General features: G+C 38.3%; 2 protein-coding genes and 2 pseudogenes across 9 annotated transcripts; 3 read left to right on the forward strand and 1 right to left on the reverse strand.

Annotated features, from left to right (window-relative positions):
• The first annotated feature begins 5,484 nt into the window (after positions 1-5,484).
• Positions 5,485-11,591, forward strand: LOC127638627 (probable D-lactate dehydrogenase, mitochondrial; annotated as a pseudogene).
• A 903-nt stretch (positions 11,592-12,494) lies between these two features.
• LOC127638634 (E3 ubiquitin-protein ligase znrf1-like) lies at positions 12,495-57,659 on the reverse strand. 2 transcript variants are annotated; one of them, XM_052120243.1, is made up of 6 exons: positions 56,547-57,659; positions 28,435-28,545; positions 27,900-27,995; positions 18,070-18,175; positions 16,216-16,303; positions 12,495-14,863 (listed from the first exon to the last, which is right to left on the reverse strand). In XM_052120243.1, exons 1-5 carry the CDS (start codon positions 56,932-56,934, stop codon positions 16,246-16,248), a joined length of 759 nt encoding a protein of 252 aa, XP_051976203.1. In that variant the 5' UTR covers positions 56,935-57,659; the 3' UTR covers positions 12,495-14,863; positions 16,216-16,245. The 2 variants fall into 2 exon arrangements, with proteins under 2 accessions (XP_051976203.1, XP_051976204.1); XM_052120244.1 differs by lacking the exon at positions 28,435-28,545.
• Positions 57,660-61,075: 3,416 nt separating this feature from the next.
• Positions 61,076-69,706, forward strand: LOC127638645 (DNA replication complex GINS protein PSF3-like; annotated as a pseudogene).
• A 13,907-nt stretch (positions 69,707-83,613) lies between these two features.
• Positions 83,614-131,865, forward strand: LOC127637979 (protein NDRG4-like). Of its 7 annotated transcripts, XM_052119294.1 has the most exons (18): positions 83,641-83,751; positions 85,240-85,313; positions 103,335-103,425; positions 105,447-105,581; positions 107,192-107,230; positions 118,837-118,942; positions 122,113-122,233; positions 122,354-122,416; positions 122,562-122,622; positions 122,725-122,868; positions 123,864-123,967; positions 124,089-124,145; positions 124,233-124,284; positions 127,295-127,342; positions 127,436-127,471; positions 127,579-127,630; positions 129,540-129,578; positions 130,900-131,865. In XM_052119294.1, exons 2-18 carry the CDS (start codon positions 85,240-85,242, stop codon positions 131,052-131,054), a joined length of 1,377 nt encoding a protein of 458 aa, XP_051975254.1. In that variant the 5' UTR covers positions 83,641-83,751; the 3' UTR covers positions 131,055-131,865. The 7 variants fall into 7 exon arrangements, with proteins under 7 accessions (XP_051975256.1, XP_051975258.1, XP_051975254.1 ...); XM_052119296.1 differs by lacking the exon at positions 85,240-85,313 and having other exon boundaries at positions 83,614-83,751; XM_052119295.1 differs by lacking the exon at positions 129,540-129,578.
• The last annotated feature ends 6,351 nt before the right edge of the window (positions 131,866-138,216 follow it).

The raw sequence follows: 138,216 nt of genomic DNA on the forward strand, positions 1-138,216 counted from the left end.
AATCATAACAGTGGGCGTTAACACTGAAGTCTTAAATGGAAAACGCCCCCAAAACAGACTGTTTGAATCAGAGGATGAGAAACAGGGTGGGAAAAGGTCATAAATCACTAGATTTTAAAAGTTTTTCTTAAAAAAAAAATATATTAATACTATAATTGCACCTAAGGGAACATAATAATACAATAAAAAAACCCATGTCATGACCCCTTTAAGAACATTTCATATTTGCTGTGATGTCATTATATCAAATGGTTAAATGGTTTAATTGATTTATATGGCTAATAAAATGTATATGAAAAAAATCTCAGCTTTGTGCTAGGCAAAGAAAACCTATTCATTCATTTCCAAGTTGGTTTGGCTTGAAATGTGATTTTTTGAGTTTTGTCGCGAATGTCAAATATAAAACTGACTTTACCGCACTTGTTGAGGAGAGAGAGGGAGAGGACTGCGCTTGCAGTCATGAGAGTGAAAAAGGCGCGATATCAGAAATATCTGACGTCAGTGACGTGCCTCTTTTAAAAGTATTTGGTATATGAGGGAAGATACATTAGGGAGTTTTAATTCTAATGGTAAACTGCAATAATAAGTTCATAACTTCGGGGGTTAGATTAGCTGTTAATTGCACCGTGCGCCCAAATAGTGTTCTGCATTCGCGGGCAGTAAGTTTCACTCGCAAATGCGAGTTAAACGCTCACACTGTAGAGGCCTGATTATTGTAAATAATTCACGAAATGTACCAATTCGAGCACTGCCTGGGGGTCATTTCGAGATGTAGCCTATACTGCTAAAATCACACAATTGCAAAATGCAGGTATGGTCACGGAGTTTCAACTTAATCTGCCTATATGCAGGTTCAAACAATCACAATATCTTGTGTTTTGCCTATTTCTGTCCATTACATTGTACAAACAAGTGTAGCTGTTCAACACTGAGTCAACAGCTATTTTCTCCTGAAGTCTTAGGACAAGTTTTTTAACTTCGAAAGTTTTTAAAATGATACATTTACCACCTGGAATCAAAACCATGCACAGAAAACTGGAAAGTCACCCAATAGTAGGATAAAAATGGTAGTGTATTATTTATTAGTGTAATATTATAACCCACAAGGGGGGAAATAATCAGGCGCAAGGCGGTAGTGCAGCTTCAATCAATAGGCACATTTTTTATTCCAATAATTCAACATAGTTAAAAATATAACAGACCTTAAATGCAAATACCCACAAAAAATAATAAATGAAAAGGAAAAAAAACTAATTATATAAGAAACAAAAACAACCCACAGATAGCCACGGGTTACCTATTTTGTGAACACAGTGGCATTCAAAGTGCTCTCACCACAGCAAAGCGTAATTTACACACTGACCAATCTTATTTTAAAAAAACTATTCTAATATCTCTGTGATGTAGTGTCGCCATCATGTGGTTTGTTCCATAGTCACCAAATACTACTGGTTGTTTGTTGTAGTAATGTCAACTTGTCATGTTATGGAATGACAATTTAACATACTGTAAACATATACAACATCTATGAGACCAGAAAATAAACGTATTCAATAATACATTCCAATAAACAAAATGTAAATGTAAAGCTTGAGAGAATGGTAATGTGGTTATTGTAGTTAATACACTAACGGGAAACATATCCAGGGTCTCATTAAAGGAAAATGGGGTTTCACATTTACCCCTGTAATATCAGTGTAAAGTCCGACATATCTGGTATGTAAAAGTACAGTTATTTTCTATTCCATTGCGAATCCTAGTGGTTCCGCTCATTTATATGAATTTAGTAGTGCTGAAGTTGCTTTGTAACCTTTTTGGAACATCCAGTCATGAAAATGTATTAATATATATATATATCTATATATATATCAGCACTGGGATGCTTCACTGTGTGTGTATCACTCTGCGTTCATGCTGTTCTAAACTAAAGTGTATCTATTAGGAGTTACTGGCTTTATTTTTGAAATTACATATGTTAGCCAGCAGGTGGCAAAAAATATTTTTTTTGTGTGTAATATGAGCCAGTTGGTGACATAAAGTGAATCCATTAGTCATTGTTTACATAGAACTGCCCTCAGTCCTTTGTATTGCTAATACATTACCAAAGCTAGAAAATAGCTTTAAACGGACAACTTCGGGATTAAGGCTCATGCTGAGAGACACAACAGACTGATTTATTACAGAACTCAAGTGCTTACCTTTTATCAGAGTTTCCACATTGGATACATACCGTTTAAAATGGTGGAGGACATCGCTGCTTCTACAGTGAATGACTCTTGCGCACTGGCTACCGCGAAATAGAGAGGAATATCCCTGCTTGGACGTCTATTTTCCACTAAGACAGCTGACAGCATCTCTGATTGGGTGTGACAACAGGTGATTGTACATGCTACATCTCTCTCTCTCTCTCTCTCTCTCTCTCTCAACACACACACACATCCAGCCGTCTATCCTTGTTTATCCAATAACTTGTTAGAAACAGCACAAGCCATGATACTATTTCTGAAGTGAACTTTTTGAATTACTAACGAAGGCTTGGACGCATCATTTGTTTTAACCAGCAATGGCAGATTCTGATCCGTAGCGTAATAAAGTAGTTCCATGCACAAATGCGTTTTTATGACCGTACTCGGATTTTCCTAATATTTTTTAAAATGTACTTGTTCATTGAACTGTTGTATATAAGCAATATCACACTCGCAATCATGTTATATGGCCCTACATCAGCACTGCTGTAATTACCTACGGCACTACGGCAATCACAGCAGTGCTGATGTAGGGCCATATATCGCTATCATACATAATAGAATAGAATATATATATGCATATATATATATATATATATATATATATATATATATAAATAATTGTTGCAATGTTAATTTTTGTTAATACTATTCTGATGCTAGTTAAACTTTGTAGTATGGCACTTTTCGTTCCACTGTCTCCTTAAGATGATTCGCTTATGTTTTCCTCTTTTGTAAGTTGCTTTGGATAGAAGCGTCTGCCAAACGAATAAATGTTAATATTCATAAGGCATGCATTATAACCTACGTCTATTGGCCAAACGATAAGTCCCTAATTAATATTCATAAGCCAAGCCTACACCATAGTAGAATTTGTACATGAACGGGCGGGACTCAAAGTTCAGAGTAGGCGTGATACCATTACGTTGATCTGGAAGAATATTGAAATAACTTTAACAGCAGTGTTGCCAACTAGACCCCTTTAGCGACTTTTTTTTTTACTTCCTAAAAAGCACCCAGCGACAAATCTAGCGTCTTTTTGGACAAATCTTAGCTGGCAGACAGAGGAGTAGCACATTCAGTTCACCGCACGGCAACTGACACAGACGTGAATGAGCTGCAGCCACATAGCCAATCTTTTCTTACATACCAATCAGTTTGAAATTATCGGATAATTTTTGGGCCCTTTTGCTGTGCTAGTCCATCTAAGGCTGGCGTAGACCTCCCTCTTGCAATTAACTCATAGTTGGTATACAATTTCTTAATTCCATGATTACGGCCGGTGCTGTCATTTTGATTTTGAATTTGGCGGGGATTAGGCATGTACGCTAGCTGTGGTGTAATGACAAAAGGCACAGCAGATTTGTGCTTTTTGCCGTACATGTTAAAGAATACAGGATCGAAGTGCGCATGCGCAACATGGGTTTTCCGCTTGTCGTCTGCAATGAATGGACCGTAAAAGCACTGCTTATTCTACCATATGTTTTTAGTTGATTATGCGTAACTGCTACATTTGTCATCATAACGTCTAAACAATTGGAATAACACACATATTGCATATATAAATCACAAGAATAAAAAGTAAAAATACAAATACAAGTTTATTATTTAATAAACATTTTATTTTTGAATTTTGGCAGGGTAGGCAGTGCCTAGTTTGCCTACCCAGACCGCACGTCAGTGCCCAGCATCAGAGCCACCGAAGACGTAGTGGACAAGTTTAGTTTTTGAAGGAAATGTGCCCCTAAACATACACAAATTTGTGTATGTTTGTGTAAATCATTTTGCACCGGACTGCTTTATGAATGAGTGTCAATATAAAGCAGGATTACAAAAAAAAAAAAAGATTCTCAAGCATGGATCAGTACCAACTGTTCGTTTTCCAGCTTTATATCCTGAAGATTGTAAGTATCACACTTTATATTTTGTGAATGTTTGCAAATCACCTTTCCGAATGTGCTTGTTAGCTGATTCAATTTCCACGGCTAATGCAGCTAAAGTTACAATTGTCTCTGACTGTAGAGACCAGATCTATGTCTGGGGCGGGGAGCAGCAGCTCATTTGCATTTAAATAGACACAACATTTTTGGCGAAATTATGCGAGCAAAGTGCTAATCGGGTCAATGGAGGTTCTTCTCAAGCACGCTTTCTGTCATTTATACAGTCTATCCCCTGTCAAGGACCAGCGATATAAACAACGACCGCACATTCATAAGAAGTTGGGCGTGAATGCACTGTATGCAATTAATTAGAAGAATAGAAATATGGACTTACATTATTTTGTGCATTAACAGTGTCCTTGTTAAATGGGACACGCTCCTTTTATACGCATGAAAAATGTGGTTCACGATATGGATGTAGGCTCCGTTAAATTACAGAGAATGTAAGTATTATTAATTATTTGTATCTACTGACACACAAATCACACTCACGAAAATGGAATAAGACGCATGGCACACATGAAAATTGAGCCCTAAATCTCTCTTTACTGCATAAAAGCACACACTGTGTCGGCATGTTTGGACTAAACATTGTTTTATGCAAATAATTTTATTTAAATTATTTAATACTTGTTTAAATATTTTAATTATTTGTTTAATTATTTGTCAAAACTCTGCAATTTCATATCTGTATTTAATGCAGCATAACAATAATTTTGTGAAGACTTTTAAACAATTGAGAAATGTAATTTTACCACGCATGCATATGTAGTAATTATCTATAGTTTGGGAAGGGCTATCCTTCGTTCAGCCAATGGCGTGAGTTTGGTAAGGGGCTATTTCTTTCGGACAGCCAATGGCATGAGTTTGGGAAGGGCTATCTGTTTGTACAACAAATGGTGTGAGTTTGGGAGGGGCTGTCTGTTTCTACAACCAATGGCGTGAGTTTGGGAGGAGCTATCTGTTCGTACAACCAATGGCATGAGTTTGGTGGTGCTTGTGGCCCACAAATATACACTTCAGCTTCAAAAGTCATTGCATTTGTATGCAGATGACATTTAGATATCCAATGCAATGTTCATTGTATTGAAAATTAATTCATCTGTGGCTTAGTGGTCTAAATACGTTTTAATAATGTATAATAATTAAAGGTTTTACTGGTTTATTTTAGTGTAGTGACACTTTTTTTTTATTAATCAATTTATATATGCAAAGTTATCAATTAACAAACCATATTTAAGCTCTTAACTGTTTGGTTTTCTTTTTCCTTGTGTTTTTCTTGCCATGTCAGATGCTGACCACCAGATGTGGTGGTATTTCCACAGTCCGTGGAGGACGTCAGTGCTCTTGCCATAATTGGTCACCACCATTGACTACCTATCATCCCCTTTGGCACTGGGATGGGCCTGGAGGGAGGTGTTGGTGCTTTGAAAGTAAATGCAACCAAGGAAAATAAATGAGCTTTACTGTGTCAGGGTTAGGGCCTAAAAAGTATTTCATAAAAATACAAAGAAAAAAGAAATGTGGAATTCCCTATCCTTTGCATACAAATACAATATGGAGCAAATTTCCATGTGACAAAACTGTGTGTTTGTTAGTTTGGAGTGTGTTTCAGTCTGAGGAAGTTGGACCAGGTCCTGGATCTGCACCAGAAGGATTGTAATGTGACTGTGGAGCCAGGCATGATGCATAAATCCCTGAATGGATACCTGCATGGTACTGGCCTCTGGTTTCCTGTCGGTCAGTCCAATCCTTGTGTATTAGGGGCATAGATATCGTAGTTGATCATATAAATCTGATACATGCTTTGGTACCTGAATGCACTTAACTTGGAAGCTGTGGGTTGCACTTGGCAGTGTATTATATGATTAGAAATTATTAAGATTAAAAGGAATATTTTGAGATATATGACATGATATATGATACATATAAAAGCAATTTGTGGTATCCACAGATCCAGGCGCCGATGCGTCTCTCTGCGGCATGGCTGCAACTAGTGCATCAGGCACCAATGCAGTTAGCTATGGCACAATGCATGAAAACATCTTAAAACTAGAGGTGGTGCTGGTAGATGGGACAGTCCTCCACACTGCTGGGAAGGGGCGTCACCCGAGGAATCACAGCACAACTACAGTAAAAGAGGCTTAGTAAATATAAGTTAACCTTCTATAGATTAATACTAGTAACGTTTAGAAAAGAACATGCTTATATTTTACAATGCAATGCGCTTTCAGAAAGATATCATCGGGTTACAACCTGACAAACCTGTTTGTGGAACTTTGGGTATTATAAGCCACACTTTGTTTATATGGTATTCTTGAGAGCATGCTGTCTGTTCGTTTCTATGCATCCAATTAGCGGTGGACTGCACCGTTCAGATCCTTCAGGCAGTAGTGTCCATGCATGAAAAGGTGAGTGAGAGCTTAGAGAAGGAAAGTGAAAGTTGAAGCACATGGTCACATTAACTTTTAACAAAAGTACTCTTAAAGGCATAGTTCACCCCAATAAATTTTAATTCTATCGGGGTGCACTTTTTCTACAATCATGGGTCTCTTGTGTTAAGAACTGAAATATCAAGGACTGTGGCACTAATCTTGAAACTGCGTGCATGGTCTGGCTTGGCTTTCTGATTTAGTCCAGAATTGTATTCATTTTATTGTAATCTATTCATTGAAGCTTCTTGCAATATCATAAACATTAATTCCGAAGGCATCCCTGTCCTTATGCATAGTCAACACGGAGCGCAGTCAAGGGTTTAATGAATTGCTTAGTTCTCAGAACCACAGCATGTGTATTCTTTTGCAGTCCACTCATGGAAAGTATTCCACCAGTTGCTCCATCCAATTTATGAGTAATCAGGCATGATGGGCTTCTTAGATTTTTAAATCGGGACTCCACTGAGCCATTGATTTTTAAGTCAGAGCTCTCTACACAAAGGCCTCATACATCTTCATTGTTGCTGATATGTTACGTTCCAGAGTTTGTGGACGATGTGATGATAAAGCCTGCAATCGTTTCAACAAATTGTCTTATGCAGTAGTGGCCACTCTCTTTCTTGAGTTCCAGTTCCAAGAGTATGGAGGAGCAACTGTCCACCACAGGTATATGTGGATATACAAATAGCAAATTAGGGTGTGATTTATCTGTATTCTCCTAAAGCAAAACAATTACTTTATATTAAGATGCATAATGGGGAACACCGTAACCATAGGGTGGGTAAGTCAAAACATTTGTTTGTGGTGATCAGCATTATGATTAACTTGTATTAAACTGGAATATTCCTTTAAATATAATTAGAATGCTACACATGATCTCATACTGTATATTTGTATTTCATCAAGTGTCATTCAATTATCTTTTTGGAAATACCACAATTTTGTGGAAAATGTCTTGGCAGTCAGATCAGTATTACAAAATCATGGCTGATTCTAGTTAATTTGTTATGCTGGAAATGGAAGGTCAAGTTAAGTATTTTGTGTTGTATGCACTTGTATACATGGTTTACTGCAGATTTTGGATTCAGAAAACAATGGATGCATACAGAAATATTCGCACATTTTGCACATTGTACATGCTGTCTATTGTAGAAATAGTAAGAGTAGTATGCAAGTAGGTTATTCTGAATAAAGCCCTAGTATTTAAAGAAATAGTTCACCCAAAATTAAAAACATTCTCTCATCATTTACTCAACTTCATGCTATCCCAGATGTGTATGACTTTCTTTCATTTGAAAAACACAAATTAATGTTTTTAGAAGAATTTCTCAGCTCTATAAGTCCATACAATGCAAGTGAATGTTGACCAAAATGTTGAAGTTCCAAAAAACTAATTATGGCAGCATAAAAGTAATCCATAATTCTCTAGTTGTTTAATAAATGTCTTCTGAAGTGATCTAATCGGTTTTGGGTGAGAATAGACACAAATTTAACTCCTTTTTCACTGTACATTTTGCTATTGCATGTGCAGAGTGCTAGATGGCGCTAGGAAGTGTCGATCGATGTAGGATCGATATTGAAATCATGATTGCCAAGGAGACTGCTGAGTCAAGATTTATAGTGAAAAAGGAGTTATATTTTGGTCTGATCTTACCCAAAATCGATTTGATCGCTTTGAATTCATTCTTTAAACCACTGGAGTCTTATGGATTACTATTATGTTGCCTTTATGTGCTTTTTGAAGCTTTGAAGTTTGGGGCACTATTAACTTTGCATTGTTTAGACCTACAGAGCTTAGAAAAGAAGATTCTTCTTAAAATCTTTGTGTTAGTCAGAAGAAAGAAAGTCATACACATCTACGATGGCATGAGGGTGAGGAAATGATGAGTGAATTTACAATTTTTGGGCGAAATATTCCTTTAAAACCCATTGCAAATCTAGTATGCACTAGTCAAGTCATTTTTATTTGTATAGTGCCTTTCACAACACACATCGGTTCAAAGCAGCTTTACAGAAAATCATGCAAAACAGAAAATTAAACCATAATATCTATAACGTCTTAGAGTCATCATTGTGTAGTTTGATTAAATATGATTATGAAGTGTGTATACAAATAAGTAATTAATAATTGTATTTATAACCCCAGTGAGCAAGCTGAAGGCGATTGTGGCAAGGAACACAAAACTACACAATTTGTTGGTTAATGAAGAAAAATAATCTTGGGTGAACCAGACTCACTGTGGGGGCCAGTTCCTCTCTGGCTAACAGCATAAATATAATGCCAATATTAGTTATTTATGTGCAGTGCAAGTCATGGTTTAAAATTATTTAAGTAAGTGTTAATGGTCAATGTTTAAACAAAGATTTTCCTTTGCAGTTCAACCTGACGGTAATTTCGGTGAGGTCAAACCTAAATCCAAGGTTCAGGCAATGGCATATGAAGTATCCTATGTCTTCTGGTTGGAGTTGGCATCAGTTCAACCTCTGAGGTCCATCGTAATAGACTGAAGTGATGTCTGGCTGGAACAGGCCATGATGATGAGTCATCATCACTCAGAGACCCGTAGCAGTGTAGTCCAGTACCAAGCAGGAATGGAGCTGTATCCGGCCGTTCTGGTGACATCGGTATAGGAGTCCCAAGGTTGAGACATGGAAACAATAGAATAATATTAACGTAGATGCCATTAAATGTAGTATGCACTGGAGTAGGGGTTTGCAATCTTTTTAATGCCAAAGACCCCACATACCCTTTGCTTCACTTGTGCTTGGGGTTGGGTCATAGGGATAATTTGGACATAGGGACAAAGCCCACCCCAGCACCCCCTAGATCCAGCCTTGCCTGAACTACAGAATTATATTACAGTACTATGTATTATTCCTCAAATTTGGGGTGAATACCTTGATAGCTCAAGCACATCACAGAGCCATCTGTGTTAAGAGTGCATCATCTAGAAATCACAGTCTATATGTGTGTGTGTGTGTGCCACATTCTGGAGATAATTAAGCATGAAGGGGATTTCTAATTCAGGTGTGCTCTGTTTACAGAGGAGATCACATGGGAAAACAGAGGCTCAGACTTTGCTTGGGCAGAGGATGAGGAGACCCGTGCCAGACTGTGGAAAGCCTGTCATAATGCCTGGTATGTTGCCCTGGCCCTAGGACCTAGATGTAAGGTGAGAATGTTTACTGCCGATATGATTTTGACTTTGACAAATGCTGTTTATCTGCTCATAACTCAAAGAACACACTGTATTCTTGAGAGCCAGTTAATATAATAAGCCTTTTTGTTTACTGATGTACTGATATCATTTTTGAAAATGGGCTACTTTGTGAATGGAAAGGTGATCACATGCACTTATTCTCCCAATAATGTATTTAGAATTGATTTTTGCTACAATATTGCCTTGCTTAGCACATTTCTAACATCTAATTTCCTGTTTAATTTGTGCAATTTTTACATACAGTATGTGGATGATTTTGAGAATACTCGTTAAGTGTGTTCATTATCTTACAAGCATATTCTATAGATGTCTGTGTACCTATTTCACGACTACATCAGATAGTAGTGGAAACAAAGGAAGATCTGATCAGCAACACACTACTACTTTGTTTTTCTGATTTTGAGTTCTGAAATGTTTTTAACTGCTGAGATGATATGGTTGTATTTTTTCTATAAGGTCCGATTGCTGGTGATGTGGATGATGGGAACTTCCATTGTACAATTGTGCTGGATCCCAATGACCCAGATGAGGTGCAAAGGGTTCATGCCTTCACAAAGAGACTGGCCAGGTACTTTACATTTCACTGCCTTAATCGGTTTCGATTCATCTGAGCTCTAGTGTATATAACTTGTTTGTATTTTTGCAGGTTGGGTTTAACGTTTAACATTATGCACTGTAGCAATCAATATGTTGTATACTGGGATTATTTTTCTGTTTTATAAGGCATTCTAAATACTTTTCTTATGACAATGGAATGTATAACCAGCTTGGTCTGGTGTCTGACTTTGAAATGGGAAAAGTCATGGTCTCACCACAATCGTCACCATGCCAACACAAATGACATTCAATTAATTGACTGTCTTGCTTTTCTGATTTCTCTCTTCAGGTGCTTATTCTTGGTTATTAAAATTAATGAGAGTAATGTTTTACCTCTATAAGCCAGAGCCAGCAATGCAATATTTGCAGAGGATTTTGACAGTTGCATTTTATGTGATCTATGTATGATCAAAGCCCCATGAAGATGTGTATTAATCAGTTCTGTAATGCTCTTTAAACCCTCTTTTCCTCTCTTTCTTATTAATTTCCTTGTACAGGAGGGCGATAGAGATGGATGGAACTTGTACCCGTGAACACTCTGCCCTGGCCATAGAGGTCATGCAGGATCTCAAAGCCACTCTGGACACCAAAAACCTCATGAATCCTGGAAAAGTGTTATAATTGAAACACACAGCCAGCACAGTACACTAAAACAGAATGTATAAACACATTTAAGTCATCACATCCTGAGACTCGAGCGTGACTATAAATAATAAACAGTTCTAGAGCAAATAGTTTTCCTAAAAATGTATGCCAACATATGTGGAAAGTGGGACTAAGTTGTGAAATATAATAATACCAAGATTTTTTTTTTTTTTGTCTAATTGTATATTATGTTTCCAGGAGTATTGGTTAGTCATGTTTTTGAGACAATACAGACATTACATCAAAAATCTGCATAATTAATTCTGATTCAAAATAATGTCCAGCATCATCCAATCACTGCCAACTATGTTAAAATAAAATTATATGTTGTGAATTCAGAATCTATGAACTGATTAACATTATCCCATGCCTGCCAAACATCATCTGCAGCCTGAAACTGAACTTTTGATAGGAAGTTTGGATTAAATGCACTTAGCTGCATAGAGAGTTATAGGATGCTCCTTTGCTCCCTATTTAGTGAATGACTCCAGTGTGCTGTCTGTCTGGACTGGTCTCAGAACAGTTCGAAATGCACCTTATTTTCATTCTTTCTCCATATAAAGCCTCTGAAAGCTAAATCTTTCAGCTTTTGTATGAACCCATTGATTACATTGTTGTAATAATGGACATTAATAAATATACTGTAGGATTTCTAAGGAAAAACAATTCTAAAGTACATATTAGTGTACATTGTGTTTAGCAGCATGGCATTTCATGATAAACTGCTCCAATTTAAAAAACAGCATATCGGATGTAACTAGAAACTATTCTTTTGACTCAAACAGGTTTCAGGCAAAAAAATTAATTATTTTTTTTCCAGTAAAATTTTAATGAATGAGAAATTGTACTTTGACAAGTATGTGTTAATGTGGTCTATTCACTTTCCCTCTGAATGTTAATTAATTTATATTAATATATTTGATGCTGAAGAGCATAATCTATGAAGCAGTATTCATTAAATTCATCTTTGATTTATCTTTGAGTGTAATTGAAATTTTTTGGGTCCTACAGTGTGAAATCTAATACTCCATCTAAAACTTACATTCTTTTATAATTATTATGCATTCAGCTTTTTTGACTTCATATTCAAAGAGACTACATGGAATATTTGTCATTTAAAACAAAAAAAATTTTCACCCTGTAGGACCATTTAAAATGAACCCTTGAAAGCAAAAAGGTGATTTAAAATGATGAAAAACATGGCAGGATCTATATAGATTTACACTTTCCCTTTCAAATTTATAATCCATTTTAATTTAAACTCTTGATGTTAATAAAAGTCAGTGCGTACATGCATTTACTATTCATATGTAAAGTCATCATGAAATATTAGCTCATTTGTTTGTCCTGAAATCTAAAACCATTAGACTCGTCAAATAAAGGCCAGAAACAGCTTGTTTTATATCATCTTTTTTAATTATATGTATGATCATCATCATCATCATTATTACTCGTCCCACAGATTGCACATCAAAATCATCAGACAATTAGTTTGTACCTCCTATAACAGGCATCCATTCACTTCTTTGGGGGAAAAAAAAACACAGAAAAGAACAGACAAAAACAAAAAAAAAAAATTAACAAAAGAAAAATAACAAAAAGGATGGGTTTTGAGAGTGCCGAGACACTTTCCACAGACGAAGCTGCGCCGTGTAGTACTACACTATCCAACTTCATTTGTTTTACATTGTAATCCATTGTTTTGATGGATGGTGTTTGTTTGCCGGCACAAAGCAAAAAAAGACCATCAAAAATGCTCTATTTCTAGCCGACACAAAATTAATAGGTTGTCAATTTTTTTCCTTGCGGTTATTTTTTTTTTTACTCCTTACATTTTCATTTGTTCTGATTTATTTTTTCTTCTTTTTTCTGCAACATTATTTTCTAACAGTGCTTGCTGTTTATACAGTAGACAGAGGCATCCTGAAGGTTAAATAGTTGTTTTGTTTTTTGTGTGTGTGGTTTCTCACAGATTTTCAAAAATAAAAAGTAAATGTAGATCATAGAAATGATCTTGTAATAGATTCACACCAGTATATCTGGGCTTTACATACAGTAGTGAAGCAACATTAGCTTTACCAGACATAAGCTGGTCGGTCACATAGAGAAAACATGGGAAGATGGACAGAAGCTTTTGAAATCACACACACACACACACACACACACACACACGCACACATCAAACAGATACTCAAGGCTTTTACAGGGAAATTGTCTGAATATTATGGTCAGCGTTTCATAATGACTTCCCAAAATGTGCAGATGAAAAATAAGAAAAACTGCTTTTAGCTTGTTTTCGTTTGAATCCGTGGAGGGAAAGACATCTACTGTGAATTGTAAACATTTGAAAGACAGAATGAGAGTATATTTCTCTCCTTTTCTCACCTTAAAGTACAAGTTTACCCAAAAATGAAAATTCTGTCATTATTTCCAAACTCATTTGACTTTTTTTCTTCAGACTGACAGTGTCAAGTTCCAAAATGACATAAAAGAACCATAAAGTATCATAGAAATGTCAGACGACTCATGCGCTATATTCAAAGTCTTCTGATACCATAGCTTTATTAAAAAACTAGACCAAAATTTAAGTCGTTATTCACTGAAAATCTTGGCATTCGCCCTAGCTCTCCTTGGCATGTTCATGAGAGAATTACTGATATCAGACTCATGAATGAATCATTCTTTTGAGTCCGATCTTTTAAATGAATCAGTTGATCTAGTTCACAAAAACAGCCTAAATGATTAGACTGGACTCAATGATTTAGTTATCGTTGAACAACGACTTAAAGAACGACTTCATAAGACTTCAGAAAATTATGATTAAGTCATTTAAACAACTTTTATTAAACTTTTATGGTGCTTTTTTGCCATTTTGAAGCTTATAAGGTCCAGTCCTCATTCACTATCAGTGTATAGTAAAGATCAGCCAGGATTTTCTTCAAAAATGCACTTTTTGTGTTCCATGGAAGAAAGAAAGTCATACAGGTTCGAAATGACATGAGGGTGAATAAATAATGACCACATTTTAATCTTTGAATGAACTATCCCTTTAAACTCCTATCCAACACACACATGCTGATGTCTTCATCTGCCTACGGCGCTAACAGGAAACACAATTTACACATTTCCCCCCGTCCGTGGACAAATGTTCACACGCACATGCACACACAGAATAAGTACATCTACATCCACCGGTTGCCCAACACATCACCAAAGAGTGAAACGACACTCAAACACGCATCAAAGTCCTTCCACGTACTAGCCGTGTGCCTGCATCCAAACCCCGCCCCCTGTCACAGTCCTCTATAGGACGATTTTAAGCCAATGGCCCTCTAAACAGCACAGGTATGGCCTCTGGATTGGTCGCAAAGCATGACCTACTTCCTACTTGTTTGCTGTCTCTGCCCCGCCCTTTTAAGCCCTGCCCCATCTTTCCCCTCTCCTTCCATTTGAAAACATAAACTAGTAGGAGAGAGGTGTAGGCCAGAATGCAGATTTGAACACGCATGTCTATAAGAACATAGAGTATGTAGAAGGGGGCAAGAAGCTAGATGTTTTCCAAAGCCAGAGAGATCCAGTGTTCATGGTCTGCATGGGGGCCAGTAAGCGGTTTAGCAGTCTCTAGCAAGATGCAAGTGGTAATGACAGTGTTGGCTGGATGGACTCTTTTTATTTGGTTCAGTTTTGCGATGACACATTTCCAAGGTTTGATCAAATTGGTTTGTAGATATTTGGTTATTTTTGTGTCAGGATATTCCGGTTTAGGTCCATAAAGTGCCCTAAAGTGAGAGGGAAAAGAGAGAAACAGAGATAAAGAAAGAAAATGTAGTGTTTTTGTGACAGAGTCTGACTTGAACTTGCATCGAGTAGCTATTTCGATGTCCTCTATAATATCACAAGGTCATGTATCCTTAGTTAGGCGGTTTTGTCTAATTCTAAAAACACTCTGGACATGTAAAAGGAGGTGTGGGTAAAAATATATATTTTCTGATGCATCGTAAGCTTCATTTGAACTATTTTGATATCAGTTCTTAAATCCCAAGATCAATCTTTTACAATGTGTGCAACCCTCTACAATGAGAGGAAATCAATCGCATTAGCAACCAAATTTCATGCTATGCGACTAAAATGTATACATTTGGCAACCGGCTGGTAAATGTTAAGATTTCACTCACCAGTGAATTAATTGTATATAGTGGTGGAGTATTCAGCAGCGAGATCCTGCGTGTTGAGAGTAAAAGTTGTTCCATGTAATGTGTGTCCAAAGACAAGATCCACATGACCATTTATCATTAGTAACATCTCTCTTAATACCCATTCTGTTCTCTACAGTCAGTTGTTGATAAAAATGTGTTTTACGTTTAATTCTAATCACGCATATCACAGATGAGTTAAAGCCATTCAAATCTCTTTCATTAACATGCGCTTATTTACAGATGCCGCTTTTCTTAACGCGATAGTTCCAATTTAACACTTGTTCAACAAATCAATGTAACTACCTGTAAATGGTACAAATTATGCAATTAAACAAAAAACATATAACAAAATATAATATATGCAATATAATGTCATATTTGTAGATTGAAATGGATTTGTTAAAATTTTAAAAGCTAATATGTGACCAAAATGATGAAAAACTAAAAGAATATAATTAGTAAATTAACATTTTCATAATGTAACTAATTAGAAGGTCCGGTGCATAATTAACCACATTAGCTGGGAGAGAATTTCTTTCATATGTAATCAAAAGGGTCTTTATAACTGAAATATACCCCTATGAATCAATATCAAATTGAGAGCTTGTGATTCGAAAACAAATCAGAAAATCTGTCAATAGACATTTCTATTCATTTCTGCAGGAAACTGCTACAATACGTACAATGAGCCACATAAAAATAATTTGGCAACAGTCTAGATATAGTTACATTAATCAATGAGACAGGTTGAATCTTTTGAATAAATTGATGTAAATGATTGTACTTATTAATGTTCAGATGTCTTTTAAAAGATGTGTAATGTTTAACGCTGGTTTGCGGACAAGTTTTACTCTACACAAGCACTTACAAAGAGCAGTATAAATAGAAATATCTATGATTTATAAATAAGTGAATGTTTGTGTGATTGTGTTCACCTTACTAAGTGGTAGCAGAAGTAGATGAGGTCAGTCTGAAGGATGTTCAGGGCAGGAGCGGTTTATCTCAAACCAGGAGTCTATACAGCTAATGAAAAAAAATGCTAACAATATCAGTTAAAGATTCACTTTTTTTTCTCCCCTTTTCTCCCCAATTTGGAATGCCCAATTCCAAATGCACTATAAGTCCTTGTAGTGGCATAGTGACTCTATCTGGGTGGCGGAGGACGAATCTCAGCTGCCTTAGCGTCTATCTGCGCATTTTATCACGTGGCTTGTTGAGCGCATTACTGCGGAAACACAGTGCGTGTGGAGGCTTCACGCTATTCTCTGCGGCATCCATGCACAACTCACCACTTGCCCAACTGAGAGCCACATTATAGCGACAATGTGACCCATGTGACTCTACCATCCCTATCAACCGCACCAATTTGTTTGCTTAGGAGACCTGGCTGGAGTTACTCAGCATGCCCTGGATTCAAACTCACGACTCCAGGGGTGGTAGTCAGCGTCTTTACTAGCTGAGCTACACAGGCCCCCAGTTAAAGATTCACTTAAAATGTAAGTCAAAATATCAGGCCACATTCACACTAATGTATTAGCGTATTAATTTCGGTACGTTACACCTTTCATTCACAATAAAATGGCATTTTCCTCTATCGATAATGGAGCGTTTAGAAAACGCTCTAGTACCGAATACTTTGGCAAACTATGACGCTAGGAAAAAAACTGAGGATTCAGACTTAAACTAATTGGTGCTAACATGGCCTTAAACGGTTCTACTTATGCTACGTCCATATTAATCCGGATACATCTGAAAATGGCATTTTTGTTTTCGAATTGCTCTGTCCACACTGCCGTTTTCAAACGTTTTCTAAAAGTTTCACGCCCACACTGAGACGTATGAAAACTCTTATATATCCCCTTACAGCGCATATGAAAAATCGCCATTCCATGTATGGTCTGAAACGCAATTGTCCACGTGTTCCGTTGCCAGACAACAATTCTGAGTAAACTTTCATTCGCCTTTGAAGGAATGCAATGTGAAGGTTGCCCAAAGCAACATTTATCTTCAACAACGCTATCAAAGTGAATAGTAGGCACAACAACGCTGCTACAACATGGGCCGCCATCTTGATTGTTTTGGGTTGAATGGATCACATGACTGCATCACATGGCAACAAATATGTCATGCTTTTCAGATAGCTCCATTTCCACTGTCCACACTACAATGCGAAGATGCCGTTTTCAAATGTATCCACATGGTAGAGGGTTTCAAAAACGCAGTCTCATTGTGGACATAAAGCCAAAACGTTTTGAAAAAGATGCATTTTTGAATGAAAACTTATTAGTGTGGACGTGGCCTTAAAATGTTTTTAAGGTCAGGTCCACACTAATAAATTATTTGTCTGAAAACCCATTGATTTCACTACATTTATGCCTCTCATCCACACTAGAATGTTTCCTCCACGGAGCATTTAAAAAACACTTTGAAAAGCGATGATATTAGGAAACTGAAAACTGAATTTTCAAACTACAAAACCGGATAATTAGTGTGGATGTGATCTAAATAATTTTTTATTCAGTGTCATGTTTTTGGTCCTCGCCCAAAAGCAAAATACAGCTCGAAATTACAAAATTGCAGCCAATCAGAACAATTTTAGGTTTAATATACAACTTTGTGCAGAATTCTGGACCAATGAGATTTTACTATAAATGCAGTACTATCTGTCATGTTTAAGATAGACCAGGGTTGGACATAAGGAAGTCTGTATTTATCACAGTCATATTATAATTATGGCAATTAAGATTTGATAGGATGGCACAGAAGAGCGTTGTGGTTGTCCATCTCACCTTTTATGATAGATACACAGGCACGGCAGTCTAGCGATTGTGTCTCCCTGCTGTAGCTCCTCGAGACATATTACACACTCTCCAGCATCTCTTGACAACACGTCATCTATAACACACACACACACACACACACACACACACACACACACACACACACACACACACACACACACACACACCACACACACACACACACAGAATAACATAAGCCTTAGATGCCTTGGATGACAGTTTTGTTCTTAATGAGCCAAGTTCACTGTAAAAAATTAATAAAGCACACCTATGACAACACATCAGTTGATTAGCCAAATAGCATAGCAAAACAGTCTATGGGTATAGACTGTACAGCATTTACTAGTTGGCCTAATAGATATACAAATCATACAACAAGGGAATTAAGACAGTGTTTGAAGAGGCATTTGTCTGTAATGGTCATATGTACATTTGTGCTACCAACATCTTATGACTGTTTTTTTTGGATGAGATCAATGGCATTGCAGATTCATTTTAGCACATAATACATTAGTCAGAGGACTGGACCTTGTCTGACAGCAGGGGGCAGTGGTGAGAGGTAAATTCATTTGAATTGCAGTTTCTAGTTTGTTTCCACTATTTCTCTCTCTCACAATAGCACATACTGCATTTGGTTAAGGAAGACAGGTTGGCAGTCAGGGTAACTATAAGCTGCACTGCTGTGTGTGTGTGATGGTGGAGAAACAATGAGCTGTGAACTCCTCTTCTGCTGATAGCTTAAGGGCAACAACAGCACAATCTGGCTTGCATGCCCAAACCAGCTTAATGACTCACATAAATACACTCAAAACACACACAATAATATGTACTAAACCTTAACTCTAAACTTAAAGGGATAAAAAATTATTATTTACCACTATGCCACTATGATTTATCTTCTTCAGGGAACACAAAAGGAGAAATTTTGAAAATTGTTGACAGTGCTCTTGAATGGTGACTGAGGCTAAAATTCTGCCTAGCATCCTCTTTTATGTTTCATGGACAACAGTGGTGGTTCTGGCTTACTTGGTGCCTAGGCGAGATCCGATGTGGCGTCCCCCTTATATATATGTACATTATATATACAGAACTTAAATTACACAATTAACAGAGTCAGTAAATAAAGAAAATGTCAGAATACTTACAGATTGCTGCTTGTGCTATTACACATAATTCCTAATTTCAAATTGAACCCTTCCCTCCAAATTTTCATTGATGCAAAATCATCAATGACTTTGTCAAATCTGCCCAGCAATCACATGGTTGATACTAATTTTCTCAAGTCCACTGAGTTGATCCTGTATCACGGTGTATACTGTTGATTATGGTTATCTTATGTTTGTTCAGAATGTAAGAATGCATTATGAACATCTATAATCCTAACCATTTAGAGACTTTTAGGCTGAGTAGCCTGTCAGGAACAACTCGGGGCACCTTCCCCCTTCACGATCTTGCGAGCTCTGTTCGGGGTGGCATGATTTGGGGCACCTTTCACCCATCGCGAGCCAGGGGCAGGATGACACATTTCGGGGCACCTTTCTCCCATCGCGATCTTGCGAGCTCTATGCAGGGGCAATTGATCAGGTAACCTGTCGTTCCGCCCCAGAGAGCGTTGCAGCCCTAGGCTCCTAGGCGCCTGCCTATATCGCCTATGCCAGGATACGCTACTGATAGACAATAGAAAGTCAAATGGGTGTGTAGAAACATGAGAGCGAGTAAATGAAGACAACATTTTAATTTTTGGATTCACTATCCCTTTAACCGTCCCTCCAAGAGATCTGTTGATGCCAGTAGATTTGACCGAGTTATTAGTCTTTCATATGTTGAAGGCCACTTCAAATGTCCTAACAAGATGGTTTTCGACATGTTTCACTATGCAAGCAAAGGGATTTTTTCCACAAATTTGGCCCTCAGAAGTATAGCCAAACCTGTACATTAATTCTGGGGTTTCCGCCAATGTTTTAGTTTCCAGTGACAGTTTTCTTTGCAAAGAATTCATAGGAAATGCACCAGAAAGCAAAACGGGCCACTTCCTCTTCTATAACGTGCGCCGCGTCCCCTGGAAACACCTGTGCATTAATGTGTGTTTACAGATGTGTTTATGTGTATACATGTATGGTAAAATTTCTACAGACTGGCGTCAGAAGCATTGTAAAGAGAGTTTTTTTGTTGTTGTAAATGATGTAATAAATCAACAGGAATGCATATTTTAATAAGCATACACTCTAACCCAAACCTCAACCTTAAACCTAACAGTCAGTGGAATATAAATGCATTTTAAAGGGAAAATGCAATCTCAGAATCATGCTAAAGGAAAAGTATCACAGTATCTCAGCTGAATGAATTTGATTTCAGGGTACCAGAACATTCGGTAACAACAAATCAAGTTCCCGTGATCATGCTGGAGTGTGCATGATTGAAAACTAATTTTTCATTAATTAATTAATACTGAGTGAATCTTTAATTACTAAATCAGACCATCCAGAATTAATTAAATATATGAAAAGTAATTAATTTTTTAAGTAAATAATAAAATCCACCAAAAAAACAAAACAAATCCATCTTTGGTGAGGAGGGAATAGGTAGAGGTGAAGAGATAGATTGCTTTTTAAAGAGGATGTGATGGAGGGAGAGACAGTGACACAGGGAAAGAGAGATGAGGTGAGCTGGAAAAAACAAGAGATGAACGGAGGAAAGAATAGAAAACAGACGGCAGGCATATGCTCAAAATACAAATCAGCTTAGCAGAGCTGATAGAATGCAGGTCCCGTTTTCTGCCCCCTCTAAAAACCCTCACGCACCAGCCTGACTTCCCAGACGCCAGTCCCACTAACACAAACACACCTACCCTTTCTGCCCCACACATCTCTGGAGGACAGCAGGGCCCACACCATCCTGCGCTTGAGCTTGTTATCCTCTTAGTGTCTATGACTTCAGCAGCTCAGAACAGTTTACAGAAATGGACAGGTGTGTTCATGTTTGTGAGTTTAGTTTTTAGGTTATTAATTTTAAAATAATAATAATAATAATATAATAATTATAAGTAACATTTCTTACGGAACTATCTAAACATCCTTGAAACAAAATACATTTACTTGTTTAGATATGTTTAATGGAAAACAAGAAAAAAAAGAGTAAGATAAATATTTTTACAGTGTTAAGAATTAAGACATTGTTTTAATAGTCTCTTATACTTCAGAAGCAAAATTGGTGTAAGAGTTGGTAGGTTCGATTCATTACCACAAATCAAAACCGTCCATTTAAATAATTAAATTTAAAACTCTGGTTCAACAAATGTTATCAGAAGTTTCCATTTGGGATTTTTCATGTATGTAAATATTGCCATTTCACTAATATTTAAAGGAATCATTCACCCAAAAATAAAAATTCTCTCATGATTTACTCTCTTTAAGCCATCCCAGATGTGTATGTCTTTCCTTTTTCAGCAGAACCGAAATGAAGATTTTTATAAGCACATTCCAGCTCTGTATGTCCATACAATGAAAATGAATGGGTGCCATGAGGCTGCTGACTGTTTGATGGTCCAAAAGGCATATTTAGGCAGCATAAAAGTAATCCACATGACTCAAGTCGATACTTTAATGTATTTTGAAGCAAATGAATAGGTTTTTGTAAAAGGAAATCTATAATTAAAACTTAATTAACTTTTAAATAACGCTTCCTGCTACCAGTCGACCCATTATGGAGCATGATGTAAGCATGGTGGCGCGTTCACGTGAGAAGACGGAAGCACGCACTTTGTTTACAACAGAAGGACAATTGTCACATGAGAGTAAGGTAATTTCAAAGAGCAATAAAGCACTGGCAGGAAGTAACAATTTATAGTTAAAAACTTTTAATTATTGATAGTTTCTTACACAAACCTATCGATTTGCTTCAGAAGACATTCATTAATAAACTGAAGTCATGTGGATTACTTTTATGCTGCCTAAATATGCCTTTTGGACCGTCAAATAGCCAGCAGCCTCACAGCACACATTTACTTTCATTGTATGGACATACAGAGCTGAAATATGCTTATAAAAATCTTCATTTCGGTTTTGCTGAAGAATGAAAGACATACACATCTGGGATGGCTTAAAGGTGAGTCAATCATGAGAGAATTATACTTTTTGGGTGAACTAATCCTTTAAGGTTTGTTAAAGTTTCATTTCAATCGAACAGCCATTGTAACCAAATAGATTCACAATGTTCATTATAAGAATTACAGCACAGTAAAAAATGGCCTGCTCTATCCCAGAGCAGAAATCGAAAGTAACAGGCGGTGGATTACGTGAAATAATTCCGTAACGAATTCTGCACGAGTGCATGTCTTAACCACTCAAATGCTCATGTGTGCATTGGAGGCATAAAAGCAGAATGCTCCACCTGCTAATTAGGACACACTGATTTGCAAGATCATACACGTTTATTTGTTTTGATGCAGGGAATTTGTGTGTGTGTGTGTGTTCGTCAATACAATATTATATTATAATATTATATATATATTCAATCCAGGGTGCTCTAGCGCTTGTTAGATGGTGCTTAGCACCCCTGTGGAACCGCGCCTGTTGTGTAATCATGTTTCAGGTTCCTTCCGCTGAATAGCTGTCTATTTGTGCCTGTGCTTTTTAGTGTGACCCAAGCATGGTAACCCTTCTGCTTTGATAGCAGTTTTGTGTGTCTATGTTTGTGTGCAAGGCAATGTGTGTATCTATCACACTCTGAAAGGGCCCATATGAGCTGACCAATGTATCTTTTCCAAGCCAGGGCATGATGATATTTTAATACCTGCTGTTAAATTTAGCTCTCAGATGGGGAGGGGGAAATGAGAGAGAGAAAGAAAGAGGAGTGAGAAAAAGCATTTGAAAGGGCAGAATAACACTTGAGCTACACTGAGGTTTTCTTCATGGCCTTACGGCCTAAAGGGAAGCATATTGATTAAGTTTGGACTAAAATGCGTGCTGTCAGTCGATTAGACTTATAGTTTATTTGATCACTGATTTAGAAAGTGCAGAAGTTTGACTATATATATATATATATATATATATATATATATATATATATATATATATATAATATTCACACAAAGTATTCCACAGTGTAAATCCCAAGTGGGAGGTTAACTAATTATAAACATATAGTCCTTGTAGTTTGCGTTTTCATTGCAGTGTGTATTAAATCTTTTAAACCTTTATCCCCCACAATATTAATAGTGGCAATCCACTTTGCTACAGCAATCATGAAGCTGCATTTACATGATTTGCCGCTTTGAACTCCACATGAAAAGCACTTGCAGAGAATGTCTTGTTTTATTTTTAGTGCTGGAACTTTGCACAAAATGATATAGTACTTCGTCCGAATAGTCTGAAACATGAAGTCGGGGAAATGCTGATGCTTCACTCCAGCGGTTTATGTGAATGTGGCTTATCACAAGTCTCATCTGGGTTTGTATTGTACAACAACAACAACAACAACAACAACAAAAATACGGTTAAGCGGTCCTTTCACCATCACTTGATCATTGATACGGATTAACTGTTGTTTGTGTTTGAGGTGTGTGCGTCATTGTATTGACCCGGACACAGTGCAGAGTTTATGCCATATTCCAACCAGTGTTCAGCACTCACACAGAGCTGAATACAATGTCAGAATGTAATGTGAAAATTGGCAAATGCGCTAATCACGATTAAGATTTAAAAAACCTTTTCAATTAATTGCATGCTTTAACACATTAATTTTGACAGCTGTACAAAATCTTTTTTTATGATTTTTTTATTTTTCTATGTCATAGGCTAATATGATCAACCAGACAGTAAATAGAGTTTTCTGACCAATCCAGTAAGTTGTTAACTTGGTCATTAAAACCAATGCAGTGAATGAGTTGTCATCTCAGCAATTAATCCAACCGATTCAGTCAGTGAGTTTTCAACTCATTAATTGATTTGACCAATTTAGTGAGTTGTCTGAATGATTCAGACAAAACTTTAATTCAAACTGATCTCATTCATTCTTCTCGTTCATTTTTGCATGCAGCTAGTAATGACAATATGATATAAAGTCATGTAGATTGTTTTATGCATTATTATTTTTCCATTCAATTCAGATTTCAAGTTTAGAACTCAGCTAAAATATTCAATTGATTTGCAGGCTAATGAGTAGCGGTGCAGGAAACACTGGTATATTGGTATTCATATATACCTTCGTTCGACTCTGCGTCCACATGCATGGACGTTGTTTTTTGGCTTCGCTATATGCGAAGCATAATTTAAATTAGTTTAAACCAACTGAATAATGTTCAGAAGACTCTAGATTGCCATTTAAGGGTTTAACTTCTGCTGCACTGAGTCACGTGACACAACAACATGACATTGATTTCTGTGAAGTGCTTCTACGGGCAAATAGCCAACAATATTGCCTCTGGTAAGAAACCGTGGTGATGGGGGCATAGCCGAGCAACATCTTTGGAAAGGAAGGCTGAGCAAAACAGATCGGTAAGGATTGACACCTGTGGGAAATTATCTCTAACAGCTGTTTGTGTTTGCAGTGAGAGCTGAGAGGGATAAAAGAGCATTCCAGACCGCCGTCTGCTCGAAGAGCTTGACAAAAGACTCTGGGTCGTCTTGAGGTCCCACCTTGGCAAGCGTGACTTGTGGCCCACGCACAGGCCAAGCAGAGACTGATGTTGTGTTTGGTGGATGCTGGCAAGGGTCTTGAATACTTCGGCCAGTTGCGAGGACTCCATGACAGTGTTTCTTCCTCCTAATCACGAATTTCCGGACCACTGTGACGATTCTCTAACTTTCTTTCAAGGAGGAAGCGGTAGCCGGATAAACAATTCAATGTGAGTCTTTATTCCTTATACTTTTCAGTATACACACACACTAATGCTTTTCATCACAGCCGATCACACACACAGTCAGATTCGTGTGTCACTCTCTCTCTCTCTCTCCGGAGGTCTGGACTGCTCTTTTATCCCTCTTAGCTCCCACTGCAAACACAAACAGCTGTTAGAGACAATTTCCCACAGGTGTCAATCCTTACCATTCTGTCTCTCCACAGATGTTGCTCCGCCATGCCCCCATCACCACAGAAACCTTTTTAGGTTTTTTCATTGAAACCAGTTTGTGTGTAAAGAGTAACGTTTCTAGTTTAGTTTGATATGCCGCTTTAAAAAATGTATTCATTTTTCGCACGTCAGCATGTTGATAAACATGATGTCCACATATGTGGATTTTGAGACATTATTCCCTCAAAAGTTGATTCATTGATCCCAAAAGCTTTCAGAGGCTTTATATCAAGTTAGGATGAAAATAAGGTGCATTTTTAATTATTCTGAGACCAGTGCAGACAGAAAGTACACTGGAGATTGAGTCATTCACTAAATAGGGAGCAAGGGAGCATCCTATAACGCTCTATGCAGTGAAGTGAATTCCATTTCCAAATCCACCCAAAGATAAGTTTTAGGCTGCAGATGATGTTTGGACCACTCAACAGGTTTGGCAGACATGGGACAATTAAATTAATACTTAGATTCAGAATTTATAAATTAATTTAATATAAATGTATTTTAACAGGTTTGGCAGTGATTAAATTATGCTGACCATTACTTTGAATCAAAATTAATTATGCTTATTTCTGATGTAATATCTGTAATGTCTCAAAAACATGAATAACCAATACTCCTGGAAACATAACAAACAATTTTATTTAAGAACTCTGACTTTCTATAGCTTGGCATTATTTAAAATTGTATCTAATCCTTCAGTCCACATATGTGGACATACATTTTTAGGAAAACAATTTGCTCTAGAAAATTATTATTTTTTGCTTGTAGTGCTACTTGTTACAAATCAAAAAGGGAAATGGGTAATGCACAGGAGGACGTAGATTATAATCTGTATATTCAGAGGGATCTCACCCCCCCGATGTTACTATCTCACACCCTCATGCTCTATTACTATCTCCTCTGAGAGAAAAACATGTATAAATTCAGGGTTAGTCCAATGTTAAGTCTAGCATTAGTCCTGGGTTACTTCCCTGCGTGGATCAATAGAGAGTGGTTTGGATTAGAGTTCACAGAGAAGGGCTGGCGGACACAAACACAGTCCATGGCATCAAAAAGCAAACAATGTGTACATATTGCATTCACAAACACATATTCACACATTGTAGCTTTTACAGCAGGCAGATCTGCTGACATGTGGCTGTCACTGGCCGTGGCTGACAATGGGGACAGGGTGAATTATGGGAAATAAGATTAAATGCAGTTTGTTCTGGTGCATCAGTTATGTGACTAACTTGAAGAGGAGAGAGAGAGAACATGATGATGAGTAAATGACAAAATTTGTATTTTGGGGTGAACTATTCGTTTAGTTAAATGAGAAAAAGATGAATTTTGTGTGAAGAGAATAACCATATTGTTTATTTTCAATGACTTGCTACTCTTTGCCTCCCTCTTTCGGAACTCAAACCAACAAAGTCAAATAGTATGTGATAGTGTGTGTGTGTGTGTGTGTGTGTGTGTGTGTATGTGTTGCACCGAGGGTCACCTTTAGCTCAGGCTGGGTTGGACCGCTGCCCCTCAGTCAGGTAGCTGTCAGTCAGCCACAGCCATCAGATCTTTAGCCAACCCAGCACAGCTGTTTCAAGCAGAGTCTACACACATCAACGGGTCACTACAACTACGTAATGTGTGCTATCTTCCTGTAAAGCTACAGTATAGGCTGACTGATGTAATTCTCACTCAGTATATTTACATGCACTTTAAAATTTAGATTTCAGTCGAACTAAAATAATGATTCGTCTGTTTTAAATGACATGTAAAAGTCTGATTGAAATCAGTCCAATTTTGCAAAGTCGGACTAACAGATGTAGATAATGAGATTGTAGCATGTAAACGCATGTAAACATGCTGACTGAATTTATGGTGATTTAGTGCTTCTGATCACTATCATTGCTTGCCGAATAATGTGTTATAATGTAATTTGGATGTGCAAAAAGTTGTTGCTATTGCAAAACCACATGAATAAAATCAAGTCAAGTCACGTACATTATTTTCCACCAAATATTCTGCCCTGAAACAGTAAATGAGAGAGAGAAGGCATTAAAAAAGAGGGGGGTAAAATAATTTACAGTAGTCACCTTGCTTTATTCCAATGTTTTACAGAGCAGAGAGAGAGAGAGAGAGAGAGGCCTAGATGAGGGGTCGTTTCGAGTTCACACACACTTTTCAGCACCGGAATAGAATCACGTTGAAGAATGAAATGATGAGAAGAACAGATAAACTGATACAACAACAAAATACTATATGAGAGGACAAAAAAGGAAAAATGGAAAAAAGGTGAAATATCACTATGGAAAATGAAGGTGATATATGGACCCTTTTAACATTTATGGGTTTGGAATGTGGAAGTAAACTACAATTTCTATAGCGGATTATTATTATTTCTTAATAAATATTAATAAATAATATTTTGCTTTCCCATTTGATCCAACTGCAAAAGATCCAGCAAAAATCCACTATTCCAGTATATTCCCATGAATTTCTAAAAGAGGAAAAAATAAAAAATAAATTTTAAAATGGTGGATTACAGCAGTAAGATGAAAGACAGATACGAAAATTGCTGTCACTTTCTCAGCAGCTGTATTTAGAACCCCCATTTCAATAAAATAAAGAATAATGATCACAATTTTTACTTAATAATTACAAATTTTATATATAAAAAGTTGGCTAAATTTATACTGCGTATGTAAAAAGGGTCCATTTTGATGTGTCAAGAAATAAAAGGGGCCGGGTAAGTTAAGGCTTCACTTACCATTGTAGGAGAGGCGGGGCTTGCTCAGACACATGATAAAGTGAACTTCCATCTCATTGGATGCCACTGATTTGGAGCAGACGGGACACTTAAATCCTGGAAAGGAGACAGAAAGCTGCATCATCAGAACTGTTTATCCACTGACAGTAAAGAGACGATTTATTTTAACATAACCAGCCAACATGATCACACGGCATGTTGGTTCCGAAAGTTCATGTACCCTTAAATCAACCCCATTCAGCTGAATTACTGACAAGTGCCAACCCCTTATCAGACATTTTTCTCTAACACTACTGGTAGTGCGTTGAATAAGCAACCTCCAGACACAGGTTCTTATAGGCAAACAGGAAGTCATCATGTTCACATAAACACTCAACAATTACTGAAACAATTACTTTTATAATCCATGATGGATATGTTTAGGGGTTGAGGTTTGGGTAAGTGTGTGTGTGGTTAATAAAATAAGCATTCCTGTGGACTGTATTTTTCAACTAAAAACAAAGCTGGTTTTAACACCCTTCAGTGGAAATTTTACCTGGAAACTCAAGTAGGTATAGCTGCAGGCTGGAGACCTCCAAATGGGGGCGGGATCTACAAAATATGGTGGGGTTACTCCAGAAGGGTGCGTGACTACTCCAAATGGGTACTGTAGGTAAATTCACAGTGTTATTTAGTCTAAACCTAACAATGTTAGTTTTGATACCTGAGGGGAAACTTCTTTTCAAGTTTAGTTTGCCAAGCTTCAATGGTTCATGATTGAAGACTAGTCAGATATCAAGCAAATAGTCGATTAGGGGATCTATTTAAATAAATTTAATTTTTAAATTAATAAGTGTGCTGACAGCATACTGTGCTATAGTAGTTAAAGAGCTTGCACAGTAAAACCATTTTGGATACATGTATACCCTTTAAAGCACTTTGTCTTCATCCATAAACTTCAACAAAAGTGTCACACCACAATTGTTGTGTTTTTAAGATGTTGTGCCATGTTCAAATCAGTTCAGCATGACAACTCTCTCAAAGTTTTAGCATGTTAATGTAGGTATGACATATTGATAGGATATTGGTATTGGTGGACTAGATCTGCTGGAGACTTGCTTCTGCTAGAACATACAAAGACATACTGAGTTAAGCATATGGACATGCTGCTGCACAATTAGAAAAACACAAGACATTCTGCATCAAGCATGTATGACATTCTGCTACAAAATTAGACATAAATACAATCCCCATTTTACAGATCTAGACAAGTGGAGCTGGGGAGGTGGAGGGTTTTGAGAAAACTCACACGCTCCAGTTAAACCAGCTTACTAGCAAACTGAGCAAATGTAAATATTTGGCAAAGTGGATTGGCTACCCAATTACATGTGAAAGGACCTAGAGCTTACACCATGTGAGCCGATTGGCTTGACATATCACATATGAGAGAGCTGACAGGCTAACAGACAAAAAGTTCAAAGAACCTATCCGCTTGTGCCAATTTCATACCAGAACTTTTAGTCAAACCAGTCATTTTAGTCAAAAACGTGTCTCTGGATTCTGTTTCATTCCATTTCACTTTTACCAAGCTACAGTGTTACCTAGAGCAGAGATGATCGCAAATAATGTTCAAACTTTTTCAATTTTCAACAATTTCAAGCTGGTCTGCTGGTCTTAGTTAGTCTGCTGGTCTTAGTTAGTTTGCTGGTTTTAGGGTTTTTAGGAACTTGTCAACTGGTCAGACCACTAAACAAGCTGGCCGTCCAGCTAAATCAGCTAAACCCCAGCTTGGACCAGCTGGGCGAACAGCTAGATCAGCTTTGACATGCAAAGCATTTTAGGCTAGTTTAAGCTGGTATCTTTTTCAGCAGTGCACCAAAGCCATTTTAGCATGTACCTTACCAGACTTTGATGAATCAATTGATGGTCACAATGATTTGAAATCTTGCCACGTTAGCATGGCTGTGTATAAGGCACGTTGGTGAGATTTGCGAATTCCATTTGAGAACGACCAGGAGGGTCTGGCTTAGCTGAAAAGACTTAACCAAGTTAATTACAGATATGTAAAATTCCTGGGTGGATACTACACGTTTGCTTTCAGTTTTCACCAAGTTTAGGAATGAGTTTTGAAAAGTGAAAAGAAATTGAAAAGTGAGTTGTATCACAATTCCTTGGAGGGTAGATTACCAGAAATTGTAAACATAAGAAAAAAACCTGATTGGATCTCCATCGAGACCAGCTTACAATGTGCTCATGATGTGGAACCTTGGTTTGGAGAGAGCATTGCAAAATCTAATTAACAGTAGTTTTAAAAGGCAGTTTTACACCATTTCAGTGCTTAGGTTTATAATTTTTTTGGTTGAAGACTGAAACATAAGCTGTATAAGCTCTCTGATTAATGTTATGATTCTGTTGACATTTTTGTCTTAAAAATGAGGCACAGAGAAGCATTGGTATTAAAAGGAATATTTCACCCAAAAAAATGTATTCTCATGCCATCTTAGATGTGTATGACTTTCTTTCTTCTGCAGAACACAAACAAAGATTTTTAGAAGAACATTTCAGCTCTGTAGGTCCAAACAATGCAAGTGAATGGTGGCCAAAAATTTGAAGGACCAAAAAAACATATAAAGGGAGCATAAAAGTATTCCATATGACTCCAGTTAAATTCATGTCTTATGATAGGTGTGGGTGAGAAACAGATCAATATTTAAGTGCTTTTTTACTATAAATGTACACTCTCACATTCACGTTGTTCTTTTGTTTTTGCCGTCTCACATTCTTTATGCATGTCGTCACCTACTGGGCAGAGAGGTTAATTTATAATACAAAATGATAGAAATCAGACACAGACAGTCTAAAGAACAAAGGCAGACACCAGAAAAACATGGAGTGAGACTATGAATAAGAGACTAACGTAGGAGGATAAAATGCTGAGTCGGTAAAAAAACTAAATAAAGTAAACGCAGGGATGAATACAGCCCCATCTGTCAATATATCCCACGTTTGATACTCCCCGCCCCCTAACTCCAGAGTGCAGTCTTCACTTAGTTAGCGCACACCTCAACCTCTAAAACCCACCCCAGGAATCCATGATAATGGCTGACCAAATTTTCCCTAGGCTGCTATTTTCTGGCATTCCTTATGGACAGATGGAAAGAGAGAGAAGGAAAGAAGACTAAAGTGGAAAACTCTGACAGGGATGTCCCATCTTCAGAGAGGTGCAATTTTTTGAAACAAAGCTAGAAAAGGGGGGCCATGGGGTACCATCTGTCAACACACAGAACTCGAGTCACACATGCAAGATAGACCAACTGTCTCTACTACCGCAAGTATTACATAGCACCGAAAATATCAACACAGGCTCACCACAGCAACAAACAGACCAGAGACTTCTTTCATGCCAAACTGGCCATAATGACAGTGAGATAATCAGATCAGGTAATTAGACTTAAACTTGTTTATGAATTACCTCGACTGACCTTCTCTCAGTGGGTTCTTGCTCCAAGAGCAAGAATATCCTATGGTTTTTGTTTGTCAAACGATATTGATCTGCTCCTAATCTATCATATGGCTTTAGGGGCCATTCATACTGAACGTGTAATTTTGTCTAAAAAAAAGCTAGATGAAGCACAACAAATGGTCTTGAGACACATTTTTTTAAAAGTTTAAGATCTCTTTATCTGGGCACGGTGACTAAAAATTGTGGGGCTTCTCTGCAAGATGCTAAAAAGAAAAAACAGTAAGACACGGCACAAAAATCAAAGATGTCCATCTAGCACATGTTTACATAGAAAAACAATTGAAAAAACATATGATAGAAAAATGGCCCCTTAGAACAGTGGTTCTCAAACATTGTTACTCCAAGGGCCCCCGTTGTACAAGACAACATGTAAAGGCCCCTCAATCCAGAAACTAAGGGTCTGTTCCAAAACCTAGTGAGCTTCCTCTGGAGGCAGCATTTAAAGACATCATAGGTGCGCCCCCAATGTGAAGGCTGTTCCAAAACATAGGTATAATTTATGCTGCCTCATATAAGATACCTTGTTTTGGACAAATTTTAAGGTAGCATCGTATGTATCCTTACCCGGTTAGGCGATCCCAGAATGGTCCGTGATTAATAAATCCAAGATGGCGGACGAAGCGAGAGCAATTTGGATTGTAAATATATTTCTAATACATTCAATACTGAAAAGTTTAGATAGCATTTTTTTAATGTCATAGAAAACTGACTATTTTAACAAAAATGTGTGTATACTATGCATTTTTATTGTTATTAGAGTAATGCATTGTTCCTATCACGCCACTTCATTGAAATCAGTTGCGAGTCGAAGCGCTATTTGAATTATGCGTGGAGCTGCCTCCTATGTAGAGTGTTCCAAATCACTCAATGTGAGGCATCATTTCAGTAAGGATTCTGCCATAGAAGACAGCTGCCTATGTAGGCAGGCGACAGCAAGGTTATGGAACAGACCCTAGGAGTGTCAATATATTCAAATAATTAATTAAAATTAATGTTGTGATTCCAGAGGTTTTAGACTTTATCTTGATTTTTAGAATCTTTTACCATTTAAGCTAAACATGTATTTACACTAATTAAGTTTGATTAATTTAATATAACTTATTTTAAATTATTTCTATAATCTTGCCGCCCCCTTGAAATTTGTCTGAGGCCCCCTAGTGGGCCCTGGCCCCCTGGTTGAGAACCACTGCCTTAGAAGACTTTGAATATTGTGCAGAAGTCATATGGACCGCTTCTATTATAAATTTACAGTATTGTGCTTTTGCATCCTTTCTGACTCATTGTTATTGCATTGAAACCAGTGTCCAGGTCTTATTAATATATAAAAAATGACTTGGTGTTCCGCAAAAGAAAGAAAGTCACATGGGTTTGGAGCACCTTGAGGGTGAGTAAATGATGAAAGAATTTAAATTTCTAGGTTATGTCTCCTTTAATATAAAGTTCAGATGCCAGGCAGCTTGGCTTGAATCTCTGTAAACAGGACTGGGACTTCTTTCTGGGGATCCTGAGGGGAACAGGCTATGTAAGGAGCCCAGAATAGAGTTGCACCCCTTAGTCATTGGAATTCTAAGGGCTGCTGGGAAGACCAGCTGCTTGATCTCATAGTGTGTGGCTTAATTAGACACTCTATTGGTCTTAATGAGCTCTTGCTCAAACCAGAGCGCTAATGAGAGAGTGTTTGGGCAAGTGTGTTTGTGTACGTGTTTGTGTGATTTCCATTGTTGTATATTTGATTGGTCAAGGGGGAAGCTAATGGTCAAAAAGATGCTTTAACTTGAATTTAACCTTGATAATTCTCTTATCTCTTATAACACTTTACTTGTATACTTTCAAAACAGTAATGGTAATATCCTTGTATTCATTTTGGTTGGTCTTGTATACAGTAGATCTTCTTTTAATCAGAGTTGTTCACTGCATGACCTTGATGAGACAAAATCTTTTATAGGCATCAATTTCACCTCTTAAAAACAATCCAGGCTCTTCACTCAGAGAGCATCTTCTCACTCTGTGCCTCTGCTCAGATCTGAAATATAGCCGTCACACTACGCGCCAGTTAAAGTGTCCCCTGGCTCTCATCCTGCAAGCTGCCATGTTCCTCAAGCAAAATCAACTGCTCGCTTTGATCACCATGCATTTTTGATGATACCTCTGCTTTAAGTCTTCGCTCTGCTTCCCAAGGCCGAAGATGAAGTCACAAATCTACATAGACTCTCGTGCCAGTGCTGCTTCTAAAATTCCCAAGACTCACTGGCAATGTTACACTATATTAAATTCTATTTTATCTTAAAAATGATCAACTTTGGGCCTTATTCAGCTAATCAAGCCTTTGAAAAGCAAGGAAAAGTAACCATGTGCAAAAGCAATTCAGAGGCAAATGCAGTACTAATGCATTTCTAGCATACAGATTTTTATATTCAAAATGCAACACATATATATTGCAGTATATATATATATATTGTATGTTGCCTACTATTTTTTAAAGTATGTGTAACAGTATGCAATGTGCAATAATAAACATTTAAAACAGAAGAATGCATTGTTGTTACATGACCTCGTTGCATTTTTGGTACAGCAAGTGGTGTCGGATATATTGAAACCAATTTTGTATAAAAACTTTTGGCTATCCAAACAAATAATGAGTCGAGAAGGAGATACATTTTTTTTTTCATACCATGGTTCATTCATCACACTGGAAGTGAAAGGTCAAGTTGAGCATATTGCACAGAATATTGTATTCCACTCATTCTGCTCTGGCTGTATACTGCACATTTTGGCAAATGTAGAAGGTCATTCCATTCTGTAGCCTATGTATACAAAAGTTGCATACTGCAAAAATAGTGCATGTAGGATGCCATTCTGAACATTACGAAAGACTGGGTTAATAATCTGTCAAGGTCCAATTTGATGCTCATGTTACCAGCGCATGTTACTTTGGCCTTTTGAACAGGCGTATATATGAATTCATGTTTTAAATGTATTATACATATTACTTTAGTGTAAGTAATGTACTTAAAATTAATTCGTTTAATTGAAGGTCAGTAACTAATCTGATAACAAGAATTGAATGTATGTTATGCGTTACAATAACTAATTACTTCGTAATTGGATACACCCAACACGGTTGATGACATATAATATGCATATTTGTATGCTCCCTGTCACACTAATATAATGCTGATGTTTTCAAACAAGGGTCCGGGGACCCTCAGGGGGCTGCAAGGGGGTGCTAAGGGCTTCAGGAACTTGTTTTTGAGGTTTAAAGAAATTGATTTTTGGTGGTTTGTAAAGTTAAGAAATAGTTCCTTTAACTTTGACCCTATACATGTGATTTGCGCATGCGTCAAGAAGGAGGAAGTGTAACTGAGTTTCAATTACACTTTAATTGCGCAAAGGAGCCTGCAGATGTCAAGATTTATAGTGAAAAAGGGGTTACATTTTGGGCCTTTTTCTCACCCATAACCAATCGTATGGCTTCAGAAGACATGGATTAAACAACTCGAGTTGTATGGATTACCTTATTGCTGCCTTTATATTCTTTTTGGAGCTTGAAAGTGTTGGATCCCATTGACTTGCATTTGTCACGAATGATGGTGAAGGTAAGCAGGGGACGAGGATCTACTTGCAGCGGAAGCTTTTTATTAAATAACAAGACAAAACACGAACAAAGAAAACATCCACGATGGGAAAAAGATAAAACAAAACACGGAGGGCATACAAAGGGTTAACAAAACACTGAGGGCATACAAAAGGGTTCCACGGGAGAAAACAAAGGCAAGAGCACGGATAACAGACGTCCACATACATCGAAGACCGACAGGGGAATGGAGAAATAAACAGGGTTTAAATACACGAAGTGATGGAACTAAACGATAAGCAACGATAAGCAGGTGAAAACAATGAGTGAGTGCTGGCAGGTGGTGAGTGCAAGGAAAGATGGGAAGTGTAGTTTTCTAGGACAGGGACTGGTGAAAACACAGGCCGGACCACAAGGAACGTGACATGGAGTGTGAAGTGCTGAGTGAAACAGAAAACACGGGACAGACAACAAGGAATCTTGACATAACCCCACCTCAAAAGGATCGGATTCTAGACGATCCAAAAGAAAACAAACAAAATAATCCAAGAAGTGAAGGGGGTCCTAGCAGACAAAGGAGGTACATAAGGGGCAAACAGACAGACCAAAGGGGGCACAAGGGACACAAAGACAGACTAAGGAGGCACAGGGGACACAGAGACAAACCAAGGAGGCACAAGGGCAAGGAGGCAGTCCAAGGGGAGCACACGGGGCAGACAGGAAGTCCGGGGGGCACAGAGGGCAGTCCAAGGGGCAGGGACAGGTCCAGGAGGCCTGGGAGGTGGCCACAGGACAGGGACAGGTTCAGGAGCCGAGGGAGGCGGAACCATGGAAAGCTCTGGAGGCTCAGGAGGCGGAGCCGAGGGAGGCGGAACCATGGAAAGCTCCGGAGGATCAGGGGGCGGAGCCGTGGGATGCTCAGGAGGCAGAGCCGTGGGAGGCTCGGGAGGTGGAGCCGAGGAAGGTGGCGCCGTAGGAGGCTCCAGAGGCGAAGCCCTGGAAGGCTCTGGAGGCGGAGCCGAGGGAGGTGGCGCCATAGGAGGCTTTACAGGCGGAGGCCTGGAAGGCTCTGGAGGCGGAGCCGATGGAGGTGGAGCCGTAGGAGGCTCTAGAGGCGGAGGCCTGGAAGGCTCTGGAAGGCTCTGGAGGTGGAGCCGAGGGAGGCTCAGGAGACGGAGCCGAGGGAGGCCCCGGAGGCCGGGCCGAGGAAGGCTCAGGAGGTGGAGCCGAGGAAGGCTCAGGAGGCGGAGCCGAGGAAGGTGGCGCCGTAGGAGGCTTTAGGGGCAGAGACCTGGAAAGCTCTGGAGGCGGAGCCGAGGGAGGTGGCGCCGTGGCAGGTTTCCGAGGCGAAGACCTGGTAGGCTCTGGAGTCTCTGGGGGCAGAGCCATAGGAGTCTCTGGAGGCGTAGCCGTAGGAGGCTCGGGAGGCGGAGCCGTAGGAGGCTCGGGAGGCGGAGCCGTAGGAGGCTCTAGTGGCGGAGCCCTAGAAGGCTCTGGGGTCTCTGAGAGCAGAGCCGTAGGAGGCTCGGTAGGCGGAGCCGAAGGAGGCTCGGGGAGAAGAGACGTAGGAGGCTTGGGAGGCGGAGCTCTAGAAGGCTCTGGAGTCTCTGGGAGCAGAGCCGTAGGAGGCTCGGGGGGCGGAGCCCTGGGTGGCTCGAGAGACTTGAGAGGCGGAGCCCTGGGTGGCTCGAGAGGCGGAGCCCAGGAAGGCTCGGGAGGCGGAGCCCTGGAAGGCTCGAGAGGCTTGAGAGGCGGAGCCCTGGAAGACTCGAGAGGCTTGAGAGGCGGAGCCCTGGAAGACTCGAGAGGCTTAAGAGGCGGAGCCCTGGAAGACCCAAGTGACTTGAGGGGTGGAGCCCTGGAAGACTCGAGAGACTTGAGAGGCAGAGCCCTGGGAGGCTCGGGAGGAGGAGCCCTGGAAGACTTGAGAGACTGGAGAGGTGGAGCCCTAGGAGGCTCGGGAGGAGGAGCCCTGGAAGGCTCGAGAGACTTGGGAGGCGGAGCCCTGGGAGGCTCGAGAGGAGCCCTGGAAGGCTCGAGAGACTTGTGAGGCGGAGCCCTGGAAGGCTTGGGAGGCGCTGGCTCTTGGGTGGTCCTGGCCACTGGCGCTGGCTCTTGGACGGTCCTGGCCACTTGGCGCTGGCCCATGGACGGTCGAGGCTACAGGCGCTGGCTCAGGGACGGTCGAGGCTACAGGCGCTGGCTCAGGGACGGTCGAGGCTACAGGCGCTGGCTCAGGGACGGTCGAGGCTACAGGCGCTGGCTCAGGGACGGTCGAGGCTACAGGCGCTGGCTCAGGGACGGTCGAGGTTACAGGCGCTGGCTCAGGGACGGTCGAGGCTACAGGCGCTGGCTCAGGGACGGTCGAGGCTACAGGCGCTGGCTCTGGGACGGTCGAGGCTACAGGCGCTGGCTCTGGGACGGTCGAGGCTACAGGCGCTGGCTCTGGGACGGTCGAGGCTACAGGCACTGGCTCTGGGACGGTCGAGGCTACAGGCACTGGCTCTGGGACGGTCGAGGCTACAGGCACTGGCTCTGGGACGGTCGAGGCTACAGGCACTGGCTCTGGGACGATCGAGGCTGGCTCGCTGACCGTGGCGGGTGTGGGCGCTGGCTCGCTGACCGTGGCGGGCGTGGGCGCTGGCTCGCTGACCGTGGCGGGCGTGGGCTGGAGAGCGGAGGCTTTCCTTCTCCTCCTCCTCCGGGCGGAAGAAGTTGGCAGCACTGGCTCTGGGACGGTCGAGGCTACAGGCACTGGCTCTGGGACGGTCGAGGCTACAGGCACTGGCTCTGGGACGATCGAGGCTGGCTCGCTGACCGTGGCGGGTGTGGGCGCTGGCTCGCTGACCGTGGCGGGCGTGGGCTGGAGAGCGGAGGCTTTCCTTCTCCTCCTCCTCCGGGCGGAAGAAGTTGGCAGCGCTGGCTCATCGATCCGGGTAGGCAAGGGCTCAGGCTCGACAGCCGGAATAACGAGGGGTGGTTCCTCGGGCGCGAGTTTCCTCAAAACGAGACTCACGTACTCCCTCCACGGGTGGTCTCCGGGTTCCGGCGCCTCTCCCTGCCGGGATGATGGTAATCCGACCCAGTAGATGGTCCTCAGGGCGTCGTCGTCGAACCCAGTGTGGATGGCAACCGTGGAGAAGAGTCGTGAGTACTCACGGACGGGAAAGTTCGCCCGGGCCAGTTCGAGGAAAACCGCTGCTAGATCCATTTGGTGGTCGGTCTTTCTGTCACGAATGACGGTGAAGGTAAGCACGGGATGAGGATCTACTTGCAGCGGAAGCTTTTTATTAAATAACAAGACAAAACACGAACAAAGAAAACATCCACGATGGGAAAAAGGTAAAACAAAACACGGAGGGCATACAAAGGGTTCCACGGGAGAAAACAAAGGCAAGAGCACGGATAACAGACGTCCACATACATCGAAGACCGACAGGGGAATGGAGAAATAAACAGGGTTTAAATACACGAAGTGATGGAACTAAACGATAAGCAACGATAAGCAGGTGAAAACAATGAGTGAGTGTTGGCAGGTGGTGAGTGCAAGGAAAGATGGGAAGTGTAGTTTTCTAGGACAGGGACTGGTGAAAACACGGGCCGGACCACAAGGAACGTGACATGGAGTGTGAAGTGCTGAGTGAAACAGAAAACACGGGACAGACAACAAGGAATCTTGATAGCATTGCATAAATATAACTACATCATATCTCCATCAAAAGGAGTTATATTTTTGTCTGCTATAATACAAAATTGACTGGACCGCTCTAGAAGATATGGATTTAACCACTGGAGTCATGTGTATTACTTTTATGCTGCCTTTATGTGCATTTTGACCTACAGAGCTGAAATATTCTTCTAAATATCTTTATTTGTGTTTTATTGAAGAAAGAAAGCCATTCACATCTGGGATGGCATGAGTGTGAATAAATAATGAGAGAATTACAATTTTTGGGTGAACTATCACTTTAACGTATTCATTTAAGATATGACTTAATTGTGTTTAACACAATAACTGTTTTTAACATTTACCAAAAATGATGTTGTTACTGTTTCTGCTCTTAAAAAAACATGTATTTTGAAAAGCGCAATACAAAATTAGAATTGAAAATGTTTCTCTTCAAGTTTATACATCTAACATAGCTCTACTATGTACTAACATTAAAATACATACAATACAATGTACTTATTGTGTAACTACATAGTTCTGCAAAATCCTCACAAGATCCACATTTGCTGGTACTGAGGTCGAGTTACGGGTAGGTTTAAGAGTAGGGGTGGCAGTTAAAGATTAAGGTAAGGGTTGGCATAGGGTTAGGGTTAGGTTTAGGATTAGGGGTAAGGTTAACAGTGTAACTACAAATTTAATCAAAATGCAGGTACTTCAAATGTAGGTACAATGCAACAACAAGTATGTACATATTAAGTACATTGTATCGAATGCTTAAGTACATACTAGTTAAAGACACCTAATATTAAATTGGTTCCAAAAAAGATACTCTGTCAACTTGATAAAAAGTTATACTTTTTCAGATAGTATTTCGATAATTTGCTTTGGCTTTAGTACAATGACAATATAAAAAAATACAAATAATCTTGGAAACATGCACATTTTATCTGAAAGTTTACAGTGGTAAATAGCTGTTACTAGTTTCACAGTGGTACTTGCATTGATTACACACATATACCATGGTTTGTGCCCAAAATGAGGCCAGCGGACAAAGAGGAGGGGGCAGAATTGAACTCGCGATCAGACCATGCAATCGTAATGAGTGAAACTGACTTATATGACTGTGTCTTATATGCCAGTTTCTGCCATGTCAACACTTGACAAAGGTATTGATCTGTGTCTCTCACAGAGCAGCCTGAACGGATCAGTGTTTCTTAAACAGTATTTTTTTTAGAACAAGGGGTGTTACAGACAGCAGCAATGCTTAATCAATCATTGCAAACATGGCAAAGTAAAGGACTAAATGAAAGAATTGCATCATAAAGGACCTTGTGGCTTTAAGGAACAGTGAGACAATTTATTTGCAGCTTCTTAATAAATCCACTTTGTAAGATACAGCCTCCAGTTTGCTTTGTAGACAGCTTGAATGTGACATTCAGGATAAAGCAATGAACTAGATGAAATCTGGCAACCTGCACAGAGTGCTGACTTTCAAACAGACATGAATATGAAAAGTTGTTTTAAACCAAAGCGATTCAGTTAAGGATAGCCACTTGTCAAAAACAAAAATAGGCCAATGTACAAGCAGGAAACACAGCATGACTAAGCATAAAACCACATACAAAAACAGGTTGAACCATTAAGAGGTGTTAAATACTACAGGACTAACTAGTAAAACAAAGGCATATCCAGCGAGGGGCAGTTCTGTGGATGGAAATGCCTTGTTGATGAGAGAGGTCAACAGAGAATGGCTAGACTGGTTCGATCTGACAAAGTCTATGGTAGCTTAGAATACTATTCTGAGATGCGGGTTGGTGCGGTTTTGGTGGCACAAGTGGGACCTACACATTATTAGGCAGGTTGTTTTAATGTTGCGACTGATCGGAGTACAGTATGTCAGTGTGGTTTTATTTATCACTTGTTTGCACAACAACAGTAACAAAAATAGTCACAAATTATTCTAATTTAAGAGGGGTTTGAAGTAGGCCTTCACAAAACCACTGTTAGAGAAAACACACATTTGTGTAATTGAACTTTTGACTCCAGAGCTTATAGTAACTGAGATATAGGCCTTCTAACAACTCCACCACGTGACAACTAGCCCCAGTCTCCCCAATAAATATTGGTTTCACTCGTCACCATCTCTTTTATTACAAAATATTGATCCAAAAATGTGTACTTTGGGGACTAATGATAAGGAAGCATCTCTACTGTTAAAATCCATCACACTGGTGCTGGCAAATGAGAAAACTTGCTGTGAAGTGTTGTATTGACATGAAAATTCCCTACTTTCAGTTAATGCTTGACGAGCACTAATTTCTCCCAGTTTGACCTTCATTCGGGTTTACAAAAGGAAAACGCAATTGACGCACATCTGCACCAATGCAATACCAGTATTCTATTGTCTGGGTATGGTTTCTGTAAATTGTAAAATCATACAATGGCAGCAAACAAAAAGGACTGAATGGCTGGACATCACTGAACAGAGGCCTTTTTCAAACAGGTACAGGTCTGTGATTGCTGACAGAAAAGTCCATCAACAATATTTTATTTAGTCATCCATTCTAAGAGTATGAAGCCGGCAATGAACATTATTATAAAGCCAGTCTTAATATACATAATTGACATGGTGCAAACAATAGTGCAAACAGTAGAAACTGTATTCAAAAATGACCTTTTTCTCAGAATCAGAATGAGCTTAATTGCCAAGTGTGCTCATGGACAAAAGGAATTATTTTCTGGTGATAGGAGAAACAAACAAGTACACACAGAACATTACAGTGAGACACAGAATATAAAACAAGGTAAGAGTATAAATAGATATACAAAAAAATAGGACATATAACACAGAATGGCATATGTACATGTGCAAGTGGTAAAATATGTGCAAGGTGGGGGTATGCACAGTTATTTAATTAAATATGAGTGAATTTACATTTGAACATGAGATATTTGGTGGAGTGGAGTGTGGAATGTCTCCTGAAGTCCACTATCATCTCAACTGTTTTCTTCTGAAGTTCAATATCATCTCCACTGTTTTCTTCTGAAGTCCAATATCATCACAACTGATTTCTCCTGAAGTCCACTATCATCTCCACTGTTTTCTCCTGAAGTCCACTATCATCTCCACTGTTTTCTCCTGAAGTCCACTATCATCTCGACTGTTTTCTCCTGAAGTCCAATATCATCTCCACTGATTTCTCCTGAAGTCCAATATCATCTCCACTGATTTCTCCTGAAGTCCAATATCATCTCCACTGATTTCTCCTGAAGTCCAATATCATCTCCACTGATTTCTCCTGAAGTCCACTATCATCTCGACTGTTTTCTCCTGAAGTTCAATATCATCTCCACTGATTTCTCCTGAAGTCCAATATCATCTCCACTGATTTCTCCTGAAGTCCACTATCATCTCAACTGTTTTCTTCTGAAGTCCACTATCATCTCCACTGTTTTCTCCTGAAGTCCAATATCATCTCAACTGTTTTATCCTGAAGTCCAATATCATCTCAACTGATTTCTCCTGAAGTCCAATATCATCTCCACTGTTTTCTCCTGAAGTCCAATATCATCTCGACTGTTTTCTTCTGAAGTCCAGTATCATCTCAACTGATTTCTCCTGAAGTCCACTATCATCTCAACTGTTTTCTTCTGAAGTCCAGTATCATCTCAACTGATTTCTCCTGAAGTCCAATATCATCTCCACTGTTTTCTTCTGAAGTCCAGTATCATCTCAACTGATTTCTCCTGAAGTCCAATATCATCTCAACTGATTTCTCCTGAAGTCCAATATCATCTCCACTGTTTTCTTCTGAAGTCCAGTATCATCTCAACTGATTTCTCCTGAAGTCCAATATCATCTCAACTGATTTCTCCTGAAGTCCACTATAGTCCACTATCATCTCGACTGTTTTCTCCTGAAGTCCAATATCATCTCCACTGATTTCTCCTGAAGTCCACTATCATCTCGACTGTTTTCTCCTGAAGTCCACTATCATCTCGACTGTTTTCTCCTGAAGTCCAATATCATCTCCACTGATTTCTCCAGAAGTCCAATATCATCTCCACTGATTTCTCCTGAAGTCCACTATCATCTCAACTGTTTTCTCCTGAAGTCCACTATCATCTCCACTGATTTCTCCTGAAGTCCACTATCATCTCAACTGTTTTCTTCTGAAGTCCAATATCATCTCCACTGTTTTGTCCTGAAGTCCACTATCATCTTGACTGTTTTCTCCTGAAGTCCACTATCATCTCGTCTGTTTTCTCCTGAAGGCCACTATCATCTCCACTGTTTTCTCCTGAAGTCCACTATCATCTCAACTGATTTCTTCTGAAGTCCAATATCATCTCGACTGTTTTCTCCTGAAGTCCAATATCATCTCAACTGTTTTCTTCTGAAGTCCAATATCATCTCAACTGATTTCTCCTGAAGTCCACTAACATCTCCACTGTTTACAGCAGGATTAACAAGCTTAATCAAAGTTAAAGGTTTTCTGCTTTAAGTGCATATCTATTAGCTTTAATGTCATCTTTATGCTAGTGCACTTTGAAATGTTGACAAAATTAGTTTTCAGAAGTTAAGTTATTAGTTTCAGCATTTCAAATCTGCAGTCTTTCTCTTCTGGCTAAAAAGACTCCATGATGGAAATCCATGATGTCATATTGAGGTTGAGAAACCTTGTTCAATCAAATGCTTTCTAGAACAAGAATGCACAATCCCTCTACAACTGTTAAACGTCTCTAGCTGTTTGCAAATTGGAGCTGATCATGCCTTCGCAGGGCACTTCGTAGGGAGCACAATCCATGATGTAGGGTTGTTCCAAACAGAATTTCCAATAAGAATCTCTTAAAAAGTGAGCTCTGACTGAACATTATCACCTTTTTAGCCATCTAAAGCTCTCACAGTGGAAGGTAATTGTCTTCAGAGGGGAATAGGGCATAGGGATGATCACTGTGGAAAGAAAAGTTGCTGGAGTTTATTGCATTTTTTGTGTGGCTTGAGGTTTTTTGGGATGTATAGCTTAAGGAAGTGTTCTTTACTCTTTATGCTTAGTGTTTTGTGATTCAAAACATGGATATATTGTCTTTTAAACACAGCCTCGTTGTAAGCCAAGCCCGTGATGTGCTATGTGTGTTTGTGGGCTGGTTATGGATTAATGTTGTCAGTTAGATCATCGTTCGGTTCTCAAGTCTTTGGAAATGCTGGCCAGTATTAAAATCGCTTCTCACTGTTAAGTTTCCCCAGAAAGTGGCTCTTGTATGAGCAGCATGGCGGAAAGGGTGTGTGTGTGTTGCTGTAGCCTATTGGCTATTTAAAAAAAATGTGTATAGTCATTCGTCATATCCCTCCCCCACTTCCTGTTTAAGTAGGAAATATGTCAAAACACCAATATGTCAAAGCACTTGTCAAGGCACTTCATGGAGACTTTAAGACTTAAAAATATTTAATTATTTACAATTATGTGTACCCAAGGTAGTTGACCGATATGGGGTTTTCAATAGCCGATAAAATTATGATGGATGGATGAATCTATGGATGGACGGACAGACAGACAGAAAGACATACAGACAGACATACAGATAGATAGATAGAGTCTCTATAAAATTGTAAGGAAAGAGTGGAGAGAAAATAGGAGGAGTGCAAGAGAAGAGCAAGACAAGGATTTAAACTTGGTGACACAGCAGTCGAAGGAGGAAAGAGAGAGCGAGAGAGAGCTATTAGACAGCATGACATCTTCCTTTAAAGCAGTGACCATTCGGAGAGTATTCCTACGTCTTCATGCCGCCACACAAAAAGCAGCTTTGCTGTTTGAAGCGTCTGATTCAATGGCATTCCTTGTCACAAGGTGCAAGGGGTTGTCAGGCATTGTGAATTATCTTATTCAGTGCAAGTGTAATTGTGTGTGGGCACACGATGTGCCTCCATATTACTTTGTAAATGTAGTTTACTGTTTCATGGAGTGTGATTGATAGGGAGTTGGGCAAGAAGCCTCAGAAACACCGGTTCTGGTTCCATGGAAACCAGGAAGTATTTGCGTTCACATAATTAAGGATGAGCACGAGTCGAAGAATATATTTTTGCTCTAAGATTTCATTTTTACTCTACTGACAGTTAGGTTTATGGTTGGGGTTAGGGCATATGATTAATAAAATATACATTTCTGGGGACTGCATTGCATAATTTACAACTAAAACAACTTGATTTACAACTCACTTTTAGCGCCACTCTGTGGACACGGGAGCTCAAACTTGCCGATATGTTCAACAACACTTCCTTCTTCAGCCACTGGGGGCAGTAGTTAGAATTTCGGAAACCACTGACTGATTTCAGCTGGAGAAATTTTACAGTACCTACTGTTGGTGAATTCACAGAGAGATTAGTCTGAATCTGCCAGGCTTTCAAATTAAGATCTATCATTATTTTACATCATGAAAACGTCCAAGAAGGTGAGCAGACACAAATGTGCATACTGTAGGCACAAAAACCTATTTAAATGCAGCGAAATAAAGTGTTCTTGGGTAAGGTGTGCAAGCATGAAAACTGTAACAAAAACCAAATCAATATTGCATGATGTTTTCGCTGTTTATCAGCTCTCAAATAATGCAATCTGCGATGAGGTTTATTGTTGCTCGACATAAGAGAAGGCCCCTTGCTACCATCAGAGGGTCTCTGAATCACTGACCCCAACTTTCCTCAATGGAATGGCCAAGATGCCCATACATGGGCTTACCCGTGTTCAAATTACATCAGAAAGAACTCTCCTCAACTAGTTTCAACTTATTACCTTCAGTCGGAAAAGAACAGCTGTTTCCGTGGCAACAGTAGAACGAAAGGGAGATAATGGCATGGAGAGGCAGAAGAGTGTCTGTGTGTGTATTTATGTATGTGTGTGTGTTTTGAAAGGGGGTGGGCATAGATGCAGACATACTGTTTTCGTCTGTAAACTTCCTGATTACAGGATGTTGTTTTGGCCGTTGAGAGAAAGACGTGGGTTTATTTTCTTGTTGATAGTGTGAATGATCAAGTAACAATGTGTATGCAACAATAGGGCTATAAAAAGAAAGGAAGTGATCCTTGCTGAAAAGAACAGCATGAATTTCCATACAGCTTCAGGTGGGTTTATACTGGTTTAGTGCTGGCCTTGATGGTGGACAAGTATTTACATGTTGTTCACCAGCAAAACATAAAAATGTTATCATCAATTACTCACCCTCATTCACCTCGTCATTGTACAGTATGTAATAACCTGGTCTCAAAGAATCATGATACCTGTTTTTGAAAAATTATTTTTACGTGGCTCGTTGTATGTTGGGCTGCAGTTTCCTTGTGAAATTAACACTAGCGATGCTACAACAACAAAAACTTTTATTCACTTTCACACAAATCACAAGTAAAAAAGGCAGGTTTTTTTCAATAAAAAAATTATTTACACCCTTTTCCTACCCAGTACTATCTTATGACATATAAACACTTTTACTTGTAAGGTTATATTTTCACGTTTGTATAATATTACCAACTACATTTACAAGCTTGTTCACGTGTTACTGAATTGTGTTGTAGCTCAAATGATAGAGCATTGCACTTGCAATGTAAAAGCCTGTGTTATGAGTCCTGAAGAGCCCGCAAGTCGACACGTGAGGTGAAAGTGTCATAGAAGCACCTCAAAATGATGTGGTTGCTTCAGCAATTGCATTTTTTCATCTAACATTTTCTTTTAATGACACTATCGGTTATGTTTAAGGTTTAGGGTAGGGAGGTTGGTTTTGTTGATTTAAAACTCAATAGAGCATTAACCTTTAAAAACCTCAGCTGTTTGGGAGAACATTTCACTCGCTTTTAGCACCACACAGTGGACATCTCACCTCGGAACTGCCACAATATGCATAATGAACCAAGTAATATAATTTGGCAAAAACTTCACCACAGTCCATTTGCTTTTTTTTCTTCTTTTCTCCCCTTTTTCACCCCAATTTGGAATGCCCAATTCCTAGTGCGCTCTAATTCCTCGTGGTGGCGTACTGACTCACCTCAATACGGGGTGGTGGGGGTGGGGGACGAATCTCAGTTGCCTCCGTGTCTGAGACCGTCAATCCACACATCTTATCACGTGGCTTGTTGTGCTTGTTACCGTGGAGACATAGCGTGTGTGGAGGCTTCACGTTATTCTCTGTGGCATCCACACACACTCATCACACGTCCCACCAATTGCGAATCACATTAAAGCGACCACGAGGAGGTTACTCCAGGTGACTCTACCCTCCCTAGCAACCAGGCCAATTTGGTTGCTTCGAAGACCTGGCTGGAGTGACTCAGCATGCCCTGGATTCGAATTCGTGTCTCCAGCATCTTTGCTCGCTGAGCTACCCAGGCCCCCGTCCAATTGCTTTTCATGAGATCAGGCTCCAGCTATGCTAGTCTTTTCATTAGGGTAGTAGAAATATGAAAACCAAAGTTCGGAGTGGTAACTGTTGTAAAATGAAATCTCAAAGGTTCTTTGGGTGACGCAAGCCGCCCTTGTGCTTGTCACAGGTTTATCTTTAGCTAGTCTCCACTGTATAATGGCAAGGTTTGGTCTCCGCTCCATGGAAACAGTTGTCATGGCCTCTCGCTGTCTGCTTGGAACTGCTAATTGGCCAGTTATTTGTACAAGCCGCTCCTCCTTCATTGAAAGGCTCTGGCAGCTGTCATTCACAGACTAGATGTGAAACAGCATGCAGGAAGTGCGAGTGACCGGGTGCAAAAAGGAATGTCTCTCTCTTTCTCGCTCTCTCTCCCTCCCTCTGGGTCTCGATGAAATGAGTGTGCGAGTGTTGTGGGGGTGGCAGCAGGCTCGTTGAGGCTGCATGAAAGACTGCAGGCTGAAAACAGCGGTGACAAGCGACAGGGTTGTCACAGCAACAGTCGACCTCCTTCAACTCTGCGTGTGCATGTGTTTGTCTCATTTTGTATTTGGGACTCTGTTGCTTCATGAATAGTGATAGACTGATGTATTAATATGTCCCTGTGAAATTGAACAATCTTCAAAACCAGTTTCAAAACCACAGTAAACACAAATTTGCATCTGAACAATGAATTGGTGCTTTTATCCGAGCAATGAGTGGTTTTCGCTTTTTCTTGTCAAAAATTGTCTTGTTGTTTGATTAAGACAATTTAATAGACAGAGGCAAGTCTTTAAGACTGAATTTACACTGCGAGGCTTAATCCAAAGATCCCACAAAAATACCCTGATTCCCACATGTTTACATTCAATTCAGACATAACTGAGTGCATTTACATGCCAGTGTGCTGATAACTTCCCCCCCCAAAAATTATTTTAACATTGTATCTATTGTTTTATCATTTCAAACCAACATTTTTGCTTGAAAAGTGTTATTGGGCTATTTTTAAAATAAATGAAACTTAGTTTGATATTTGTCATTCAATGACAATGTGACAGGGCGAAGGGCGGGACCGGGTCGTGATTATACACACCCGGTCCCTTCTCCGGCTAATTAAGCCTCTGAGAGGGATAAAGGCCGACTGCGGAAGGTGGTGTGACGAGAGAGAGATCGTTTACGTCAGCTGACCATCATGTGTGTGTTTGTGTCTTTTAAGTTTTTCATTAAACTATTATTTATATTGTCAAGCCGGTTCTCGCCAGAAGACCCGGGAAGGAGGAGGATATACCGTAGCTTGGTCCTCGGCCACTCCTCCACCCTCTAATGAATGACAACCACGCCTCCCCGGGCGGATCGGAGGCAGTCCTCTAGCCCCTAAATTGTTTTTGTAGTTAAAGAATACAGAAGTCAGGGTGTGTGTAACTGCTGACAGTAGAATATTTTTGTTGATATTTGGATCATAAAGAGTCATATCAATTCCCTTAGGTTAAAGAATAACCAAAGTAAATGATTGTACAGCTTCTAAGGAGTTTATAGCAATTGTGTTGTAGGTTTTTGGGCTATTAGGCTACAATAGGTTCTGTTTCAGTTGCATCAAATGCAAGTGCTGACATAGTCTGTATGACCATTTTTTTTTTTCTTCAAGAAAAATCATTCATAAATGCATGTCTCATTAGGCACTGATTTGTAATTGCCAGTTGGCTTGTAGTACAGCCATGTCCAAAAGTATTGGCAGTGACATACATTTTGTGTTTTGCAAAGTTTACTGCTTCAGTATTATCCGGACTATCGATTTTCCAGATGTCCCTAACAGTCGGATGGGGGCTTCAGAGAAAATAACTTTGCACCAGTTTTCTGCTGTCCAATCCTTGAACTTTCTGCAGAATTTCAGTCTGTTCTTGATGTTTTTCTTGGAGAGAAGTTGTTTCTTTGCTGCCCTTCTTGACACCAGGCCATTGTCCAAAAGTCTTCGCCTCACTGTGCATGCAGATGCGCTCACACCAACCTGCTGCCAATATTGAGCAAGCTCTGCAGTGGTGGTTACACGATTCTCTAGCTGACTCCTCGGGAGGAGATGGTCCTGGCGCTTACTGGACACTCTTGGACGTCCTGAAGCCTTCTTCACTGCAGTCGAACCTCTCTTCTTGAAGTTCTTGATGATCCGATAAATGGTTCTTTCAGGTGCAATATTCTTTGCAGCAATTTCCTTGCATGTGAGGCCATTTTGATGCAAAGCGATGATGGCTGCATGTCTTTCTTTAGAGGTAAAAAATTGCAAACAAGAACACAATGATTGGAAATACTTCTTTCCTGCTTTTATAGCAATCAGTCTGCTCTTATAATCCAATCAGAATGATAGAGTGATTTCACCTGACTAGTACAGTTCACACTCACTTTCCCAGGTGCTGCTGATATGATTAGTAAAATGATGTTAGCTGGTCATTTTGTGCCAGGGCCAAAGAATTTGGGTTTTTGTGATAAAGTTAATTTTTTTGGCCAATGAAGCCTTTTGCAATTATTTAAAATGCATCTGATCACTCTGCACAATAATCTAGAAACAATGTGAATCAACACCACAACAACTGAAGCAGAAAGAATTGCGAAACACAACATTTATGTCACTGCCAATACTTTTGGCCACGGCTGTACAATACCAACACAACACATTTTCGAGGTGTTCATTTTGTGATTGATAACAACATAGTTGTTATTTTAAGTGATCAGTAGTTAGTTGGTACATATAAAATATTCAGTAATTATTGATTATCTAATAGTGAACTACCACAGCCATCAATTTGTCCCTAACTACAAACTAATTAATTACTCTTCCTAGTTAGTAGTAGTGACTGAAGAGTTAATGCTGTACTCTTAATTTATCCTGCATTAGTTCCTACATAGTTTTGTATTAACTATGGAACATTATTATAGTGTTACCAAATCAGTTTATAAAAAATAAAAAAAATCAGACAGTTCTAGAAAATAGAAAAAGAAGAGTCTGAAACACTGTCTGGCCATACACAGTCTGGCCATTCTTTGTTGACCTCTCTCATCAACAAGGCATTTCCGTCCGCAGAACTGCTGCTCAATGGTGCCAGATGGGTTGGTTTGAGTATTTCTGTAACTGCTGATCTCCTGGGATTTTCACACACAACAGTCTCTAAAATGTACTCCGATTGGTTGCAGTTCTGCGGATAAAAACGCCTTGTTGATGAGAGAGGTCAGCGGAGAATGGTCAGACTGGTTCAAACTGACCAAATCTATGGTAACTCAGATAACCGCACTGTACAATTGTGGTGAGAAGAATTTCATCACAGAAGGCTATTCTGAGATGCGGATTGGCACTGTTTTGGCGGCACGAGAGGGACCTACACAATATTAGGCAGGTGGTTTTAATGTTGTGGCTGATCGGTGTATATACACACACATGTTTAATGTTTACATACATAATTTGTACTATTTACAAGTATTTACATTGATGTAGAACAAGCGCTAAAAATATACTGTCTCTTTAAGAATAGCTGCAGTTCAGTGAGCGTCTCTCAGAACTGTTTTGGCTGAGCATATTTAGTTATCTATTTATTTATAAGGGACCATGTACAATATTAAATATAAATGTTTCCATTTGATGCATTGTACCTGATTTAGGCTAAGGCTAAATTTAATCTGCAGTCCCCTGGGATATATTAACGAAAGCATTTACAACATCTGTGCTGTATGTGATTAGAATTGGTCCTTTTATGTTGTTTTTGATCAACAACTGACTGTAAAGAACAGAAAGTTTAATAAAAGAGACATCATTCAATGACAAATGGATAGCGTAGATCTTGTCTTTGGAACGAGTCAAACCAAACGTTTACTCTCAACATGCAGTGAAAGGATCTCGTTGCTGAACTTCTTCCCCACTATACAACTCAATTACCATCCCGTGTCTAATCACAGATATTTTTAGTCACATTTGCAAGTGATTTACTTGAATTGTAGAGGTTTGCTCATAGAATAAAAGATCCATCTTGGGATTTAAGAATCAATATCAAGTCAAGTCAAGTGGTTTTATTGTTCAGACTGTTCAGATGAAGATTGTGATTAAATGGAAAATACTTTTTTTACCCAGACCTACTTTACTCACTTACTGTTTACATTAATACATTGTTACGAAGGGTGTTTTGACCAAGAAGTATAATTTGACTGTTTTATATACTGTACAGGCATTATATCAGCCATCATCCACCATGCTCTCTAGATACTGCATAGGCATTAGTCATTAAAAAAAAAAACAATGTCAGTCGAGCTGTATTCAGGAGTGCTTTGTGTTTTCTTTTGTGTCAGTAAGATGTTAGCATATGAGTATGTGTGCATCTGTGTCTTTGCATAAATGTATTACTCCCTGAGCTAAGGGGAGCAGAGAGAGAGAGAGAGAGAGAGAGAGAGAGAGAGAGAGAGAGAGTAATGCAGAAAGAGAGAGACCAGCGAGGCACAGAAAAAGCAGAAATGATTCAAGAGAGTGACCTATATTCTTGAACCCTACTTCCAGACAGATCAGCACAGATGTTCCACAATCCCAACATTCCAAAAAGACCTGCCACCAAACCAACCCTGTAACAATCTATTGTTTTCGCAAATAATGTGAAAAATTGATTCCATTTAAAGGTGAAGTGTGTCATTTCCGCACCACTAGCATCACCACAAGGAACTGCTAAAATAATGACTATTTTCAAACATGTTTCCTGAACACTTCTCATGTCTGCTATTGGCCAGATACACAGAGAGCCAATGTTGCTATGTCTGGCTGGTAGGAACACTCAAACAAGCAGAGCAATATTTTGAAAGCACCACATAGTGACTTACTTAGCATTGTCTCTGCATATTAAGCTGATAAAACTATTTAAACGTCAAAGAATTACAAAAATGTAAAAATAAAGAATCAAGACATCCATTGTAATATTACCTAACATCCGACATATATACAGTGGCTGCTTTATAAGGGGGAAATACACTGCAGCAAAGGCAAGTGAATGATTACACTGCTTTCTAATGGTGACCAATAATGATTAAACAGAGCACTTTATGCTGAGCGATTACTTTCGCTTTTAATCTCCTTGTGTGCAGCAAACAGGTGAGCGACTGCCTCAATGACTAGGCCAGCGCTCTACACAATCATTTGAGCATTAACCTGAATGAACCAGCTTTAAATGAGCAAAAAAGTTATGAAGAGACTGCAAAGAATGTGGTGACCATGTAGAATGGAATTCGTGGTTTTGACAAAAAGGTCAAAGAAAATTAGACTTCCTTACAAACACAATGATCCTCCAATTTAGATGAATACCTTCTTCTCAATGAACAAATATCAATGAGTCATTTTTAAATCAAGGGCAATAGCCACTGATTCTTACTCATTAAACAAGGGCCATTGCTGATCATTATTGGTGTTTGCTAAGGTGTGGGGCAAAAATCTCATAGGGTTACGTTAATTGAGAAACCAGAGCCATATTTAGGGACTAGAATATCATAGAGACTTAGGGATGGGCTTTTTGACCTGGGCCGGTAAGCAACAACCTATAGCAATCACCCAGCAATGTCCTACCAACCACCCACCCAAGAATTGTAGTGGCAACTTTTCCAAGGACAGGCACCACTTACATTTGCTTCAGAAAACAATATTAATTCTCACTGCTTACTATTGGTTTTAACACAAATTCTGAAATATTCAGTAAAAAAGAAAGAAAATAATTAAGTCTTATTATATCACCAAAAAGTATTTGACAACAGAATAGCTCCATGTCTCCAAACATGGTCAATGGTGAAGTTGCTGCTGTAAATATCATGCATGAAGTTTGACACATGAGATGAATTAATAAAGCAAGCTGACTTGCAGTTCACTAAAATATATTGGAAGTAGGCCTGCCAGTGATGTAAACATTACTTCTGTTTGCCTAGTGAGAATAAACAGAAATAATTTGTAAGACACTGAGTGAATCCAGCCTCATTCAAAGAGTTTGACGGCAGTTAATAAGCTTTCAGTTTTACTATTAAATCCATGCAGTTAATGTTTCTCCTAAATATTCCAAAAACTACATGTGTAAAAGTGCTTTCATTGATGTAATCAATGTAGGTTTATTCAAATATATAAAAACATCCTTAAACTTGAATAAAAATAATTTTAATTTCTATATTATCACATTTTTTAAAGGAATATTCCAGGTTCAATCTGTAGTGGTTTTAACCACCACGCAAACCATGCAATTGCGTGTCACCCCTCAAGCTCTGCAAAAACTGCTTGAGGGGTGACATGTTGTATTGGGTACACAACAAATTAGCTTTTGTCAGCGGTCTCAGAGAAGTTAACTTTTTAAAAATGTTTTGTAAACATAGGTAACTATTGCTATTTTATCACTGTATTGTGGAAAAACTGGAAAACATGCATTAGTTATCTTTAACTAGATTTTTATTTCATTAAACATTTTGAATGTACTTGGCAACAATGGCTGATAGGAAGAATTAAAAATGATAATTGTAATGTTTTTAGCAAAGTTTTTCGACATGGGGCCCCAGTGTTGGTTGGTTGCTTGGGGCATCAGAAATCGTAAACCCGACCCTGGGTTCAATACAAGTTAAGCTCAATCAACAGCATAAAAATGTAATTCGACTTTAAGAAAGCAAAAATCGAGGTGAAGTACTAATATAGTGAAGTACTAACAATGGAAGTGAATGGGGGCCAAGCGATGAACATTAAAATACACACTGTTTCAATAGTATAGCCACAAGACATAAAAATAGGCTTGTTAACATGATTTCAATATGATAAAATCGCTTACTAACCGATTCTGTTAAAGTTATAGCCAAATTTAACATCTTTACAGCTCAACTAATAGTCAAAGTTTTAACCGAAAAATTAATGCAAGTGCTTTTATAAAAAACTTTTTTTTTTTTTTGTGGTAATCAACATTATGCCACAGATGCTGCAGATTGAGCAGAAGTTAACTGGCAAATAATAAATAATTTAATGCAATAATGGCTTGAGACCTACTAATTACTGGTTGTTAAAAGCTAAATTAAAACTGAGTGATTGTATTCAGTTTCTACGGCTTTAAAAGGCAAATTGGACTGATATGTGAGGGTATGTTTAAGTCAGTGTTTCAAATGAGTCATTATCAATTCATTGTTTGACAGGAGAATATATATATATATATATATATATATATATATATATATATATATATATATATATATATATATATATATATATATATGTGTGTGTGTATATACAAAGAACAGGCAGTATACTCTTCCTAGATCATTTCCCCCATGATCCCTGGGCCTCACCCTTTAGAAAGGCACCTGACCTCTCCTGTGTTCACTTTGACATTCATTAACTCACAGTAGCAACCTGGCAACCTGTGGTTGATCACTACCGTTTAAAAGCCAAATAAGGCACCATGACATTCAGAGCTTAACGCCTCAACTGTTAACATGGGCCACGTTCCCTCACAATGAGAGGGAAAACTCATTTGGAGTAAGCGAGATAACCTTTAAGGGAAAAACTGAGTCAATTGTTTACATATGTCGAGTTTCCCTCTGGAGACCATATTTGGGACTTGGTTAACGAGCACCAAGAGACTGGAAGGCGTCAGTAGAGCGCTGCAGCTCAAGCCTAAACAAGCCCAGTCAGAGAGACATTTTGTGGTTTGAGCTAAGCGAATGATAACCATTGAGTCCCCCCTCTAACTATAATCATAGGCTAATTGTCTCATTAAGATCTGGCAGGCTGGCTTAGTGGCTTATTAACGTCAATTCACGCCAGTCATAACAGACACCACATGACATGTCCAGCCATCGGTCAGACAGGTCTCGTGAGCAACCCCCTCCTGCCGGTGGAAACGCAGAGCCAGTAAAGTTCAATGGGCTTAACTGGAGCAACAACGTGCCCTTGAGCGATATTCCGTACTACATGTGGCATTGATGTATACACTGTAAAATTGTGGTATCCTGCAATTGTTATCTCAAGGAGCTATTTCTACTTATTCTAACCTTTAAAATGGGTTTTGTTAGTGTAACCTAGTAGATTCTGATGTTAAATAGGCCTAATATTTTGGCTGGAATCAAACCAATTAATTTAGACATAAAATAAAGTGTAATTCATGTGGCAACATCTAACATTACTAGTTGTATTCAATTAAAACAAAAATTTAATTTTAAATGTAAAAGGGTACGATGGGGCTAATAGCACTTTTGATTTTAATTTCTCCTAAAACTAAACATAAACAAAAACAAGTACTTTAATTATAACCTGTTTGTCACTATACATTGCAAAATATTTCTGATCCATGAGATCATTGCATGCTATATCTAATGTGTGATTTTGAGGTAATTTGTAATGTAATATTTAATCATTTTTAAAATCTTGCAGATTAATGTAGCTAATGAGAACCCCTAAAATTATCACATTTATTTGGAGACAAAATATGTATTTGCCATTTTCAGTTTTGTTCAAGGTTATTAAATCAAAGGTTTTTATGTCCAATAAGTGGAAGGATGATATTTTGGGTAAAAAGCCCCCCTATTGCTGGGGCTAAAGGCCCCCCCATAAAACACATTGTTTTTAATAAGTGAGGGGAATAGGTTTGTTATGTAAAATGTTTAAAGTGGGCTCACATTGATTAATTTGGAGATTATATATGGAGATTAATTTGTTTATAGAGTACTTGAGATGTTCTGAAATACCAATTGTGATTGAAAAGATCAGAAATTGGTTAACCCTTTTCTGAAGTGGTTATTTAAAATAAATATTCTTAATATGTTACTCTTATCTAATATCACTATAACCCCCCTGGGGGCCTTTTACCCCAAATGTGGGGACCTTTTACCTCAAGCGTGGGATAAAATGTTACACTAAAAAGTAATTAATTACTAACTACTAATTACATCTTCTACAGTGTAATTAGATTACTGTACTAATTACTCTGTCTGAAAAGTAATTGCATTACTTATTACTAATTACATTATAAAACACTTATCAACCTCGACCAGATAAAACAAGGATAGACTTGAAATTGTTCTTTTAATTCTTTCAAATAAATCATATAATATCAAATATATTATTCATAAACTGGCCAAAGAATTTAAGGGGGCAGCGTTAAATTAGAAAACATATTTTAACATTAGAACAATTGATTACTTAGTAATGCATTACACCCAACACTGCTCTCTTGCTATTTGTATTTTATTTTTTATATTTGAATGAAAAGAACATTCCGTTCTTTTTATTTTCACACAAATGATGTTGCTCCATCAATATATATATATATATATATATATATATCTTTTTTTTTTGACAATTGTTTTGACCAGAAAAAAAAAAAAAAAATCCTAATGGTGTGCCTTAGCCCCATTCTACCCTACCTGACAAAGTAATTTTATGGTTTAAGTCAAGTTAAAATATTTCCATCAGGTAACAATTGCGGGTTACCACTTTTATTTTGTGCCACTGCGCCCTTTCTATGCGTACTTTAAGCTATCACTTACCGCTGTGAGCGCTAAACCATCGGGGAGCGATGTGCAGGGGCAAAGTGTCTGCCAATGACGCGCGGGATCCCAGGTAAAGCATACCGTCCGTGTGGTGCCCACCGCCCGTTTCCTGGTAGCCGTTCCCGTTATGGGCTGAATCGGAGCCAGACACCCCTCCGGCTCTGTCCGAGTCTGTTCCTCTCGGGGTGTAAAACCCGAAGGGCACCGTGGCGCTGTGATCTATGCCCATCCCCGCCACGGAGCTCACCGAGCGACTACGCAGTCCCATCGTGCCACCTGGCCGATAGTGTCCGAAGTGGGCCGAGGGTGGCACCGCGCTGTCATCTGTCGAGACTCCGGGAAAAGCTCCCCGGGGTCGCCCCGCCGTACTCTGCTTGCCCCCCATCCAAAAGTATCCGCTATAAATAAGTGGAGGTGTCGCGGAATAGGTGTCACGGATCGGCCCCTATGCTTGTCTGCGGCGCTTTTTCAAGCCTCCTTCAGACAAGCGACCAAAACAAGCGCTAAAATCCGACTAAAACAGATGTGTCTCGTAGACGCAACAGCCCATTTTCTTGGTCGAATCATGGACTTAAAGTCTCTTTAATCACCTTTACTCACTAGAGAACAAGAGGCTGATAATAAAGCCAAAAGTCAGAATGTCGCGTATTTCAAGAAAGGAAAAAACGCAACACGTTCTCTCCCCTTATTACCAACTGACAGGACAGGCTGCCCAAAATCACCAGAGACGATGACACGGGCAACAATCCGCAGTACTTTGGTCTAGAAAGGAATGACTTCTATAGATCAGCCATGATTGTCTGTTGATGCCCGTCCAGTGTCCACGTCCAGGTACGTTCGTCCTCCTTCCGTCTGCCTGGAGATTCGGGTCAGTGTGTGCCGCTCCCTGCTCGCGCAGATCCGTCCGTGCGCTCACTCACTCGCCGCCGCCGCCGCTGCTGCTGGAGACAATAGAGGCGTTTACTGCGCATACGCGGATTAACAGCTGCGAGATATGCAGAGGTGTAAACGCGAGCATGAATTTACCATTTCTAGCCCAAACAATCAATTATTAAGAAGAAACGTTTTGTTTTTTACTCATACGGAGACCAAGCATTCTAAACGCGTCGCTTCTAACAACTGCACACTGCGTGCACTGAATAGGCCTACTGTGTTAAAGCAGAGCAGAGATTTGACCCAGTTGCCATAACGAAGTTAACACAGGCGGCAGACATGATTTAATTTACCCCTCATGTTTTCATTTCCAACCATTCCGTTATATGCCTAAAAGCTTACTATCAAGAGGGAAAATAAAGTCTCTCATCTCCATAATGGGGCATAAAATGTGAGTGTATTAGGTCAACAAGCCATGAAATCCCAGGGGTTTTTGACAGATACTGACAACAACAAAAATGATGAATTTAGAGCAAATGGCACAGCTTTCACAGTACAAACAAACTCATACAATCCCGCCTCTCTCAGTTGTATTTGTACTCTTCCTCTGTGATGCACACGGTAAATCAATATGCTAATTAATATTGCTGCATTCATAAATTATGGATAGACAATGTATACCACATCATTAACACCATAGTGTGCATTTGAATAAATGCTGTCATGTTTTTTCCAGGGACATGAACTTGTAATAATGTAGAGTAAATAGAGTTTTTACATTTTATGCATGATTATTATTTTATCTCCTTCTGCAACTCAAAAAAATAAATAAATAAATAAATAAATATTTTTGCAGGTTGTTCAATTTACTTAATTAAAATGAAAGCAAAAACTAAACTAAAGCAACAAACATTTTGTCTGTACATGATTTCATTGCATTCTACCAAACTAAATTTGTAAAACTGAAGTTTACTTAATCCATTTGAGTTAGGATTACTTGAATACTTTTTGTAGTATTGATGAAACTTGGCAGGGGATTTCCATTTCCCAGCATGGGGCTAGATGGGGTGAACAAATGTTGAAATTAAGTGTTATTTTATGCATTTTTGAGCAAGATGAGAATAGGAGGAAATCTGTTAATGTTCTGTATAGGTATTTAAAAAGAGTGTCTATAGGCTGGAGTTTTGGGGGTTACCATTGTGGTGAAAATTGGCAATTGTGGATGGACTTGTACTTTCAATTGATTTTTAATTCAAGCGCTGCTTAGCTCTATAAGAAGTTGCTACCATATGCAACAGTTTCACTGTCCTTACACTTGCTCATCTGGCATATTCTAATGATTGATATTAAAAAATGAAGTTGGAATAACTTAAGAAAAAAAACTGAAACATTAGTATATTTAGTTTGATGAACATAATAAAGTTGAGTTATAACTACTATAGAATTTTACATTGATTTGACCTAATCCAGCTAAATTATATTAGCTGAATGAAACTGCTTGTAAAAACTGTAAAAACAATAAAGTCAATTACATTTCTTTCATTCAGATTAAGTAAGGGTAATTACTTCATTTTTTGAGTGAAGTGTCCCACTTTACAATGAAAATAAATTGCATTCATATTAGCCTAAATTGTTTGTAAAGGACATTATGTAAAATCATAGTGTGGACCACTTAAAGCAGGGGTTTAAAACTGGGGTCTAGGGGTATACAAATACATTTAAACTGGATTGAATATGTTTCTCTTTGGGTTTATACATACTGCATCACTCCAACAGAAGAAAGACACACTATTGTCAACTTAACAAAAGTCAATATTTTCCAGATAATATTTTAATAATTATTTTGGCTTTAGTACAATGACAATATCAAAGCCAATTATGTAAATTTAGATACAAGAAGTCTTAATATAACTTTTACCATTTTACTGCGCAAGAGCAGGGCCATTTCTAGCTATAAGCGGTATAAATGTCCTCTTAGGGCCCCCGAGCCACCGGGGGGCCCTGCCAAGTATGGTCGTTTTTTTTATTATTTTGTTTTTATATAGTTATTTATAGTATTTTATTGTTTATTTTTATAGTTATTAATTGGTCATTTTTTGTTAATTTATTTGATTTTTTTTGTGTTTAGGACCCCCAAATGATCAGAAATGGCCCTGCACAAGGGCATCATCATATTTGTTGGTTCTTGGCATCAACATGTTTAAACACCCTGATTTAGAGAATATAAATCTTTGATGGTGAATATAAGATATGTGCACAACAAAACCACATTTTATATTCATATTTTAGCAAGCATTAAAATATTACCAACTCTGTTACAAAAACTTGATTGTGGGCACCAGAAATATAATGGCATTATGAAGATACAGTGCACACAATTGTGTGGTAGTCCAGAAAAAGATAACAGATCTACTGAGACATGCAAGAATAGACATTCCAAGGCTCCACACTTTCATCAAATGTGGCCCATTTAAATGGGTTGTTAACAACCAGATATTAAATTATTTTATAATTCTGTCTAATTGCAAGCCACTGATAAACCACTGCACTTATGTTTGCAAGAAACATTCATATTTGTAATGAAATCCAATTCCAATTGACAATGATTAGTTGTCTGACTCTCTCGGATGTAAAATAAAGAAATAGTGACATCTGCTGACCAACATGCTCGATAAACATGACGCTTTTTTTTTTTAGCATGTATGGAGGCCCAAACCTGCAAAAATAATAAATAAATAAATGTAATAATAAAAAAATTAAATAAAAGAATAAATGTCTTGATAAAACAAATATAATTCGTTTTTAATTACATTTATTCCTGAATGTTTTATTGTATGACTTTATTCCTTTATTATTTTCTATATTTATTTTAAAATGTATTTGTATTTATTCATTTATATTGTATTGTTTTTATTTTTTTTATTTGTTCATTTATTTTTTATATTTATTTATTCACACATATATTTATTTCCATATTTATATATTCTCATATATATTTATTTATTTATACAGGTATTTATTTTTTACTTTTCTGTGTGCAACATGGAAATGAGGGAGGCATTCCTTGCGTAGCTCCAGTGCATCATTGGTTGAGAGCTCAATAATACTTCTCGAAAGCAAATAAGATGGACGTCCCACCTAATTATATTTGTTTTATCAAGACATTTATTCCTTTATTTATTTTCTTATTGTTACATTTATTTATTTATTATTTTTGCAGGTTTTGTCCTCCATACTCCCGTGAACATATAATATAAAAAGGACCATTAATTAACTGTTTTTAATATATAAGAAAATCTTAAATGAGTTTATTCCCTCCTGAGATGATAGCCATCAAAATGTCATTTACAAAAGTTCAACATTAAAAAACGCAGTCAAGGCACTGTCTTTTCTCTTTCAAACAGGACGATCGTGGTATTTGCCTTTTTAGCAACATTTTAAGATATATTTATCATAATCAGCGAAACAGAGAGTATTTGAGTGGTTTTGCGTCTAAGTCACTCTTTTATCGACTGCACGCCCCTGCTCGACGCTCCATTGCTTTTCACTTGTAGTTGCGCGCCAAATGTTCCGTTTGACAGTGCTGTTGTTTTGACAAGTTTACGTTCATTTAACTCCATTTGTTCATTTATCTTGCTTATCTAAAGCAAACAATGGACTCGCAATCTTACATGCCCGTTCTTCCGGGTATCGGAATGGAGGAGAATTTATTTTCTTTGGATGATATATTCAGTGACGTGCGGTGATGTCTTAAAGAGGCTAGGCACTGAGTTATGAAAGCCAGATTACCTGATTTATTGTTTAAGCTAATAATACGTAATAACAGTGAACGTTACCCACAAGCGCGGCATATGAAGAAATTTACAAATCAGGATGTATATCGTGTACATATCAAGAAATGTACATGTATTTTATATATGTTTTATATATAATATATACGATTTTGTTAATATATCTTCATTAGATATTATTATACAAAATTCAGTAGTCAGAACATATAACAGAACATAAGTTGTTTATTTTTTACAACATTATGTGCTTATTTTTTTCTGTGCAATCTTCATCTTTATAACAGAAGATACATTACAACAATCTTCAAGATACAGTAAATCTTCAAATGTGTAACAGATTGTCACCTTAAAAACAGTCATTGCGTGGTGGTGGAACAAGCAATGCTATATAGAAATATATAGTTAGCATCTTAATTTAATCTTTGTTTTATTAGTTCATTAACTAATTGCTAACTCAACTAATTGAATGTAAAGAGCTGGATACTAATTACTAATTAAATAATGTCGCTGATTGTTAGCACAGCCACATAGCCAATCTTTTCTTACATACCAATCAGTTTGAAATGATCGGATAATTTTTGGGCCCTTTTGCTGTACTAGTCCATCTAAGGCTGGCGTAGACCTCCCTCTTGCAATTAACTCATATTTGGAATTAAAATCGAGCTTGGAAAAATTTCTTAATTCCGTGATTACGGCCGCTGCAGTCATTTTGATTTTGAATTTGGCGGGGATTAGGCATGTACGCTAGCTGTGGTGTAATGACGTTAGCTACGCAAATGTCCAGGAATATCTCGATTTTAATTGGTCCATGTGTGATACGTAACGGAGATGAATACGGGCATAACATATTTACGTCAAAAGGCACAGCAGATTTGTGCTTTTTGCCGTACATGTTAAAGAATACAGGATCGAAGTGCGCATGCGCTTCATGGGTTTTCTGCTTGTCGTCTGCAATGAATGGACCGTAAAAGCACTGCTTATTCTACCATTTGTTTTTAGTTGATTATGCGCTACTGCTACATTTGTCATCATAACGTCTAAACAATAGGAATAACACACATATTGCATGTATAAATCACAAGAATAAAAAGTAAAAATACAAATACAAGTTTATTATTTAATAAACATTTTATTTTAGAATTTTGGCAGGGTAGGAAGTGCCTAGTTTGCCTACCCAGACCGCGAGCGGCTGCCGTGCAAGACGGAGTGTGTATTTCTGCGGCTCGGGTACCTCGAGAAATCCAGTGACACCAGGGACATACCGGAGGTACACAAATACATTATTATAACCATATTAAATTTGGTTGTACGGTTGTTCAGTTGCACTAATAAAAGTGTGCTGTTAGTTTAACTTCTGACTGTCTTGCTCCCAACTCCCATACATGTTGCATACAACTGTTGCATCTGAGAACCAAACATTTTCACTTGATTTTAGAATTTAGTGTTAAGCATTAAACATTAATGGCTCCTGCGGAGTGACATGCTATATTCAATCTAAAAAAAAACATTTGGTTAATTCTTTTTAAATTATTGTTCATTCAGTTTTTATGATCATTAATAAAAAAAACGACATTTAATATAAACTAGCGAAGGTAAAAATGTGATTAAAAACGTTGAAATGGTGAACATTTACAACACATAAAATGTACACCTCTTATACAATATAATGTACATTTTTACCTTAAATGTGCTATATGTAAGATTGACAGCAATCGTTTGAAATGGGTACTGCATTCCAAATTCAAAATATTGGAGAGTTGTCTGCCCCGCCCCAGACTCAGAGCTCATATGGGTTGCCAGATTGTCGACATGCAAATCAGCCAACTCAGCATCCGTTTTAAAGGATCTCTGGACTTTAAGCTGTCTCCATCTGCCAAAGGCATCTCCGATATTTATCCTTGTTTTACTATGCCTCTGGTCATGGTGGTTTTTAGACGGATGGTGAGGCTTTTTAGGTCGGGTGGAATCTGTCATCTCTGATTCAGTTCGTTTGCTGGCTTCCATGGCTGTAGGACGCTGTGTTGTTTGCCTTCAAACTTGTTCAAACCTGGCAACCCGGCAGTGTCTAAACACAATTGGTGAGTGGGCAGTGGGCGGGATCACACATGCGAAAACATAAACAGAAATTCTGCCCCGGAATGGAAATTTAACTGTAAATTTGACTGTAGCATTGTTATCGGAGAAGCCAGTATTTCAACTTAGCATGTTTCCTAAATATCTAATGACAAATTATGGTAATTTTATTATTTAGTACAGTAAAAATATTACATAAAGCACCTTATAAAAGGTTCATGGACATGACATGCGTCACCTACTTATACTGGAGCTGAGACAGCTGGCCTTCTTGTTTGTTCTATATATTGTAAACCCTAATATTGTCATTATTGAAAAAAAATCAAGTGTCTTAATTCAGAGAATTAGTTTACTCAATCAATCGAGTCAACTTATAAGGGTTTTTAGTGTAGTACAATTTCTATATACCCAATGTCTCTGTTTTTTTGTTATAGGTAACCAAAAATGCCTGACCCCACAATCTTTATGGTGAATAAAGATTACATTACTGTGTGTGTCCAGGCTACAAAGATGGAGATGCCACTTTGGCTTGCCAAGGGCCTTTATGAAAAGAAGAGGCATGTACTGTCCATTGAGCTGCCTAAGGTTTATCGTCAGGGGTGGAGAACAGTGTTCGGAGCAGATCCTACTGTTGTCGACCTTCACAAAATGGGGCCCTATTATTAAGGTTTAGGCTCCCAGATGCTGCATTTTGACAGCCCAGAAAACCCAGAGATTGCTCAAACCATCCTCCAGGTGAGCACATCCATAGAACATAAGACTAAAATTTGCAATTTGGTTTTTTCCTTCTTCCCAATTTGGAATGCCCAATTCCCAATGTGCTCTAAGTCCTCATGGTGGCGGTTACTCGCCTCAATCCGGGTGGCGGAGGATGAATCTCAGTTGTCTACGCATCTGAGACCGTCAATCCACGCATCTTATCAAGTGGCTTGTTGAGCATGTTACCGCGGAGATGTAGCTCGTATGGAGGCTTCTGGCTATTCTCCGCGACATCAATTCACAACTCGCCACGTGCCCCACTGAGAGCGAGAACCACATTACAGTGACCACGAGGAGGATAACCCAATGTGACTCTACCCACCCTAGCAACCGGGCCAATTGGTAGCTTAGGAAGCCTGGCTGGAGTCACTCAGCATGCCCTAGATTCAGACTTGCGACTCCGGGTGTGGTAGTCAGCATCTTTATTTGCTGAGTTACCCAGGCCCCCCAAAATGTGCAATTTTAAAGACAATGCAAAAAGAATAGATACTTTTAACATTGCAGAACCCCAAAAATGAGGTAATCTTTACATATTAATAACCAGACCAGATTTGGCAATGAGTTTTGTTTTCAATTTCGATTACTTTGTTAGTAATGGGTTGTTATACTCGTTAAATGCATGAATAACAGTTCATATGTTACCTTGAGACAGGTTGTTGTTAAGGCCCACATGCTGAAAATGGGTGGTTCAATAACTAAGGCATAAACAGATTAATAATACTGCTGCTATGTCCTATCTCCACCAGTAGAGGGAGCAATATCTTTACCATCATACTGTAGCAATACTAGGAATGATCAGTTGCTGGGCAGACTGGAATCCCAGGCTGAGTTGGAATCAAACTTCAAAAGTGTTGTTAAAGCATTTAACTTTTTCAGTATTAAAATACTTGATTCTATCCAGCCTAATATGCAGAGAAAACTATAGGAAGCCATTCATAGGTTAGTTTTCTCGAAAACTGTAAACACTGTGTCTGTGGCGCTATGGAAATTCCTGTTTGTTTTGAGAGATCCGCATAGACCCACCCCAACAAAGTTACTCAACCAATGGCTTGAGTTTAGGGTGGGACTATCTGACTGAAGAACTGCAGCTGAGGGGCGTATTCAGATAGTTTATTTTGCAATTCCATTCGGTGGCAATAGTGTTGCAGAAATGACGTACTTCAGCTTTAAATTAGTTGATTGAATTGCTGTTGTCATATATAGTCATGTGAAAAATAAAATACACCTTGAATTCTATGGTTTTAAATATCAGGACATAATAAAAATCATCTGGTCCATAGCAGGTCTTAAAATTAGGTAAATACAACCTCAGATGAACAACAAGACATGACATATTACACAGTGTCATGATTTGTTTCACAAAATAAAGCCAAAATGGAGAAGTCATGTGTGAAAAACTAAGTACACCTTATGAGTCAATAGCTTCAAGTAATTGTTTTCTGTATGACTTTATCAGGCTTTCACATCGTTGTGGAGGAATTTTGGCCTACAGAATTACTGACAGATGGCCTCACATTTGACTCTAGAATACTTTGGTATACAGAGGAGTTCATGGTTGACTCAATGACTGCAAGGTGCCCAGGTGCTGTTGCTGCAAAACAAGCCTAAATCATCATCCCTCCACCACCGTGCTTGACAGTTAGTATGAGGGGTTTGTGCTGATATGCTGTGTTTGGTTTTCACCAAACATTGGACTGTGCATTATGGCCAAACAGCTCCACTTTGGTCTTGTCTGTCCAAAGGACATTGTTCCAGAAATCTTGTGGTTTGTTCAGATGCAACTTTGCAAACCTAAGCCATGTTGCCATGTTCTTTTTTAGAGAGAAGAAGCTTTACCTGGCAACCCTTCCAAACATGCCATACTTGTTCAGTCTTTTTCTATTTGTACTGTCATGAACTTAAACATTTAACATGCTATCTGAGGCCTGTAGAATCTGAGATGTAACTCTTGGGTTTTTTGCAATTTCTCTGAGCATTGCACGGTTTGACCTTGTGGTGAATTTGCTGGGACGTCCACTCCTGGGAAGATTGGCAACTGTCTAGAATGTTTTCCACTTGTGAATAATCTTTCTCACTGTAGAATGATGGATTGTTTGGAAATGGCCTTATAACCCTTCCCAGACTGATGGGCAGCAACAATTGCTTCTCCAAGATCATTGCTGATGTCTTTCTTCCTTGGCATTGTGTTAACACACACCTGAGTGCTCCAGACCAGCAAACTGCTAAAACTTGGGGTTTTATAGAGGTGGTCACACTTCCTGCCGATCAATTAATCAAGGGCATTTGATTAGCAGCACCTGGCTGGGATTCGTAAGGGACGAAGTACAATGGATTCATTAATATGTTTAGAATCAGATATTAGAAAAGCACAGACTAATAGGGAGGTGGTAATAGCAGTATTTTTTGATGTTGAGAAGGCATATGATATGATTTGGAAAGAAGGGTTATTAATTAAATTACAACAATTAGGAATTGGTGGTAAAGTATACAATTGGATTTTGGATTTTTGTTTAATAGGAATATACAGGTAAGAGTAGGTGCAGAATTATCTGAGGTATATATAGTTGAGAATGGAACTCCACAAGGTAGTGTATGTAGCCCATTATTATTCAATATTATGATTAATGATATATTCTCAAATATTGACCAGAAAATTGGGAAATCCTTGTATGCTGATGATGGAGCATTATGGTTTAGAGGTCGTAATGAATTGTATGTTAAATCAAAAATGCAAGATGCAATTAAGGAAGTGGAAAAATGGACAAATAAATGGGGATTTAGATTATCAGTGTCTCAAACACAAGTCATATGTTTTTCAAAAAAGCATAAGATCACACCTGTATCCTTAAAATTGTACACTCAGCCTCTTGAGCAAGTGAAAGTTATTAGATTTCTTGGGATATGGTTTGATGAAAAGTTGACATGGAAGATTCATTTGGAAAAAATGGTTAATAAATGTAAAAAGATTGTTAATATCCTACGATGTCTATCAGGACAAGCATGGGGAGCAAGCAGGGCATCATTACAAAATATATATTGGGCACTAATGAGGTCTGTCTTTGATTATGGGTGTATAGTATATATGTCATCAGCAGAGTCTAATGTCAAAGCATTGGATGTCATGCAAGCTCAGGCTCTAAGGATATGTAGTGGATCTTTTAAAACATCCCCAGTGTCTTCTATGCAAGTGGAAATGGGTGAGATGCCTTTGAGGATCAGAAGGATACAACTGATGTTGGCATACTGGGTTAATGTGAGGGGACAAGTTGATAGCCACCCAGCTAAAGCTATCTTAAAAGACTGCTGGGAACACAGTAAGTCCAATTACAGAAGTTTTGGGTGGATTGGTGATGTGAAAGCTGAGAATATAGGGTTACATAAGTTACAGTACTGTTCAACGGTTTCAGTCCCTCCTATTCCTCCATGGTTTTTCCCTATACCAGATGTAGATTTAGGCATTCATAAGGAAATCAAAAATAAATCAAAGGAAGTAGCAGTGAAGGATATTGTTAATTGTTATCTGGATATGCATTTTTCTGAATATACATTTATATTTACAGATGGTTCTAAGGATCCAAAGACAGGACATGCTGGGTCAGCAGTATATATTCCAAAGAATGGGGTAATATGTCAGGAAAGAATAACAGATGATTTATCAGTATACACAACAGAGCTGGTTGCAATTTTGTTGGCCCTGGAATGGGTAGAGGGAAATGATTTAAATAACTCCGTGATTATATCTGATAGTTATTCAGCTTTAGAAAGCATGACATTTGGGAAATCTATAAGAAATGATATAATTCATAAAATATGTATGGTTTTACATAAGTTAAATGTAAAGGATTTAAAAATTAGGTTTCTTTGGGTACCTGCACATGTTGGAGTGAAAGGGAATGAGGAGGTTGATAAACTTGCAAAACAAACACTAAAACATAATAGAATATTACAAGTTCCATATAGCAAAACTGAAGCTAAAATATTAATTAAAGCATATGCAAGATCAAAATGGCAGGAGTATTGGGTGGATCAGGATAAAGGGAGACATTTATATAATATACAACCAGAAGTGGGTATAGGAAGGATAGAGTGTAGGAGTAGAAGAGAGGAAAGTATAATTACACGGTTAAGAATAGGACACACAGGGCTCAATTCTTCATTGAAATTAATAGGGAAACATCCAACAGGGAAATGCCAACATTGTACTCATTCAGAAACTGTGGAGCATATTTTATTTCAGTGCACAAAATACAGTCAAGAAAGAAACCAGCTTTTTCAGTCTCTCAGAATGATCAATCAGAATAATTTCACAATGCAAGGTTTATTAGGGAAAACATCTAGTAACATTTATCACTTTGTTATTAAGTATCTGAGAGACATAGACTTAGACAAAAGGATTTACATTTTTTTTAGCTAAGTTCCAATATCTCTTGATTCACACTCCAGCCCAGTCGGTGGCGGTAATGCACCGTTAAGTTGGTTTGCCAACCGCCATAAAAAACAAAAGAAGAAGAAGCAGCAGCAGCACCTGGCTACTACTTAGCCTCTTAATTCCTATGGAAGCATGGCTTCTCCATTTTGGCTTTATTTTTGTAAAAAAAAAAAAATCATGACACGGTGTAATATGTCATGTGTTGTTGTTCATCTGAGGTTGTATTTACCTAATTTTAAGACCAGCTAAGGACCAGATGATTTTTATTATGTCCTGATATGTAAAACCATAGAATTCAAAGAGGGGGTACTTTCTTGTTCACATAACTACTGTGTGTGTGTGTGTGTGTGTGTGTGTGTGTGTGTGTGTGTGTATATATATATATATATATATATATATATATATACACACACACACACTAACTTGATATAAGGAAGGTTATCAAATTTTATTTGAAACCTGAAGCTGTGTCTACTAGTCAAGTTTTTATAAAACAATCAAAAATACTTGCATTCATTCATACAAAAAGGATGGAGATTCTGTTTTGACAGACAATTTCTACTGCATGGCATTGATCTGAATAAAGAAAACATATCAACATTGATTATTTTTATCATTTAGAGAGTAACAGACATAATCCACAATAATGATAATCATTGAGAGGTCACCAGGTTGTCGGTCAGAGAGGGCCTTGAAGGATTAAAGGTCCGTTGCATAATTAAAATAGCAGGCCAGACTGTTGTTGAAATGTATTGAACAGCTTTTACCAATAACTTGTTTGGATAAATAGTTTAAGATCTAAAGAACTGATATTTGGAGTAGTCCCATTGCAGCTATGTCCATAAAACCTACCTTTTATAGAAGTAATTCTAATTCTACCTGTTTGTTGGTTTAGTGACCTGCTTGAATTAACTCAACAGTTAGCAATATTTAATACACATTACATTCTCTAAGGTTATATTTGTACCTACATCTGTATACTGTGTCCATCTCTCTTATCAGACCTTCATTGGACGTTTCCGCCGGATCATGGACTCGTCCCAGAACGCCTACAATGAAGACACCTCAGCGCTAGTGGAGCGCTTGGACTACTTAGAAAGGAGTTTGTTTAAGGCAGGACAGAGTGGACTGAACAGTTTCCAGCTGTGGGAAAAGGTCGGTCCTCTCACCTCACTGCCTCTAGTCCAGTTATCAACTACAGAAAGAGGAAAATCGCTGACCTGCAGGCCTGAGAGACAATCATAGACCAACAGATCAAAAAGGACTTTGAATTGGAAGAGAGACATGTGTGTGTGTGTGAGAGAGTGTTATTGAGAAAATGTTAAATAACATGTAAACTTTTTGTATTACTGTAATGAAAACTGCTTTGTATAGACAATATTTCAATTTATAAAGTCAATAAATCAGCTTATGCTCTATTTTCATGTTTTGAAACTTCATAAAAGGCATTAAGGATAAAGTTTAGGGATGCAAACTGCTCACCTATTTGGCTAAAGTTACCTTTGCCTGAATCCTTTGGTACAATTTTCTGCATTTAACTTATTGAAATCACTTGGAAGGGGTAAGCTTAAACACTTAAAACAATACAACAAATAAATCAACTGAAAATTTACTCCTGGAACACCTTCATGTTTTCACTGGTCAAGATGATGTGATTGTTATAAAGTAATTGCAATACTTTCATTCATTCACCCTAAAGAGAATAGAGATTCAACATTGATAGACAGTTTTAATCCAGGTTTTTCTTAGCCTGGGAATAACGAGTTTGCAATTACTGCTGTCAGTTGTTGATCTCGGTAATGAAAACATGGTAACACTTTACAATGATGTGGTTGCATTTGTTAACATTAATGTAGTTAATGCATGAGGTATCATGCCCCCCCCCAGCATTTATTAATCTTAATTTATTACTTATCTTATTGTTCATTGTTTGGGCATGTTAATTCATATTGCAATAACAAATTTTTATATAACTTTTAATACTGAAGTGCATAATTTCCACCCACTAAACTAAAAAATATACTTTCTTGAAAACCCCTCCTCAGTGTATCTGTTTTGGGCCACTTAAACAAACAGCAATAGTTTTATTGTGGCACTGAAATACTGTTTGTGGTTTTTGAGGAAATCAACCTTAATAGTGGCTCACTTATAGTTGTCACTGCATAATAAGCTGGTGTAAACTGGGTTTACAGCATAGGTGACATAATTCACAGTAATACTTTTATGCTATCATTCTGTATAAGGGAGTTGGTTTCTGTTAATTTGAGACTTTATATTTGGAACACTGGAGGTGACATTCAGATGCGTCACCAGGTTGTGTTTGTGTGTGTGTGCGAGCCTTATTTATGTCAGTCAACTCAAGGGCAAATCAAATCACTGTGTGTCTCCACACCTCGCTGCCTCTCTCTCCTTACCTCTCGCCCCATAATACAAACACCGTAAGTCAGCCTACCCTTCAGATTTTGCATACATTTGAATTCGAAAGCACTTTCAAGTTACAGATTTCAAACATCTTGGCCTTCTTCGATTTAATGTGCATTTTTATGAATACAGAGTCCCAGCTGCTAGTTCATGTGTAAAATGTGGGGCAGCTGATGAGAACAAGCCTCATCCAGGATTTCGGAATGGAAGTTATTGATATATCCCTCTGGGATGGTCTTATCGATCCTGTTATCACTGTGCAGCCTCGGCTGAGTTGGTTTGGGTGGGGCAGGAGGATTTATTGACTTTTTGAGAGGTCTGATTAAACTAAAGAAAAGTCACTCATTGCCTACAGTACAGTCCTCTTGATGTTACATAATTCGGTGGCTTGGTTACAAATATTTTTCTCTTTTTGAGGTGGTATATATTTAATTGGGGTTAAAGCTTAGGGCTATTAACCAGATGGTTGATGGTTCAATCCCTGCAAGGAGCCAGTCATGAGCTGTCACCATTGTGCCCTTAAGCAAGGACTGGCCATGTAATACTCACTTTGTATAAAAACATCTGCTTAATGTCTTTTTTATATCGGGAATATTTACTACCATACTGCTTGTTGTCTGCAATCCATGCCCACTGTAAAAATCATATTTTTGTTTCTTAGCCTCTTAGTGATGGGAAGATCGGATCATTGAGTCTCGTTCAGCAACATGAATGTATCATTTTGTTCATCATGTGACATAGGCTCTACAGGAAGCAGAATTGATTAGTTCACCTCTGCAGTTCGGATCTGAGTCTTTGTTCATTTGACACATGACCTCCAGGCTCAGCACTCGTTCACGCATGACAATTACTGTTAATGTTTTCTTTACAGCTCACAGTCAGTGTGTTGCAGTCATTTGTATTGTGATCAGTACATGTCAGTATGGCAATAAATAATTTTTTTTAAATCGTATGAAATGTCATGATGAATTATTTTAATTTATTTCATGCAGGAAGTGTTGATATTTTTTCCCAAGTTTGAAATTGTTAATAAATAATGCATGCTTGATTTGGCTCTACTCCCAACAAGAACATTAGAAGAAATAAATTAATAATACAATGAGGGGATGCATCATGAATGAAAAATAAATGACAGTTTATTTAAAATCAACCATTCATCAAAATTAAATAATATGGGGTTTCCTTGTAGCTTTTGTAGTCTATGATATTTTCTGACAAGAACATAAGTCGTACAAAGTTTAAAACAATACTCTTTATTACTAGATTCAATGGGATGGGAAAAAAGCGTCATGACAGAAATATTCACAAATGTATGAATTGCAAGACGTAAAGAAGCTTAAATTAGTGACCAATAACACTGTAACTGTAAGGGTAAAAATAAAACATCTCAAACTGCTTGTTGGGAGCATTAAGAAGTATTAAATAACTTCTGTTTGAAATACAGAGACATTGCAGCTGTCAGAGAATGACTTGTACCCGAAGACTGACTCGGGAGGTGAACTAATCAGTTCTGTTTCCTGTACAGAGCTGTGCCCGTGCCAAATGAATGAAACGCGAGCACTGATTTTGCACATGCGCGGCTGACAAAATGAACGAATCACTCTTGGAGGCTACTCGTTCTTCAGAGTCATATAAAAGATTTGTTCAAAATGATTGAATCGTTAATGAATGACCCATCACTACCTCTTAGTGAATGGTGTCAAGTAGGGCTGGGTATAAATATTGATTTTCTGATTAATCACAATCTTCATGTATAGTATAAGCTGAGGTATATTAACAAGAAAATGTATGTGAACAAAATTTAAATTATGACTGAAATGCACCCAAATTAATCAAAATAAAATCTTATTGAAATCAGAGTTGAATCAAGAGCTTGTGAATCAGAATCAAATCATATTGGGAAATCTGTGCTGATACCCATCCCATGTCAATTGGAATCTTCTAGAAGTTGTTGTTCGTGAACTACTCCTGACCTGGATTCATAGTGTGGCTACAACATCCTTTTCTGGCGTGAACTAGTCATTACTGCTCCAGTTGGGAATTGTGAACATGGAACTGGCCCAACTACTGTCCCATAAACCTCTTAAAAGTCTCTGTTTTCTATTATCCTGGAGCATCAGTGACAGTGGAGTTTATAGCTATCCTATTTACAGTGGATACAAGAAGTGCATATACTTTAATATTTGCTATGCAATTGAAGATATAGTCCAGTGTACAGTGTCAAAGAGCATCACATTGCCTTTTAGTGTAAACTGAACCTTGAATCAGTTTTAGAGTTCTTATCGAAAATATACTTTCACTCTACCTTTTATTATATTTTAACTTGTTTTTTGCCATGAAAATAGCATTGGAAGATGACATGGCTTAAAACAACTAACTAACTAACTAACTATAAATAGAACTGCAATTCATGACCGGACTGGGGATTAGCTGTTCATACTGTGTAGTACAAGTGGTGGCTGTAGCTCAAGTGGTAGAGCGGGTTGGCCAGTAATCGCAGGGTTGGCGGTTCGATTCCTGGTCCACATGCCGAAGTGACCTTGGCAAGACACTGTACCCCAAGTTGCTCCCAATGGCTAGCGCCTTGCATGGCAGCTCTGCCGTCATTGGTGTGTGTGTGAATGGGTGAATGAATTGCAGTGTAAAGTGCATTGAAAACAGTTAAGGTTAAAAAAGCGCTATATAAGTGCAGACCATTTTCCATTTACAAGTCCACTCAAAAATATTAAAGCATTCATACTCTCAGTATTGGGCAGATTGGTGCACTTAGAGTAAGAGAAGGCTTCACTTTAGCTTTCATTGCATCAATCTTTGCAAAACATTTTGAGGCAGAAGCGATCCATTAGAAGCCAATTCCCAAAATATTTCCTGAGCCCTTGCAGTCTTCATTTGTGACTCTGCGTGTCCAATATGAAATGCACATATATAACCCCCTGTATCATAAACTGAGAAAATAGGCATAATACAGTCATATTAACTTCATGGACATGCACAAGTGAACATCACAAGACCTCAACTGCAAATCAAATGCACCTGTCTTGATTTGTTGTCATTTTTAAAAATTATCTGTCAAAGGAGAATCTCCATTTTCTTTGGGGTGAATGAATGTTATTACAAGCTGATAGTTGCTTTTTGGAATCAGTTATGTTGCCTCTGTGTCCGACGCAGTAAGGAAAGACTAAGATATTGTTTTAGCATTCAATAATGTTTTTTTTTTTAACTATTGGCCGATTAATTGGTTATCTGCCTTTTCCATCACATTGGTTATCGTTATCTGCAAAAACAAGCATCAGTCAACTAATGGCGGTGATTTTGATTCCATTTCCCAAAAATATTTGTTCAGATTCCTTCATTGACCATTTTTGAGAGTTACAACTTTGCACCTGTAGATGCCCTTACAAAGAAGTTCTGCAGGAATCCTGAAGGAAAAATCCTGCTGGACCTTCACTCCTGCAGGAAAATGTTAAGTTAAAGCCTTGACCAGATAAAGCATATCATTGTGATTTACAGTACGTACATATGTTTTTAGTGTGGTGGTGAATTTGTCTGTCCTTACTTTTATGCACATGTTGCAGTGTCCCTCCTTGCCTAAGAGCAATAGTTCATATATTAAGTCCCTGTATGTTCCCTGTAAAAAATGTTTTGTAAGGTACCCTTAAAACATGTGCTTCATGTGGTAACATCTAATTTGACTGGTTTGATAAAAAAAAAAAGAAAGAAAAAATTATTTAGCATGAATCTAGTTATAAGATATGCAAGCTTTAAGGTTTCACCAACAAAACTATCATGAATTTATTATTATAATTTATTTTTTTTGTATAAATAGATATCAATGTAACATGCCAAACATAAAAAATGGGCCCCTTTCACTTCCATTGTAAGTGCCTCACTTGAACGAATTTACCAGTACATTCAGTTCGTTCATGAATGAGACATTTCATCTTGTTTAGACTCAAACGACCGACTCGACTTGTTCAGTGAAGGGGCGTATTCGTTCAACCGATGAAACCAATGATATGCTCCTTCACAGTCTGCACTCGAATGCTATTGGTTCATGCTATAGTCAGTCTTTACAGGCATGAAAAGCAGTAAAGCTCATTGGCTTCGAAAGGGAGAGATGTTAATGAACAAGAAATATGAGTCTGTGTATGGAGGTGAACGAGAACAACCTGTTGACACATCTTCATGTTAAAAAAAATCTATGTTTGCTGTCAAGAGAGCTGCAATTCATAACCAAGAAGAGCTTTTCACAGAGTTTTGCATGCAAGTAGCATTTGGATTGTCTCGAGTCTTTAGATTGCATTTCTTATGAATCAGACATGCATCAGATCATCATAAAGACTAAATATATTTTGCTGTGCACCAAAAAGATCACAAAACAAGATTCACAATTCCTTCCTCTCCTGAAAATCCTGTAATTCAGTGTAGAATTATTCATGTTTTAACTGTATGCAGTTGCTCCAAAAGATTGGAGATCCCATCTGTCCTGAGCCATGTGTTCTGCATCTTTTCTTAACCAAGTTGGAAGAAATGTATTAGTTGAAGAGTTTACGTTTTTTTCTCTGCGCTCCCCTTGCCCTTTTTCTCATCTGAGACTTTCCAATGAACAGATTTCAGACCTTCTCGTTCGAAAAGAACAGACAAGACTTGGAGGCATGGAGGAATAAAATGTGAGTAAGAGATGAAGAGAAAAACAGAGGTGTCAGGATTAGCTGCATCTAAGCTAACGCCCCCAGACTGCTCTTCAGATGTGGCTAATCTCTCCCCGACTGGGTTTGCATTCACTAAAGCACCGGTTCTAACAATCCATTGCGCAATAGCAGGTGGGAGTTTGAGAGCAGTGTTTTATTCCCCCAATTATTTTTTTTTATGTGGTATAAATTTGACTGATGTTGGATGTATTTGAATGAACACTGAGTTTTTCCCTGCCGACAAGATCAACTTTGAGCATGAATTTCCTAGTTTCAGTCAAGTGCAGGTTTTCTCAACAGGGTTGGAGTACATGCAAACCAAGCCCTTCCCATCTGAGCTGCCCAACACATCCATTAGTTTTGTATGCTATGTGCTTTTAGAGATTCAGCACTCTGTTTCACTGCAGATTGAACTGTCTTTTATAAATAAGGAGAGCATGTGTTCGATGCGCAATTAACTGTGATGCTGTATTTTTTATATATATATATATATATATCTCTTTCTCTCTCTTTCTCTCTCCTTTTTAAAATTTTTTTTTCTCTCATTATTATTGTCTTTCAAAGTCAATTTGAAGGACATGTGAACCCAGGCAGATGACAAAACTATCCATAAATATCATAGTTGAGAAACTGGCTCTGTTTCGCTCCCGCTATAATGGAGTGATGAGTCATAGCTCAGCTGTCCATCTCTCACTCTATTTATCTCACTCTTTTTCTCTACATTTGTGTGGTACTGCACCACATGCAAGAAGCATTTTGTATTTCAGACAAAGTCCAATCTTGTATTTAACCATGTGCTGAGGCAACTTAATGGTGCTGTATATGATTTTTATTACTATATGTAAAATGTCCTCACTGTCTGACAGTTTTCGCTGAAATAGGTGTCATGAGAAATGTCTCTGTGACAGCCATCAATTCTTAAAACCACAAAAATAAGTCAAAATAAGATGTGTTTGAGTTTGCTGACATCAGATAGTAGAAGTAAACAAAACAGCTACATTGATGCAACAACTTGTGTGCCATGGAAGTACACATTTATCCCTTCAAACAGTTTTGACAAGCTGCTCTATTTGTTCATATTTTTTAACATAACCCCACTAAAACATTTTAAGAATTCATACTCCGATTTGATATAGCACTATAGAATTCTTCATCTTAGCTTCCATTGCATCAATCTTTGCAAATCTTTGAGAGGCAGAAGATCCTTTATAGACCCAAATGGTTCCTATTGTCCTTGTTATCTTCCTTCAGGTCCACATTTTGGCACATCTCTGCTATAAAGGGCATACATGTGAGCCCCCTTTTGAATCATAAAATGAAAAAATGGACATCCTGCGGTCTTGTGGACTTCACAAACATGCGACCGCAAGTCCACATCAATTGCGCCATTTGGATCCGGTTCAATCCCTGCAAGGAGCGAGCCATGAGCTGTCATCTGTGCCCTTTAGCAAGGATTGACCATATGTGTACTGAAAGTCACTTGGAATAAAAACATCTGCTCAGTGTCTACTTTATGTCTACAATATTAAATTTTTTCTATAGATGTGCCAATACTACTAATTCTTTCACGATTCCAATACCAGTGTTGTTATTTTCTTAATCTGTTTAGAATATTTATACTTCACTGTGATGAACTGATGGGAAGTACTGTTTTATGTATTAGGAAACACAATTACAGTTTTATTATACAATTGTAATACATTTCAGTCGTAATTTCTTAACTTTTATTTTGGCAAAAAACTCCAGGAAGACCTTTGAGATTCTGTTTGTCATTCACAGTAGTTTTAATATGCTTCTCATTCAAAATCTGGTGCCATTCTCAATGCATGTCTAAAGCAAACCGAACTGTAAAGCATTTACATCTGATATGTAGTTCATGTGGAGCGCTCCCATATTATGCTAACTCTAAAGCTTTTCAGAACCTGCAAAATATATATTTATTAAATGCAGCCTTTTGCGATTCTCATAGCTACATATGGCTTCAAGAGTCTTTGAATATAAAGTCACATTAACTTCTTAAATGGTGCTTTAATGGTTATTTTATGTCTTTTTTGGAGCTTGACAGTAACAACCATGGCTACCACACGGTCTCTAATTTGGGTCAGTCTCGTCTGACCTATAACCGATCCGTCTAAAAATCAAAGTTGATACCAATCCATGTAAAGCAGTGGTGCATCCCTACTTTTTAAGTGCTTTACATTTTTTAGTCACAAACAACCTATCATGCCAAAGGTGTTTTTGGCCCCTTTGCACTGTCCAAACAGGCAAACAAATGAGAATTCAGAAGTAGATAAAAATACACCTCTTAGGGGGCACACCAAGGCATTTTTGTATCTGTCTACGCTGTTTTTCTATGTAAACGTGCTAGACAGATATTTTTGACCACTGTGCCACGTTTTGCTGTTTTTTTCTGCATTTTGTGCAGGAGCACTGTTTGTTTAGACACCATATCAAAAGAAAAAAAAAAGGCATCTTGAGAGATCCGTTTTCTTTTCTATTCCTTATGCTGCATCTAGCTTTTTTTGTGTGCAAGAGCTCGTTAACTCTAAGCAGCCACCTTACTGAACCAGATAGCCAGTGATCATTCTGTCAAATATCTACTCGGCCCTTCAGGACTCCAAAATGTGCCCATCTTTTCTTCTGGACGAAGATTTATGGATGCTCTTCATGCTCCAATGGGCAAACTGTGTTGCCTCTGGGACTGTGGGACTGTTCATGCCTTTAGGTTTTCACGCTTACCAATGAGTGGTTGAGGTTGTCACATTGGCACAGGTACAGACAAACACATTTCAGAAAACTAAAGGCCTCAAAACGTGCTTAGCCTATCAATCACTGCTTTTCCGCTGCCAGGTTTCTCCCAATTCTCTACTACAAATCTGGCTAGAGTCCATGTACTGTTCTAGACCTTTCCTAACAAGGCGTCTGACCTATTTCTCCCTATCGCAGAAGTAATATACAGACAAATAAGGGTCAATAAGCCTGCAATACTGTGAGCCAAGAATGTGCAATTGTCTTTTCTTTTACAACAAAGATGAAGACTGGGATTTTTTTTAAACCATGCTGCGCAGTTCTGTAAGTGGTGATAACTGGTCCTTATTTCCTTATGGGAAATCTAAACAGAATCATTCAGAGCTGGTTTAACTCTGAACATTTGCACGTTTTCTGCTGACGAACAGAAAGCAGCCTTCATCAAAGCAGACTGATCTCAAAGTGAAATCAGAAACAGTAAGTTGACTAATTTTTTTAGCACAAAATTTGTCTGTGCTTACCGAAAATGTGAAACACTGTCCCAGTGGCCAAAGCGGTGACTGTTGTTGAGTGTATGGGAAAGTGTGAGCTCCATTTTCCAGGTGAAATGTCCATGGAGAGGCGCCAAAAGCAACTTGTGAAACAAGGTATTTTCAGCTGTGAAGGCTGTAATACTGTGAAGAGGAATGAATATTTTATCAACTGTACCCCCAAGCCTTAACCTAACCATCAGTGGAGGAAAAATGTAATGTTAGAGGGAAAAATTGCAACCTACAAATCTTGCCCGTTTCTGATAATGCAAATGCGATTACTTCCTGGTTTCAATGCGGGTTCCGAACCCTGGGTCTCCTGGGACACAACACACTTCTGGTCACACCACAGGGGAAAGTAAACACACTGGAGCTGATGCAAAAATATCTGAGAGGAGATGACGCTTGTCGGTGAGTCGGCATAATGTGCCCGATCCTAGGGTACCGGAACTCTTGGAAACAATAAGTAGTGTATTGTGTGGTCCCTTAGCTGTGAGTTGATTATTGTGATGAGGAGGAGGGCGGAGTCAGCCCCCAATCGGGCAAATCAGCCGAGGAGAGGGATAAGGCCAAGCCTAATGCAGCAGTTTGGGAGAGAGAGCCACACACAGCTGCCGTTTTTGTGTCTTTTTATTTCATTAAATATTACTTTGACTGTTCAGCTGGTTCACCTGGGGACGGACGGGTCGCTGTCGGCCGCCTGGAGTGGTGGAGCCACTGAGAGGGGCAGAGTTGCTCGCTACTGGCCACCAGAACGTAGAGGGACATTCCATCCACCTCGGGTTGGAGGACTCACACCGGTCTGCCCAGGGAGGAGCGGCTGTCATCTGCCTGGGGGTGGAGGAGTGGTTGAGGACCAGGCGACAGCGTGTCTGGGAACCGGTGAGCAATTTTTTTCCTCTCATTACTCTCTCTCTCACTGTCGCTCCTCCTCGCTCTTTCCCTCTCTGCTTTTCTCTCCCCTTGTCTCTGTCCTAGGTCTCGAAAGGAGGGGAAAGCCTGCCGGCAGGGGCGGCCAAGAGGGCAACGTCCCCCCCTCGGAAGGGGGGAGGGATGTACGTCATGCAGGGGGTTTCCTGTCATGAGGTAAAGGAGGGAGGAGTGACAAGGATGAGGGCGGGCCGGGCCGTTAGTCCGCACGGCCGGCCCCCAGTCGGGCTAATCAGCTGAGCAGAGGGATATGGCCCAGCCGGATGGGGCAGTTCAGGAGAGAGAGAGCCACATGCAGCTGCCGTGTGTGTGTTTGTGTTTTGTTTCTTTTTGTTAATTCAATATTATTTTGACTGTTTAGCCAGTTCTGCCGCCTCCTTGCCTTTGTGAACCGTGTTACAATTATATGTGACATCCCTCAGTCAATCAACACATCGGGTATGTTAAAATACTAGGTCAGCTTTAATATCTTTTTCAGACTTTGACATGAGGCTGTCATAGGACATTTCAGTCAATTAGCCAACCATGGGCCTTCATGTAGGACAATCACATTGTATACCTACAGCAACATTTTCTAGCTGACCAAATACTGGACCTATCAAAACAGCTTTTGATTTTAATTAATATAGTTAAATAAAATGTTGACACAAATAAGAAAATGCTGTCATAAATTACTCATATCATTCCAAATTAATTTTCATTTCTTTCTTATGCGGAACAACAGTATATGTTTTAATGATTATCCAGGTCCATTTTTTCATTTCAATAGCAGCTGATAGCAACTCACTTTAAAACTTTAAAAAGGACCCAAATGTATCATAAAAGTAGTCCATGCGACTTGTGCATCATGTTCCAAGTTTTCTAAAGGCATAGAATAGATTTTGGTGAGAAACAACCTGAAATGTAAGTAATTTTTCAGTAAACAGTTTACATTTTAATGGTCACTGTGCATAAAAAACAACTTTGGTTGTTTTTAGCCTAAAACTATGCAAGTTCTTGCGTAAATATGCAAGCCACTTTAGCCAACTCCTCATAGCGCTTGTTAACATGAAATGTACGTCAAGATTGTCACCACAAAAATTACTTAAATTTCTCACCAAAACCTTTTGTATGCCTTCAGAAGACTTGGAATATGACGAATCACATGGACTACTTTTGCGATACTTTTGAATGCTTTTTTTAAGAGTCGCTAGCAACTGCCGTTTAACTGGGTTCAGAATGTCATGAAGGTGAATTATGTAAATTATGCAGAATATTTATTTTTGGATGAACTGTTCCTTTAAATTTGTTGTTTAAAGATTGGTCTGTGGCTTTTGTAAGTCTTTATGTGTATAAATAAGATCAATAATATATAATGAACAATAGAGTTGTGACAGAACATTGTAGATTGACTGTTTTGGCAGAGTTGCATTTCGGCTCTGATTCTATAATTGGCTGATACCGAGTTTGGTTCATTTGGTTATTTGGTCAATAATGTATTTTTTCATTATTAAAAAATAAAAACTCCCTTTCCTTCACCGCATTGCTTATGATATAATATTGGAATGTGCTCCTTGATTTAGCTTTTCAATTCTGCCTACAAGATAATAAGAAACACATACAATTGTTTATTTAGAGTCCTAAAGTTGGCTCCATATATAGTTTACAATACAAATGCTAAAGACCCTCATGATGAGGGTAGCATTGCCAAGGGAAAGTTTTATGGCCATTTTCACAATGCTGACAATTTAACTTTCCATGAAAGTGTACAACATCCACCCAAAGCTGTTGGATGAGAAATACTTTACCTGCCATGGACAGCAAGAGTTGTCTTGGTTTTTGTATGTGCTAATTAAGATATTAATTTGCCAAGTCATTCCTCATGGCATATGATTATCGGCTGCTTTGGCAAATGGCAGGTTGTTATCACCCTTGATGTCATCTTCATCAATAACATCAACAATGTCAAATTCATACTATAGACTACTTGATGAGCATATCTTCCAAACTGGCATTTGTGCAGTATCACAAATCATATCATAAAATAAGTTTAAATGCATGTAAGCAACATTTTCTGTGACGATACTGGTTGACAACCACTTTACAAAACAAACAATTTTTTCCACAATTTCTTAAAGAATAGAGTAACTGAATGATTTTCATGTCTTTCAATTCCGTTAACGGTTCATGAACGTGCATTCAGCCGCAGAAGTGAACACAATACCATGCTAAAATACTGTGCATGTGCAAATTGAGGTGTCCCTAGAAAAGACCTTGTAATAAATCTCAGACAGATTGATGAATTCATTTGCAAAATAGATTGCTGTGTAGACTGTAGGTCAGTATTTAATTATAAGGAAAAAACAATATATTGCCTTCTAAAGCCACTTTTTTATTGTCCTCTTATCAATGCTTTGCTCGTCTGCCACATAAATGTAATGCATTTTAATTATCTGCTTTATAATATACACTCTCTGAGAACTTTATTAGGAACACCTGTACACCTACCTAATCATGCGATTTATATAATCATCCAATCATGCGGCAGTAGTGCAATGCACAAAAAATATCATGCAGATGCTTCAGTTAATGTTCACATCAACCATCAGAATGGGGAAAAAAACCTCCGAAAGTGATATCGATCGTGGCATGATTGTTGGTGCCAGACAGTCTGGTTTGAGTATTTCTGTAACTGCTGATCTCCTGGGATTTTCTCACACAACAGTATCTAGAATTTACTCAAAATGGTGCCAAAAACATCCAGTGAGCGGCAGTTCTGCAGACGGAAACGTCTTGTTGGGCTACAACAGCACAAAACCACGTCGGGCACTTGATAAGGACCATAGTGTTCCTAACAATAATAATAATAAAAATTGTGTTACTCAGTGAGTCTACAGTATATTTATAATTATTTCAATATAATAATTTATAAATCATAATATATTTAATTATTTTTATTTGAGGGCCTTTCTCAGCAAATATTTATATATGCGATTAATTGCATTCAGTAATCTGCATATCAAGTTGACAGAAATTGACAGCCCTAATAGTAACACATTTTGAGTTTTCTGGTAAAATTATATTTTTTACATTATTTTAAATATCTTAATTGAATAGTCTGTGTAAACACCTTTTGCAAGAATCAGTTCTGTTAAAATCATCTGACATCATCTCATCATTTGGTAACATGCTGATGAGGGCAGTAAATCCAATAAGAAATGCATTTCTTATATGTGAATATTTCTTTCTTACTAAAATGTTAAGGGCTGTTTTGATGCAAGAACCCTTGATTAACATTAGTAGTAACATAAGTAGTCTTCAGAGAAAATAGTAAATTGCAACAAATGAGTAGAAAGCAGTTCCCTGTATCAACATGTGCATGGGCGTATGTGTCTTTCATTGATTCAGGCTGTGATAAGTGAATGTGTGGGTTTGTTATTGCAGTTATTTGGTTGGGTACATGAGCATGTACTTATAATCTTCTGTATGAACAGTTTCTGATCAAACTGACTCAACCTCATATTGCCTCAGGTGTAATAATGTTTTATACAGAGCTGTTTTTTGCAGTCTAATTAAAGACTTTCCTCTTCATCCTTTCATCTTAAGCCTCCAGGCGTTACTCAGTCACTCTGTCTTTCTCCTTCTCCTTGGTTCCTTCCCTCCTGTCTGTCCTCTCTCCTGTCTGTCTAGTTTCTTATCCCTCTGTCTCTCTTTTTGTGTCCTCTATGTCTCCCTCACTATCTTGCACTCATCTGTTGGTATGGCTCAGCTGCATCATCCAGGAGGACACGTGTTCTCTGTTTATTACAGAGCAAGGGAGGGGGTGAGCGAGTGAGGGAAGGAGGGTGGATCAGACGTAGAGAGAGACTCACATAGCATAGCCCTCACAGGGTCGACAGCATCTCTCCAAAACGAACTCACAATCCAAACACACTAAATTCCTTTTAAACTACAGAAGAAGACAATACTTCAGCAGAGGTAAGAACAATATCCTTACTTATTGTGATCAGATATGTGATAAGAGATGTGAAAAATAGGAAGATCAGTCAAGAGAACTCAAAATTAAGACATGCATTGTAAGGTTGAGTTGAGTATTTGGTTGTTTTGGTTCAAGGTGAATTATATGGCGGTTTCAGAAACAAAAGGGACCAAACATTGAGCCTTGAGGTACTTCCCTTCAAGAGCAACAACAGAATGACTACTCCGAATAGTATAGTGCCCATGTCAGAAGCTACGCATAATAGTTCCAGCCCCTGCATTGGCATGAATGGGAGGTCGACTGGTTGAATTTATTAACCACGAAAAATAACTGCGTCAGAGAGAGAGGCTTTGCCAAAAACAGTAAGCCAGCTGGAGTCCACCCCTTAAACAAAGGCTGAGTCCACTAACAGGTGTTTTTTCAAACTCATTGGTTTAATGCTATCTGCTATGGTGGTGAGATGTATTTGGGTCTGTGTAATAACAGATAAGCACAGCTTTTGTTTTTCTCCATCTTCCTAATCTCAAAAACACTTGACAGTATATCTGACGCCAGTATGCCTGTTTGGCTGCCAGCTTGCATTGAAGTCCAGAAAGGCTGTGGAACTTTCCAGTGGTGGTTAAACTGCAACTTGTCATGACCCTTGACACTTTCAGTTTTAAAGAGGTGGTGGATGATGTTGTTAGCATGTCCCCTGAGATTTACATTGATTTTAAAGTATTAAACTGAGGTTTGAAGGTACAGTGCATTTGACATTAAATGGGTGAAGCTTACGGTTCCAATACATATTTCAACTATTAGACTCAAAGGTTGGTGGAAAATAAAGGAGGTAGTTTAATAACTAATGTGTGCAATCATTAAAAATGCTAAGATGAATAGTACAATGTGGCATGGTTTGAAAACAAGGATGAATAAATCCATTTATTTAAGCAATTTTTTTCAGTAACACTCAGGCTTGTATTTTAAAAAGGCAGTTGCTAGCAAAGATGATCCTGATGCAACTTGATGCAAGGCTGTGATTTTTTTTTTTCGACATCTCCCAGCAAGACGACAACAACTAGATGACCCCATTTTCTGGATTACATAACAATGCAAAAGACGCCTTGGAAACTTTGCTGTCTCAATCTTACAAAAACCATTCCTCCTGGAAGCTTTTCTTGTTAGAATTGTTGTGCTGTTCCTCTGCTAAGCATGGAAAAAGATTTTGCAATAATTTTTTACTTTCTGTGCTTGTTAGCTACAATTTAGTAGGAACTCTGCAACTTTCCTGGGAGGATTTTGAAAAATGCTTGGAACTTTTTTAATAAAACATCTCTTTGTAAGAGTTCTGCCTTGGGTCAAGTTTGCATTGTTTGGTATATAGAGACCAAAATCAGAAGGGGTTACTGAATATTTTGCCCAGGTCAACATGCTTGCTCTGAGATTTCTTTGAATACCGAATATTATGTATAGCTGAATTACAAATGGATCTTGTTTTGTACTGATAGATGGGGCTCGGATTGTTCTGGAACTTCCAGTCCAAGACTAGCTGCACGGTTCCACAGAGCCTGCTGCAGACAATGTACGTAGTTCCGGCTGTAACCGAGGTTGTAGCTTTTCTTTTCCGTTTTTAGCATTCATCCTCTTCATTTTTATGTCCGTCTTTTTGCTTGTGAATTCCATGGTCAGTTGCTGTGTCTGACAACATAACGACCACACCTTGATTTGTCTACCAATCACTGAGCAGTGTGCCAAACAAGGTCAAGTGTAGATGTCCAATCATCACTCTGCCCTTGATCATAGCTCATAAATCACTGGCCAATATCTGTAGATATGTTCCAGCCTTGAGTCATCAACCGGTCCCTCCATATAGATTTAAGCATTCAGTCTGATTTCCATTAAAGAGGAGATCAATTTTTATTATCGAAGTCTGATGGCCACCACATTACGATATGGATTCTGATGTTAGCAGGTTGGATTTTGAATTAGACTTAAGGCCGAAACATGCTCTACCCAACTAAGTGAGAGGAGACTATTCTAGCTACGTAAGCTTGATTTCGTGTGTCATCACGTTCCAAAATGCGTCGGGCCACAATTCATAACAACACATGCATGAGATTCTTTCTCCGTGTTGCCTGTTAGTTCACAGTAATAGCAGACATTAATGTCAACTGTCTGCTTGTACAGTGAGTTTTCTATTTCAAGCCTACTACTGTCAGGCTGACCAGCAGTTTGAAGAGAAAATTGCTGAGCAAATAAGGGACATTTTTCAATGAAATTATAGCAACTTAAACATCCAGTTTAATTGCAAAGATTAATGAAAAATGATATAATGGTGGCTAAATAATTTTAACCTTATCCTATTTAGAGTGGTCCCTATATCTTGATTTGCTTCCTGTAATCCTTGAAGTTCAGCTTTTAATCATCACATGACACCTATTTTACATTTATAAACTACAATAAATGAAAAATCACCATGAATAATTTGAGTGCACATGAGCGCAGAAAGCCATTATGAGCTGGATTCTATTATATTCTGACCTAAAAAGGTACGCAGGTGTTTATAAATGTCCAGGTAGTGGCAAAAGATAGCCTCATATAAGCTTTTAGATGCAGGTTATTTATCAAAATGGGTGAAGAGCCATTAAGGAACCATTAATCTTTCGATTTAATACATGCCCTTTGAGGCCAAGGGAAACCACACCTAACATCCCTGCATTGGTTTCCCGCTGCTTGGTATGAGGAAAGTTTCAGCCAGGTTACTGTACTTTTGGCTGCAGTTAAAAAGCTATTGTGGGCCACATACCAAATCACTTTCTGTTAGCCATGGCAGCTCTTGACAAGTGGCTGTGTGAGGGGCTTGGCTATGGCAGATTCCTTAGGCAATACGTTGCTATCAGGGCGTCTCTGACACCCTGAGAGCCAGATCATCCTGATTGGCTCAGACGTTACGCAGAATCCCATTGGAGGTATGAAGTGAGCTCTGTGAGTGATCGAGATTACCATGAGTTTTCATGAATCTGACCACTGCTTTTCTTTCCTGAGTTTAATGCAAGACATGTTTTGTTATTGCCTAATAGTTCAGGGTATGCATTAATGCACCATTGTAATGTATTTGCTCTGTGACAGTAGATGTTCCAAGACATCTCCAACTTCTTGGAACCATCTGTTTCAGTGCTTCTCAATCCTGGTCCTATACATCTACCTTAAAGGTATAGTTTATTTTAAAATTACATTTCTGTCATCATTTAATCACCCTCATATTGGTCAAAACCTGTATGATTTTCTTCCTTGGAACGCAAAACGACATGTTAGGCAGAATGACAACCTCAGTCACAATTTCATTTGATTGCATTTTTACATACAGCATACATCATAACATAGCAGCAAAATTCATGCTAATAGCTGTTAAGATTATTGTAACAATTAAAACATTTGCGTCAAAATATACATTTGTGACTTTAATTCAATTAAAATGTATTAATGGCAAAATTACTTCCTTAAAGCGAAAATGTTACTCTTTCCTAGCAGCCTTATGGAAGGGTCCTTCAGAAAGGGATTCAGCTGCTCCCTTTCATTTAGGGAACTTCAGGTGGCTTTCCTTTCCTGCAGTGCCCTTCAAAGGTTAAAAAAGCATTTTTAGGGGTACTCCAGAACCAGGATTGGGAAACACTGGCCTTTTAAATGTAAGCATTATGTGAGCTACTTGTGTTTTATTTTTTATTTTTTTGTAGGTTTTATAGTGCGTTTTGGTTATTAATGTGAACAAAAAGACCAGTTGATGCTTTGCTCTGTTTTGTCTTCCATCACACTCAACATTTGACCTTGTAAATTGGATCGCTGTAGAGTCTTGGCATTCAGCGCCTGATGAAATATACACACAAGAAGAACAAGATGACCTTTCATGCTATAAAATTCACCAACCACAAAGAAAAGCTAAGACAGCAGTGTGTTTAAGCTAGTTTCCAGTGGGCGTAAGAGGAGGATATTTGCCTTGACGTTTGGTTTTTACAAGGGATCAACAAGTGTTCCTTAAATGCCACTCTTTAGCTTTTCTGATGATTTCTCCCTACTGAATAGTAGCATATTCCATGCTAGTCCAGGCTAGTTTCCCTTACAAAAAATCTAGAGTTCTGGCAAACTAGCTGCAAACTTCCCACAAACTTCCCACAAACTTGCCACAAATTTTCCACTCATTATTTTTACATGCAAATGAGCTTGTGATTCACCTCAAATGTTTGCCAGAAGTTTGCAGCTCTTCACTGGTAGTGGTGAACCTACAGCAAACCTTTGGTACCAACGGACAATGTAAAAATTGTCATTGTCGAATTTGCAGCAAATTTGTAATGAACTCTCAATTTTTGTAAGAGCGATGCTGGATAGTGCAGGTTTGGTGCATATAGCAATACTTTTCACCAGAAAATAATTTGCAATCAATCAGCATAGTCTTTTAGATTAAACTTATTTTTACCATGGAAGTCTTGCTGGTTAAGCTTATTAGTAACCAACAATGCTAGTCTTTTGAACAGGAAACCACTGCCTCCACATTGCTTTTTATCACCAAATATTTGATAATTTTCTTTTTCTTTCCATGAAATTTTTATTCTGCCAGCATGTGGGTGGTACTTAGCACTCTTTGCACCTTGTGTATGAAGCAATTTTCAAGCTTCTGTTTACCTCATGTTAGCCTCCATAAGGCTAATTAAAACTTTGCACACTTACCACTTTTACAACTTTATAATGAAGCCAAGGTATATTAGTTTTGCGCCAATATACTTAGTCAAACTGTTTTGCATTCTGGGTGTTTTTAAAATTCTGGATGACATAGATTCAGAGTTTAATACGTGTACAACATATTTTGTTGTGTCGTTTCCTGTTATTGATTGCAATACTTTATATAAGGTCAGACTTTAGCCTTCAGTTTGAACAGATCGATTGATTTGGTTTTTGATAGATACTCTTTCAATGGCCACTTCTGTGTTGTCATGTGTTTTGTTGAAAGCCATGAGGCCCACATACATACTTTTTGTCACTGTGCAGGGTATGTACCAGCTCTGGTTGACGCTTTTTGCTCAACCTGAGTGCACTTTATGTTGGAACACTCTATCTATATCAGTGACCTTTTAACACGATATAAACATGTCTAAGAGTGACCACATTATTTTGGTCACCAAGGTACTCTGGTTTTTGTAATACTGCAGTTGGCAGAAAAAGAAGAGGGGAAGATAAAGTTTATCCAACTCCCTGAAGATTGCAGGGGCGTCTACTGGCATTACTAGAGGTTACCATGGCAACACTGACGGGGTACAGAACCCACAAAAAAATTAAAACAGGAATCTCTGTGAACAAGAGGGGTTATAGGTTCACAGTTTATGCATTATTTTTTGTGATTATAATATTTGTTAACTCTTTATTGTTTTTAGTATAATATAAATGCTACCTCCTAAAGTCAAAATCTTTTGTGGGCAAGCATCAATTAAGCATACATAAAAATTCAGGTAGTGTGGCAGGGCAGAGGGCGGGGTCGTGATTCCACACATCTGGCCCCTAATTAGGCTGATGAAGCCCTGGAGAAATAAAGGCGTCTGGAGACAGCAGTGCAACAAATACACACACACAGGTGTTGGACAGCTGCCCGTAATTCTCTCCTGTTACACTGTCGTCTCCGGTCGCCTTTATCCCTCTCGAGCTTCATCAGCCTAATTAGGGGACGGATGTGCAGAATCATGACCCGGCCCTGCCCTTTGCCCTGCCACATTCCTCCCTTGTTCTCTCAGGCCCAGGAGCCCCCGGCATGACGTACATGGGGGGTGGGGGGTTGATGTGCCTTCTGCCCCGTCTGCCAGCAGGTCATCCCCGTCTACCTGGATCAGATAGGGGACAAGGGGAGGGAAACAATAATAACAAAAAAATACAGAACCTATACCCTGTAACAGGGATCGTACCAAAAAAAACCCCCACAATAATCATATTTGAAAGAGAGGGAAAGGCCAATTCGGAGTGGCAGCGGGAGAGAGAGAGAAAAAGAAATAACTTACTCACCGGTTTTCCGATACGCTGTAGCCTGGTCCTCAGCCAGTCCACCCTCTGGCGGACGACAGCCCCGCCTTCCCAGGCGGATCGGTGGCAGACGGAAGGGGTCTCCCCCACCCCTGGCAGTGGTTTCCCTGTAACAAAGTTCAATGGAAAGGAGGAGGCGAGAACCAGCTTGATAATATAAATAATAGTTTAATATGAAACTGAACCAAAAAGACAAACACACACAGGTGTCGGACAGCTGCCCGTAACTCTCTCTGTCGCACTGTCGTCTACGGTTGCCTTTATTCCTCTTGGGCTTCATCAGCCTAATGAGCGGAATCACGACCCAGCTCCGCCCTCCTCTCTGCCACTGGTAGTTTTACTATAGTTACATAGTTTATTGTGAAAACCGAAGATTTGACTCAATTAACATTGTTATTACTACAGTAATATGGTGTTAACCATGTTTATTTTATTGGTTACTATGAATTTACTACAAAATACCATGGTGATACTATGGTTAATGTAGTAAAACCATGGTTCATTTTTGTAAAAGAAGGTTAGGTTTAGGGGTAGGGGTTGGTGTAGGGTGACTGTGGGACTCTAAATAAACACAATAAACATGCTGCTGTGACGCAACAGTATGTTAGTATTTAATAAGGGGTGCAAATAGTATCTGCCACTATTTGTACCAGGGTTGGGATGCTAATAATATTTGCCACTATTTGCACTGGGATGTATATAGCATCTACCTTTATTTACACCAGTGTGCAAATTGCATCTGCAAAAGTTATATCTGCTGTTGTCTCCCATTCATCACTATAGAAGTTTACACATCTATAGAATTCCAAACAAGGAAATGTGAAAAGGGTCCATGCTATGCCGTTTGTACTAGGAAAATTAATGATACCTCAATTTGTGGAGTTTGTTGAGAAGAGCTGTGGTAATACTTTTCTAAGAAATCACATTTTGGATTTTGACCTTGTGGTCAATAAAATTGAGAAAAACTCGTGTAGACTTACATTGAAGGTGGAACTTGTTTAGGGACCAGAAAATCATTTTTGACTTGGGCAAGTCAGCAACTACATAATTAGCAACCACAAACCACTCAGAACACCTTAGCAAAAGCATAGCAATGTCCTGGCAACTGAGTTCCCCTTCTGTCACTCACTCGACGTTGTGTCGAATGAAGTGACACAAGGGGTCTTCCTGGGACGCCAAACGTACCTCTGAACCTGAGAAAAGGCCAGTGTCAAGTTGGCAGACAGAATTTGCATGCCTCGCCCCGGACATACGGGTATAAAGGGAAGCGGGGCAGCGAGTGCCAGTCAGAATTTTTCTTCAGAGCCGAACGGTTGTGCAACAAGCAAGCTGAAGTTCAACACTGTTTCACTATCGAGAAGCATTGCTGTTGGATCTACGGCGCATTTCCAGCTGGAGTTCTCTCTCTCTGCACGCCCTGGGCACTTCGACAGCGCTTTTCCCTGTTAAAAGAGTGTTCTCCTCCTAAAAGAGTTTTGATTTCTCTAAAAGAGTTTGAGTTTTCCACTCACAAAAGAGCAATATACAGCGGCGTTCAACGTCCTTTTCAGGAAGCGTCTTTTTCAAGATGCCTTTCTGCCCCTGGGTTGTTCCTGGATGTGGTCAATTTCTCTCCAAGACCGACGGCCACAGACGCTGCCTCATGTGCCTGGGCAGCGATCACACTGAGGCGGCGTTTGTGGATGGCTCATGTACTCATTGTGAGAACATGACCATGGCGGCATTGCTTGGGCGGCCCTGCTGCCCTGGTTGCCATGATTGTAGAGTACCCGCTCATTAGGCTGGACCTACCACCGCGCCATTTCCCACATATGGCTTCACAAGCCTCGTGATATATTTACCATATATTACCTCCCCCTAGACTGGGCAGGATGTGGCCTCCACAGGGTCTTTTTCCCCTGAAAGAATAGGACCGGGAAAGACCGCCTTCCCCGTTAAATGTTAAGATAGCCCTAGCCGCTTCACGTCCTATGTGAGAGACATAGTGAGAGAGTAGGCCGCGGCTGCCGGGCTTGCTCCCATGCTAGTCATGTAGCACCTGTTCCCCCCCTCAGGAGTGCGGGGAACCTAAGGTCTGTATGTGACATCTCTTTGGGGGCGTTGGGGAGGGCTACGTGAAGCCGACACAGGTGCTTCTAGCACGCCATTCACGATCAGTGCATGGCGTTTTTATACGGGACCCCTTGTGTCACTTCATTCAACACAACGTTGAATGAGTGACAGAAGGGGAACACCATGGTTACTGTTGTAATGTTCCCCGAGGGAAGGAATAAGACGTTGTTTCCCTCCTGCCACAGCACTAGACCTACCATTGTAAATGGCCATACCTTATTAACGGCTCCTCAGTGCAAAATCCTGACTGGCACTCGCTGCCCCACTTCCCTTTATGCCCGTATGTCCAGGGCGGGGCATGCAAATTCTGTCTGCCAACTTGTCATTGGCCTTTTCTCAGGTTCAGAGTTACATTTGGCGTCCCAGGAAGACCTCTTGTGTCACTTCATTTGACACAATGTCTCGTTCCTTCCCTCTGGGAATGGAGGTTACAACAGTAACCATGAAGTTTTGCACTATAAAACAGCATTCAGATTTTTTTCTGAAAATTTCAAAATCTACTTCTGTTATGGCAGAGCAAAACAGAGTGAGAGCATGTGGAGGAATTGCTATGCTCGATTAATCTTGTCTAATGATCTTATAATGATCTGAGAAAGGTCAACCGATGTGAGGAAGGAAAAGCGAGACAGATAAACAGAGAGGGTGACAGAGAGAGAAATGGAGAGAGAATGGCAGGGCAATCGAGAGTATTGTGGTCATGTCTAGCCCTCGTTTTAATCGCCTCATGGGAGGTGTTATGCAACCAAAATACTTATTCCCTGCATCATTCTATCCCTTCACATCTGAGGGTTTGATTTACACTGCCCATGATTCCAAATTCATGCAGCATTTGACACTGACAGGAAATAAGAGAAAACACTTCTGTTGACCTAAAATTTTACAAAAAGATATCCATGACTTGGCTTTTTGCTCATAGGCATAATTTATGGATGTATGGGTGGGACATGTCCCCATCACTTTTTGCCTTTGCCAGTTTTGTCCCCACCACTTTTTGAAATAGCTTTCGTCAGGTAAGTGTCTAATGCAGAAGAAATATTTCCAGTTCTTGAGCAGAAGTATCCATTTCAGTTGTGTGTGTTAATATGTACTAGCTCTGAAGTTTGTTATTTTGAGTGCTAGTTGCCTCTGTTGTCATTGGTGTTGAGTGACAGCATGCAGCGATGTTCTCTCGTGCATCTCTACTTGCTCAGCAGCTCACATTTCTTTCCAGTTAAATCGAAAAGCAAAATGCAAACCGATATATACATACAGATGCCATTTTCGTTCATTAAATAAAGTTAATCAGTCATTCTGGCTATAGATAGGTCTACTAATCCATTTATTTATCTACTGACTGACAAAATCCCACTACTGACAGTTACGTATTGATCAAATACTCAAATTAATTAGGTTAATTATTTATTGGCGCGCTTAAATTGATCATCAAGAATGACTATTTATCAAAACTGTTACGTTTCCTCCCCGTCTAGGGGTCAGGAAGAAAACTAACAAGTTATAAGGAACTTAAAGATAGGAAAAAAAAAAAAGTGTTTGGAGGTCTTCACTCCTGTCCCAGCCAACAATAACCACAACAGGTTACGAAAAAAGTTTACAAGTTTTATTGTCCTCTATTAAATACAAAACAACAGGGAAGCATAAAGTCTTCAAGAGGGGACCAGGCCAAAATAACAAACAAAATGAGTCTAGCTGAAAAGGGAGGCACAAACTACTTACCCTTACAGACAAATAAATAGAAATTAACAACAAAAATCTTGCCTTACTCCCTACCTAGCAATAAACAAGAGAAAACCGGTGTAACAAAGAAAATGAGCCCACCTCTCTACCGCTTCCGTGGATACCAACGGGTGGAAAAGATCGCACACCCAACAAAGGAACAATATTTAAATTAGGGTAAGTTTAACAAAGAAAACAACTTGTAGATTCTAATTAACAACAGCATAGAAAAACACAAAGGCTATCAACGCTGGGGCAGGAGGAAAGAGTCTCCTAGCAGTCTTTCCACTTCAGCTTTATTCCCATGTTCATCTGGTAGTGCACCAATCAGAGCTGCTCAGCACTCGATCTTAATTACCCACAGCTGATGTAAATTAACCTGGTTGGGATGACATGGAACACAACGAAGACAACAGAAAACATACAAACAATGTATAGTCAATATACATACAACTTATACATCCACAGATGTAACAAGAAAATAAAAGAAAGATACGCCCTAGGACGTAACACACCCACCCTTATTTACAAGCCAGGACTTGTAACCATTTATTATTCACCCTCTAACTTTCAGCATTATGAGCTCTGGACAGTGCATCGGCTACAACATTTTCCACTCCCTTTTTATAATGCACATCCAGGTTAAATTCCTGAATGATGAGGGACCATCTCATCAACCGCTGGTTAGCATTTGACATACGGGATAGAAAAATCAAAGGGTTGTGGTCCGTGTAAACCACTATTGGTTTGCCACTGCCAGACCCTACATAGACCTCAAAATGCTGAAGAGCCAGTAACAAGGCTAATGCCTCTTTCTCGATTGTACTATATCGTCTTTGGCATTTTGAGAACTTTTTAGAGAAATAGCATACTGGATGGTCAATACCCGAGCTATCCTCTTGTAGAAGCACTGCACCTGCTCCATAAGCACTGGCATCTACCTGCAGACTAAATGGAAAGGTGAAATTTGGGGCAGACAGAACTGGAGCGTTACACAAAAGATCCTTAGCTGCATGGAAAGCAGACTCACACTCAGGGCTCCATACAAACTTACGTTCTGTACTCAATAGATCTGTTAGGGGTGAAACTACAGAGGCAAAATTTTCACAAAAACCTCTATAGTAACCAGTCATACCTAAGAAACGCCTCAACTCACGCTTGTTGGTAGGAGGAGGAAACTCAATGATGGCAGAGACCTTGGCCTCAACAGGTCGTACCTGGCCTTGCCCAACTATTTTGCCAAGGTAAGTGACAACTGCCCTTGCAAACTCACATTTGGCAAGGTTCAATGTTAAAGAAGCTTCAGACAAACGTTTTAACACCTCTTCTAACGTTTTGAGATGATCCTTCCAAGTCAATGAATAAACTACAATGTCATCAAGGTATACTTCACAATTTGGTACTCCTGACAAAACCCTCTGCATCAAACGCTGGAAGGTAGCAGGAGCGTTACGCATTCCAAAAGCCATAACCTTATAATTAAGGAAGTTGTCAGGGGTGACAAATGCAGAGATCTCACTAGCACGGGGTGTTAAAGGTACCTGCCAATAACCTTTTAAAAGATCTAACTTTGTGACAAAACATGATGAACATACCCTATCCACGCAGTCTTCCATTCTTGGAAGAGGAAAGGAATCAGGTTTGGTTACGTTATTCACCTTCCGATAGTCCGTACAGAATCGCAGGGTGTTATCTGATTTAAGAACAAGCAAGCATGGTGAACTCCACGGACTCTGACTGGACACAGCAAAACCATGACGTAACAAATAATCAACTTCCTCTTTCATTAACTGCCTTTTATGAGGATTCACACGGTACGGATGTTGTTTGATGGGTAAACACTCACCTACATCTATATCATGACTCAGCACAGTGGTCTGGGAGGGAACATCATGAAACAGTGTAGGATACTTTCTGATCAACTCAACAATATCAATACATTGGTCATCAGGTAGATAACACAGATGAGAGTCCAATGTGGTCAGAACAGAAGAATTTGATAATCTCCCACAAGAGATTTGGGTATTTTTATCTACAAAGTCATCTACTTCAGGGGTACATGGATTATCAACAATATTTACCACCGATATTGGTTCAACTGGTAAATCAGGTTTAGATGAATCTCTTGATACATAGGACTTAATCATATTTATGTGACAGACTCGGGTCTTACGACGCCAATCAGGAGTACGTACAACATAGTTAGTGTCACTTAGCTTTTTCTCAACTACGTAAGGACCAGAGAATTTTGCTTGCATGGCCGAGCCAAGAACAGGGAGTAGAATTAACACAGAATCACCTGGTTGAAAACTGCGTACAACACTTCGCTGGTCATAACCGGCTTTCATCTTAGACTGAACTTCAGCAAGATGGGTCTTAGCAATTTCCCATGCCTTGTGAAGTTGTTTGTGAAAAGAGCTCACATAATCGAAGATAGACACTGGAGAGGAATCTTTGGTTAAAAACTGCTCACTTAAGAGTTTTAATGGCCCTCGCACTGTGTGACCAAACACAAGCTCAGCAGGACTAAAACCCAGAGATTCCTGCACTGTTCCCCTTATAGCGAACATCAACAAAGGTAACCCTTCTGCCCAGTCTTTACCGCTCTCTACACAGTAGGTACGCATCATCGACTTGAGAGTTTGATGGAACCGTTCAAGTGCGCCCTGTGACTCTGGGTGATATGCACTTGACAACTGGTGTTCCACGCCCAACTCTTTTACCATTTGCTCAAACACATGAGACGTAAAATTTGACCCTTGGTCAGTTTGAATGACCTTAGGTAAACCAAAAATGGAGCAAAATCTGATTAGCTCTTTTACTACTGCCTTGGTTTTGATAGTACGCAGTGGTATGGCTTCAGGATAACGGGTGGTTGTACACATAATGCTTAAAATGTACTGATGGCCTGATTTGGACTTTGGCAATGGACCTACACAGTCAAGGAGAAGTCTTTCAAAGGGTTCTTCCATGATTGGAATGGGGTGAAGTGGAGCTTGTGGAACTGTCTGATTGGGCTTTCCAGCCATTTGACAAGCATGACATGATTTGATAAACTTAGTCACTGCAGATTTTAAACCGGGCCAAAAGAAGTGTCTAGTGAGGCTATGATAAGTCTTAGTTACCCCAAGGTGACCAGAACATACATGCTCATGAGCTAGCTGCAAAACCTGGTCATGGTAACCAGAAGGCAACACAATCTGATATATCACATGACAATCATCATCAGCGTCTTGCGGCTTCCACCAACGCATGAGTATGTTGTTATCCCAAAAATAACCTACCGTACGTTTTGAGACTTGTGACTTATCTACTACAGTCTCAATACATCTTGCCAAATTTGGGTCTGCCCTTTGAGCAGCAGCTAGCTGCTCTCGGCTTACCTTTATGGGCTGTAGGATTGGGTTGGAAGGCTCAGCAGTTCCTGGATGCTGGGGCGTAATAAACATCTTTCCCTGAGTAGTTAGGAATGAATCTGAAATGTCAACTACATTTCCAAATTTCTTTGCTTGAGCACGAGTTACGGCACAAGATGGAAAAACAGAAGGAAACTGTCTAGAGACGTCAGCTTGGTCACAAGCGTCAGGTTTAGCAGACACAATGGGATGAGGAAAAACCTTTCCACCAACTAGGTCATTACCTAATATCATGCTCACACCTTCAACCGGCAGCTGTGAACGTACTCCCATTTTCACAGCACCTGTTATGAGTTCAGAGGTTATATACACATGATGTAAAGGTACTGAAATACATCCTAATTCCACACCACGAATTAGCACATCACTGCCCGTATATGACTCAGGGGAAAAAGGTAGCACGCTCTCCAAAATTAATGACTGCGCTGCCCCCGTATCTCTCAACATCATAATCGGTCTAAACTCAGTGTCATTGGAAAGGGCTATTGTGCCTTCCATCACAAACGGCTTAAAGGTAGCTGGTAAACAAGGATGATCCACATCAGGAACAGAGAGAGTTTGTGCAAATGAAACGCTTTTAGATTTGCTAGTAGAATTTTTTTGCTTCCATGCTTTGCAATCCGAGATCAAATGGTCAGGGTCAAGGCAGTAAAAGCATACTCTTTTGCCTGCAGCATTTTTCGGCATGAACTTAGAGTCATGGCCTGGTCTAGAAACACTAACCCACAGTGATTCCTTCCTTACTTTCTCACCAACTGATGGAGTTTGAACAGAACGAACAGACGGAAACACAGTTCTGTGGGTGAGCACAAATTCATCAGCTAAAACCGCTGCATCAGAAAGTTTAGATACTTTTTGCTCATTTAAATACACCACAAGACTTTCGGACACACAACACTTGAAGTCCTCCAGTAAAACAAGCTCTTGCAGCTCCTCAAAAGTTGTCGTTTTGCTGGCCAAGCACCACTTCTCAAAAAGTGTTCTTTTTTCTCTCGTGAACTCCACGAATGTTTGTTTGGCTGCTTTTGAACAAGCCCTAAATCTTTGTCGATATGCCTCCGGCACTAATTCATAAGCTCGCAAAACCGCAGCCTTTACAATATCGTAGTCCAATGAATCTTCTATTGGCAAAGCTGAGCACACCTCTTGAGCCTTGCCAATGAGATTGCATTGCAACATTAGCGCCACATGTCTCTCGGCCAACTTAATTTAGCAGCAACACGTTCGAAGGCGGTAAAATACTGAATCAACCTCCGTTTAGCGAAATGGAGGTACTAATTTGACATATTTACTGACATCAAATTTAGCTTGCGATGCACCACTATCAGAGAAAGATCTTAATCGAGGTAATGGAACTGGTTTATTGCGCAAGGCTTGAGCCTCAAGCTCTAATTCTCGCAGTTTAATATCCCGACCTGCCTCAATCTCCAAAGCTCTCAAGCGCAGAAGCTGAGTTTCGTGTTCCTGTTGCTTCAAAGCAAGATCCAATTCTTTCAATTGAATTGCATCCTTAAGATCTTCACGAGGACCTTAGTACTACTTACCGAATTCATTTTAACAGATGAGGTATCACCTTCCGACTCTGCATTACCCGCACCCTCCCCAGAGCGTTCAGGTAAGATACTCGCCTCTAGCAACTTACGGTATAACTTCTCTTTTAACACCAGTTTCTTGGCTTCTTTGGGAACTGATATATTAAAGAAATCTGCAATTAGAATCAGATCCTTCTTTCTACATCGGTTAAATTCTTCTAAAGTGGGCGATAACGTGAACATAATTAGGTCAAATTCCATATTCACTAATATGTGATCTCTTCCCCCACTCAAAGTTCAAAAACAGCCAATACAAAAAAATGTAAAAAGACTTACCGAATGTGGTCAAAAAGACGAGATTCCAATTGTCACGTCCCAATAGACAAATGGATGAGGCCCAATTGTTACATCTCACTAGACGAATGGACGAGCCCCCAATTGTTACGTCTCACTAGACGAATGGACGAGCCCCCAATTGTTACGTTTCACTAGACGAATGGACGAGCCCCCAATTGTTATGTTTCCTCCCCGTCTAGGGGTCAGGAAGAAAACTAACAAGTTATAAGGAACTTAAAGATAGGAAAAAAAAAAAAGTGTTTGGAGGTCTTCACTCCTGTCCCAGCCAACAATAACCACAACAGGTTACAAAAAAAGTTTACAAGTTTTATTGTCCTCTATTAAATACAAAACAACAGGGAAGCATAAAGTCTTCAAGAGGGGACCAGGCCAAAATAACAAACAAAATGAGTCTAGCTGAAAAGGGAGGCACAAACTACTTACCCTTACAGACAAATAAATAGAAATTAACAACAAAAATCTTGCCTTACTCCCTACCTAGCAATAAACAAGAGAAAACCGGTGTAACAAAGAAAATGGCGCCCACCTCTCTACCGCTTCCGTGGATACCAGCGGGTGGAAAAGATCGCACACCCAACAAAGGAACAATATTTAAATTAGGGTAAGTTTAACAAAGAAAACAACTTGTAGATTCTAATTAACAACAGTATAGAAAAACACAAAGGCTATCAACGCTGGGGCAGGAGGAAAGAGTCTCCTAGCAGTCTTTCCACTTCAGCTTTATTCCCATGTTCATCTGGTAGTGCACCAATCAGAGCTGCTCAGCACTCGATCTTAATTACCCACAGCTGATGTAAATTAACCTGGTTGGGATGACATGGAACACAACGAAGACAACAGAAAACATAAAAACAATGTATAGTCAATATACATACAACTTATACATCCACAGATGTAACAAGAAAATAAAAGAAAGATACGCCCTAGGACGTAACAAAACAGTAAAAGATTATTTAATTCTATCTGCACAAAACCTAATTAATATTCAAGAGTTTAGTTACTTTGTGACATCTCCCCTCCCCCAAACTGTTCCCACCACCTTTTAAAACAAAGTGATGTCCATGGGCATACTAGTTAAATATAACCGCTAAGTAACGTGCCCATGAAGTGCACAACAATACAACAAGTCTCTAAACAGAACGGCAAATCCAAAAACAAAAGAACATTTCTGAAAACACAATGCCAAATCCTGAAATACAACAGCAAGTCAGGAAACACAATGGCAGGTCAAAAAACACAATGGCAAGTCTGAAAATACAACAGCAAGATGGAAAGAGTAGGCACCATAGCTTCTTACCTGATTGGCTAGGTGGATGATACCGGTCCTTCTCACCTGATTGGCTGGGTGGATGATACCGGTCCTTCTCACCTGATTGGCTGGGTGGATTATACCGGTCCTTCTCACCTGATTGGCTGGGTGGATGATACCATTCCAAATGCAAAAATAGAAAAACGGTTTGAAACTTAATTTTTTCCAGTTACTTTAAGAATGGATAATTGATCTTTTCTCTCATTTTCTTCCATTTAACTTTTTCTTAATTGTGACTTAAGAAATGGATTTTGGAATTATTGACTCATCAACAATTTTCTGGCATTGCTTTGTTTCTGATTTTGCGTTATGTTTTTTTTTTCTTTCTTTCGATTTGTTCTTTTATTTTTGGATTTGAAGTTGTGTTTTATGATTTGTTCTGTCTCTGAATTGTTATTTTGTTTTTGGATTTCCCGTTGTGTTTTCAGATTTGTTGTTGTTTTGCACATCACGGCTACCATAATTAAGGCTATGATGAAGGAATTCTTTGTAAACCATTTCCTGCATGTGCATGTGTCTCTGAAAAATTTTAGGTTTAGCAATACTATAAAGACAAATAAATTAGCACTGGACTGTGGCTGCTCTTTAATAGCTTAGCATTGGGTTATCAGAGTCATAAAATGAAAAATATGGATACTTACATCTAGATTGTGGGATATCTTAGGCAGTGAAAGATACATCTATTCGACTTTCTAAATCAGACCAGATGAAGGCATCATAGTTAACAGGATGTTGCACAAGCATTGGATTTCAGTGTGCCGGGTAGGTATGGGCGATTCCACTTATTTTCTTTTCTATCAGATACCAATAATTTAAAGTCCAGTATCGTCGAAACTGATACCAATACCGATACTTCTATTAAACAGATATTATTTGCTATACCGTGGGATGAAATGGGTAATTTAAAATATTATTTTTAGTCATAATTCAAGTCATTAATTTTTGTTCTTACATTTGTGAGCCTAAACAGAAAATGATTAAACTTCTGTTTTGTTTACCCATATAAACATTAACCAAGGTTTCAATACAGTAATTATAGTTTAAGCATGGAATTTAGTTAAATCATAGTTGCCACACAATTAACCATGGTTACTACTACAATATTACTTTAGTAAAACCATGGTTAACTATTTTGTTATTACTTATTAACAACAATAACACACAAACTCATAAGAAATTTCACCTTTAGATATGTTGTTAGTTTAGTGTGAATTTACTCCAGATGTTTATCTGATTTTCTATCATCACCTCACTGATCCCTCTTGTTAAAACGAGCATTGTGACTGCACAAGCGCTTGTCTGCTCGTGTCTTTCAGCATGCATGTTAAGATGAGCGGAAGAAGAAATAGTTCCCATCCTGCACAAGTATTTGCTAATATGGCCCAATCATTTTTATTTCACTTTGAAGCTTATGATAATTGTTCATGTTCATGGTAACCGAATAATTATATCCCTAGTTTAAAAATAAAAATGTAGAATCGATATTTTTGTGTAAGGATAGATATTTTTGATTCAACATCAGTATATGAAGTATCGATACTTTAGGATTGATCCGCCCATCCCTATAGTGCCAGGTTGCCTCTCTAACTCCAGACCATATATTGTTTGCAAAGGCAGCAGTTTTCAGCTTTTAGACACAGCCATCAATAGAGTGCAAGTTTGTTCCGGAAGTTAAAATCCTATTAATTTTCTTAATTACTCTTTAAATACAGACCTAACTGATTTCTGTGGTTGTTAATCAATGGTATATGTTTCTGTTGAAGCCATCAGTCTGTGTTAGTTCAACTTACAAATCCTGTTAAATAGAAGAATACTGGTGAAACTCTACCCACGTTGCTAAAGAGAGAAGATCCACCAATCAGAGAATAGCGGCAAATAATGCAATCAAATAGTTCTCCCTACACTCTCAAGCTACTCTCAAGCTACACTATATTTGTGTATATTTGAATATTTTCCAATTACATTTAAATATATTGCTTCTGTACTCATCTCATAATCAACAACTTTAAATCAATAGCTTTATATGTTTTTATTCACTCTGTAATTCGTAATGCTTCTTGGGATTGTAGTTGCTCATGAAAGACGTTAAGTACACCGTCTTATACCGTTGTCTTTTTGTCTGATATTTAAAAATCTGTCTGCTTCAGGTCAAAGTTTGTAATGATGTGATTAACCTCAGAGCTGGTTGGTTTGGTTAATTGCTTATAACTAGTTTATAAAGGATTTTTTTAAATCCCTATGGAATGGGAATAATACTTCCGGAGCCAAGACGGCTGAAGATGACTGGGCGGGCAGAGTTGTGGGTTGCAAAATGCTGGAATTATCAAAAATCCTTCTAATCATAATCAGAGCAAAATCTTATCTATTTGTACTGATAGTTTTTTAAAAACAGTCTTGTTAAATATTTTAACACCAAAAACAGAGAAGAACACCATCATTTCAAATGCCATGTAATTGTGGTTTTCTTTCGTTGGGTATGTAAACACACTCAAGTTCCATTCATTAGCTGACTTACTTCAACCACACAGCTGCAGTTTAATTATTACCTAATGGAGAAGTACATTGCTTTTCTTGTCAAAACCTGATACATCACTGTTAGCTAACTTCATTCAGTGTCACACTTGATCATGTGATCCTGGTGATAGACGTCAGGACAGAAATGTTTGAACATTTTCATGTCATCATGAACCTAACCACCTCCAAACAACATTCAAGTCATGTTCACAATGCCACCATTTCACAGAATGCCATTTTTTAAATAACCTCATGTTCTGGGGCACTGTTTGGAGATAGATCAGTACTCCTGCTGAAAAATGCAGCTAAAACCAGCTTCTGACTGTTGTCTCAATCTGCTTCCTAGTTCACTAGTAAGTACACTGACCAGGGAGTCAGCCATTTCTAGAGCTGACCAGCAAACCACCTTAGGCTGGTTTAAGATGGTTTTCAGCAGGGTGAAATGTTTTTCTGACAATGGCTTTATATTTGCACACTGGTGGTTTGGGTACTATTACAATATTGGAACAGCATGAAAGATTTGATTGGATTTTGGTGTGCTGTCGAGTAGCCATGTTAATCTCAGGTGTGTGTTGCCATGGTGATTGCAGGTTGCTCTCCAGGATGGCTGGCATGAAGGATCAGCAGTTCACTGAAGAGAAACCGCTACTGCCAGAATCCAGAGGACAGGAAACAGAGATGGTGAGTGACTGAATGTGTTTGTGCTTGGCTAAATATTGGTTTAAAATGTACCCTGTTTTTAGGCAAGAAAACAAACAAAAAATGGACGTTTGTGTGTGTGCATGATAGAGGATTTATCCAGCCTCACCAAATAGCACATTTCATCTTAATCCACACATGTGTATTAAGCTAATGTGACATGAAAAGCATGACAAATCTGTAATGCCATTAAAAATAAATGGCATTAAAAATATCAGTGGGCAACACAGTGTTATTTTCTAACGGTGTGCTCGAATATTTGTGAAAGTGCACAGTTAAAGTCAACATGAAATCAAAATTGATAATTACATTTCTAAATGTATGCTCAATCCTGCCCTCAAAAAAGATATAAGCCTATTTTTAAGATGTACAGGTTAATTAAATATTTCATGTAAATCTTAATAATGACTAAAAATGGACTATTTCAGTTGTTATTTGTTTTCATATATATATATATATATATATATATATATATATATATATATATATATATATATATATATATATATATTAATTTAATGTGGTGCATCCTTTTGGTACATGTTATTCCAAAATAAAAAATAGTTTGTCTTCAGTAACCTTTAATCAAAATGTTATTACTTGCTTATGTTACTGCTTATGCCAGTAGCCAATAGCCAAGACATTTAGTGTGCAAGTAAACTTGCATTCAGGTCTTGCTCCATTCTGGTACACACACACACAAAAAAAAAAAAAAAAAAAAAAAAAAAGGATTTTTGCTGCTTCTTCAATTTACTTAGAGGTGCACTCAGTAAAAAAAAAAAAAAAAAAATTCAAAAAGTAATTTTGAAACATGTGTATAAAATCATGACCAATCACATGAGAGTAAGAATCAAGTCTTATCATTAACCTTTTAAAAACGTTTTATTCTACATGGAGAGGGTCTGCACATGGGGGCTGCCATTTTAGAATCACCTGACCAGCCGAATACTACTTGCTTAATCTCAGTAACCGTCCCGTTATTTGACACTTTCACTCAAGGATTAAAATAATCATGGCTGACTGTGAATAGTGAGTTTCTACAATGGCATCTGAAACTGAAAATGACTGTGTTTGAATGATGCAGCATCCAAGCCACTAGGTGTCAGTGTAAGTCCCAAAATGACACAAACGCAAAAGTTACTGAGTGCACCTTTAATTAAAATTTAAGGCAAACTAAAGCAAAACAATTCTAAAACATTTTGTTACAACTTGATTTCATTGCTTTCTATCCATTTAAATTTGTAAAATGGAAGTTTACTTAATACATTTGAGTTGAGACTACATGAATACTTTTTGTGGTGTTAATGTACCATTGATTTAACTAGGCTGGTGATTTCCATTTCCCAGCATGCTTTGCACGGGAATCAAAAAGGGGAGTGAATGTTAAAATTAAGTGTTATTTTATGTGTTTTTGTACAAGATGAATATAAAGGGGATACTTGTTAGTGTTTTATGCTGAAATTTTGAACACTTTCTGTTATGTTACCATTATGGTGACGAGTGGATCTCGAGCTAAGGATGAGGACAGGTAGGAATCACACATGAAACTGATTGCTCTCTTTGTTGAGCAAATGCTGATTATATCCAGCTCAGCCATTGAGCTATTTTTAGAGTGTATGGAATGCCCACTTTTGACAATTCATTCAATTACGATGCATAAAATGAAGTCCCGCCTTACATTTTTTTCGTTGAATATCTTGTTTTACACAGAAATATATCGCATTACAGAAATAAAATGGATTGCATACATTTATTATGATTGAATCTCATGCTGGGAACCAATTGAACGGAAGGAAGAGGTGCTCGTGTTGATATCGTGTTTGTCATTTATTTTCCCATCTATCCACATATCACACAATATCATCCATACATATCATCATCATCATCCTTTCATCAAATACAGCTATTCTCACCTTGCCAACCATTGTCATCCAATCCTGTAAAGGGTGCTGTTTGAAGCAGTGTGCTGTAACTAGTATTTGTGTCTGTGTGTGACGTGGCAGGCTACAGGACAGTGTGTCCCCGTGCTGCCCTCTGCTACACCCTGCCCCCAAGCGGCTCGCCCCCCCAAGCGCTGGCATGCGATGGCCCGACACTGGCTCGGCATGACACGCCGTCGGACCAGCGGGTACATCTCGGTAGGCTGATTACCGCACAGACCATGTCCACCTCTCTAACTCCAAAGGGATACTAATTTCTGTCAAACCTCTGTCCTTAGTCAACGTAGATGCACCTTTATTTTCAAAGACCAAACCAGCCTTGAGATTTGCTTTGTCTGATTTAGGGAATACTATATATTCAGGGATTTAAAATTTTGATGATTGCAACGTAAGAATTCTATTGGACACTGCTTATTAACATCAGCATTATTTCAAAGGGATAGTTCATTTAAAAATGGAAATTCTGTCTTCATTTACTCACCCTCATCTTGTTCCATATGCCTTTTTCTTCCGTGGAGCATGATGTTAGGCATATTGGAACATGAGAGTGAGTAAATGTTGACAGTATTTACAGTTTGGGGGGAACTATCCCAATCCTTTTGTGGTAATCAACATTATGCCACAAATGCAGCTGTCCATTGATCTTAACTTGTATAGATCCTGGAATATTTGTGTAACCAGCAATCTCTGGTTTACCTGTGTAATTTTGTTTTGCTCAAGCTAAATGCTTTTCTTCACAACCTGTTTCAGCAGCACCCACATCATCATTTCACAGGTTTGTAAAAAGCATTTAGCAGAAAGCATAAATTCATAGTCAAGTGTCATAAGGTTTGGTTCTTAAAAAGGAAATGGCACATATGGTTGTTTACATACAAAATTCTGGGGTACTGCAATTGAGTTTTGAATCCTTTAAATGGAGTGACACCTGCTGGTCCGACATTATAACTGCTTTTGCCATCTTTCTGCCATCTCTCAACAGCTTGATTTGCATGCACTAATGTCTTTCTTTAGGTTTTTGGCTTTGTTCCAGCTTCTGCCAATCTGCACAATTTAGCTTTACTAAAATGAGATGCTTTGCTTCAATTGAAAGTAGACTGTATTCATGCTTCTTTGCCTTTGAGTTAAATGAAATGGAGTTTTATGGTTATTCCTACTGGGTTTGTGGGGATAAAATAGTTTAGCAACAATAGGAACGTGAGAATTTTCCAAGACCAACTCATGTCTTCAAAATGTTCTTTCTCAATGTTTCTTATCCCATTAAACTTATATCCTTTAGCACACTTTGTTCTCCCTGCTAAATAAGCAACCAAATAAGGCTTGCTGATCTTAATTGTTCTTCAAAACTTAACAAGGACTAGTCTAGTCTATTTTACTGGTTGTAGAATCTTGGAGACCAGCTAGACCAGCATTTTTATTTTTCCACAGCAGGGCTTCAAAGGTCTTTATTCACTAATTTTGAGCTTGGTCCTGTTCTAGGCTATCCAAATGCATTATGCCTCAATGTATAATGCTGTTAAACAGGTCTCATATCAGCAGCAAAGCAATCTCAGCTTGCATGTTTTAACTTCATTTCCACAATTAGCTGCTGATCTGATGCCAGCTAAGCCACCCACACTAACCTTGTCTAGTGAAACTAAAACTCTCATATAGGTTTAAAAATGCCTGCACAAAGGAACTATTTTCTTCACAGAAACTCATCTTTCTTGTGGTGGTGGGATCTTGCAGAGTGTTGCTCCAGTCATTTTGATAGAACATGATAAAAACATAATGAAGGCTTTGATAAACCTGGCCTTTTTGTGTTCCTGCAGGAAAACTGCGAGACCTTCGTTGCCCCGGGAGACTGGAAGGTATGGTACCTCTTTCCTGTGCACACTTGATGTTGACTTATTACTTTAATTTAACCAGCCTGCCCTTGAATGAATTTAAGCCAGGGTTTCTGCATTAGCACAGCAAAACCATGTCAGATTTAAAATGGTGCGGCTGACATAGCCTCATTATTTCACAGTTAAATATAAACTCATTTTTTGGCAGAATATAAATACATTTTGGCTGATCGCTTAAGATAATTTACAACAAGACAATGTATTGTTTGTCCTCGCCACAGAGAGGAATGTGCTGACAATTATAATTAATGAGAGCTGCAGAAGGAGAGACAGAGAGAGCTTGAGAGAGAGAAAGCAAGAAATGGCGAGACTGTCGGGTATGGAAGCCCATTTATGCCACATAAGGAAAAAAAAACATGTTTTGGTAAAACAAAATTATGAGATACTAAATCATAAGGTAATGAGATATGAGATAATACTTCAAAATTCTGAGATTACTTTTTTCTCTTACGTTTTAATCTCATAATTATGACTTTATCTCAGAATTGTTACTTTTGATCTCATAATTATGACTTTTTATCTAATAAGTTTGACTAAGAATCTCATACATTTCTTTTCATCTCACAATTATTACTTTTATCTCAAAATCATGACTTTGTATCTCATAATTTTGACTTTTTATTTCAACATGATTTTTATCTTATAATGATGATTTTTTATTTTTTTTAATCATAAAATCATGACTTTTTATCTCATAATTTTGATGTACCAAAGCACTAAAGGTTTTTTTTTGATGTGGTGGCAATGAGCTTACATTTTAGTTTTGAGATACTAAATCATGATAATTAGATTACTTTTTATCTCATAATTATGCCTATTAATCTCATAATTATGACTTTTTATCTCAAAATAATGACATTGTATCTCATGATTTTGACTTTTTATTTCAACATTACTGTTTGTCTCATAATTATATTTTATCATAAAATTCAGATTTTTAATCTCATAATTTTTATTTACCAAAGCACAATTTTTTTTTTGTGGTTGTAATGGGCTTCCATATTACATTTGAGATACTAAATCATAATTATGATATACTAAATCATAATTATTAGATGGCTTTTTATCTCAAAATAAAACAATTTTTAACTCATAATTATGATTTTGTTTTATGTCATAATTTTTATTTACCAAAGCACAATTTGTTTTTGTGGCGGTAATGGGCTTCCATATTTATTTGGAGATACTTAATAATAATTATTAAATGGTTTTTTATCTCATAATTCAGATTTTTTAACCTAATAATTATGATTATTAATTTAATAAATCTGACTTTTTATTTCAAACTTCTCACTCGTTATCTCATAATTTTTCTCTCGTAATTATGACTTTCTATCTCAATTTTGATTTAACAAAGCATGATTTTTTTATGCGGTGATAATGGGCTTCCATATTCATTTTGAGATACTAAATCGTAATTATTAGATGACTTTTATATCATTATTCAGAATATTTAATCTCATAAATATGACATTTATCTAGTCATTTTGAGTTTATCTCATATTATCTCATAATTATAACTTTTTTATCTTAAAAAAATAACTATGTATCTCATAATTCTCTTTTTATTTTAACATAATTCATTTTTATCTCATAATTATTACTTTTTAATCCCATAATTATAATTTACCAAAGCCCCCTTTTTTTATGTGGCGGAACTGGGCTTTCATAGGACCGTGACATACTCATTCCAGATTCAATCAATATCTATTTCATTATGCCAAGTGCAACCTGCAGTACCAGCCGGCCACCTGTTGGTTAGAAATGGTAGTTTAACAACGTTTTGTGCCAGTCATATAATGACAGTCATGAATTTTAAACCTTAAACTGAAGTGGATAATTTCTGCTCTACCAAACGGAACTGCAAAAGTAAATTTTGATTTCAAAGAACATTCCTGAATAATCCCACCATTTGCCATTGGTTGAACAAACAATCAATCCATTATTGACAAAATCAAGCCCTACCCTTCTATTTTCAAGTTTCCTATCTTAGTCAGAAATTCATCAGTATTTGAAATTAAAATGCATTTCGAACTCTATGTCGACTTAAAAAACAAATGGCAAGTAGTTTCTTGGCAAGCCATAAACCGTAAAAGATGTACACTTTGTGCATGAATCCAATTTTCAATTCCTCCATTTGCAGTTATAGCTTCGAAGTAACACACAAAACAAGCTTCAAACAATAATCCATCCATCAGATATCCAGATCTGAATATGCTCTGACTAAAATAAAGACTCATTTGTTTCTTCTGAGAATCCAAGATTGGATAGGTGTCAGTTACTTTGTCAAATTTTTCACTTTTAAGTTCTCAGTTCTTACTGCACTTTGAGTTTCATCATGTCATGTCGGTGGAATTCAAACTACGAAATGTTATAGAGGTACGAGGACTTCATCACCTCAGTTTTGTATTAGTCTCATGGTTTGCAGCATCTCATCACACCTCAGACAGAAATAGAGTTAAAAACAGAGAGAAGCGTTTGATTAAAACAGTGAGAAATCGAAACAGGCTGGTGATGACAGGATTTGTGAGCCACATACTCAGCTAGTAAGAGGTTTTAATTGTTATGGAGAAGAAATAATTAAAAAGGTGTTTTATTAAAGCCTAGCTACCTAAATGGTCAAATTAAATTAATTAATTAAATTAAATGGCAAGGAATTTATTTTTAAGAAAACATTAGAGAACAGATATTTCTGGGTCAATCTGCTGAAAGTTGTGTTGATATTTTGTAGTATAGAAAGTGTGTTATATATACAAAGTGGGGTCCAAAAGAGTTCTATCAGGAAGACTCGCAGACTTGAGTGAAATTTAAGATGACATTTATTTGATGAAAATAAAACAGAAATGTAATGTCTCTTTGGCGTATGCCCCGTCTGGCGGTCCGAAGAAGTTGTACTTGGAACCATCATATCCTGCCGGAGATAGGAGGCAGGGGCGAGGAGCCTACCCCCAAGCAGGAAAGGACTCAACTGGTGGTGGTGGGGTGGTGGAGGTTGCTGTGTTAGCACACTGAAACAGCAATGTGATAGATTGTGAGCAGACTTAAAAATCAATGGCTTACATGTGATTAGCAAGGAATTACCCAGCTAATGGTGCAATGATGTACAGCTGCTAGTCTTCCCGCTAGAACTACGCTGCGCTTACAATTATTAGTCTGCACCCACAATGACGTGTTTACATGCACGTTCTTACACCGAATATGCTTAATTAGCCTTCAATGCTGCCTTGAACTGCGTTCCTTTCTCAGGGTACAGGTGAAACTCGAAAAATTAGAATATCGTGCAAAAGTTCATTAATTTCAGTAATTCAACTTAAAAGGTGAAACTAATATATTATATAGACTCATTACAAGCAAAGTAAGATATTTCAAGCCTTTATTTGATATAATTTTGATGATTATGGCTTACAGCTTATGAAAACCCCAAATTCAGAATCTCAGAAAATTTGAATATTACATGAAATCAATAAAAAAAAGGATTTTAAATACAGAAATGTCGGCCCTCTGAAAAGTATAATCATGCATATGTACTCAGTACTTGGTTTGGGCCCCTTTTGCATTAATTACTGCCTCAATGCGGCGTGGCATGGATGCTATCAGCCTGTGGCACTGCTGAGGTGTTATGGAAGACCAAGATGCTTCAATAGCGCCCTTCAGCTCTTCTGCATTGTTTGGTCTCATGTCTCTCATCTTTCTCTTGGCAATGCCCCATAGATTCTCTATGGGGTTCAGGTCAGGCGAGTTTGCTGGCCAATCAAGCACAGTAATACCATGGTCATTGAACCAGGTTTTGGCAGTGTGGGCAGGTGCCAAGTCCTGCTGGAAAATGAAGTCAGCATCTCCATAAAGCTTGAATGCTGAAGGAAGCATGAAGTGCTCTAAAATGTCCCGGTAGACGGCTGCGTTGACTCTGGACTTAATAAAGCACAGTGGACCAACACCAGCTGATGACATGGCTCCCCAAACCAACACAGACTGTGGAAACTTCACACTGGACTTCAAGCATCTTGGATTGTGTGCCTCTCCAATCTTCCTCCAGACTCTGGGACCTTGGTTTCCAAATGAGATGCAAAATTTGCTCTCATCAGAAAAGAGGACTTTGGACCACTGAGCAACAGACCAGTTCTTTTTTTCTTTAGCCCAGGTAAGACGTTTGACATTTGAAGCCCATGTCCAGGACCCGTCTGTGTGTGGTGGCTCTTGATGCAGTAACTCCAGCCTCAGTCCACTCCTTGTGAAGCTCCCCCACACATTTGAATGGCCTTTTCCTGACAATCCTCTCCAGGCTACTGCTGCTTGTGCACCTTTTTCTTCCACACTTTTCCCTTCCACTTAACTTTCTATTAATGTGCTTTGATACAGCACTTTGAGAACATCCAACTTCTTTTGCAATTACCTTTTGAGGCTTTCCCTCCTTGTGGAGGGTGTCAATGATGGTTTTCTGCACAACTGTCAGGTCAGCAGTCTTCCCCATGATTGTGAATTCAACTGAACCATACTGAGAGACCATTTAAAGGCTCAGGAACCCTTTGCAGGTGTTTAGCTGATTAGAGTGTGACACTTTGAGCCTACAATACTGAACCTTTTCACAATATTCTAATTTTCTGAGATTCTGAATTTGGGGTTTTCATAAGCTGTAAGCCATAATCATCAAAATTATATCAAATAAAGGCTTGAAATATCTTACTTTGCTTGTAATGAGTCTATATAATATATTAGTTTCACCTTTTAAGTTGAATTACTGAAATTAATGAACTTTTGCACGATATTCTAATTTTCGAGTTTCACCTGTAAGTTCATAAACCAGCCTGGTCTCATAGAATCACATTACTATAATAATTTTTATGCGGCTCATTGAAGCCTATGTATCGTGGCATTTTTCTAGTGAAATAAACACTAGAGGCACTGCAACAAGTAAATCACGAGTTAAATAGAACTATCATTATCATCTATTTTTCATCTCACATTTACTTTTTATTAGACAATTGGTTAGATTTAGGTTTAAGGTTTAGGTAGAGTGGTAAGTTTTGTTGATTTTAAACTCAATAGATCATTAACGGGATAGTTCACACAAAAATTTTAATTCTCTCATCATTTACTCGCCCTCATGCCATCCCAAATGTGTGAGTTTCATTTGCAAACACAAACACATTTTTTTTAGAAGACTATCTCCGCTCTCAATGCAAGTGAATAGTGAACAAAACTTTGAATCTCCTTAAAGCATATAAATGCAGCATAAAAGTAATCCAAAAGACTCCAGTGGTTAAATTTATATCTTCAGAAGCGATATGATAGATGTGGGTAAGAAACTGAATCATATTTAAGTACTTTTTTACTATAAATTCTCCTCCATTGCCCAGTAGGTGGCAATATGCATGAAGAATATGATTCGCCATAAACAGAAGAAGAAAGTTAAAGTGAAGATTTACAGTAAAAATGACTTAAATATTGATCTGTTTCTCACCCACACTTATAATATCACTTCTTAAGATATGCATTTAACCACTATCATAGGGTTTACTGTTATGCTGCCTTTTATATGCTTTTTGGAGCTTCAACATTTTGGTCACTATTCACTTGCATTGTATGAACCTACAGACCTGAATTATTCTCTTAAAAGTCTTTGTTTGTGTTCTGCAAAAGAAAAAAAAAAGTCATACACATCTGTGATGGCATGAGGGTGAGTAAATTATGAGAGAATTAAAATTTTTGGGTGAGCTATCCCTCTAACCTTAAAATCTTCACATGTTTGGGAGATCATTTAACACTCTTTTAGCGCCACACAGTGCACCGAAGCTTTATAAAGCTGCTTAATCGACATAATTAAAAAATATAGGATTCAAAATCTAATTTAAAGCTGTTCTATATCCGATGTACCCTTTAGCCTAACTATATTTACAATATTGCCCAGCCTCTCATACCTTATTAATTCATTAAAGATGCATTCAGTGATATTTGCTAATTGCTGAACTTTTAAACAGAAAGAAATAGTAAAATTGTATTTTTGAAAATGTGTAAAATAATGTCTAATATAGTCTACATATGATGCTGGGTGCTCCTGAGCACTGCCATGTTGTGAACATATGACCAGCTGAATATTGCTTGTTTTATCTCAGTGATACCCTAAAAATGTATGTTTTCACTTGTGAAATGTGTTTATCATGGGTGACTGCAAATAGTGTATTTCCACATTGACATGAGAACTTCTGCTATTGTGTGATGCTGTATCTATGCTGCTAGGCTTCAGTACAACATAAACAGAAATATTTTTGATTGCACCTTAAAGTTAAGTTACAGTTGCCTTACAATTATGATTTAATCTCTTTGCATTACATTTAACAGCTAAAAACCTTTTAGTCATACTGTATGTGCATGTGTGTGTGGGGGGTCCATCCCCCTTTGTGCAATGACAATGCAACTGTATCTACACCGAGTGTGCATGCATGTAACAGATAGAGAGAGAGAGAGTGGGATACATAGGTTGTGTATTTAAGAGAGAGCAAATGCTAAGTCAGCCTGACAGGCATTAATTTCCCTTTTCCGCCGAGTAAAACTCACGTTCTGAAAAGACAAAGTGATAGAAAGACAAATGTAGTCGATTCAGCATGGCACTGTCCTTTTAGGCATTAAATGGAATTGGAAATGAAAGTAGAGGAAGTTAGTAAAACAGAAAATAATGGATTGCATGTAAAAAAAAATGGCCACCTTTATATTTTATATTTATGCATTTGGCAGACGCTTTTATCCAAAGCGAATAACAGTGCACTTATTACAGGGACAATCCCCCCAGAGCAACCTGGAGTTAAGTGCCTTGCTCAAGGACACAATGGTGGTGGCTGTGGGGATCGAACCAGCGACCTTCTGATTAACAGTTATGTTTATGTTGCAGCACAAAATTGGGCCATGTGCCTCGAGTGTTTATGTCTCAGCGCTGCCTCACATGTTCATGTCAAAGCGCACGTACATAGCTCATAGCAGACAATGTCATATACTACATGCACAGCTTTCTGTGCTACCAGGACATGCATTTTAAAGGGATCGTTCACTCGAAAATATGATAAATCTTTTACACTTATGTCATTCAAAACCTACATGATGTTCTTTCTTCCATCAAACACAAATGGAGATTTTAGGCTGGATGTTCAGGCTATTTACAACAACCAAAGTGAATAATGTAAATTATTATGGTGCTTTTATGCTGCATTTTGTCCTTTTTGGACCTCGATAGTCCTTGGTCACCATCCAATTTCACTGTATGGAAAAGAGCAGTTTGACCATTGTTCTTAACTTCTTTTGTGTTTCACGGAAGAAAGAAAGGTTACCATGGTGAGTACATTATGAAATGTTGGTGAACTATCCCTTTAAACTTCTATCAAATCTTCAGGCACAATGTCTTGTCTCACTCTTTGCCCTGGCCCATTTCTCTCTGTGTGTGGGTGTGTCTTTGTAATAATAATATTCAGATGATAGATTTGCATATGTAAAAGCATTCAAATGCTCAAGCAATGCACCAATAGAAAATAAGGACTCAGTTTTCCTTGTGAAGAATTAATATCAATGCTGTTTATAAAGATGTATACCATATTGTTCCTGAATGTATAGCCATTTTAAGTCCTTTCAGAGCATGTGGAAGACAGGAGATAGCAAATATGGGACAAATGCTCACAGGGAACACAATAAATGTAGACTGACACAAAGCCCAGCCAATGACAGACAAGCATTCTTTGCTTCCAACCAATAGGACATTTGGGTGGGTATAAAATGTGCTGGGGGAGGGGGCAGCAGTACTGCAAAGCTCAGCCCCTGACCAGGACGAGGATAGACAAAGAGACTCTATAGCAACCACAGCATCTCACTGGGTACCTGGATCCAAGTCCGATTGCCCGAAGAGGACCAGATACTCTCTTGGCTTTTACCTGCTCATATTCTCCCTTTACCAGAGTAGACTATCTCTAAGCAACCATGCCGGAGTGCTGGGATGGGGTGAGTGGGATATCTGTAATTATAGGAATGTAAACAGAGAGAGAGAGACAGTCAGACAGACAGATAGACAGACAGGGAGTGTGCTTTTGTTTTTCTGCTATAAATAAATGATTCAGCTCATAATGTCAATGACTTCACATATATATGTGTATTTCATAGCAATTTACTTACTAGATTTTTGACCTACATTCCTCCCTACTTTGACCTAATGTGAAACAAATCCATTGCTCATTTATGGATTCCGGATGGCTGAACATTATAATAGGATTTTATCCCTGATGGCAAACTTGAACATTTTTCAAAAGAATATATATATATATATATATATATATATATATATATATATATATATACACCTAAAAAAAAAATTAGGATGTATATTTTCAATGTATATTAATGTGGAAAACATAAAGCATATTGGGTTTTTGTGATGTTGGAACGGTTTCTGTATTACACATGAAGAAATGTCCAGTCATGTATGAGGTGGCCATTTGTACTGACACACTAACACACTGGCATGCATAGAACGTGCCCTCCAACATAAGCATGCACCTCTGCAGTAACTTGTGTGAGTGTGTTTGTGTCTGTCTGTCTGTCTGTCTGTCTGTATATATGACAGTAAATCATTCTGACAACTGTGTAAAAATGTAGAAATCATAAAAATCTCCTGACAAGGACAATTGTATGACCTTGAGCTTGAAACATTAACAGCTATTAGAAAACTTCATGTGAGATTATGATACCAGATGTAGATTGTATTGCACAAAGGTTGATATTTTAGAGCTCAGGAGACTTAATGGAGTAATTATGTTTTATTTAAGTATCCAATTTGTTTCAGATGTTTCTACTAAGATAATTTAGGGGGAGAATAAAAATAGACACAAAAGAGACCTGTATAATTTTTTAGTATAGTGTAGCTCAGATAATTTGTTCTTGGAAGAATTTAATGATAAACATGTATGTTCATATTGAAATCTCAGACTTTTGGTTTTGGTGTCTTGGCAAATATGAGAAGAGATAATGTTAAGATCTCTTCTGAAACTGTGAGGTTAAATAAAGTCTCCTTTTTATCTAACCTTATTGTTGTCTAGGCAAAACAACTGAGATAGTGATGAGATAGACTTTGTGATTTTTCTTTTCTATGGGATGATTCCTGTGCACAGTGTTTTTTGGAGCATTATGACCTCTTGTCTCATATTTGCATAATATTGTCGTATCTAGGTCAAATTCCATACTTATCCTTTAGTATTTTGTTGTAGCCTATATTATCGCCCTAGAAAACATGCTCAACATTTTTCGCATAGTGACAGCTGTTGTAGTTTGCCAAAAGATTTCATCATGACCTAAACACAGGGATACAAACATCTGTCTTAAACTAAAACACACACACACATTGCTTGCATCTGGCCTGACCTTCTAGGATTTTCCCAACAACAAAAACACCACATGACAGGGGTTTAAACCTCACGGGAGATTCATTCCCCGTCTCTGCCTCGATCTTCATTAAGCTTAACCGGTTCACCTCTGAATTGGGCTGCCTGCAATGTGTCTGCCAGTATTTATGTGTATGACTAGACACTGAAAAGCTAGAGATGCTGAAATAATCCTTAGAACAGAAAACACATACATCAATGGCTACTCCACTCCAAATAAGCCTGGGACTAAATGTGGGTCAGCGCAGATTAAAATGCCTTTGGAACTGGCAAATTAAATTGTGTTGCAAGACTGTGTGCATAAACTGTAAGTGAATCTGGGATCAGAGATGCTAACTAGAGATTAATAAGTCTAATTTTTTACTCTTGCCACATCATGCTATATGGCCATAAATCAGCACTGCTGTGATTCGGCCACAGTCCGAGTGCCGTAGGTTATCACAGTAGTACTGATTTAGGGCCATATAGCACAATTGCGAGTGTGATATTGCTTATATAGAATAGTTCAATGAACAAGTACATTTTTTAAAAATGAGGAAAAACTGAGTACGGCCATAAAAAACACATTTGTGCATAGAACTACGTGATGGATCAGAATCTACCATTGCTGGTTCAAAACAAATGATGCATCCAAGACTTCGTTATTAATTAAAAAATGTCACTTCAGAAATAGTATCATGGCTTGTGCTGTTTCTACCAAGTTATTTGATAAACAAGGATGGATGTGTGTGTGTGTGTGTGTGAGAGAGAGAGAGAGAGAGACTGAATGTGATCACCTGTTGCCACTCCCAAGCAGAGATGCTGTCAGCTTTCTGAAGATCAGCTTTCTCAGTGGAAAAATAGCATTCAAGCGGGGTATTTCTCCCTATTTTGCGGTAGCCGGTGCACAAGAGTCGATCACAATGGAAACTTCAATGTCCTCCACCATTTTAAACAGCACCCATTGTGTAATCAATCAGTCTGTTGTATCTCTCAGCTGTGATGAGCCGTAATGCTGAAGTTGTTCGTTTAAATCCGTTTAAAGCTTTACTAGTGCAGTTTAGACAAGTGATCACGAAGAGCTGTTTTATAAAAACTGGCTGATGCAGATTCACTTCACGCCACTTAACTGGCTCATATTAAACACAAACATGATCTTATGCCACCACCTGCTGGCTAACATATGTTATGTCAAAAACAAAAGACAAACCATAGCTCTTAACACATCTGCACTGCTCTTACACTTTAGTTTAGAATGGCACGAACACAAGCGGAGTGAAACACACACAGTGACGTGCCGGAGTCCCGATGGTGTCAGACCATAAGTGCTCATGGAATGTCTCTCGTCCAATCAGATTCAAGGGTCGGAACTAACTGTTGTATATATATATACCTGAATTGAGCCTATATGTAATATTGTTGTGTATGTAAATGCATATGATTTACTGAAACAGAAGCAACAACTTATTTTATTTACAATAGTTGATTGTAAATAAACAATGTAGGTTTGGAAAAAGTATGTGAACCCCTAAGTTTATGATGTCAACAAAAGCTAATTAGAGTCAAGAGTTGGCAAACCTGGCATCCAATCAATGAAACGAGATTGGAGTTGTGGGTTTGAGCTACTTTGACTTATAAAAAGCACTCAAACATTTTGAGTTTTCTATTCACAAAAATAATGTGCTGACATGGAAAAAGAAATCTCAGAAGACCTACGATCAAGAATTGTTGCTTTGCATAAAGCTGGAAAAGGTTACAGTTTTCTGGAAGAGCTTAGACATTCATCTGTCCACAGTCAGACACATTTTCTATAAATGGAGATGATTTAGTACTGTGGCTACTCTCCTTAGAAGTGGTCTACAGGAAAGATGACTCAAAGGGCACACCACAGAATGCTCAATGAGGTAAAAAAAACAGTTAAATACTTATTTAAAAAAATGGCAGAGAACATTTTTCATTAAGTGTCCCAGTTTATGTGTATTCACCCTATATGAACATAAAAAGGAGAAACATAAAATCCCAACAGATTGGACTTTTTGGGCAATTTTTCATTGGCTAAACCTGACCTTAGAAGTTCAGGCCAGATCCGTTTTGGGTCACTGACCATGCAAGACAAGCAAAGTCCCATCTGGACCATTCCAGTCTGTATTTTCTTAAACTGTTGTTTTTGTTTTGTAGGAACATGACATTGAAACCCCTTATGGGATGTTGCACGTGGTGATCCGTGGGGCTCCCAAGGGCAACAAGCCAGCTATCCTGACCTACCATGATGTTGGGCTCAACCGTAAGTAAACAGAGTTTTAGTTTTGTGCGTGTTTGTATGTTTGCGTAATCAGGGTGAACTGTACCCACAAAGCCCTCCAACCAAAGTAACACGTACTGCACAAATTCCTCTGCACAATCTGTCTTCAAGCATTGGCCTGGAGTTAATTTATCCATCTCTACAAATAGCAGAAGATGTTTGTGTGTTAGTGTGTGTGCGCTTTTGCATCTTTGCAAATTCAAAGAATATTGCTCTGAAAGTGATATGTGTGGGCTGTGATCACAGGTGTCATTCGGATGCCAGCAGACTGCAGCTTTATAAGTTCTGTTAACAGATCATGTTCAGTGTGAGACAAGGCTGGCAGGTGATCTCATGAACACAAATGATAAAAATGGCAAAAACACAAACAAAAGGCTAGTCTTGGAGATTAGTAGAAAAAAAAACTAGCGATAGAGTCACTAATCTTGAGTTAATAATTTTTTATATATCCAGTTTATAATTTTCATATTTATTTAATATTATATTATATTTTATATGTATTTATTAATAACATTTAATATATCAAATCACATCCCAAATAGTGTATCAATGGAAAGTTTTGTTCTATTAAGTCTCTTTATCCTAACACGCGTCAATATATATATATATAGTATGTCTTAGCTTCTTTTATAATGTCTATGAAAATATAATGTCATGTATCATGGGAATTTTTGTTCATTTTGTCATAATATTAATGTATTTTTTTTTTTTTTACTTTTTTACAGAAATATTTAGTTATAAAAACTAAATCATAGCTTTGTCTATAATGTCTATTAAAATCTAAAACAGAGTTTGTACTATAAGGTACATTATGGAAATTTCATATGGCGTCATATGTCATAAAAAGGAACAATTAGACTTATTTATGGGTCAGCAGAATAAAGCTGACCAATTCTCCATTGACCTTGATATTGAGTTCCACTTTCCTTCAGTGTGACAGAATTAAATTACTTTTAACCTTGATAATGAGACTTTCCTGTTCTCTTCTGCTCCTCTCTCTTTCCTCTTTCTGCCTAATACCTTCCTCTCCTCCTCCACATATCTGTCCTTCCCTCATTATTGAGCTCTGCACTGTCTTATTGTCTGCTGGGTCTTATTCTTACGTGGCAAGAGAGAAAGTTAGAGAGGGAAAGAAAGAGCAAGAGAGAGATATGTAGGTCAGAAATTCATACTTATTCATTTATTTATAGATATGTATAATTGTTATATTATTATTATTATTATCATAATATAAAAATAATAATATATTATTTATCATTTATGTATTAATTTTTTTATACTAGGCCAATATTTATATTTGGTTATTATTATATTTATAATATTATATCATACGTATTTATTATTACTTTTTTAATATTGAATATAGTTTTTTATATTTCTACATTTTACAGGGAGAGCAAAATATTTATCTTGAAGCTGAATGTTTATGAAAATATGAAATAGTACAGTATATAAAAGTACATTTTAGTTGGTTTTATTCTTACATGTTGTGACTTCATATTTTTATTAAATGAGCATTTAAAATGTATAAAAAGCAAGACAGACAGACAGACAGACAGACAAATCTAGATATATATGTGTGATATATATATATATAATACATACATAAAATGTAAAAATATATAAAAGCAAATAAAAATACAACTTATAAAAAAGCTAAATGAGCCAAAATAAAGGGAGAATGAGAAAGAGCGATATGTAGGTCAGAAAAACATACCCATCATGCAGTGCTGGGAGGTGGGGAAGGTCAGCACTGCGGCATAGAGTAACTGTGTCCCTACATGCATTAGTATGCAGGACCATTCTCCATCGAGAAAACTGATGATTCAGTGAGAGAGAGAAAAATGAGACGCCGAGATCAATGAAAGGAGACACAAGCCTATATAAAAAAGGCAAAGAGAGCAATACAGCAGAGTAGGGGATGAAAACATTTGTCATATAGAGCAGTAGGGCAGAGAAGATAGCGATATTATTCATGCCTCGATGCGGCACTGACTTGCACAGCCCTGAATTACCCTTCAAGTCTTCTACATTAGGTTTCAAACCATTCTAGAATTCGATTAGAAAAATCCGATTTCATAGGTCAGTTTAATGAGAGCCTACGTAGGGACTCATTTATTCATTAAATCCATTTAATAGCTTCAAGACCTGCCAAAACACCATTTGCTGTTGATTAGATGAGATGGCACATTATAAAATGTTTAGTAGTCCCGCTTGAGTTATCTAGAACACTCAAGTTGTTTTGTTTCTTCATTTCATAATCTTCATTTCATAATCTAATGTAAGTAGGTCAACAACTCTAACGGGGGAGATGGACAGGGAAGCTGATTTTTAGAACTGTTCCAAATCAGTGTTGTTATATAGTGTAATGTGACGAAAGAAGATCCAATGAAACCATTTTCCTTTGACATACATTTAAAAAAGCACTAAGTAATTTTTTTCACTTTAAGCTGAATTGTGTCTTCTGCTGTCATTTATGTGGCACTAGCGTCTTCAAACGATATTGCAAAAATAATTATTGTTCCCTGAACACTCCTCCCATCTAACATTGGTTGGACAAATAGATAGTCCCGCCCCAAACTCACGACATTAATTGAGCCAATGTTGCTCTGTCAGGCTGGTCGGGATGCTCAAACAAGCAGAGCAATATTTTGATAGTGACACAGTGCTTACACTTTTCACAGAAATCAGCTGACGAATGGCTTACTTATAGTTGTCCCTACATATTAAGCTGGGATTGAAAAAAGTGTTTAGCATGATAATATGTTTGGAGGTTGTATGACCAGCCGAATTTTGCTATCTTTATCTTGGTAACGCCCCTATTTTCAAACACTTTCAAGTGCAGAATAAGTTAATCATTAGTCACTAATACTCCTGGGAATAGAGTATTTCTGCAATGCCTTCAGTAACCGAAAATATTTTCTATTATAAAACATTTTCACTGTTGCATCTACACCAATTGGAGACTTTGTAAAGTCTAATACTACTGTTGTATCAGCCAGCGAAATAAAAAATACTTGGTGCATCTTTAGAGATATTTCCTGTCTTAATAATATTTTTTCATATGTCTTATTCTCTCTCTCTCTCTCTCTCTCTCTCTCTCTCTCTCTCTCTCTCTCTCTCTCTCTCTCTCTCTCTCTCTCTATGAGCAGACAAGTTGTGCTACAACACATTCTTCCACAATGAAGACATGCAGGAGATCACCAAGCATTTTGTGGTATGCCATGTGGATGCCCCTGGTCAACACATTGGTGCCCCACAGATGCCACAAGGGTAAGGCAAAAGCACACACCATTACTGTATTAGCCATTTTACACAGAAAATGTTGGTTAACCTCTCAGGGCAACTCAAGATATTATTCATAAATAACTTTTCTTGGCTTGTTACTACCAGGTACCAGTACCCCACCATGGATCAGCTGGCTGGGATGCTTCCTAGTGTGGTGCAACACTTTGGGTGAGTGTGGTCAAATTATACTTTAAGTTACAATAATTATGAGACCACTAATGTTGTAACATTTTTGGCATGTCCAATAGAATACTTATTGGAATTTCTTTGATCCTAAACACAATTAAATTCCTCAATGATCTCTCTTCTCTAGCTTCAAGAGCATTGTTGGAATTGGAGTTGGGGCTGGTGCCTATATCCTTGCCAAATTTGCGGTTAGTAAATTTTTAACTTGACTTCATATGACTTATTATGTGTATACTTGGTCTGTTTGTGTTCATTCAGCAGAGTAATTAAATCCTGATTTCTCCCAATAGCTGATTTTCCCTGATCTTGTGGAGGGTCTGGTTCTTCTCAACATTGATCCCAATGGAAAGGGCTGGATCGACTGGGCCGCCACAAAATTGTCCGGACTCACCAGTGCTTTACCAGACACTGTATTGTCCCACCTCTTCAGTCAGGTACAATATTAATGGAAATGAAACTACAAATGCTCTAATGTTAAACAATTTGCTCATAGTCCATGATAGGTACATTTCTTACCTTGAACTCTGGATTACCAGCATTTATTTACTTTCAAGGCCTAAAATTAATTATGGATAATACTTTACAATAAGGTTCCATTCGTTAACATTAGTTAATGCATTATGTGTCTTGAACACACAATTAACAATATATATTTTTACATAATTTATTAATCTTTGTTAATGTTAGTTTATAAAAATAAAATTGTAGTTAATGTTAGCTCATAATGCATTAACTAATGTTAACAAATATAACTTTTGATAATAAAATGTATTAGTGTATGTTGAAATTAACATTAATGATTAATAAATGCTTAATAAACATTGTTCATTGTTAGTTCTTATTAACTAATGTTGTTACCAAATGGAAACTTATTGTCAAGTGTTACCGAATTACGCAAAACATTATTGGACATATGCATGTAAAACTTCTCAATTTTGAAGAAAGTTAAAGAAATTTTGCCGCTTTCAAATTTCTCATTTTGTATGCCTACATTTTTCATAAAGGTTACCCACACTTTTACATTTGAAGTTCCATGTCTTTTGTAGTTGTTTGTGATTACTCGATAAGGATGTTTATAAATCATAATTTCTAGCCAATGAAATAGTTACTAGATAGCATAACTAGAAAAACAATTAACATACATTTTTTAAGATTTGTATTTTCCATGACTTTTCCAGGCCTGGAAATCACAATTTAAAAGTTCCTTAATATGTATAGTTTTCCATAACTGTGGAAACCCTGTAAATAATTCCTAAAAATAACTAGTTATAAATTCATATACATTTTCAACTTAAATTTAAATCTAAATGTTTAATCTAAATTGTTAAAAATAAATGTAAATGTTAAATTGAAATCTTGAGCTAAAAATGTAACTAACATTTTCAGAAGTGGATTTACAGTAAGATGTTTTGCTGTGTTTGAATTACAGGAAGAGCTAATGAACAACACAGAGGTTGTACAGAGCTACCGTCAACAGATCAATAACACTGTCAACCAGTTCAACCTTCAGCTCTTCTGGAACATGTACAACGGGTAACACACACTGCCTCATAATTATCAACATAAAATCCAAGGATAATGCATGAGTAGAAATAAAATCTATGTTTGGTAAGGACTTTGTTTAAACAAATGAAAATCTCTTTATTTTTCTCAGCCGCAGGGATTTGGAAATGAACCGCAGTGGCTCTGTTCTGAATGCCAAGACCTTGAGGTGAGGACTAACTTGATTAGAGTCTCACTGTTCTCATTTGCATATGCCTGTAGGATCAGAGTGTTTTATGAATTCATTTTCTCACAGGTGCCCGGTAATGCTGGTGGTTGGAGATAACGCTCCAGCTGAGGAGGGAGTGGTGAGGTTTCATTTTTTTCTCGTGATTCTTTTTTTTTAATCTCACCTTTTAAGCAACAATTCACCCAAAATGAAAAGTTCTAATCATTTACTCACTTTCATTTTGCTCCAATCCTGTATGGCTTCCTTTTTATCTTGCGTGGGACATGATAGGAGAGACTAGGCAAAACATCTCTGTAAAGGGATTCATGGAAAGGAGGAGGCAAGAAAGAATATAAATAATATTTTAATTAGGAATTAAAAAGACAAACACACACTCAGGTGTCGGACAGCTGTCCGTAAATCTCTCTCTCTGTCCCACTGCAGTCTCCAGTCGGCCTTTATCCCTCTCTGAGGCTTGATTAGCCTGATTAGGGGCCGGGTATGTGGAATCATGACCCGGTCCCACCCTCCACCCTGCCACATTTCTCCCTCTCTCAGGCCGCATGACGTACACCCCCTTTCCCTGCCGGCAGGTCATCCCCGTCTTCCTGGATGAGGGAGGGGACAAGGGGAGGGAAACCAAAAAAAAAATTGGCACCTACACACCATAACGGTGATCGTGCCAAATTAACAAAACTTTTTAAAAAAGAGAGGGAAAGGCCAACACGGAGAGGCAGTGGAAGAGAGAGAGGAGAGGGAGATTAAAAAAAACACTTACTCGCCGGTTCTCTTATACGGCGTAGCTTGGTCCTTGGCCACTCCTCCACACTCTAATGGATGAAAGCCGTGCCTCCCTGGGCGGATCGGAGGCAGTCCTCTGGCCCCTGGAGGACGGAACACCCCAACAGTTTTTTGGTGGATGGTAGGGGTCTCCCCCGCTACTGGGAGTGGTAACCGCTCCAGGCACTCCTCCCCTCGCGGTCGGCGGCCGTTCCTCCACTTCCAGGCGGCCGGTCTCCGTCCTCCGGTGGATGGCCGTGGCTGCTCCTTTGGGGTGGATGGTAGTGGCGAGAACTGCACTAAGGCGAATCCCTCCTCCTTCCCGGTTTCAGCACCAGTGTAAAGGGATTCATGGAAAGGAGGAGGCGAGAACCAACTTGACAATATAAATAATATTTTAATTAGGAACTTAAACAAAAAGACAAACACACATACACAGGTGTCGGACAGCTGTCCATAAATTTCTCTTTCTTTCACACTGCGGTCTCCAGACGGCCTTTATCCCTCTCTGAGGCTTGATTAGCCTGATTAGGGGCCAGGTATGTGGAATCATGACCCAGCCCCGCCCTCCGCCCTGCCACAGTCTCCTTTTGTGTTCCATGGAAAGTCAACATGTAGGTAACAAGAGAGTAAATTTTTAGGTGAACTATTCTGTAAAGTATTCAATAGAAAGGAGGAGGCGAGACCCTGCTTGACAATGTACATAATTGTTTAATTGGTAAACTTAAAACAAGGACACAAACACGCACATGACAGACATGTCCGTTAACGATCTCTCTCTCCCGCACGATCCTCTGCATTCGACCTTTATCCCTCTCGGAGGCTTGATTAGCCTAATACGGGACCGGGTGTGTAGGATCACGACCCGGCCCCGCCCTCCTCCCTGCCACATATTCCTTTAAGGTTCCATGCTTCTACCAAACAGTCTTTTTTTATTTATATTGCTCCTATTGTGTCAACTCTGTGTCTCTGTGGCATAATTGGAGAACTGCAAAGAGAAAGTGTTTTGTCATATAGTGACAGGTCAATTGAATCTCCATTCCTATTGCTTCCTCTGTTTGCCTCTTCCTAGCATTCTCTCTTCCTCATTCTTCCTCAACTCCAGTTGTCTTGTGGGAGCAGATGGCACTGGCCCCAATGTTGATCTCCTGGGCTTTGCCAGCTTGTGTGCGCTGGATATTTTTAACTCCGCACCATGGCCCTTTAATCTAGCATATGAAAGCTGGGTCACTGCCCCATCACATCTAATCAGACACACAGAGTGAGAGACAAAAAAAGAGGGGTATGATGAAGGAGAAGACGAAGGGAAGAGAGCGAGATGAGAGTGAGAGTTAAAAGATGTAAGGATGAGAGAGGATTTGTGTAATTTAGGTCAACAGAAGAAAGATAAAAAAGGTGTAGAAGAGACAAAAATGGAAGGATGAGTAAGAGCTTAAGGAGAAAATAAATAACATGGAAAGTATACAGAAGCGGGAGAAAGAGATAAAAAAAAAAGACTACATGCCATATAAGAGGAAATTCAAGATCAGGAAAATGGAGAGGTTTGAAGAGAGCGACAGATGTTGGTTTAAAGGATCACATCCTTTGACTAGCGCAGATCTACCCAGACATGTTCACAATTCTCTAACACAAAGTGAAGTCTCAAATCTCTTTTTGGACATTTGTTGCACTTAAGCTTTATAAGCCTGGTTGCATTCAAATATATACATTCATTACATTATAGAGAGGGTGTCTGTCCTATTTCTAATGTGTCTGCACCAATCTGGAACAAGCCTGCAGGCGAATTTGTCTGTGCAGCTGTCTTTCCTTAGCACTGGAATATGACTCATCTCTGCAGTACTGCAGTAACTGGGTCATGCCTCAAACACACACACACACACACACACACACACACACACACACACACACACACACACACACACACACACACACACACACACACACACACACATGTTGGTCTACCTATCATTATGAGGACTTTCCATAGACATAATGATTTTTATACTGTACAAACTATAGATTCTGTCCCCTAAACCTAACACAACCACAAAACCTAACCCTCACAAAAAACTTTCTGCATTTTTACATTTTCAATAAAACATTGTTTAATATGTTTTTTAAGCTATTTAAATTATGGGGACACTAGAAATGTCCTCATAAACACATTTATAACATAATACCCTTGTAATTACCAGGTTGTAACCTAAAAACGTTCCTCGTAAACACACACACACACTTTCCTGATGTTTACTGAAATGTTTACATTCTATATTCAGTGCAAATGTGTTGTAAATGTATTATGAATGTGTTATAAAGCATATATTAGTATGATGTATGGTGTGTTTCAAGCTCATGTTCTCTGTTCTCAGGTTGAGTGCAATTCCAAGCTGGATCCAACCAACACCACATTCCTGAAGGCAAGAGAACGGCAAAAACATTTTGCTTGACTGTTTTGCCCTATAAAATTGTGAAATTTCTAAAAAAACAACTTCATGTTTGCTTTGTTTCAGATGGCTGATTCAGGCGGAATGCCTCAGATTACACAGGTGAGAATTCTTGACTATGGTGACTTTAAGTAATATATGCGTCAGTTAAAGATACTGATCATTAAAATTTGTCCTTTAAATTATGTTCCATGTTTCGATTCCCATAGCCTGGAAAACTCACAGAGGCATTCAAGTACTTCCTACAGGGGATGGGTTACAGTAAGTCTAATTAAATAATATTTAGATTATCTGTCCAATCATTTACTTAGGTTTCTGGTGAAACCTGCAACTTCAACAATCAAGAAATCAATCAATTTTATCATGATCTACCTCTTTCCATTCAGTCTCCGATTATTGCAATGATGTTGCCAGTTTGATCCAGTATTGTCTTTCTCTCTCCCTTGTTTGTCTTTTTGTTGAGACATCTGTGAGAGTATGGATATATGTAAAGTTTGTGCGCAGAGGTGGGTAGTAACTCGCAACATTTACTCTGTTACATTTACTTGAGTAACTTTTCAGAACAAAAAAATACTTTTATAAGTGTGTTTAATTGTGGGTACATTTTACTCTTACTCAAGTACATTTCTAATGATAAAAAGGTATTTTTACTTTGTTACAATGGGCAACATTCCTGTCCTTACATTACTGGTTTTAATTCAATGAGCGAGCATTATTAAATGCGTAATTTATTGAGAGTTTTTTGAATGGGACATTTTCGACAGCAGAACTTACAATGGCACTCTGTCACTCGAGTCGAACTCATCACTCTTGCAGGAGCAAACACGCCAAACAAAAACTTTTGTCATGCAATGCCTTCATTTTACACAAAGACAAGCGGACATTTCAATTACAGCTCCAATTTATGTTGCGGTAAGTTTTGTTGATTTGTTGATAACGTGAGCTGTGTCTTTGTCATGATTATGGTCATTTTCTGGGCGATTCTGTATCTATGGGCTCAATTTGTACGTAAACTTTTTTATATCAGTGCTGTAATACATCTGTGTCTGTATCCATGGAAACATCCATCTTATGTGTAAATGTCTTTTGCTGTGCCCATCACAAGCAGACAGCTTTTCTGCACCTGCACAGCATTTATACATTAGACAGCCATGGCACAATTTTCTAATGGATAACATAGAACAAGCTTTGGATAATAAAAATAATAAATAAGCCTAACACGCTTCCAAACACAAAGAAGTGTTTAGTGTACAGAACTAATGATCTAAATTCTTTCGACGAAATACCGTAACTACCATGAACTAAGAAATCATGCAGACTTTAAAAAGCTGTGAAGTAGTGACAGTAGGCATTAATAAAGAATTATCGTTTTATTCAGCGTTACATATAATTGGGCCTGTGTAACATTGTTCACATATTTCTTTTTACTGTAATAATTACTAGAAAGGTTTCCAAACTTTTCTTCTAATTGACAGATTTGTCTAAATCTGACAAGTGTCCTTAAAGTGATAGTTTAGCCATAAATGAATATTCTGTTATTATTTTCCCACCTTCATGTTGTTCCAAACCCGTGTGACTTTTGGTGTTTTGTGGAAGCTGAAATATGTTAGACAGAATGTTAGAGACTGACAGTCTCAGTCACCATTGCCTTTTAAAATATGGAGGGGGACCGGAAATTGATTACAGCCAGATCGTGGCAAACTTCTGCGTTCAGGAAAAATGTGGATAAGTGGAAGTAACTAGTTTCTCGCTACTTGAGTATTCTTTCAATTGGATACTTTCTTACTCTTACTCAAGTACTTATTAACATGAGTATTTTTAATGATTTCTTTGTAAGTATTTTTTGGCTACTCTACCCACCTCTGTTTGTGTGTCCTTACATACTTGGATTTAGTTTGGTGGCAACATTTTCCCCAAATGTGAGCTAAATCTGACAAAAAGACTTTTGAGAATATGGGGATTTCCTTATTTGAAAAACTGATTTATAAATGTACAGTGAATATAATGGATAGTCTATAGTAATTATAATTAGCTTTATGTTTAAAAACTATAGAAGTTTATGGTATGTCTCCATTTAGCTCAGTAAACATTTGTGTTTGTGAGAGTGTGTGTATTGTTGTTGTATTTTTTATAATCTGTACTCTATGTGTATTTTCCTGCCCTTCCTCAGTTGCTTATATAAAGGATCGGAGAATGAGTGAGGGGCCAGGTACTTCCCGATTCCTGTTCACTCCAGCCCCTCTTCCTCATCCCCAATCTTCATTCAGATGAATCGTGTTGTTTACTCTTTTAATCCCTTGATTATTATTATTATTATTTTTTTTTTTTTGGATTGACCATGATTGATTTCTGTATTTACCTGTCCCAGACTGATATTTTCATTCATTCACTTTCTTTATTGATCAGTGATTTTTCCTCTGGAGGAAAATGTGACTCGCTCTCCTGCGCACTGCAGTCATCGAATGCCCTCTCATGCTCTTTGCATGGCAATTATTTCCAAACAACAGGCTTAGAAAAGGCGTAAAGGTGGACCCACTTAATGCAAATAGTACCTTTGATAGATGTTTAAAATGATGCACAGTCACATGAGATGGAAATTCCCCCTCATGTTGGCTACCATGTTGAGATCACATGACTAGTTAAATACTACTTATTTTATCTCCACAACTGCAGCATTATCAACTGCAGCATTATAAAACTCCCACGAAAAGGCTATTTCTACAATGGTATCGATAACTGAAAACTTTGCTTTTGCATAATCCTTCATCCCAGCCAATAGGTGTCACTATAAAGCCTAAAATCACTGTTGTATTGACCAGCAAAACATAAACAAAATGTACTTAGTGCATCTTAAATGAGAAACTGAATTTCAAAAATAGTAGAATAAATCATTATTTTTACTTTGAGTAACAGGGCATGCGCAGTAGTGTGATCCTTCTTCAAAAATCAATATTTTTGTCTTGTATTCCAGTAAAAAAATATCTAAATAACCTTATAACAAGATCAATTCTTATTCTCAGAATTTTAGCTTGAATTAAGTTTATTTTTCTTATCCCATTGGCAGATTTTTTTATATATTTTTTTTTCTGTTTCAAGCATAAATGTAACAAAATGTAGAGAGGTTCCTGCTTATTTTTATTTATTTTGATATTTGCCAATGGGGTATGAAACCTAAACTTAATGTTGTAATGATGTAATAATATATTTGTTGAAAAACAGTACTGATTAAGAGTTTTTATTTTTTTCATGAAAACAAGGGCATTTAGATGTAATGATTCTGTATAGATGGATATTTAAGATGGATTTGAGCTAGTTTAAAGTATTTGTGGTTATGTGATCAGCTTGAGGCTTAAATTATCCTGATCAAAATTTCAAGCATGCCATCCCTACCTCTTCAGCAACATGTCATACAGCCTAGGAAAATGTACCTTTGGATATGGAACGAGTATTCAGCCTTTCTTCTCCCTCTGTCTCTCTCCCTCTCTCTCTCTCTCTCTCTCTCTCTCTCTCTCTCTCTCTTTCTTTCTCAGTGCCTTCAGCCAGTATGACCCGCCTGGTTCGCTCGCGAACGGCTTCTCTGACCAGTGCCGGCTCCGTGGATGGCTCTCGCAACCGTGCATGCACACATTCGGATAGTAGCGAGGCTGTCGGGCAGGTTAGCCAAACCATGGAAGTTTCCTGCTGAGCCTGCATTCATTTCCACTTCCTGCATCACAACATGGAAAGACGGCCTGAGAAGAATATATTCCATGTCCTTTTCTCTCAATTTGTTTTCAGTGTTAACCCCTTTTAACCTGTAAAACAAAGACTTGATGTCGTTCTGCCTTTTAGAACAGTGTTTGGTTCTCCCCAACTTTGTAACATGTTTTCTTATCACCAGGGTCCAAAATTAACTGCCCACACCTGCCAATGGCGAGTGAATAAAATTTTTTGTTTTATCCTCTTTTAGCTGTTTTAGTACTTGCATTTTAGTGACAAACAACGCAGGTCATTGTGTCACTCGCAGCCTCTGGGTAAAACTGCACCAGTCACAAATACATGAAGATGACGATCATGATTTTGTTCCAAATATATTTGTTTTGATTGCTTAATGTGAGGAATATTCACATGGTGTGTGGGGAAAAAAATAACAACGTTAGGCATCCTAGATAAACTTCTGATGGTACATTTTGCACTAAGGTAAAAGTCATAAGAAGGTGCACAAATCAGATTATCATTCTTACAGTTTGACTTATACCAAGTATTATTGCTGGAAACTTTTTATTTAATTGGCAAAGCCAGTTATTACTCACATTTGGCACTTGGTGAGTGTTAATTTTGGACCCTTCCTTTTCGTGTCAGTACAGTATATCTGCACCCTTCTTTTGCTGCCTCTGGCCTTCACCTCCTCCTAAGACAAAACTACAAGTCCCATCAGCCCCTGCTCTCACTCATTCCTGTCCTTTGACAGTCTTTGTGTGTGTGTATGTGTGTGTGTGTGTGTGTGTGTGTGTGGAGGGGGGTCTTAAATATTGATCCAGAGAGAGAGATCTTTGAGGGAGATTTGTTGCCATGTTATGCTCTCCCTCTCTGTCACGAGTGAAATAGAAGCAGATGTATTGTCGAAGAGGTTGAAAAAGACACCAATGAACCGCAGCATTCGGCTAATCGTCTCAGCTCATTCAGTCATTAGGAGTGAATGTATCACCGCACAATAGAGGCAATGAAAACAACATTTATTACACATCTGTACACAGTGTCCTAACCAGGTGCATAGTTTCCATCGTCTATTGCTGAAGCTGCCACGTCATTTTGTGTCACTTTTGACTCATTTGACGCCCTCGTGCTCCTCGGGACACGTACCTCGGTCCTTTGCATTGCAATTGTTAATCAGTTCAGCTACCGTGCTTATAAATGCTTATAAATGTAGTTGATTATGTAATGCAAACACTTAAAATGTATCGTTAAAAGTCACGCATTATAGTAAAAGTGTTTTGATGTCATTATATAGCATTGTGTGAGGAACAGGGCGAAATGTATGTTTTTGTTAATTGATACCCTGCACTTATACTTGTGATTTGTGTGAAAGGAAATAAAAGTAATTGTTTTAGAACCTCTAGTGTTCATTTCACCAGGAAGTTGCGTTGATACGTACTGTACGAGTAACATAAAATCATTTTGCAAACATGTATGTATAGTAACCTAGTTTCTATAAGTCAAGTTGGAAATTGCTGCATGAACAAGCAAGATTTTGGGCCAATCATATTTTGTTGTGGGTGGGGCCATCAAGAAATGTAAACAAAGCGACTGACAAAATGTCTTGTTGCGCATTACATTCACAACTGGTTTCTCGGATTACCATAAAAGAGATTGGTTGTATCATTTATCACGTTATTCCATTGTGCCTGGTCAGGACACGTTGTTAAATTGCTGCATTTGGTCGTTACTTTCACATTAAGCACTAGTATAATCAAACACTCCCTGTCATATGAAGGTGACTCTGCCTGGGATCGGTTCTGTACAGCCTCCCTTTTATAGACAATCAGCTTCTGACCCAACCCAAACTGGAACCATTGACTGAGGCAGAGCCAGTGTGATGGGGTTTGCAGTTAATTGCATTTTGGTATTAGAAGTGTAGGATCAGCGCTTTCCACTTCCCTTAAAGAACCTAGCCCTGCACGAAGAATATACCAAAGCTACCGAAACAAATACACACACACATATATACATGCACACACACTCCCCGATGAGGGCTGGGCTCTGCAAGGGAACGGCTTTGTATATATATATATATATATATATATATATATATATATATATATATATATATATATATATATATATATATATATATATATATATATACGCACACACACACACACACAAAACTCACTTAATCCTAAACAGAACAAGATTCACATTTATTAGACTCACACCAGATTCAGTTATTAAAATATGATTACAGTCACAAAGTGCATGCCCATTTTGTAAATGATGCCTGTCATTTCACATTAAGTGGATAGTTCACCCAAATATGAAAATTCTATAATTTACTCACTATCTCACAATCCCAGATGTGTATGACTTTCTTTCTACTGCTGAACACAAATTAAGATTTTTAAAAGAATGTCTCAGCTCTTTAGGTTCTCACGATGCAAGTGAATGGTGGTTTGAACTTTCAAGGTCCAAAAATCACATAAAGGTATCATAAAATGATCCATAAGACTCCATGCAAATATCAACATTTAAGTCTCGTCCCTGCCCAGTAGGTGGCAATATGCATATAGAATGTGAATTGCCAAAAACAAAACAAGATTGTGAAAGTGGAGATTTATAGTAAAAAAGGACTTAATTACTGATCTGTTTCTCACCTACACCTATCGTATCATTTCTGAAGATATGTATTTAAACACTGGAGTTGTTTTGGTTACTTTTATGCTGCCTTTATGTGCATTTTGGACCCTCAAAGTTCTAGCCACCACCACTTGCACTTTGAAAACCTAAAGAGCTGAAATATTCTTCTAAAAATCTTTGTGTTCAGCAGAAAAAAAGTCATACACATCTGGGATGGCATGAGGGCGAGTAAACGAGGGAATTTTCATTTTTGGGTGAACTATCCCTTTAAGTAATTTTTTGTGATATATTACATAGAATTGCAAAATATATTGTTGCTTTATGTATAGCAACAGCACAAATAATGATAGAAAAATGCTTTGGAGTACAGCAAACAGCATACACTAAACACACTCTTTGTGGAAGGATGGATGGATGGATGGATGATATTAACTCATGGAAATGACTGAAATGAGCTCAGAGCTGATTGGCTAACTCAGCTGCCTGATTAGATTTAAAAATGGTGAACTACTAAGGACCGGGGAACCGTTTCATTCTACACTCACACTTTTCTAATTGAATGTAAATTTCCTGCAGCTTCTTCCACCAGGAACTAAACATAGCAACTTTTTCAGGGGTGTTTCCTGTGTGTCTGTAAGGGGCGGGGCTTTCTGGAGCGTGTTGCTCCAAAGCTCGGAATGTAGGGCAAATCCCATCCTCAAAAATCCCAACCCCTAAAAACACAAGGTGCCCCCTCCCTCACAGACACGTCCAGCCTCCCCAAAGGGCTATCGACCCACACAACGCATCGTATCATGATCACCTCACTCTGTGCAAAGCTGGGTGCTGGTTACTGTAGATACTGTACAAAGAGACAGAAGTGAATGCATGAAATGGAGTACAAGATGTCTGTCTCTGTGAGTAAACGAATGTGAAAGAAGAGAGGGAGAGATGAGAAGATAGAACGGATTGATGGACAGTGTTTAGGGTCATTGCACTGCAAAAATGTTCTTGTGTTCCAGTAAACATATTTAAACCTTCTTAAAACAAGATATATTTGCTTGAAAACCAAATTGTGTGAAACACTAAGACTTGTTTTTATAAAAAAAATATTTTCTTACCACACTGGCAATTTTTAGTTCTAAGCATAAATCAAACAAAATTTAGTGAGGTTTATGCTTAAAACTTCCTTTATGAAAAAGCAATGTGTCAATGTGCAAACATTTAAAAAAAAATGAGGTTTAGATATTCTTACTGGAAAAGAAGACCAAATACTGAATACAAATTAAATTGTACGCAAATCAGGATGGTGAATGTCAAATGCAAAATTAGTAAAAGATCAAGACAGTAAACCAGGGAAAAATAAATAAAACATGGAAGGGTTTCCTCCGAAAGACTGAATGGACAAACACAAGTTCTTCCCCTGTATTGATTTGCATGAGTTTTGATAATGAAACCCCATCTGAAGTATGCAGTGTTAGCTCTCATTAAGAGATGAAGAGCATGCCACTAACCCACCTTTCATGGGTGCTCTTTCCCCCCATTCCTGATCTCTGCCTGAGGGCCCTGAATGTATTTTGTCCTTTGAAAGTGTCGTACAGTATTGTCAATGTGGCCCCATATCTTTTCATTTAACTCAAATCAGGGCTCGCACCAGTTTAACCTGCCATACCCTGCACCATTTTCCTTCTCAATCTATGTTCTACGCTGTAGATATTTGCTGTTTTTAGGGCATAAAATCTAAAAATAGGTCTCTGCCACTAGCCTTGTCGTATGGAACAGTTCATTTCAGATTCCCTCGAGTTTCTCTTTTTATAATATTCTAGTTCTTATTTAACTACATGTTGCATCTGTTCTTGTGAGCGTTCAATGGATATTACTATTAATATGATTACAATTATTAAGACTAGCCATTGTTTTATATTAAGCAATAAGTTCTTTGTGTTTTTTGGAAGGGGGTCTGGTTTGTTACAAATATGTCTAAAGAAATGGTAGGATTCTCTCTTAACCTGCTTTGCCATAAGAAAAATATGAAGACTAATGTGTTCATGTAATATGTACATCTATATACAAGTTGTCACTGTCTGTGTATTAAAAAAATTGAATGTGCAACAAATAAAAAAGCGTGTATATATAAAAGCATAAGGTTTATTCTTTGTGTGGTGTGCTTTTCATCTTGTCATATTTCTATCAGGAAGACTCGCAGACTTGAGTGAAATTTAAGATGACATTTATTTGATGAAAATAAAACAGAAAAGTAATGTCTCTCTTTGGCGCAAGCCCCGTCTGGTGGTCCGAAGAACTTGTACTTGAAACCGTCATATCCTGCCGGAGATAGGAGGCAGGGGCTAGGAGCCTAACCCCGTGCAGGACGGGACTCAACTGGTGGTGGTGGGGTGGTGGAGGTTGCCGTGTTAGCACACTGAAACAGCAATGTGATAGATTGTGAGCAGACTTATAAAGCAACAGCTTACATGTGATTGGCTGGGAATTACCCAGCTAATGGTGCGATGATGTACAGCTGTTAGTCTTCCCGCTAGAACTACGCTGCACTTACATTTCCTGTAGCTCAGCTGGTACGGCATGGCACTAATAATACAAAGGTCATGGGTTTGATTCCCAGGGAACTCGCACACTTGAACTCAATAATAGCCTTTGCCTCATGTGTAAATATAATATTTGTCTGCAACAGTAATCCAGCACATTTAATATAATCGTTGCTGCACTTTATTTCAAGTATAAATGTGCAATACATTAATTTCTTCACCTCATACAACATCATAAATGTGTTTTGATCAGTGCTGGATGTAATCTAATTACAAAGTAATCAAATTATTTTTTCTTCTAAAAAACAGTTTAGCACATTACATTTTTATTTCTTGTAATCAGATTATGGTGACTGTCTTTCAATGAAGTTACTGTAAATACTTTTAAGTACATTAAGAAGTGTTTTAGAAAGTAAAGAAATTAGTACGGTAATGTGATTACTTTTTTTAAATAAAGCAATCAGTCAAGTTTCGTAATTTTTAATGGATTACTATTTGAATAATACAACACTTTTCTTGATATCACAGACTCGTTTGGTGATAGTATTAACATCGAGCTAAATTCATTATCCTTATTGAAATTTATTATCATCTTTTGAACTCACACATTAAAAAAACTTGCATTTCCCATCAGAGCTGAAAAAGTGGAAAGTGAACTGTCACAGACTCTGCTTCTTCCACATCGCAAGAGGTTGTAGGCAGTACAAAAAAGCATAGGCTACTTGGAAATATACTTTGAATATCCAAATAAATATTATACCATTTGAATACCTTTTTCAACAAACTATAATTTTGGATGCATTAAACCTATTGTCATCTCTCTTGAATCAAGTTCTGTAAAAACTTACTGAAACATGACCTCATACACTGTAAAAATAATTCGTAATTTTAATGGTAAAAGACTGTAAATATGCTACAGTTATGAAAAGTTAATTGGTTAACGATAGTTACCTTAAAATATACAGTTAGGATCTCTCAAAAGGACAGGAATGCTATTGGTCCATTTTCAATGAAGTGTCTCAATCTCACTTCAACTGTAGTGTCTGCACTGAGCTGCTGGTAATTGCTGGTGGTTCTGTTGAGTTTGTCCAACAGGTCTTGAATCTCGGCAAACTTTAATTCAATGATATGCAGAGACACGGTTGCATACAGATTGCCATTGTCTACTTTTTCCAGCATGGACACATTGTCCTCTAGCTGCTTGATGTGGCGTTAGAGACCCAGCACAAATCTGTCAATCTCCAATCTCAATCTCTAATTTAACCTAATAAATATGTACTGTACGGTGTCATACTGTATAGTGAAGTAGTTAAATCAAGGTGAACGGTAGGTTGTTTGTGTAAAAAATTGAATTGTGAAATAATATTTTTTTTTTACAATATTTATATTCCTTCAAATATCTCACGAACTCCATCCTACCAAAACAATTTAATGTTGTTTCCGAATGTTTATGTACCTGAAATCAAGCCCATTCTGCTGCTTTACTGACAAGCACCATCCCCCATCAGACATCTTAGCATTTGTATCCATTCACTGTTTTCTGTGATGCTACTGATAGCATGATGCGTGAAAAACCTCCAAGACATGGGTTCTGGTCCTTTGGAAACCGTCAAATAATCACATTCACAAAAACGTTGGTTTCTGTGAATGTGAAGCGCAATTCGGTGGTTGCATTTTTGCACTAAAATTACATTTTTCTACAAAATTATATTATTAATTTTACATGGGTTTGGGCAGGGTTAATAAAAGGGCAGCGGTTATTGGTACTAAATGCAGATAGTGTTAGACGCTATTTGCATCCCTAATTAAATACTAATATTCAGAATAGGGGCATCACTGCTCTGTACTGCACTGGTTTGCTAAATGTAATATAAATGTATCACTGCAACAGATTTATTGTGTTCATTAAGAGTTCCACAGGCAACCTACACCAAACTCCTACCCCTAAACCTAACCCTAATCTTCCCTAACAAAAACGAACCATGGTTT

Source organism: Xyrauchen texanus, chromosome 46 (assembly GCF_025860055.1).
Source record: "Xyrauchen texanus isolate HMW12.3.18 chromosome 46, RBS_HiC_50CHRs, whole genome shotgun sequence".
Classification (NCBI taxonomy): Eukaryota; Metazoa; Chordata; class Actinopteri; order Cypriniformes; family Catostomidae; genus Xyrauchen; species Xyrauchen texanus.

Coding starts and splice junctions, on each gene's coding strand:
- LOC127638634 (XM_052120243.1), bottom strand. CDS start 56,934: ATGGGGGGCAAGCAGAGTACGGCGGGGCGACCCCGGGGAGCTTTTCCC. Junction 28,546..56,546: donor ATGGTTTAGCGCTCACAGCG/GTAAGTGATAGC, acceptor ATTTACCTACAG/TACCCATTTGGAGTAGTCAC. Junction 16,304..18,069: donor CTGTGTATCTATCATAAAAG/GTGAGATGGACA, acceptor TTTTTTCATTAG/CTGTATAGACTCCTGGTTTG.
- LOC127637979 (XM_052119294.1), top strand. CDS start 85,240: ATGGGGCTCGGATTGTTCTGGAACTTCCAGTCCAAGACTAGCTGCACG. Junction 122,417..122,561: donor AGTGTGGTGCAACACTTTGG/GTGAGTGTGGTC, acceptor TCTCTTCTCTAG/CTTCAAGAGCATTGTTGGAA. Junction 127,472..127,578: donor GAATGCCTCAGATTACACAG/GTGAGAATTCTT, acceptor CGATTCCCATAG/CCTGGAAAACTCACAGAGGC.